The sequence below is a fragment of the Pseudorca crassidens genome, chromosome 1 (assembly GCF_039906515.1).
Source record: "Pseudorca crassidens isolate mPseCra1 chromosome 1, mPseCra1.hap1, whole genome shotgun sequence".
Lineage (NCBI taxonomy): Eukaryota > Metazoa > Chordata > Mammalia > Artiodactyla > Delphinidae > Pseudorca > Pseudorca crassidens.
The window spans coordinates 95,508,414-95,652,592 of NC_090296.1; positions in this window are offsets into that span (position 1 = coordinate 95,508,414).

Sequence of the window (144,179 nt, forward strand, 5' to 3'; positions counted from 1 at the left end):
GGTCCTATAGCTTAGGGAAATTAAAATCAAAAAGACACAGCCACCCCAAAGTTGGGGTCGGCTCTGTTTACAAGAACCTCGTTTATGGTACAAGTTCAATATCACAGAAAGCGAAAAATGGATAAAGAAGTTGTGGTACTTACGTACAATGCAATATCACTCAGCAATGAAATCTATGTCATCAGGCCAGTAGCAGCATAATGAGTGGATTCAGGTACGATGATTCTATGTGAAATAAGTCACACAGAAAAAGAAACATCATAAGGTATCACTAATACACGGAATGTAAACTTGGCTACACAGGAACTGAATTACAAAACAGAATAGGGTCTCAAATGTAGAAAACCAACTTATGCTTGCTTAAGGGGAAAGGTGAGTTGGGGTGCTGCATAAAACCAGAGATTGAAATTAGCACAGATACCTTTCCATAAGCCAAATATGTAATAGACAAGAGCTACTGCTTGCTCAACGAAGTGGACTCAACACCCCATATTAAACGCCTAAGAATATACCTGACTAGTAAGAATCTTAAAACCTATGGATTTATATGTCTCCGAAAGAGAATCCAGCGTGTGTACAGCGGCATAAACGCAGCAGTGATAGGATTGGTGAGGTTCGGTGAGCAAATGCAGACCCTTTGAAGTCATATTGCATGGTACCCATTCCATGGGTCTCAACTCTCCAGGATTAAGGGATTCTTCCTTCAGCTAAAACATGCATGTGGAACCCAGAGTATGATCCACCGTGTGATTGGGAAACGTGTTCAAATGTGTCTCAGTTTTCGTCCCCTGGTACTCGGATGCAACATTCCAGACGCTTTACTAACACTCTCCCCACTTGGAGAGTCAGTGCCTTTAACCTCCTATTTGGCCAAGTTTGCAATTTTTGTGGAAAATGAACAGGAATAGGGAGAACCAATGAGAGACTAGCTGGAGGTGTCTGGACGGGCAAATTTAACTCTCATTTCCCACCAGGAAGAGGAATTAACCAAAGGCTCAGCGAGCCATGCTGGAACCACACTAGGGCCTGAAGCAATCCTGCGGTGTTGTGGCCAGCTCACAAGAAAGCGAGTTGAAGAAAGGAGCTCAGGGGCACTGTAATTCACAAACCTTCAGAGTTATAAATGACAGCTATCGTCCAAAAATATATTGAAGTAAGGCTGCCAAGAGGACTTGAAAGCGGGGAAGAATTGCAGGAAACCGATTTCAGGAGGTAGACTGGAATTGCATGTAAAGCATAGGAAAAGAGGCAGAACGTCCACAATGATGCACTTGGCCAAAAAGGACGTATGCTTTTTTTCCTGAATATATTCAGGAAAAAACGCATATGCCCTTTTTGGCCAACAAGCAAGCTTGCAAAGGAAATCTGCACTACAATGAAGTCTCACTGTCCCCCGGTCAAAAGGGCCATCTGAAAAAAGTGTAAAATCCAGAAAGGCAGGACAGGCCATGGAGAACTGGGAGCCTAGTTAGACTGATGTGCGGGATGTAAATTTCCAACAGCCACTCTGGAGAAGTGTATGGTGTTTCCTGAAACATCTAAAAAACAAAGCAACAGAGCCTAGGGCACTTCCACTTATGGTCCTATAGCTTAGGGAAATTAAAATCAAAAAGACACAGCCACCCCAAAGTTTGGGACGGCTCTGTTTACAAGAACCTCATTTACGGTACAAGTTCAATATCGCAGAAAGCGAGAAATGGATAAAGAAGTTGTGGTACTTACGTACAATGCAATATCACTCAGCAATGAAATCTATGTCATCAGGCCAGTAGCAGCATAATGAGTGGATTCAGGTACGATGATTCTAAGTGAAATAAGTCACACATAAAAAGAAGCATCATAAGATATCACTAATACACGGAATGTAAACTTGGCTACACAGGAACTGAATTACAAAACAGAATAGGGTCTCAAATGTAGAAAACCAACTTATGCTTGCGTAAGGGGAAAGGTGAGTTGGGGTGCTGCATAAAACCAGAGATTGAAATTAGCACAGATACCTTTCCATAAGTCAAATATGTAATAGACAACAGCTACTGCTTCCTCAACGAAGTGGACTCAACACCCCATATTAAACGCCTAAGAATATACCTGACTAGTAAGAATCTTAAAACCTATGGATTTATATGTCTCTGAAAGAGAATCCAGCGTGTGTACAGCGGCATAAACGCAGCAGTGATAGGATTGGTGAGGTTCGGTGAGCAAATGCAGACCCTTTGAAGTCATATTGCATGGTACCCATTCCATGGTTCTCAACTCTCCAGGTTTAAGGGATTCTTCCTTCAGCTAAAACATGCATGTGGAACCCAGAGTATGATCCACCGTGTGATCGGGAAACGTGTTCAAATGTGTCTCAGTTTTCGTACCCAGGTACTCGGGTGCAACATTCCAGACGCTTTACTAACACTCTCCCCACTTGGAGAGTCAGTGCCTTTAACCTCCTGTTTGGCCCAGTTTGCAATTTCTGCGGAAAATGAACAGGAATAGGGAGAACCAATGAGAGACTAGCTGGAGGTGTCTGGACGGGCAAATTTAACTCTCATTTCCCACCAGGAAGAGGAATTAACCAAAGGCTCAGCGAGCCATGCCGGAACCACACTACGGCCTGAAGCAATCCTGCGGTGTTGCGGCCAGCTCACAAGAAAGCGAGTTGAAGAAAGGAGCTCAGGGGCACTGTCATTCACAAACCTGCAGAGTTATAAATGACAGCTATCATCCAAAAATATATTGAAGTAAGGCTGGCAAGAGGACCTGAAAGCAGGGCAGAATTGCAGGAAACCGATTTCAGGAGGTAGACTGGAATTGCATGTAAAGCATAGGAAAAGAGGCAGAACGTCCACAATGATGCACTTGGCCAAAAAGGGCGTATGCGTTTTTTCCCGAATATCAGGAAAAAACGCATACGCCCTTTTTGGCCAACCAAGCAAGCTTGCAAAGGAAATCTGCACTACAATGAAGTCTCACTGCCCCCCGGTCAAAAGGGCCATCTGAAAAAAGTGTAAAATCCAGAAAGGCAGGACAGGCCATGGAGAACTGGGAGCCTTCTTATGCTGATGGGCGGGATGTAAATTGCAAACAGCCACTCTGGAGAAGTGTATGGTGTTTCCTGAAACATCTAAAAAACAAAGCAACAGAGCCTAGGGCACTTCCACTTATGGTCCTATAGCTTAGGGAAATTAAAATCAAAAAGACACAGCCACCCCAAAGTTTGGGAAGGCTCTGTTTACAAGAACCTCGTTTACGGTACAAGTTCAATATCGCAGAAAGCGAAAAATGGATAAAGAAGTTGCGGTACTTACGTACAATGCAATATCACTCAGCAATGAAATCTATGTCATCAGGCCAGTAGCAGCATAATGAGTGGATTCAGGTACGATGATTCTAAGTGAAATAAGTCACACAGAAAAAGAAACATCATAAGGTATCACTAATACACGGAATGTAAACTTGGCTACACAGGAACTGAATTACAAAACAGAATAGGGTCTCAAATGTAGAAAACCAACTTATGCTTGCTTAAGGGGAAAGGTGAGTTGGGGTGCTGCATAAAACCAGAGATTGAAATTAGCACAGATACCTTTCCATAAGCCAAATATGTAATAGACAAGTGCTACTGCTTCCTCAACGAAGTAGACTCAACACCCCATATTAAACACCTAAGAATATACCTGACTAGTAAGAATCTTAAAACCTATGGATTTATATGTCTCCGAAAGAGAATCAAGCATGTGTACAGCGGCATAAACGCAGCAGTGATAGGATTGGTGAGGTTCGGTGAGCAAATGCAGACCCTTTGAAGTCATATTGCATGGTACCCATTCCATGGTTCTCAACTCTCCAGGTTTAAGGGATTCTTCCTTCAGCTAAAACATGCATGTGGAACCCAGAGTATGATCCACCGTGTGATCGGGAAACGTGTTCAAATGTGTCTCAGTTTTCGTCCCCTGGTACTCGGGTGCAACATTCCAGACGCTTTACTAAAACTCTCCCCACTTGGAGAGTCAGTGCCTTTAACCTCCTGTTTGGCCCAGTTTGCAATTTCTGTGGAAAATGAACAGGAATAGGGAGAACCAATGAGAGACTAGCTGGAGGTGTCTGGACGGGCAAATTTAACTCTCATTTCCCACCAGGAAGAGGAATTAACCAAAGGCTCAGCGTGCCATGCTGGAACCACACTAGGGCCTGAAGCAATCCTGCGCTGTTGCAGCCAGCTCACAAGAAAGCGAGTTGAAGAAAGGAGCTCAGGGGCTCTGTAATTCACAAACCTGCAGAGTTATAAATGACAGCTATCGTCCAAAAATATATTGAAGTAAGGCTGCCAAGAAGACTTGAAAGCAGGGCAGAATTGCAGGAAACCGATTTCAGGAGGTAGACTGGAATTGCATGTAAAGCATAGGAAAAGAGGCAGAACGTCCACAATGATGCACTTGGCCAAAAAGGGCGTATGCGTTTTTTCCTGAATATATTCCTGAATATATTCAGGAAAAAACGCATACGCCCTTTTTGGCCAACCAAGCAAGCTTGCAAAGGAAATCTGCACTACAATGAAGTCTCACTGCCCCCCGGTCAAAAGGGCCATCTGAAAAAAGTGTAAAATCCAGAAAGGCAGGACAGGCCATGGAGAACTGGGAGCCTTCTTATGCTGATGGGCGGGATGTAAATTGCCAACAGCCACTCTGGAGAAGTGTATGGTGTTTCCTGAAACATCTAAAAAACAAAGCAACAGAGACTAGGGCACTTCCACTTATGGTCCTATAGATTAGGGAAATTAAAATCAAAAAGACACAGCCACCCCAGAGTTTGGGATGGCTCTGTTTACAAGAACCTCATTTACGGTACAAGTTCAATATTGCAGAAAGCGAAAAATGGATAAAGAAGTTGTGGTACTTACGTACAATGCAATACCACTCAGCAATGAAATCTATGTCATCAGGCCAGTAGCAGCATAATGAGTGGATTCAGGTACGATGATTCTAAGTGAAATATGTCACACAGAAAAACAAACATCATAAGATATCACTAATACACGGAATGTAAACTTGGCTACACAGGAACTGAATTACAAAACAGAATAGGGTCTCAAATGTAGAAAACCAACTTATGCTTGCTTAAGGGGAAAGGTGAGTTGGGGTGCTGCATAAAACCAGAGATTGAAATTAGCACAGATACCTTTCCATAAGCCAAATATGTAATAGACAAGAGCTACTGCTTGCTCAACGAAGTGGACTCAACACCCCATATTAAACGCCTAAGAATATACCTGACTAGTAAGAATCTTAAAACCTATGGATTTATATGTCTCCGAAAGAGAATCCAGCGTGTGTACAGCGGCATAAACGCAGCAGTGATAGGATTGGTGAGGTTCGGTGAGCAAATGCAGACCCTTTGAAGTCATATTGCATGGTACCCATTCCATGGTTCTCAACTCTCCAGGTTTAAGGGATTCTTCCTTCAGCTAAAACATGCATGTGGAACCCAGAGTATGATCCACTGTGTGATCGGGAAACGTGTTCCAATGTGTCTCAGTTTTCGTCCCCTGGTACTCCGGTGCAACATTCCAGACGCTTTACTAACACTCTCCCCACTTGGAGAGTCAGTGCCTTTAACCTCCTGTTTGGCCCAGTTTGCAATTTCTGCGGAAAATGAACAGGAATAGGGAGAACCAATGAGAGACTAGCTGGAGGTGTCTGGACGGGCAAATTTAACTCTCATTTCCCACCAGGAAGAGGAATTAACCAAAGGCTCAGCGAGCCATGCCGGAACCACACTAGGGCTTGAAGCAATCCTGCGGTGTTGCGGCCAGCTCACAAGAAAGCGAGTTGAAGAAAGAAGCTCAGGGGCACTGTAATTCACAAACCTGCAGAGTTATAAATGACAGCTATCATCCAAAAATATATTGAAGTAAGGCTGCCAAGAGGACTTGAAAGCGGGGCAGAATTGCAGGAAACCGATTTGAGGAGGTAGACTGGAATTGCATGTAAAGCATAGGAAAAGAGGCAGAACGTCCACAATGATGCACTTGGCCAAAAAGGGCGTATGCGTTTTTTCCTGAATATATTCCTGAATATATTCAGGAAAAAACGCATACGCCCTTTTTGGCCAACCAAGCAAGCTTGCAAAGGAAATCTGCACTACAATGAAGTCTCACTGCCCCCCGGTCAAAAGGGCCATCTGAAAAAAGTGTAAAATCCAGAAAGGCAGGAAAGGCCATGGAGAACTGGGAGCCTTGTTATGCTGATGGGCGGGATGTAAATTGCCAACAGCCACTCTGGAGAAGTGTATGGTGTTTCCTGAAACATCTAAAAAACAAAGCAACAGAGCCTAGGGCACTTCCACTTATGGTCCTATAGATTAGGGAAATTAAAATCAAAAAGACACAGCCACCCCAAAGTTTGGGACGGCTCTGTTTACAAGAACCTCATTTACGGTACAAGTTCAATATCGCAGAAAGCGAAAAATGGATAAAGAAGTTGTGGTACTTACGTACAATGCAATATCACTCAGCAATGAAATCTATGTCATCAGGCCAGTAGCAGCATAATGAGTGGATTCAGGTACGATGATTCTAAGTGAAATAAGTCACACAGAAAAAGAAACATCATAAGGTATCACTAATACACGGAATGTAAACTTGGCTACACAGGAACTGAATTACAAAACAGAATAGGGTCTCAAATGTAGAAAACCAACTTATGCTTGCTTAAGGGGAAAGGTGAGTTGGGGTGCTGCATAAAACCAGAGATTGAAATTAACACAGATACCTTTCCATAAGCCAAATATGTAATAGACAAGAGCTACTGCTTGCTCAACGAAGTGGACTCAACACCCCATATTAAACGCCTAAGAATATACCTGACTAGTAAGAATCTTAAAACCTATGGATTTATATGTCTCCGAAAGAGAATCCAGCGTGTGTACAGCGGCATAAACGCAGCAGTGATAGGATTGGTGAGGTTCGGTGAGCAAATGCAGACCCTTTGAAGTCATATTGCATGGTACCCATTCCATGGGTCTCAACTCTCCAGGTTTAAGGGATTCTTCCTTCAGCTAAAACATGCATGTGGAACCCAGAGTATGATCCACCGTGTGATCGGGAAACGTGTTCAAATGTGTCTCAGTTTTCGTCCCCTGGTACTCGGGTGCAACATTCCAGACGCTTTACTAACACTCTCCCCACTTGGAGAGTCAGTGCCTTTAACCTCCTGTTTGGCCCAGTTTGCAATTTTTGTGGAAAATGAACAGGAATAGGGAGAACCAATGACAGACTAGCTGGAGGTGTCTGGACGGGCAAATTTAACTCTCATTTCCCACCAGGAAGAGGAATTAACCAAAGGCTCAGCGAGCCATGCCGGAACCACACTAGGGCCTGAAGCAACCCTGCGGTGTTGTGGCCAGCTCACAAGAAAGCGAGTTGAAGAAAGGAGATCAGGGGCACTGTAATTCACAAACCTGCAGAGTTATAAATGACAGCTATCGTCCAAAAATATATTGAAGTAAGGCTGCCAAGAGGACTTGAAAGCGGGTCAGAATTGCAGGAAACCGATTTCAGGAGGTAGACTGGAATTGCATGTAAAGCATAGGAAAAGAGGCAGAACGTCCACAATGATGCACTTGGCCAAAAAGGGCGTATGCATTTTTTCCTGAATATATTCAGGAAAAAACGCATACGCCCTTTTTGGCCAACCAAGCAAGCTTGCAAAGGAAATCTGCACTACAATGAAGTCTCACTGCCCCGCAGTCAAAAGGGCCATCTGAAAAAAGTGTAAAATCCAGAAAGGCAGGACAGGCCATGGAGAACTGGGATCCTTCTTATGCTGATGGGCGGGATGTAAATTGCCAACAGCCACTCTGGAGAAGTGTATGGTGTTTCCTGAAACATCTAAAAAACAAAGCAACAGAGCCTAGGGCACTTCCACTTATGGTCCTATAGCTTAGGGAAATTAAAATCAAAAAGACACAGCCACCCCAAAGTTCGGGACGGCTCTGTTTACAAGAACCTCGCTTACGGTACAAGTTCAATATCGCAGAAAGCGAAAAATGGATAAAGAAGTTGTGGTACTTACGTACAATGCAATATCACTCAGCAATGAAATCTATGTCATCAGGCCAGTAGCAGCATAATGAGTGGATTCAGGTATGATGATTCTAAGTGAAATAAATCACACAGAAAAAGAAACATCATAAGGTATCACTAATACACGGAATGTAAACATGGCTACACAGGAACTGAATTACAAAACAGAATAGGGTCTCAAATGAAGAAAACCAACTTACGCTTGCTTAAGAGGAAAGGTTAGTTGGGGTGCTGCATAAAACCAGAGATTGAAATTAACACAGATACCTTTCCATAAGCCAAATATGTAATAGACAAGAGCTACTGCTTGCTCAACGAAGTGGACTCAACACCCCATATTAAACGCCTAAGAATATACCTGACTAGTAAGAATCTTAAAACCTATGGATTGATATGTCTACGAAAGAGAATCAAGCGTGTGTACAGCGGCATAAACGCAGCAGTGATAGGATTGGTGAAGTTCGGTGAGCAAATGCAGACCCTTTGAAGTCATATTGCATGGTACCCATTCCATGGTTCTCAACTCTCCAGGTTTAAGGGATTCTTCCTTCAGCTAAAACATGCATGTGGAACCCAGAGTATGATCCACCGTGTGATCGGGAAACGTGTTCAAATGTGTCTCAGTTTTCGTCCCCTGGTACTCGGGTGCAACATTCCAGACGCTTTACTAACACTCTCCCCACTTGGAGAGTCAGTGCCTTTAACCTCCTGTTTGGCCCAGTTTGCAATTTCTGTGGAAAATTAACAGGAATAGGGAGAACCAATGAGAGACTAGCTGGAGGTGTCTGGACGGGCAAATTTAACTCTCATTTCCCACCAGGAAGAGGAATTAACCAAAGGCTCAGCGAGCCATGCCGAAACTACACTAGTGCTTGAAGCAATCCTGCGGTGTTGCGGCCAGCTCACAAGAAAGCGAGTTGAAGAAAGAAGCTCAGGGGCACTGTAATTCACAAACCTGCAGAGTTATAAATGACAGCTATCATCCAAAAATATATTGAAGTAAGGCTGCCAAGAGGACTTGAAAGCGGGGCAGAATTGCAGGAAACCGATTTCAGGAGGTAGACTGGAATTGCATGTAAAGCATAGGAAAAGAGGCAGAACGTCCACAATGATGCACTTGGCCAAAAAGGGCGTATGCGTTTTTTCCTGAATATATTCAGGAAAAAACGCATACCCCCTTTTTGGCCAACCAAGCAAGCTTGCAAAGGAAATCTGCACTACAATGAAGTCTCACTGCCCCCCGGTCAAAAGGGACATCTGAAAAAAGTGTAAAATCCAGAAAGGCAGGACAGGCCATGGAGAACTGGGAGCCTAGTTAGGCTGATGGGCGGGATGTAAATTGCCAACAGCCACTCTGCAGAAGTGTATGGTGTTTCCTGAAACATCTAAAAAACAAAGCAACAGAGCCTAGGGCACTTCCACTTATGGTCCTATAGATTAGGGAAATTAAAATCAAAAAGACACAGCCACCCCAAAGTTTGGGACGGCTCTGTTTACAAGAACCTCATTTACGGTACAAGTTCAATATTGCAGAAAGCGAAAAATGGATAAAGAAGTTGTGGTACTTACGTACAATGCAATACCACTCACCAATGAAATCTATGTCATCAGGCCAGTAGCAGCATAATGAGTGGTTTCAGGTACGATGATTCTAAGTGAAATAAGTCACACAGAAAAAGAAACATCATAAGGTATCACTAATACACGGAATGTAAACTTGGCTACACAGGAACTGAATTACAAAACAGAATAGGGTCTCAAATGTAGAAAACCAACTTATGCTTGCTTAAGGGGAAAGGTGAGTTGGGGTGCTGCATAAAACCAGAGATTGAAATTAACACAGATACCTTTCCATAAGCCAAATATGTAATAGACAAGAGCTACTGCTTGCTCAACGAAGTGGACTCAACACCCCATATTAAACGCCTAAGAATATACCTGACTAGTAAGAATCTTAAAACCTATGGATTTATATGTCTCCGAAAGAGAATCCAGCGTGTGTACAGCGGCATAAACGCAGCAGTGATAGGATTGGTGAGGTTCGGTGAGCAAATGCAGACCCTTTGAAGTCATATTGCATGGTACCCATTCCATGGGTCTCAACTCTCCAGATTTAAGGGATTCTTCCTTCAGCTAAAACATGCATGTGGAACCCAGAGTATGATCCACCGTGTGATCGGGAAACGTGTTCAAATGTGTCTCAGTTTTCGTCCCCTGGTACTCGGGTGCAACATTCCAGACGCTTTACTAACACTCTCCCCACTTGGAGAGTCAGTGCCTTTAACCTCCTGTTTGGCCCAGTTTGCAATTTTTGTGGAATATGTACAGGAATAGGGAGAACCAATGAGAGACTAGCTGGAGGTGTCTGGACGGGCAAATTTAACTCTCATTTCCCACCAGGAAGAGGAATTAACCAAAGGCTCAGCGAGCCATGCCGGAACCACACTAGGGCCTGAAGCAACCCTGCGGTGTTGTGGCCAGCTCACAAGAAAGCGAGTTGAAGAAAGGAGCTCAGGGGCACTGTAATTCACAAACCTGCAGAGTTATAAATGACAGCTATCGTCCAAAAATATATTGAAGTAAGGCTGCCAAGAGGACTTGAAAGCGGGGCAGAATTGCAAGAAACCGATTTCAGGAGGTAGACTGGAATTGCATGTAAAGCATAGGAAAAGAGGCAGAACGTCCACAATGATGCACTTGGCCAAAAAGGGCGTATGCGTTTTTTCCTGAATATATTCAGGAAAAAACGCATACGCCCTTTTTGGCCAACCAAGCAAGTTTGCAAAGGAAATCTGCACTACAATGAAGTCTCACTGCCCCCCGGTCAAAAGGGCCATCTGACAAAAGTGTAAAATCCAGAAAAGCAGGACAGGCCATGGAGAACTGGGAGCCTTGTTATGCTGATGGGCGGGATGTAAATTGCCAACAGCCACTCTGGAGAAGTGTATGGTGTTTCCTGAAACATCTGAAAAACAAAGCAACAGACCTTAGGGCACTTCCATTTTTGGTCCTATAGATTAGGGAAATTAAAATCAAAAAGACACAGCCACCCCAAAGTTTGGGACGGCTCTGTTTACAAGAACCTCATTTACGGTACAAGTTCAATATCGCAGAAAGCGAAAAATGGATAAAGAAGTTGTGGTACTTACGTACAATGCAATATCACTCAGCAATGAAATCTATGTCATCAGGCCAGTAGAAGCATAATGAGTGGATTCAGGTACGATGATTCTAAGTGAAATAAGTCACACAGAAAAAGAAACATCATAAGGTATCACTAATACACAGAATGTAAACTTGGCTACACAGGAACTGAATTACAAAACAGAATAGGGTCTCAAATGTAGAAAACCAACTTATGCTTGCTTAAGGGGAAAGGTGAGTTGGGGTGCTGCATAAAACCAGAGATATAAATTAGCATAGATACCTTTCCATAAGTCAAATATGTAATAGACAAGAGCTACTGCTTGCTCAACGAAGTGGACTCAACACCCCATATTAAACGCCTAAGAATATACCTGACTAGTAAGAATCTTAAAACCTATGGATTTATATGTCTCCGAAACAGAATCCAGCGTGTGTACAGCGGCATAAACGCAGCAGTGATAGGATTGGTGAGGTTCGGTGAGCAAATGAAGACCCTTTGAAGTCATATTGCATGGTACCCATTCCATGCATCTCAACTCTCCAGGTTTAAGGGATTCTTCCTTCAGCTAAAACATGCATGTGGAACCCAGAGTATGATCCACCGTGTGATCGGGAAATGTGTTCAAATGTGTCTCAGTTTTCGTCCCCTGGTACTCGGGTGCAACATTCCAGACGCTTTACTAACACTCTCCCCACTTGCAGAGTCAGCGCCTTTAACCTCCTGTTTGGCCCAGTGTGCAATTTCTGCGGAAAATGAACAGGAATAGGGAGAACCAATGACAGACTAGCTGGAGGTGTCTGGACGGGCAAATTTAACTCTCATTTCCCACCAGGAAGAGGAATTAACCAAAGGCTCAGCGAGCCATGCCGGAACCACACTAGGGCCTGAAGCAATCCTGCGGTGTTGTGGCCAGCTCACAAGAAATCGAGTTGAAGAAAGTAGCTCAGGGGCACTGTAATTCACAAACCTTCAGAGTTCTAAATGACAGCTATCGTCCAAAAATATATTGAAGTAAGGCTGCCAAGAGGACTTGAAAGCCGGGCAGAATTGCAGGAAACCGTTTTCAGGAGGTAGACTGGAATTGCATGTAAAGCATAGGAAAAGAGGCAGAACGTCCACAATGATGCACTTGGCCAAAAAGGGCGTATGCGTTTTTTCCTGAATATATTCAGGAAAAAACGCATACGCCCTTTTTGGCCAACCAAGCAAGCTTGCAAAGGAAATCTGCACTACAATGAAGTCTCACTGCCCCCCGGTCAAAAGGGCCATCTGGAAAAAGTGTAAAATCCAGAAAGGCAGGACAGACCATGGAGAACTGGGAGCCTACTTAGGCTGATGGGCGGGATGTAAATTGCCAACAGCCACTCTGGAGAAGTGTATGGTGTTTCCTGAAACATCTGAAAAACAAAGCAACAGAGCCTAGGGCACTTCCATTTTTGGTCCTATAGATTAGGGAAATTAAAATCAAAAAGACACAGCCACCCCAAAGTTTGGGACAGCTCTGTTTACAAGAACCTCATTTACGGTACAAGTTCAATATCGCAGAAAGCGAAAAATGGATAAAGAAGTTGTGGTACTTACGTACAATGCAATATCACTCAGCAATGAAATCTATGTCATCAGGCCAGTAGCAGCATAATGAGTGGATTCAGGTACGATGATTCTAAGTGAAATAAGTCACACAGAAAAAGAAACATCATAAGGTATCACTAATACACGGAATGTAAACTTGGCTACACAGGAACTGAATTACAAAACAGAATAGGGTCTCAAATGTAGAAAACCAACTTATGCTTGCTTAAGGGGAAAGGTGAGTTGGGGTGCTGCATAAAACCAGAGATTGAAATTAACACAGATACCTTTCCATAAGCCAAATATGTAATAGACAAGAGCTACTGCTTGCTCAACGAAGTGGACTCAACACCCCATATTAAACGCCTAAGAATATACCTGACTAGTAAGAATCTTAAAACCTATGGATTTATATGTCTCCGAAAGAGAATCCAGCGTGTGTACAGCGGCATAAACGCAGCAGTGATAGGATTGGTGAGGTTCGGTGAGCAAATGCAGACCCTTTGAAGTCATATTGCATGGTACCCATTCCATGGTTCTCAACTCTCCAGGTTTAAGGGATTCTTCCTTCAGCTAAAACATGCATGTGGAACCCAGAGTATGATCCACTGTGTGATCGGGAAACGTGTTCCAATGTGTCTCATTTTTCGTCCCCTGGTACTCCGGTGCAACATTCCAGACGCTTTACTAACACTCTCCCCACTTGGAGAGTCAGTGCCTTTAACCTCCTGTTTGGACCAGTTTGCAATTTCTGCGGAAAATGAACAGGAATAGGGAGAACCAATGAGAGACTAGCTGGAGGTGTCTGGACGGGCAAATTTAACTCTCATTTCCCACCAGGAAGAGGAATTAACCAAAGGCTCAGCGAGCCATGCCGGAACCACACTAGGGCTTGAAGCAATCCTGCGGTGTTGCGGCCAGCTCACAAGAAAGCGAGTTGAAGAAAGAAGCTCAGGGGCACTGTAATTCACAAACCTGCAGAGTTATAAATGACAGCTATCATCCAAAAATATATTGAAGTAAGGCTGCCAAGAGGACTTGAAAGCGGGGCAGAATTGCAGGAAACCGATTTGAGGAGGTAGACTGGAATTGCATGTAAAGCATAGGAAAAGAGGCAGAACGTCCACAATGATGCACTTGGCCAAAAAGGGCGTATGCGTTTTTTCCTGAATATATTCCTGAATATATTCAGGAAAAAACGCATACGCCCTTTTTGGCCAACCAAGCAAGCTTGCAAAGGAAATCTGCACTACAATGAAGTCTCACTGCCCCCCGGTCAAAACGGCCATCTGAAACACCTGTAAAATCCAGAAAGGCAGGACAGGCCATGGAGAACTGGGAGCCTTCTTATGCTGATGGGCGGGATGTAAATTGCCAACAGCCACTCTGGAGAAGTGTATGGTGTTTCCTGAAACATCTAAAAAACAAAGCAACAGAGCCTAGGGCACTTCCACTTATGGTCCTATAGATTAGGGAAATTAAAATCAAAAAGACACAGCCACCCCAAAGTTTGGGACGGCTCTGTTTACAAGAACCTCATTTACGGTACAAGTTCAATATCGCAGAAAGCGAAAAATGGATAAAGAAGTTGTGGTACTTACGTACAATGCAATATCACTCAGCAATGAAATCTATGTCATCAGGCCAGTAGAAGCATAATGAGTGGATTCAGGTACGATGATTCTAAGTGAAATAAGTCACACATAAAAAGAAGCATCATAAGATATCACTAATACACGGAATGTAAACTTGGCTACACAGGAACTGAATTACAAAACAGAATAGGGTCTCAAATGTAGAAAACCAACTTATGCTTGCGTAAGGGGAAAGGTGAGTTGGGGTGCTGCATAAAACCAGAGATTGAAATTAGCACAGATACCTTTCCATAAGTCAAATATGTAATAGACAACAGCTACTGCTTCCTCAACGAAGTGGACTCAACACCCCATATTAAACGCCTAAGAATATACCTGACTAGTAAGAATCTTAAAACCTATGGATTTATATGTCTCCGAAAGAGAATCAAGCATGTGTACAGCGGCATAAACGCAGCAGTGATAGGATTGGGGAGGTTCGGTGAGCAAATGCAGACCCTTTGAAGTCATATTGCATGGTACCCATTCCATGGTTCTCAACTCTCCAGGTTTAAGGGATTCTTCCTTCAGCTAAAACATGCATGTGGAACCCAGAGTATGATCCACTGTGTGATCGGGAAACGTGTTCCAATGTGTCTCAGTTTTCGTCCCCTGGTACTCCGGTGCAACATTCCAGACGCTTTACTAACACTCTCCCCACTTGGAGAGTCAGTGCCTTTAACCTCCTGTTTGGCCCAGTTTGCAATTTCTGCGGAAAATGAACAGGAATAGGGAGAACCAATGAGAGACTAGCTGGAGGTGTCTGGACGGGCAAATTTAACTCTCATTTCCCACCAGGAAGAGGAATTAACCAAAGGCTCAGCGAGCCATGCCGGAACCACACTAGGGCCTGAAGCAATCCTGCGGTGTTGTGGCCAGCTCACAAGAAAGCAAGTTGAAGAAAGGAGCTCAGGGGCACTGTCATTCACAAACCTGCAGACTTATAAATGACAGCTATCATCCAAAAATATATTGAAGTAAGGCTGGCAAGAGGACTTGAAAGCAGGGCAGAATTGCAGGAAACCGATTTCAGGAGGTAGACTGGAATTGCATGTAAAGCATAGGAAAAGAGGCAGAACGTCCACAATGATGCACTTGGCCAAAAAGGGCGTATGCGTTTTTTCTCGAATATCAGGAAAAAACGCATACGCCCTTTTTGGCCAACCAAGCAAGCTTGCAAAGGAAATCTGCACTACAATGAAGTCTCACTGCCCCCCGGTCAAAAGGGCCATCTGAAAAAAGTGTAAAATCCAGAAAGGCAGGACAGGCCATGGAGAACTGGGAGCCTACTTAGGCTGATGGGCGGGATGTAAATTGCAAACAGCCACTCTGGAGAAGTGTATGGTGTTTCCTGAAACATCTAAAAAACAAAGCAACAGAGCCTAGGGCACTTCCACTTATGGTCCTATAGATTAGGGAAATTAAAATCAAAAAGAAACAGCCACCCCAAAGTTTGGGACGGCTCTGTTTACAAGAACCTCATTTACGGTACAAGTTCAATATTGCAGAAAGCGAAAAATGGATAAAGAAGTTGTGGTACTTACGTACAATGCAATACCACTCAGCAATGAAATCTATGTCATCAGGCCAGTAGCAGCATAATGAGTGGATTCAGGTACGATGATTCTAAGTGAAATATGTCACACAGAAAAAGAAACATCATAAGATATCACTAATACACGGAATGTAAACTTGCCTACACAGGAACTGAATTACAAAACAGAATAGGGTCTCAAATATAGAAAAACAACTTATGCTTGCTTAAGGGGAAAGGTGAGTTGGGGTGCTGCATAAAACCAGAGATTGAAATTAGCACAGATACCTTTCCATAAGCCAAATATGTAATAGACAAGAGCTACTGCTTGCTCAACGAAGTGGACTCAACACCCCATATTAAACGCCTAAGAATATACCTGACTAGTAAGAATCTTAAAGCCTATGGATTTATATGTCTCCGAAAGAGAATCCAGCGTGTGTACAGCGGCATAAACGCAGCAGTGATAGGATTGGTGAGGTTCGGTGAGCAAATGCAGACCCTTTGAAGTCATATTGCATGGTACCCATTCCATGCGTCTCAACTCTCCAGGTAAGGGATTCTTCCTTCAGCTAAAACATGCATGTGGAACCCAGAGTATGATCCACCGTGTGATCGGGAAACGTGTTCATATGTGTCTCAGTTTTCGTCCCCTGGTACTCGGGTGCAACATTCCAGACGCTTTACTAACACTCTCCCCACTTGGAGAGTCAGTGCCTTTAACCTCCTGTTTGGCCCAGTTTGCAATTTCTGTGGAAAATTAACAGGAATAGGGAGAACCAATGACAGACTAGCTGGAGGTGTCTGGACTGGCAAATTTAACTCTCATTTCCCACCAGGAAGAGGAATTAACCAAAGGCTCAGCGAGCCATGCCGAAACTACACTAGGGCTTGAAGCAATCCTGCGGTGTTGCGGCCAGCTCACAAGAAAGCGAGTTGAAGAAAGAAGCTCAGGGGCACTGTAATTCACAAACCTGCAGAGTTATAAATGACAGCTATCATCCAAAAATATATTGAAGTAAGGCTGCCAAGAGGACTTGAAAGCGGGGCAGAATTGCAGGAAACCGATTTGAGGAGGTAGACTGGAATTGCATGTAAAGCATAGGAAAAGAGGCAGAACGTCCACAATGATGCACTTGGCCAAAAAGGGCGTATGCGTTTTTTCCTGAATATATTCCTGAATATATTCAGGAAAAAACGCATATGCCCTTTTTGGCCAACCAAGCAAGCTTGCAAAGGAAATCTGCACTACAATGAAGTCTCACTGCCCCCCGGTCAAAAGGGCCATCTGAAAAAAGTGTAAAATCCAGAAAGGCAGGAAAGGCCATGGAGAACTGGGAGCCTTGTTATGCTGATGGGCGGGATGTAAATTGCCAACAGCCACTCTGGAGAAGTGTATGGTGTTTCCTGAAACATCTAAAAAACAAAGCAACAGAGCCTAGGGCACTTCCACTTATGGTCCTATAGATTAGGGAAATTAAAATCAAAAAGACACAGCCACCCCAAAGTTTGGGACGGCTCTGTTTACAAGAACCTCATTTACGGTACAAGTTCAATATCGCAGAAAGCGAAAAATGGATAAAGAAGTTGTGGTACTTACGTACAATGCAATATCACTCAGCAGTGAAATCTATGTCATCAGGCCAGTAGCAGCATAATGAGTGGATTCAGGTACGATGATTCTAAGTGAAATAAGTCACACAGAAAAAGAAACATCATAAGGTATCACTAATACACGGAATGTAAACTTGGCTACACAGGAACTGAATTACAAAACAGAATAGGGTCTCAAATGTAGAAAACCAACTTATGCTTGCTTAAGGGGAAAGGTGAGTTGGGGTGCTGCATAAAACCAGAGATTGAAATTAACACAGATACCTTTCCATAAGCCAAATATGTAATAGACAAGAGCTACTGCTTGCTCAACGAAGTGGACTCAACACCCCATATTAAACGCCTAAGAATATACCTGACTAGTAAGAATCTTAAAACCTATGGATTTATATGTCTCCGAAAGAGAATCCAGCGTGTGTACAGCGGCATAAACGCAGCAGTGATAGGATTGGTGAGGTTCGGTGAGCAAATGCAGACCCTTTGAAGTCATATTGCATGGTACCCATTCCATGGGTCTCAACTCTCCAGGTTTAAGGGATTCTTCCTTCAGCTAAAACATGCATGTGGAACCCAGAGTATGATCCACCGTGTGATCGGGAAACGTGTTCAAATGTGTCTCAGTTTTCGTCCCCTGGTACTCGGGTGCAACATTCCAGACGCTTTACTAAAACTCTCCCCACTTGGAGAGTCAGTGCCTTTAACCTCCTGTTTGGCCCAGTTTGCAATTTTTGTGGAAAATGAACAGGAATAGGGAGAACCAATGACAGACTAGCTGGAGGTGTCTGGACGGGCAAATTTAACTCTCATTTCCCACCAGGAAGAGGAATTAACCAAAGGCTCAGCGAGCCATGCCGGAACCACACTAGGGCCTGAAGCAATCCTGCGGTGTTGTGGCCAGCTCACAAGAAAGCGAGTTGAAGAAAGGAGCTCAGGGGCACTGTAATTCACAAACCTGGAGAGTTATAAATGACAGCTATCGTCCAAAAATATATTGAAGTAAGGCTGCCAAGAGGACTTGAAAGCGGGGCAGAATTGCAGGAAACCGATTTCAGGAGGTAGACTGGAATTGCATGTAAAGCATAGGAAAAGAGGCAGAACGTCCACAATGATACACTTGGCCAAAAAGGGCGTATGCGTTTTTTCCTGAATATATTCAGGAAAAAACGCATACGCCCTTTTTAGCCAACCAAGCAAGCTTGCAAAGGAAATCTGCACTACAATGAAGTCTCACTGCCCCGCAGCCAAAAGGGTCATCTGAAAAAAGTGTAAAATCCAGAAAGGCAGGACAGTCCATGGAGAACTGGGAGCCTTCTTATGCTGATGGGCGGGATGTAAATTGCAAACAGCCACTCTGGAGAAGTGTATGGTGTTTCCTGAAACATCTAAAAAACAAAGCAACAGAGCCTAGGGCACTTCCACTTATGGTCCTATAGCTTAGGGAAATTAAAATCAAAAAGACACAGCCACCCCAAAGTTCGGGACGGCTCTGTTTACAAGAACCTCGCTTACGGTACAAGTTCAATATCGCAGAAAGCGAAAAATGGATATAGAAGTTGTGGTACTTACGTACAATGCAATATCACTCAGCAATGAAATCTATGTCATCAGGCCAGTAGCAGCATAATGAGTGGATTCAGGTACGATGATTCTAAGTGAAATAAATCACACAGAAAAAGAAACATCATAAGGTATCACTAATACACGGAATGTAAACATGGCTACACAGGAACTGAATTACAAAACAGAATAGGGTCTCAAATGAAGAAAACCAACTTACGCTTGCTTAAGAGGAAAGGTTAGTTGGGGTGCTGCATAAAACCAGAGATTGAAATTAACACAGATACCTTTCCATAAGCCAAATATGTAATAGACAAGAGCTACTGCTTGCTCAACGAAGTGGACTCAACACCCCATATTAAACGCCTAAGAATATACCTGACTAGTAAGAATCTTAAAACCTATGGATTGATATGTCTCCGAAAGAGAATCAAGCGTGTGTACAGCGGCATAAACGCAGCAGTGATAGGATTGGTGAAGTTCGGTGAGCAAATGCAGACCCTTTGAAGTCATATTGCATGGTACCCATTCCATGGTTCTCAACTCTCCAGGTTTAAGGGATTCTTCCTTCAGCTAAAACATGCATGTGGAACCCAGAGTATGATCCACCGTGTGATCGGGAAACGTGTTCAAATGTGTCTCAGTTTTCGTCCCCTGGTACTCGGGTGCAACATTCCAGATGCTTTACTAACACTCTCCCCACTTGGAGAGTCAGTACCTTTAACCTCCTGTTTGGCCCAGTTTGCAATTTCTGTGGAAAATTAACAGGAATAGGGAGAACCAATGACAGACTAGCTGGAGGTGTCTGGACGGGCAAATTTAACTCTCATTTCCCACCAGGAAGAGGAATTAACCAAAGGCTCAGCGAGCCATGCCGAAACTACACTAGTGCTTGAAGCAATCCTGCGGTGTTGCGGCCAGCTCACAAGAAAGCGAGTTGAAGAAAGAAGCTCAGGGGCACTGTAATTCACAAACCTGCAGAGTTATAAATGACAGCTATCATCCAAAAATATATTGAAGTAAGGCTGCCAAGAGGACTTGAAAGCGGGGCAGAATTGCAGGAAACCGATTTCAGGAGGTACACTGGAATTGCATGAAAAGCATAGGAAAAGAGGCAGAACGTCCACAATGATGCACTTGGCCAAAAAGGGCGTATGCGTTTTTTCCTGAATATATTCAGGAAAAAACGCATACGCCCTTTTTGGCCAACCAAGCAAGCTTGCAAAGGAAATCTGCACTACAATGAAGTCTCACTGCCCCCCGGTCAAAAGGGCCATCTGAAAAAAGTGTAAAATCCAGAAAGGCAGGACAGGCCATGGAGAACTGGGAGCCTACTTAGGCTGATGGGCAGGATGTAAATTGCAAACAGCCACTCTGGAGAAGTGTATGGTGTTTCCTGAAACATCTAAAAAACAAAGCAACAGAGCCTAGGGCACTTCCACTTATGGTCCTATAGATTAGGGAAATTAAAATCAAAAAGAAACAGCCACCCCAAAGTTTGGGACGGCTCTGTTTACAAGAACCTCATTTACGGTACAAGTTCAATATTGCAGAAAGCGAAAAATGGATAAAGAAGTTGTGGTACTTACGTACAATGCAATACCACTCAGCAATGAAATCTATGTCATCAGGCCAGTAGCAGCATAATGAGTGGATTCAGGTACGATGATTCTAAGTGAAATATGTCACACAGAAAAAGAAACATCATAAGATATCACTAATACACGGAATGTAAACTTGCCTACACAGGAACTGAATTACAAAACAGAATAGGGTCTCAAATATAGAAAAACAACTTATGCTTGCTTAAGGGGAAAGGTGAGTTGGGGTGCTGCATAAAACCAGAGATTGAAATTAGCACAGATACCTTTCCATAAGCCAAATATGTAATAGACAAGAGCTACTGCTTGCTCAACGAAGTGGACTCAACACCCCATATTAAACGCCTAAGAATATATCTGACTAGTAAGAATCTTAAAGCCTATGGATTTATATGTCTCCGAAAGAGAATCCAGCGTGTGTACAGCGGCATAAACGCAGCAGTGATAGGATTGGTGAGGTTCGGTGAGCAAATGCAGACCCTTTGAAGTCATATTGCATGGTACCCATTCCATGCGTCTCAACTCTCCAGGTAAGGGATTCTTCCTTCAGCTAAAACATGCATGTGGAACCCAGAGTATGATCCACCGTGTGATCGGGAAACGTGTTCATATGTGTCTCAGTTTTCGTCCCCTGGTACTCGGGTGCAACATTCCAGACGCTTTACTAACACTCTCCCCACTTGGAGAGTCAGTGCCTTTAACCTCCTGTTTGGCCCAGTTTGCAATTTCTGTGGAAAATTAACAGGAATAGGGAGAACCAATGACAGACTAGCTGGAGGTGTCTGGACTGGCAAATTTAACTCTCATTTCCCACCAGGAAGAGGAATTAACCAAAGGCTCAGCGAGCCATGCCGAAACTACACTAGGGCTTGAAGCAATCCTGCGGTGTTGCGGCCAGCTCACAAGAAAGCGAGTTGAAGAAAGAAGCTCAGGGGCACTGTAATTCACAAACCTGCAGAGTTATAAATGACAGCTATCATCCAAAAATATATTGAAGTAAGGCTGCCAAGAGGACTTGAAAGCGGGGCAGAATTGCAGGAAACCGATTTGAGGAGGTAGACTGGAATTGCATGTAAAGCATAGGAAAAGAGGCAGAACGTCCACAATGATGCACTTGGCCAAAAAGGGCGTATGCGTTTTTTCCTGAATATATTCCTGAATATATTCAGGAAAAAACGCATATGCCCTTTTTGGCCAACCAAGCAAGCTTGCAAAGGAAATCTGCACTACAATGAAGTCTCACTGCCCCCCGGTCAAAAGGGCCATCTGAAAAAAGTGTAAAATCCAGAAAGGCAGGAAAGGCCATGGAGAACTGGGAGCCTTGTTATGCTGATGGGCGGGATGTAAATTGCCAACAGCCACTCTGGAGAAGTGTATGGTGTTTCCTGAAACATCTAAAAAACAAAGCAACAGAGCCTAGGGCACTTCCACTTATGGTCCTATAGATTAGGGAAATTAAAATCAAAAAGACACAGCCACCCCAAAGTTTGGGACGGCTCTGTTTACAAGAACCTCATTTACGGTACAAGTTCAATATCGCAGAAAGCGAAAAATGGATAAAGAAGTTGTGGTACTTACGTACAATGCAATATCACTCAGCAGTGAAATCTATGTCATCAGGCCAGTAGCAGCATAATGAGTGGATTCAGGTACGATGATTCTAAGTGAAATAAGTCACACAGAAAAAGAAACATCATAAGGTATCACTAATACACGGAATGTAAACTTGGCTACACAGGAACTGAATTACAAAACAGAATAGGGTCTCAAATGTAGAAAACCAACTTATGCTTGCTTAAGGGGAAAGGTGAGTTGGGGTGCTGCATAAAACCAGAGATTGAAATTAACACAGATACCTTTCCATAAGCCAAATATGTAATAGACAAGAGCTACTGCTTGCTCAACGAAGTGGACTCAACACCCCATATTAAACGCCTAAGAATATACCTGACTAGTAAGAATCTTAAAACCTATGGATTTATATGTCTCCGAAAGAGAATCCAGCGTGTGTACAGCGGCATAAACGCAGCAGTGATAGGATTGGTGAGGTTCGGTGAGCAAATGCAGACCCTTTGAAGTCATATTGCATGGTACCCATTCCATGGGTCTCAACTCTCCAGGTTTAAGGGATTCTTCCTTCAGCTAAAACATGCATGTGGAACCCAGAGTATGATCCACCGTGTGATCGGGAAACGTGTTCAAATGTGTCTCAGTTTTCGTCCCCTGGTACTCGGGTGCAACATTCCAGACGCTTTACTAAAACTCTCCCCACTTGGAGAGTCAGTGCCTTTAACCTCCTGTTTGGCCCAGTTTGCAATTTTTGTGGAAAATGAACAGGAATAGGGAGAACCAATGACAGACTAGCTGGAGGTGTCTGGACGGGCAAATTTAACTCTCATTTCCCACCAGGAAGAGGAATTAACCAAAGGCTCAGCGAGCCATGCCGGAACCACACTAGGGCCTGAAGCAATCCTGCGGTGTTGTGGCCAGCTCACAAGAAAGCGAGTTGAAGAAAGGAGCTCAGGGGCACTGTAATTCACAAACCTGGAGAGTTATAAATGACAGCTATCGTCCAAAAATATATTGAAGTAAGGCTGCCAAGAGGACTTGAAAGCGGGGCAGAATTGCAGGAAACCGATTTCAGGAGGTAGACTGGAATTGCATGTAAAGCATAGGAAAAGAGGCAGAACGTCCACAATGATACACTTGGCCAAAAAGGGCGTATGCGTTTTTTCCTGAATATATTCAGGAAAAAACGCATACGCCCTTTTTAGCCAACCAAGCAAGCTTGCAAAGGAAATCTGCACTACAATGAAGTCTCACTGCCCCGCAGCCAAAAGGGTCATCTGAAAAAAGTGTAAAATCCAGAAAGGCAGGACAGTCCATGGAGAACTGGGAGCCTTCTTATGCTGATGGGCGGGATGTAAATTGCAAACAGCCACTCTGGAGAAGTGTATGGTGTTTCCTGAAACATCTAAAAAACAAAGCAACAGAGCCTAGGGCACTTCCACTTATGGTCCTATAGCTTAGGGAAATTAAAATCAAAAAGACACAGCCACCCCAAAGTTCGGGACGGCTCTGTTTACAAGAACCTCGCTTACGGTACAAGTTCAATATCGCAGAAAGCGAAAAATGGATATAGAAGTTGTGGTACTTACGTACAATGCAATATCACTCAGCAATGAAATCTATGTCATCAGGCCAGTAGCAGCATAATGAGTGGATTCAGGTACGATGATTCTAAGTGAAATAAATCACACAGAAAAAGAAACATCATAAGGTATCACTAATACACGGAATGTAAACATGGCTACACAGGAACTGAATTACAAAACAGAATAGGGTCTCAAATGAAGAAAACCAACTTACGCTTGCTTAAGAGGAAAGGTTAGTTGGGGTGCTGCATAAAACCAGAGATTGAAATTAACACAGATACCTTTCCATAAGCCAAATATGTAATAGACAAGAGCTACTGCTTGCTCAACGAAGTGGACTCAACACCCCATATTAAACGCCTAAGAATATACCTGACTAGTAAGAATCTTAAAACCTATGGATTGATATGTCTCCGAAAGAGAATCAAGCGTGTGTACAGCGGCATAAACGCAGCAGTGATAGGATTGGTGAAGTTCGGTGAGCAAATGCAGACCCTTTGAAGTCATATTGCATGGTACCCATTCCATGGTTCTCAACTCTCCAGGTTTAAGGGATTCTTCCTTCAGCTAAAACATGCATGTGGAACCCAGAGTATGATCCACCGTGTGATCGGGAAACGTGTTCAAATGTGTCTCAGTTTTCGTCCCCTGGTACTCGGGTGCAACATTCCAGATGCTTTACTAACACTCTCCCCACTTGGAGAGTCAGTACCTTTAACCTCCTGTTTGGCCCAGTTTGCAATTTCTGTGGAAAATTAACAGGAATAGGGAGAACCAATGACAGACTAGCTGGAGGTGTCTGGACGGGCAAATTTAACTCTCATTTCCCACCAGGAAGAGGAATTAACCAAAGGCTCAGCGAGCCATGCCGAAACTACACTAGTGCTTGAAGCAATCCTGCGGTGTTGCGGCCAGCTCACAAGAAAGCGAGTTGAAGAAAGAAGCTCAGGGGCACTGTAATTCACAAACCTGCAGAGTTATAAATGACAGCTATCATCCAAAAATATATTGAAGTAAGGCTGCCAAGAGGACTTGAAAGCGGGGCAGAATTGCAGGAAACCGATTTCAGGAGGTACACTGGAATTGCATGAAAAGCATAGGAAAAGAGGCAGAACGTCCACAATGATGCACTTGGCCAAAAAGGGCGTATGCGTTTTTTCCTGAATATATTCAGGAAAAAACGCATACGCCCTTTTTGGCCAACCAAGCAAGCTTGCAAAGGAAATCTGCACTACAATGAAGTCTCACTGCCCCCCGGTCAAAAGGGCCATCTGAAAAAAGTGTAAAATCCAGAAAGGCAGGACAGGCCATGGAGAACTGGGAGCCTACTTAGGCTGATGGGCAGGATGTAAATTGCAAACAGCCACTCTGGAGAAGTGTATGGTGTTTCCTGAAACATCTAAAAAACAAAGCAACAGAGCCTAGGGCACTTCCACTTATGGTCCTATAGATTAGGGAAATTAAAATCAAAAAGAAACAGCCACCCCAAAGTTTGGGACGGCTCTGTTTACAAGAACCTCATTTACGGTACAAGTTCAATATTGCAGAAAGCGAAAAATGGATAAAGAAGTTGTGGTACTTACGTACAATGCAATACCACTCAGCAATGAAATCTATGTCATCAGGCCAGTAGCAGCATAATGAGTGGATTCAGGTACGATGATTCTAAGTGAAATATGTCACACAGAAAAAGAAACATCATAAGATATCACTAATACACGGAATGTAAACTTGCCTACACAGGAACTGAATTACAAAACAGAATAGGGTCTCAAATATAGAAAAACAACTTATGCTTGCTTAAGGGGAAAGGTGAGTTGGGGTGCTGCATAAAACCAGAGATTGAAATTAGCACAGATACCTTTCCATAAGCCAAATATGTAATAGACAAGAGCTACTGCTTGCTCAACGAAGTGGACTCAACACCCCATATTAAACGCCTAAGAATATATCTGACTAGTAAGAATCTTAAAGCCTATGGATTTATATGTCTCCGAAAGAGAATCCAGCGTGTGTACAGCGGCATAAACGCAGCAGTGATAGGATTGGTGAGGTTCGGTGAGCAAATGCAGACCCTTTGAAGTCATATTGCATGGTACCCATTCCATGCGTCTCAACTCTCCAGGTAAGGGATTCTTCCTTCAGCTAAAACATGCATGTGGAACCCAGAGTATGATCCACCGTGTGATCGGGAAACGTGTTCATATGTGTCTCAGTTTTCGTCCCCTGGTACTCGGGTGCAACATTCCAGACGCTTTACTAACACTCTCCCCACTTGGAGAGTCAGTGCCTTTAACCTCCTGTTTGGCCCAGTTTGCAATTTCTGTGGAAAATTAACAGGAATAGGGAGAACCAATGACAGACTAGCTGGAGGTGTCTGGACTGGCAAATTTAACTCTCATTTCCCACCAGGAAGAGGAATTAACCAAAGGCTCAGCGAGCCATGCCGAAACTACACTAGGGCTTGAAGCAATCCTGCGGTGTTGCGGCCAGCTCACAAGAAAGCGAGTTGAAGAAAGAAGCTCAGGGGCACTGTAATTCACAAACCTGCAGAGTTATAAATGACAGCTATCATCCAAAAATATATTGAAGTAAGGCTGCCAAGAGGACTTGAAAGCGGGGCAGAATTGCAGGAAACCGATTTGAGGAGGTAGACTGGAATTGCATGTAAAGCATAGGAAAAGAGGCAGAACGTCCACAATGATGCACTTGGCCAAAAAGGGCGTATGCGTTTTTTCCTGAATATATTCCTGAATATATTCAGGAAAAAACGCATATGCCCTTTTTGGCCAACCAAGCAAGCTTGCAAAGGAAATCTGCACTACAATGAAGTCTCACTGCCCCCCGGTCAAAAGGGCCATCTGAAAAAAGTGTAAAATCCAGAAAGGCAGGAAAGGCCATGGAGAACTGGGAGCCTTGTTATGCTGATGGGCGGGATGTAAATTGCCAACAGCCACTCTGGAGAAGTGTATGGTGTTTCCTGAAACATCTAAAAAACAAAGCAACAGAGCCTAGGGCACTTCCACTTATGGTCCTATAGATTAGGGAAATTAAAATCAAAAAGACACAGCCACCCCAAAGTTTGGGACGGCTCTGTTTACAAGAACCTCATTTACGGTACAAGTTCAATATCGCAGAAAGCGAAAAATGGATAAAGAAGTTGTGGTACTTACGTACAATGCAATATCACTCAGCAGTGAAATCTATGTCATCAGGCCAGTAGCAGCATAATGAGTGGATTCAGGTACGATGATTCTAAGTGAAATAAGTCACACAGAAAAAGAAACATCATAAGGTATCACTAATACACGGAATGTAAACTTGGCTACACAGGAACTGAATTACAAAACAGAATAGGGTCTCAAATGTAGAAAACCAACTTATGCTTGCTTAAGGGGAAAGGTGAGTTGGGGTGCTGCATAAAACCAGAGATTGAAATTAACACAGATACCTTTCCATAAGCCAAATATGTAATAGACAAGAGCTACTGCTTGCTCAACGAAGTGGACTCAACACCCCATATTAAACGCCTAAGAATATACCTGACTAGTAAGAATCTTAAAACCTATGGATTTATATGTCTCCGAAAGAGAATCCAGCGTGTGTACAGCGGCATAAACGCAGCAGTGATAGGATTGGTGAGGTTCGGTGAGCAAATGCAGACCCTTTGAAGTCATATTGCATGGTACCCATTCCATGGGTCTCAACTCTCCAGGTTTAAGGGATTCTTCCTTCAGCTAAAACATGCATGTGGAACCCAGAGTATGATCCACCGTGTGATCGGGAAACGTGTTCAAATGTGTCTCAGTTTTCGTCCCCTGGTACTCGGGTGCAACATTCCAGACGCTTTACTAAAACTCTCCCCACTTGGAGAGTCAGTGCCTTTAACCTCCTGTTTGGCCCAGTTTGCAATTTCTGTGGAAAATTAACAGGAATAGGGAGAACCAATGACAGACTAGCTGGAGGTGTCTGGACGGGCAAATTTAACTCTCATTTCCCACCAGGAAGAGGAATTAACCAAAGGCTCAGCGAGCCATGCCGAAACTACACTAGTGCTTGAAGCAATCCTGCGGTGTTGCGGCCAGCTCACAAGAAAGCGAGTTGAAGAAAGAAGCTCAGGGGCACTGTAATTCACAAACCTGCAGAGTTATAAATGACAGCTATCATCCAAAAATATATTGAAGTAAGGCTGCCAAGAGGACTTGAAAGCGGGGCAGAATTGCAGGAAACCGATTTCAGGAGGTAGACTGGAATTGCATGAAAAGCATAGGAAAAGAGGCAGAACGTCCACAATGATGCACTTGGCCAAAAAGGGCGTATGCGTTTTTTCCTGAATATATTCAGGAAAAAACGCATACGCCCTTTTTGGCCAACCAAGCAAGCTTGCAAAGGAAATCTGCACTACAATGAAGTCTCACTGCCCCCCGGTCAAAAGGGACATCTGAAAAAAGTGTAAAATCCAGAAAGGCAGGACAGGCCATGGAGAACTGGGAGCCTAGTTAGGCTGATGGGCGGGATGTAAATTGCCAACAGCCACTCTGCAGAAGTGTATGGTGTTTCCTGAAACATCTAAAAAACAAAGCAACAGAGCCTAGGGCACTTCCACTTATGGTCCTATAGATTAGGGAAATTAAAATCCAAAAGACACAGCCACCCCAAAGTTTGGGACGGCTCTGTTTACAAGAACCTCATTTACGGTACAAGTTCAATATTGCAGAAAGCGAAAAATGGATAAAGAAGTTGTGGTACTTACGTACAATGCAATACCACTCACCAATGAAATCTATGTCATCAGGCCAGTAGCAGCATAATGAGTGGATTCAGGTACGATGATTCTAAGTGAAATAAGTCACACAGAATAAGAAACATCATAAGATATCACTAATACACGGAATGTAAACTTGCCTACACAGGAACTGAATTACAAAACAGAATAGGGTCTCAAATGTAGAAAACCAACTTATGCTTGCTTAAGGGGAAAGGTGAGTTGGGGTGCTGCATAAAACCAGAGATTGAAATTAACACAGATACCTTTCCATAAGCCAAATATGTAATAGACAAGAGCTACTGCTTGCTCAACGAAGTGGGCTCAACACCCCATATTAAACGCCTAAGAATATACCTGACTAGTAAGAATCTTAAAACCTATGGATTGATATGTCTACGAAAGAGAATCCAGCGTGTGTACAGCGGCATAAACGCAGCAGTGATAGGATTGGTGAGGTTCGGTGAGCAAATGCAGACCCTTGGAAGTCATATTGCATGGTACCCATTCCATGGTTCTCAACTCTCCAGGTTTAAGGGATTCTTCCTTCAGCTAAAACATGCATGTGGAACCCAGAGTATGATCCACCGTGTGATCGGGAAACTTGTTCAAATGTGTCTCAGTTTTCATCCCCTGGTACTCGGGTGCAACATTCCAGACGCTTTACTAACACTCTCCCCACTTGGAGAGTCAGGGCCTTTAACCTCCTGTTTGGCCCAGTTTGCAATTTCTGCGGAAAATGAACAGGAATAGGGAGAACCAATGAGAGACTAGCTGGAGGTGTCTGGACGGGCAAATTTAACTCTCATTTCCCACCAGGAAGAGGAATTAACCAAAGGCTCAGCGAGCCATGCCGGAACAACACTAGGGCCTGAAGCAATCCTGCGGTGTTGCGGCCAGCTCACAAAAAAGCCAGTTGAAAAAAGGAGCTCAGGGGCACTGTAATTCACAAAGATTCTGAGTTATAAATGACAGCTATCGTCCAGAAATATATTGAAGTAAGACTGCCAAGAGGACTTGAAAGCGGGGAAGAATTGCAGGAAACCGATTTCAGGAGGTAGACTGGAATTGCATGTAAAGCATAGGAAAAGAGGCAGAACGTCCACAATGATGCACTTGGCCAAAAAGGGCGTATGCGTTTTTTCCTGAATATATTCAGGAAAAAACGCATACGCCCTTTTTGGCCAACCAAGCAAGCTTGCAAAGGAAATCTGCACTACAATGAAGTCTCACTGCCCCCCGGTCAAAAGGGCCATCTGGAAAAAGTGTAAAATCCAGAAAGGCAGGACAGACCATGGAGAACTGGGAGCCTACTTATGCTGATGGGCGGGATGTAAATTGCCAACAGCCACTCTGGAGAAGTCTATGGTGTTTCCTGAAACATCTGAAAAACAAAGCAACAGAGCCTAGGGCACTTCCATTTTTGGTCCTATAGATTAGGGAAATTAAAATCAAAAAGACACAGCCACCCCAAAGTTTGGGACGGCTCTGTTTACAAGAACCTCGTTTACGGTACAAGTTCAATATCGCAGAAAGCGAAAAATGGATAAAGAAGTTGTGGTACTTACGTACAATGCAATATCACTCAGCAATGAAATCTATGTCATCAGGCCAGTCGCAGCATAATGAGTGGATTCAGGTACGATGATTCTAAGTGAAATAAGTCACACAGAAAAAGAAACATCATAAGGTATCACTAATACACGGAATGTAAACTTGGCTACACAGGAACTGAATTACAAAACAGAATAGGGTCTCAAATGTAGAAAACCAACTTATGCTTGCTTAAGGGGAAAGGTGAGTTGGGGTGCTGCATAAAACCAGAGATTGAAATTAACACAGATACCTTTCCATAAGCCAAATATGTAATAGACAAGAGCTACTGCTTGCTCAACGAAGTGGACTCAACACCCCATATTAAACGCCTAAGAATATACCTGACTAGTAAGAATCTTAAAACCTATGGATTTATATGTCTCCGAAAGAGAATCCAGCGTGTGTACAGCGGCATAAACGCAGCAGTGATAGGATTGGTGAGGTTCGGTGAGCAAATGCAGACCCTTTGAAGTCATATTGCATGGTACCCATTCCATGGGTCTCAACTCTCCAGATTTAAGGGATTCTTCCTTCAGCTAAAACATGCATGTGGAACCCAGAGTATGATCCACCGTGTGATCGGGAAACGTGTTCAAATGTGTCTCAGTTTTCGTCCCCTGGTACTCGGGTGCAACATTCCAGACGCTTTACTAACACTCTCCCCACTTGGAGAGTCAGTGCCTTTAACCTCCTGTTTGGCCCAGTTTGCAATTTTTGTGGAATATGAACAGGAATAGGGAGAACCAATGAGAGACTAGCTGGAGGTGTCTGGACGGGCAAATTTAACTCTCATTTCCCACCAGGAAGAGGAATTAACCAAAGGCTCAGCGAGCCATGCCGGAACCACACTAGGGCCTGAAGCAACCCTGCGGTGTTGTGGCCAGCTCACAAGAAAGCGAGTTGAAGAAAGGAGCTCAGGGGCACTGTAATTCACAAACCTGCAGAGTTACAAATGACAGCTATCGTCCAAAAATATATTGAAGTAAGGCTGCCAAGAGGACTTGAAAGCGGGGCAGAATTGCAAGAAACCGATTTCAGGAGGTAGACTGGAATTGCATGTAAAGCATAGGAAAAGAGGCAGAACGTCCACAATGATGCACTTGGCCAAAAAGGGCGTATGCGTTTTTTCCTGAATATATTCCTGAATATATTCAGGAAAAAACGCATACGCCCTTTTTGGCCAACCAAGCAAGTTTGCAAAGGAAATCTGCACTACAATGAAGTCTCACAGCCCCCCGGTCAAAAGGGCCATCTGAAAAAAGTGTAAAATCCAGAAAGGCAGGACAGGCCATGGAGAACTGGGAGCCTTGTTATGCTGATGGGCGGGATGTAAATTGCCAACAGCCACTCTGCAGAAGTGTATGGTGTTTCCTGAAACATCTAAAAAACAAAGCAACAGAGCCTAGGGCACTTCCACTTATGGTCCTATAGCTTAGGGAAATTAAAATCAAAAAGACACAGCCACCCCAAAATTTGGGTCGGCTCTGTTTACAAGAACCTCGTTTATGGTACAAGTTCAATATCGCAGAAAGCGAAAAATGGATAAAGAAGTTGTGGTACTTACGTACAATGCAATATCACTCAGCAATGAAATCTATGTCATCAGGACAGTAGCAGCATAATGAGTGAATTCAGGTACGATGATTCTAAGTAAAATAAGTCACACAGAAAAAGAAACATCATAAGGTATCACTAATACACGGAATGTAAACTTGGCTACACAGGAACTGAATTACAAAACAGAATAGGGTCTCAAATGTAGAAAACCAACTTATGCTTGCTTAAGGGGAAAGGTGAGTTGGGGTGCTGCATAAAACCAGAGATTGAAATTAGCACAGATACATTTCCATAAGTCAAATATGTAATAGACAAGAGCTACTGCTTGCTCAACGAAGTGGACTCAACACCACATATTAAACGCCTAAGAATATACCTGACTAGTAAGAATCTTAAAGCGTATGGATTTATATGTCTCCGAAAGAGAATCCCGCGTGTCTACAGCGGCATAAACGCAGCAGTGATAGGATTGGTGAGGTTCGGTGAGCAAATGCAGACCCTTTGAAGTCATATTGCATGGTACCCATTCCATGCGTCTCAACTCTCCAGGTAAGGGATTCTTCCTTCAGCTAAAACATGCATGTGGAACCCAGAGTATGATCCACCGTGTGATCGGGAAACGTGTTCATATGTGTCTCAGTTTTCGTCCCCTGGTACTCGGGTGCAACATTCCAGACGCTTTACTAACACTCTCCCCACTTGGAGAGTCAGTGTCTTTAACCTCCTGTTTGGCCCAGTTTGCAATTTCTGCGGAAAATGAACAGGAATAGGGAGAACCAATGAGAGACTAGCTGGAGGTGTCTGGACGGGCAAATTTAACTCTCATTTCCCACCAGGAAGAGGAATTAACCAAAGGCTCAGCGAGCCATGCCGGAACCACACTAGGGCCTGAAGCAATCGTGCGGTGTTGTGGCCAGCTCACAAGAAAGCGAGTTGAAGAAAGGAGCTCAGGGGCACTGTAATTCACAAACCTGCAGAGTTATAAATGACAGCTATCGTCCAAAAATATATTGAAGTAAGGCTGCCAAGAGGACTTGAAAGCGGGGCAGAATTGCAGGAAACCGATTTCAGGGGGTAGACTGGAATTGGATGTAAAGCATAGGAAAAGAGGCAGAACGTCCACAATGATGCACTTGGCCAAAAAGGGCGTATGCGTTTTTTCCTGAATATATTCCTGAATATATTCAGGAAAAAACGCATACACCTTTTTGGCCAACCAAGCAAGCTTGCAAAGGAAATCTTCACTACAATGAAGTCTCACTGCCCCCCGGTCAAAAGGGCCATCTGAAAAAAGTGTAAAATCCAGAAAGGCAGGACAGGCCATGGAGAACTGGGAGCCTTCTTATGCTGATGGGCGGGATGTAAATTGCCAACAGCCACTCTGGAGAAGTGTATGGTGTTTCCTGAAACATCTAAAAAACAAAGCAACAGAGCCTAGGGCACTTCCACTTATGGTCCTATAGATTAGGGAAATTAAAATCAAAAAGACACAGCCACCCCAAAGTTTGGGACGGCTCTGTTTACAAGAACCTCATTTACGGTACAAGTTCAATATCGCAGAAAGCGAAAAATGGATAAAGAAGTTGTGGTACTTACGTACAATGCAATATCACTCAGCAATGAAATCTATGTCATCAGGCCAGTAGCAGCATAATGAGTGGATTCAGGTACGATGATTCTAAGTGAAATAAGTCACACATAAAAAGAAGCATCATAAGATATCACTAATACACGGAATGTAAACTTGGCTACACAGGAACTGAATTACAAAACAGAATAGGGTCTCAAATGTAGAAAACCAACTTATGCTTGCTTAAGGGGAAAGGTGAGTTGGGGTGCTGCATAAAACCAGAGATTGAAATTAGCACAGATACCTTTCCATAAGTCAAATATGTAATAGATAAGAGCTACTGCTTCCTCAACGAAGTGGACTCAACACCCCATATTAAACGCCTAAGAATATACCTGACTAGTAAGAATCTTAAAACCTATGGATTTATATGTCTCTGAAAGAGAATCCAGCGTGTGTACAGCGGCATAAACGCAGCAGTGATAGGATTGGTGAGGTTCGGTGAGCAAATGCAGACCCTTTGAAGTCATATTGCATGGTACCCATTCCATGGTTCTCAACTCTCCAGGTTTAAGGGATTCTTCCTTCAGCTAAAACATGCATGTGGAACCCAGAGTATGATCCACCGTGTGATCGGGAAACGTGTTCAAATGTGTCTCAGTTTTCGTCCCCTGGTACTCGGGTGCAACATTCCAGACGCTTTACTAACACTCTCCCCACTTGGAGAGTCAGTGCCTTTAACCTCCTGTTTGGACCAGTTTGCAATTTCTGCGGAAAATGAACAGGAATAGGGAGAACCAATGAGAGACTAGCTGGAGGTGTCTGGACGGGCAAATTTAACTCTCATTTCCCACCAGGAAGAGGAATTAACCAAAGGCTCAGCGAGCCATGCCGGAACAACACTAGGGCCTGAAGCAATCCTGCGGTGTTGCGGCCAGCTCACAAAAAAGCCAGTTGAAAAAAGGAGCTCAGGGGCACTGTAATTCACAAAGCTTCAGAGTTATAAATGACAGCTATCGTCCAAAAATATATTGAAGTAAGGCTGCCAAGAGGACTTGAAAGCGGGGCAGAATTGCAGGAAACCGATTTCAGGAGGTAGACTGGAATTGCATGTAAAGCATAGGAAAAGAGGCAGAACGTCCACAATGATGCACTTGGCCAAAAAGGGCGTATGCGTTTTTTCCTGAATATATTCAGGAAAAAACGCATACGCCCTTTTTGGCCAACCAAGCAAGCTTGCAAAGGAAATCTGCACTACAATGAAGTCTCACTGCCCCCCGGTCAAAAGGGCCATCTGAAAAAACTGTAAAATCCAGAAAGGCAGGACAGGCCATGGAGAACTGGGAGCCTTGTCATGCTGATGGGCGGGATGTAAATTGCCAACAGCCACTCTGGAGAAGTGTATGGTGTTTCCTGAAACATCTAAAAAACCAAAGCAACAGAGCCTAGGGCACTTCCACTTATGGTCCTATAGATTAGGGAAATTAAAATCAAAAAGACACAGCCACCCCAAAGTTTGGGACGGCTATGTTTACAAGAACCTCGTTTACGGTACAAGTTCAATATCGCAGAAAGCGAAAAATGGATAAAGAAGTTGCGGTACTTACGTACAATGCAATATCACTCAGCAATGAAATCTATGTCATCAGGCCAGTAGCAGCATAATGAGTGGATTCAGGTACGATGATTCTAAGTGAAATAAGTCACACAGAAAAAGAAACATCATAAGATATCACTAATACACGGAATGTAAACTTGGCTACACAGGAACTGAATTACAAAACAGAATAGGGTCTCAAATGTAGAAAACCAACTTATGCTTGCTTAAGGGGAAAGGTGAGTTGGGGTGCTGCATAAAACCAGAGATTGAAATTAGCACAGATACCTTTCCATAAGCCAAATATGTAATAGACAAGAGCTACTGCTTGCTCAACGAAGTGGACTCAACACCCCATATTAAACGCCTAAGAATATACCTGACTAGTAAGAATCTTAAAACCTATGGATTTATATGTCTCCGAAAGAGAATCCAGCGTGTGTACAGCGGCATAAACGCAGCAGTGATAGGATTGGTGAGGTTCGGTGAGCACATGCAGACCCTTTGAAGTCATATTGCATGGTACCCATTCCATGGGTCTCAACTCTCCAGGTTTAAGGGATTCTTCCTTCAGCTAAAACATGCATGTGGAACCCAGAGTATGATCCACCGTGTGATCGGGAAACGTGTTCAAATGTGTCTCAGTTTTCGTCCCCTGGTACTCGGGTGCAACATTCCAGACGCTTTACTAAAACTCTCCCCACTTGGAGAGTCAGTGCCTTTAACCTCCTGTTTGGCCCAGTTTGCAATTTCTGCGGAAAATGAACAGGAATAGGGAGAACCAATGAGAGACTAGCTGGAGGTGTCTGGACGGGCAAATTTAACTCTCATTTCCCACCAGGAAGAGGAATTAACCAAAGGCTCAGCGTGCCATGCTGGAACCACACTAGGGCCTGAAGCAATCCTGCGCTGTTGTGGCCAGCTCACAAGAAAGCGAGTTGAAGAAAGGAGTTCAGGGGCTCTGTAATTCACAAACCTGCAGAGTTATAAGTGACAGCTATCGTCCAAAAATATATTGAAGTAAGGCTGCCAAGAGGACTTGAAAGCAGGGCAGAATTGCAGTAAACCGATTTCAGGAGGTAGACTGGAATTGCATGTAAAGCATAGGAAAAGAGGCAGAACGTCCACAATGATGCACTTGGCCAAAAAGGGCGTATGCGTTTTTTCCTGAATATATTCAGGAAAAAACGCATAAGCCCTTTTTGGCCAACCAAGCAAGCTTGCAAAGGAAATCTGCACTACAATGAAGTCTCACTGCCCCCCGGTCAAAACGGCCATCTGAAACACCTGTAAAATCCAGAAAGGAAGGACAGGCCATGGAGAACTGGGAGCCTTCTTATGCTGATGGGCGGGATGTAAATTGCCAACAGCCACTCTGGAGAAGTGTATGGTGTTTCCTTAAACATCTAAAAAACAAAGCAACAGAGCCTAGGGCACTTCCACTTATGGTCCTATAGCTTAGGGAAATTAAAATCAAAAAGACACAGCCACCCCAAAGTTTGCGTCGGCTCTGTTTACAAGAACCTCGTTTATGGTACAAGTTCAATATCGCAGAAAGCAAAAAATGGATAAAGAAGATGTGGTACTTACGTACAATGCAATATCACTCAGCAATGAAATCTATGTCATCAGGCCAGTAGCAGCATAATGAGTGGATTCAGGTACGATGATTCTAAGTGAAATAAGTCACACAGAAAAAGAAACATCATAAGGTATCACTAATACACGGAATGTAAACTTGGCTACACAGGAACTGAATTACAAAACAGAATAGGGTCTCAAATGTAGAAAACAAACTTATGCTTGCTTAAGGGGAAAGGTGAGTTGGGGTGCTGCATAAAACCAGAGATTGAAATTAGCACAGATACCTTTCCATAAGCCAAATATGTAATAGACAAGAGCTACTGCTTGCTCAACGAAGTGGACTCAACACCCCATATTAAACGCCTAAGAATATACCTGACTAGTAAGAATCTTAAAACCTATGGATTTATATGTCTCCGAAAGAGAATCCAGCGTGTGTACAGCGGTATAAACGCAGCAGTGATAGGATTGGTGAGGTTCGGTGAGCAAATGCAGACCCTTTGAAGTCATATTGCATGGTACCCATTCCATGGGTCTCAACTCTCCAGGTTTAAGGGATTCTTCCTTCAGCTAAAACATGCATGTGGAACCCAGAGTATGATCCACCGTGTGATCGGGAAACGTGTTCCAATGTGTCTCAGTTTTCGTCCCCTGGTACTCGGGTGCAACATTCCAGACGCTTTACTAACACTCTCCCCACTTGGAGAGTCAGTGCCTTTAACCTCCTGTTTGGCCCAGTTTGCAATTTCTGCGGAAAAAGAACAGGAATAGGGAGAACCAATGAGAGACTAGCTGGAGGTGTCTGGACGGGCAAATTTAACTCTCATTTCCCACCAGGAAGAGGAATTAACCAAAGGCTCAGCGAGCCATGCCGGAACCACACTAGGGCCTGAAGCAATCCTGCGGTGTTGCGGCCAGCTCACAAGAAAGCGAGTGGAAGAAAGGAGCTCAGGGGCACTGACATTCACAAACCTGCAGAGTTATAAATGACAGCTATCATCCAAAAATATATTGAAGTAAGGCTGGCAAGAGGACTTGAAAGCGGGGCAGAATTGCAGGAAACCGATTTCAGGAGGTAGACTGGAATTGCATGTAAAGCATAGGAAAAGAGGCAGAACGTCCACAATGATGCACTTGGCCAAAAAGTGTGTATGCGTTTTTTCCCGAATATCAGGAAAATCCGCATACGCCCTTTTTGGCCAACCAAGCAAGCTTGCAAAGGAAATCTGCACTACAATGAAGTCTCACTGCCCCCCGGTCAAAAGGGCCATCTGAAAAAAGTGTAAAATCCAGAAAGGCAGGACAGGCCATGTGAACTGGGAGCCTTCTTATGCTGATGGGCGGGATGTTAATTGCCAACAGCCACTCTGGAGAAGTGTATGGTGTTTCCAGAAACATCTAAAAAACAAAGCAACAGAGCCTAGGGCACTTCCACTTATGGTCCTATAGCTTAGGGAAATTAAAATCAAAAAGACACAGCCTCCCCAAAGTTTGGGAAGGCTCTGTTTACAAGAACCTCGTTTACGGTACAAGTTCAATATCGCAGAAAGCGAAAAATGGATAAAGAAGTTGCGGTACTTACGTACAATGCAATATCACTCAGCAATGAAATCTATGTCATCAGGCCAGTAGCAGCATAATGAGTGGATTCAGGTACGATGATTCTAAGTGAAATAAGTCACACAGAAAAAGAAACATCATAAGATATCACTAATACACGTAATGTAAACTTGGCTACACAGGAACTGAATTACAAAACAGAATAGGGTCTCAAATGTAGAAAACCAACTTATGCTTGCTTAAGGGGAAAGGTGAGTTGGGGTGCTGCGTAAAACCAGAGATTGAAATTAGCACAGATACCTTTCCATAAGCCAAATATGTAATAGACAAGTGCTACTGCTTCCTCAACGAAGTAGACTCAACACCCCATATTAAACGCCTAAGAATATACCTGACTAGTAAGAATCTTAAAACCTATGGATTTATATGTCTCCGAAAGAGAATCAAGCATGTGTACAGCGGCATAAACGCAGCAGTGATAGGATTGGTGAGGTTCGGTGAGCAAATGCAGACCCTTTGAAGTCATATTGCATGGTACCCATTCCATGGTTCTCAACTCTCCAGGTTTAAGGGATTCTTCCTTCAGCGAAAACATGCATGTGGAACCCAGAGTATGATCCACCATGTGATCGGGAAACGTGTTCAAATGTGTCTCAGTTTTCGTCCCCTGGTACTCGGGTGCAACATTCCAGACGCTTTACTAAAACTCTCCCCACTTGGAGAGTCAGTGCCTTTAACCTCCTGTTTGGCCCAGTTTGCAATTTTTGCGGAAAATGAACAGGAATAGGGAGAACCAATGAGAGACTAGCTGGAGGTGTCTGGACGGGCAAATTTAACTCTCATTTCCCACCAGGAAGAGGAATTAACCAAAGGCTCAGCGTGCCATGCTGGAACCACACTAGGGCCTGAAGCAATCCTGCGCTGTTGCGGCCAGCTCACAAGAAAGCGAGTTGAAGAAAGGAGCTCAGGGGCTCTGTAATTCACAGACCTGCAGAGTTATAAATGACAGCTATCGTCCAAAAATATATTGAAGTAAGGCTGCCAAGAGGACTTGAAAGCGGGGCAGAATTGCAGTAAACCGATTTCAGGAGGTAGACTGGAATTGCATGTAAAGCATAGGAAAAGAGGCAGAACGTCCACAATGATGCACTTGGCCAAAAAGGGCGTATGCGTTTTTTCCTGAATATATTCAGGAAAAAACGCATAAGCCCTTTTTGGCCAACCAAGCAAGCTTGCAAAGGAAATCTGCACTACAATGAAGTCTCACTGCCCCCTGGTCAAAACGGCCATCTGAAACACCTGTAAAATCCAGAAAGGAAGGACAGGCCATGGAGAACTGGGAGCCTTCTTATGCTGATGGGCGGGATGTAAATTGCCAACAGCCACTCTGGAGAAGTGTATGGTGTTTCCTTAAACATCTAAAAAACAAAGCAACAGAGCCTAGGGCACTTCCACTTATGGTCCTATAGCTTAGGGTAATTAAAATCAAAAAGACACAGCCACCCCAAAGTTTGGGTCGGCTCTGTTTACAAGAACCTCGTTTATGGTACAAGTTCAATATCGCAGAAAGCGAAAAATGGATAAAGAAGATGTGGTACTTACGTACAATGCAATATCACTCAGCAATGAAATCTATGTCATCAGGCCAGTAGCAGCATAATGAGTGGATTCAGGTACGATGATTCTAAGTGAAATAAGTCACACAGAAAAAGAAACATCATAAGGTATCACTAATACACGGAATGTAAACTTGGCTACACAGGAACTGAATTACAAAACAGAATAGGGTCTCAAATGTAGAAAACAAACTTATGCTTGCTTAAGGGGAAAGGTGAGTTGGGGTGCTGCATAAAACCAGAGATTGAAATTAGCACAGATACCTTTCCATAAGCCAAATATGTAATAGACAAGAGCTACTGCTTGCTCAATGAAGTGGACTCAACACCCCATATTAAACGCCTAAGAATATACCTGACTAGTAAGAATCTTAAAACCTATGGATTTATATGTCTCCGAAAGAGAATCCAGCGTGTGTACAGCGGTATAAACGCAGCAGTGATAGGATTGGTGAGGTTCGGTGAGCAAATGCAGACCCTTTGAAGTCATATTGCATGGTACCCATTCCATGGGTCTCAACTCTCCAGGTTTAAGGGATTCTTCCTTCAGCTAAAACATGCATGTGGAACCCAGAGTATGATCCACCGTGTGATCGGGAAACGTGTTCCAATGTGTCTCAGTTTTCGTCCCCTGGTACTCGGGTGCAACATTCCAGAGGCTTTACTAACACTCTCCCCACTTGGAGAGTCAGTGCCTTTAACCTCCTGTTTGGCCCAGTTTGCAATTTCTGCGGAAAAAGAACAGGAATAGGGAGAACCAATGAGAGACTAGCTGGAGGTGTCTGGACGGGCAAATTTAACTCTCATTTCCCACCAGGAAGAGGAATTAACCAAAGGCTCAGCGAGCCATGCCGGAACCACACTAGGGCCTGAAGCAATCCTGCGGTGTTGCGGCCAGCTCACAAGAAAGCGAGTTGAAGAAAGGAGCTCAGGGGCACTGACATTCACAAACCTGCAGAGTTATAAATGACAGCTATCATCCAAAAATATATTGAAGTAAGGCTGGCAAGAGGACTTGAAAGCGGGGCAGAATTGCAGGAAACCGATTTCAGGAGGTAGACTGGAATTGCATGTAAAGCATAGGAAAAGAGGCAGAACGTCCACAATGATGCACTTGGCCAAAAAGTGTGTATGCGTTTTTTCCTGAATATCAGGAAAAACCGCATACGCCCTTTTTGGCCAACCAAGCAAGCTTGCAAAGGAAATCTGCACTACAATGAAGTCTCACTGCCCCCCGGTCAAAAGGGCCATCTGAAAAAAGTGTAAAATCCAGAAAGGCAGGACAGGCCATGGAGAACTGGGAGCCTTCTTATGCTGATGGGCGGGATGTTAATTGCCAACAGCCACTCTGGAGAAGTGTATGGTGTTTCCAGAAACATCTAAAAAACAAAGCAACAGAGCCTAAGGCACTTCCACTTATGGTCCTATAGCTTAGGGAAATTAAAATCAAAAAGACACAGCCTCCCCAAAGTTTGGGAAGGCTCTGTTTACAAGAACCTCGTTTACGGTACAAGTTCAATATCGCAGAAAGCGAAAAATGGATAAAGAAGTTGCGGTACTTACGTACAATGCAATATCACTCAGCAATGAAATCTATGTCATCAGGCCAGTAGCAGCATAATGAGTGGATTCAGGTACGATGATTCTAAGTGAAATAAGTCACACAGAAAAAGAAACATCATAAGATATCACTAATACACGTAATGTAAACTTGGCTACACAGGAACTGAATTACAAAACAGAATAGGGTCTCAAATGTAGAAAACCAACTTATGCTTGCTTAAGGGGAAAGGTGAGTTGGGGTGCTGCATAAAACCAGAGATTGAAATTAGCACAGATACCTTTCCATAAGCCAAATATGTAATAGACAAGTGCTACTGCTTCCTCAACGAAGTAGACTCAACACCCCATATTAAACGCCTAAGAATATACCTGACTAGTAAGAATCTTAAAACCTATGGATTTATATGTCTCCGAAAGAGAATCAAGCATGTGTACAGCGGCATAAACGCAGCAGTGATAGGATTGGTGAGGTTCGGTGAGCAAATGCAGACCCTTTGAAGTCATATTGCATGGTACCCATTCCATGGTTCTCAACTCTCCAGGTTTAAGGGATTCTTCCTTCAGCGAAAACATGCATGTGGAACCCAGAGTATGATCCACCATGTGATCGGGAAACGTGTTCAAATGTGTCTCAGTTTTCGTCCCCTGGTACTCGGGTGCAACATTCCAGACGCTTTACTAAAACTCTCCCCACTTGGAGAGTCAGTGCCTTTAACCTCCTGTTTGGCCCAGTTTGCAATTTTTGCGGAAAATGAACAGGAATAGGGAGAACCAATGAGAGACTAGCTGGAGGTGTCTGGACGGGCAAATTTAACTCTCATTTCCCACCAGGAAGAGGAATTAACCAAAGGCTCAGCGTGCCATGCTGGAACCACACTAGGGCCTGAAGCAATCCTGCGCTGTTGCGGCCAGCTCACAAGAAAGCGAGTTGAAGAAAGGAGCTCAGGGGCTCTGTAATTCACAGACCTGCAGAGTTATAAATGACAGCTATCGTCCAAAAATATATTGAAGTAAGGCTGCCAAGAGGACTTGAAAGCGGGGCAGAATTGCAGTAAACCGATTTCAGGAGGTAGACTGGAATTGCATGTAAAGCATAGGAAAAGAGGCAGAACGTCCACAATGATGCACTTGGCCAAAAAGGGCGTATGCGTTTTTTCCTGAATATATTCAGGAAAAAACGCATACGCCCTTTTTGGCCAACCAAGCAAGCTTGCAAAGGAAATCTGCACTACAATGAAGTCTCACTGCCCCCCGGTCAAAAGGGCCATCTGAAAAACCTGTAAAATCCAGAAAGGCAGGACAGGCCATGGAGAACTGGGAGCCTTCTTATGCTGATGGGCGGGATGTAAATTGCCAACAGCCACTCTGGAGAAGTGTATGGTGTTTCCTTAAACATCTAAAAAACAAAGCAACAGAGCCTAGGGCACTTCCACTTATGGTCCTATAGATTAGGGAAATTAAAATCAAAAAGACACAGCCACCCCAAAGTTTGGGTCGGCTCTGTTTACAAGAACCTCGTTTATGGTACAAGTTCAATATCGCAGAAAGCGAAAAATGGATAAAGAAGTTGTGGTACTTACGTACAATGCAATATCACTCAGCAATGAAATCTATGTCATCAGGCCAGTAGCAGCATAATGAGTGGATTCAGGTAGGATGATTCTAAGTGAAATAAGTCACACAGAAAAAGAAACATCATAAGGTATCACTAATACACGGAATGTAAACTTGGCTACACAGGAACTGAATTACAAAACAGAATAGGGTCTCAAATGTAGAAAACCAACTTATGCTTGCTTAAGGGGAAAGGTGAGTTGGGGTGCTGCATAAAACCAGAGATTGAAATTAGCACAGATACCTTTCCATAAGCCAAATATGTAATAGACAAGACCTACTGCTTGCTCAACGAAGTGGACTCAACACCCCATATTAAACGCCTAAGAATATACCTGACTAGTAAGAATCTTAAAACCTATGGATTTATATGTCTCCGAAAGAGAATCCAGCGTGTGTACAGCGGCATAAACGCAGCAGTGATAGGATTGGTGAGGTTCGGTGAGCACATGCAGACCCTTTGAAGTCATATTGCATGGTACCCATTCCATGGGTCTCAACTCTCCAGGTTTAAGGGATTCTTCCTTCAGCTAAAACATGCATGTGGAACCCAGAGTATGATCCACCGTGTGATCGGGAAACGTGTTCAAATGTGTCTCAGTTTTCGTCCCCTGGTACTCGGATGCAACATTCCAGACGCTTTACTAACACTCTCCCCACTTGGAGAGTCAGTGCCTTTAACCTCCTGTTTGGCCCTGTTTGCAATTTTTGTGGAAAATGAACAGGAATAGGGAGAACCAATGAGAGACTAGCTGGAGGTGTCTGGACGGGAAATTTAACTCTCATTTCCCACCAGGAAGAGGAATTAACCAAAGGCTCAGCGAGCCATGCTGGAACCACACTAGGGCCTGAAGCAATCCTGCAGTGTTGTGGCCAGCTCACAAGAAAGCGAGTTGAAGAAAGGAGCTCAGGGGCACTGTAATTCACAAACCTGCAGAGTTATAAATGACAGCTATCGTCCAAAAATATATTGAAGTAAGGCTGCCAAGAGTACTTGAAAGCGGGGAAGAATTGCAGGAAACCGATTTCAGGAGGTAGACTGGAATTGCATGTAAAGCATAGGAAAAGAGGCAGAACGTCCACAATGATGCACTTGGCCTAAAAGGGCGTATGCGTTTTTTCCTGAATATATTCCTGAATATATTCAGGAAAAAACGCATACGCCCTTTTTGGCCAACCAAGCAAGCTTGCAAAGGAAATCTGCACTACAATGAAGTCTCACTGCCCCCCGGTCAAAAGGGCCATCTGAAAAAAGTGTAAAATCCAGAAAGGCAGGACAGGCCATGGAGAACTGGGAGCCTTGTTATGCTGATGGGCGTGATGTAAATTGCCAACAGCCACTCTGGAGAAGTGTATGGTGTTTCCTGAAACATCTAAAAAACAAAGCAACAGAGCCTAGGGCACTTACACTTATGGTCCTATAGATTAGGGAAATTAAAATAAAAAAGACACAGCCACCCCAAAGTTTGGGACGGCTCTGTTTACAAGAACCTCATTTACGGTACAAGTTCAATATCGCAGAAAGCGAAAAATGGATAAAGAAGTTGTGGTACTTACGTACAATGCAATATCACTCAGCAATGAAATCTATGTCATCAGGCCAGTAGCAGCATAATGAGTGAATTCAGGTACGATGATTCTAAGTAAAATAAGTCACACAGAAAAAGAAACATCATGAGGTATCACTAATACACGGAATGTAAACTTGGCTACACAGGAACTGAATTACAAAACAGAATAGGGTCTCAAATGTAGAAAACCAACTTATGCTTGCTTAAGGGGAAAGGTGAGTTGGGGTGCTGCATAAAACCAGATATTGAAATTAGCACAGATACATTTCCATAAGTCAAATATGTAATAGACAAGAGCTACTGCTTGCTCAACGAAGTGGACTCAACACCCCATATTAAACGCCTAAGAATATACCTGACTAGTAAGAATCTTAAAGCCTATGGATTTATATGTCTCTGAAAGAGAATCAAGCGTGTGTACAGCGGCATAAACGCAGCAGTGATAGGATTGGTGAGGTTCGGTGAGCAAATGCAGACCCTTTGAAGTCATATTGCATGGTACCCATTCCAAGCGTCTCAACTCTCCAGGTAAGGGATTCTTCCTTCAGCTAAAACATGCATGTGGAACCCAGAGTATGATCCACCGTGTGATCGGGAAACGTGTTCATATGTGTCTCAGTTTTCGTCCCCTGGTACTCGGGTGCAACATTCCAGACGCTTTACTAACACTCTCCCCACTTGGAGAGTCAGTGCCTTTAACCTCCTGTTTGGCCCAGTTTGCAATTTCTGTGGAAAATTAACAGGAATAGGGAGAACCAATGACAGACTAGCTGGAGGTGTCTGGACGGGCAAATTTAACTCTCATTTCCCACCAGGAAGAGGAATTAACCAAAGGTTCAGCGAGCCATGCCGAAACCACACTAGGGCCTGAAGCAATCCTGCGGTGTTGCGGCCAGCTCACAAGAAAGCAAGTTGAAGAAAGAAGCTCAGGGGCACTGTAATTCACAAACCTGCAGAGTTATAAATGACAGCTATCATCCAAAAATATATTGAAGTAAGGCTGCCAAGAGGACTTGAAAGCGGGGCAGAATTGCAGGAAACCGATTTCAGGAGGTAGACTGGAATTGCATGTAAAGCATAGGAAAAGAGGCAGACCGTCCACAATGATGCACTTGGCCAAAAAGGGCGTATGCGTTTTTTCCTGAATATATTCAGGAAAAAACGCATAAGCCCTTTTTGGCCAACCAAGCAAGCTTGCAAAGGAAATCTGCACTACAATGAAGTCTCACTGCCCCCCGGTCAAAACGGCCATCTGAAACACCTGTAAAATCCAGAAAGGAAGGACAGGCCATGGAGAAGTGGGAGCCTTCTTATGCTGATGGGCGGGATGTAAATTGCCAACAGCCGCTCTGGAGAAGTGTATGGTGTTTCCTTAAACATCTAAAAAACAAAGCAACAGAGCCTAGGGCACTTCCACTTATGGTCCTATAGCTTAGGGAAATTAAAATCAAAAAGACACAGCCACCCCAAAGTTTGGGTCGGCTCTGTTTACAAGAACCTCGTTTATGGTACAAGTTCAATATCGCAGAAAGCGAAAAATGGATAAAGAAGTTGTGGTACTTACGTACAATGCAATACCACTCAGCAATGAAATCTATGTCATCAGGCCAGTAGCAGCATAATGAGTGGATTCAGGTACGATGATTCTAAGTGAAATAAGTCACACAGAAAAAGAAACATCATAAGGTATCACTAATACACGGAATGTAAACTTGGCTACACAGGAACTGAATTACAAAACAGAATAGGGTCTCAAATGTAGAAAACCAACTTATGCTTGCTTAAGGGGAAAGGTGAGTTGGGGTGCTGCATAAAACCAGAGATTGAAATTAGCACAGATACCTTTCCATAAGCCAAATATGTAATAGACAAGAGCTACTGCTTGCTCAACGAAGTGGACTCAACACTCCATATTAAACGCGTAAGAATATACCTGACTAGTAAGAATCTTAAAACCTATGGATTTATATGTCTCCGAAAGAGAATCCAGCGTGTGTACAGCGGCATAAACGCAGCAGTGATAGGATTGGTGAGGTTCGGTGAGCAAATGCAGACCCTTTGAAGTCATATTGCATGGTACCCATTCCATGGTTCTCAACTCTCCAGGTGTAAGGGATTCTTCCTTCAGCTAAAACATGCATGTGGAACCCAGAGTATGATCCACCATGTGATCGGGAAACATGTTCAAATGTGTCTCAGTTTTCGTCCCCTGGTACTCGGGTGCAACATTCCAGACGCTTTACTAACACTCTCCCCACTTGGAGAGTCAGTGCCTTTAACCTCCTGTTTGGCCCAGTTTGCAATTTCTGCGGAAAATGAACAGGAATAGGGAGAACCAATGAGAGACTAGCTGGAGGAGTCTGGACGGGCAAATTTAACTCTCATTTCCCAACAGGAAGAGGAATTAACCAAAGGCTCAGCGAGCCATGCCGGAACCACACTAGGGCCTGAAGCAATCCTGCGGTGTTGCGGCCAGCTCACAAGAAAGCGAGTTGAAGAAAGGAGCTCAGGGTCCCTGTAATTCACACACCTGCAGAGTTCTAAATGACAGCTATCGTCCAAAAATATATTGAAGTAAGGCTGCCAAGAGGACTTGAAAGCGGGGCAGAATTGCAGGAAACCGATTTCAGGAGGTAGACTGGAATTGCATGTAAAGCATAGGAAAAGAGGCAGAACGTCCACAATGATGCACTTGGCCAAAAAGGGCGTATGCGTTTTTTCCTGAATATATTCAGGAAAAAACGCATACGCCCTTTTTGGCCAACCAAGCAAGCTTGCAAAGGAAATCTGCACTACAATGAAGTCTCACTGCCCCCCGGTCAAAAGGGACATCTGAAAAAAGAGTAAAATCCAGAAAGGCAGGACCGGCCATGGAGAACTGGGAGCCTTGTTATGCTGATGGGCGTGATGTAAATTGCCAACAGCCACTCTGGAGAAGTGTATGGTGTTTCCTGAAACATCTAAAAAACAAAGCAACAGAGCCTAGGGCACTTCCACTTATGGTCCTATAGCTTAGGGAAATTAAAATCAAAAAGACACAGCCACCCCAAAGTTTGGGACGGCTCTGTTTACAAGAACCTCGTTTCCGGTACAAGTTCAATATCGCAGAAAGCGAAAAATGGATAAAGAAGTTGTGGTACTAACGTACAATGCAATATCACTCAGCAATGAAATCTCTGTCATCAGGCCCATAGCAGCATAATGAGTGGATTCAGGTACGATGTTTCTAAGTGAAATAAGTCACACAGAAAAAGAAACATCATAAGATATCACTAATACACGGAATGTAAACTTGGCTACACAGGAACTGAATTACAAAACAGAATAGGGTCTCAAATGTAGAAAACAAACTTATGCTTGCTTAAGGGGAAAGGTGAGTTGGGGTGCTGCATAAAACCAGAGATTGAAATTAGCACAGATACCTTTCCATAAGCCAAATATGTAATAGCCAAGAGCTACTGCTTGCTCAACGAAGTGGACGCAACACCCCATATTAAACGCCTAAGAATATACTTGACTAGTAAGAATCTTAAAACCTATGGATTTATATGTCTCCGAAAGAGAATCAAGCATGTGTACAGCGGCATAAACGCAGCAGTGATAGGATTGGTGAGGTTCGGTGAGCAAATGCAGACCCTTTGAAGTCATATTGCATGGGACCCATTCCATGGGTCTCAACTCTCCACGTTTAAGGGATTCTTCCTTCAGCTAAAACATGCATGTGGAACCCAGAGGATAATCCACCGTGTGATCGGGAAACGTGTTCTAATGTGTCTCAGTTTTCGTCCCCTGGTACTCGGGTGCAACATTCCAGATGCTTTACTAACACTCTCCCCACTTGGAGAGTCAGTGCCTTTAACCTCCTGTTTGGCCCAGTTTGCAATTTCTGCGGAAAATGAACAGGAATAGGGAGAACCAATGAGAGACTAGCTGGAGGAGTCTGGACGGGCAAACTTAACTCTCATTTCCCACCAGGAAGAGGAATTAACCAAAGGCTCAGCGAGCCATGCCGGAACCACACTAGGGCCTGAAGCAATCCTGCGGTGTTGCGGCCAGCTCACAAGAAAGCGAGTTGAAGAAAGGAGCTCAGGGTCCCTGTAATTCACACACCTGCAGAGTTATAAATGACAGCTATCGTCCAAAAATATATTGAAGTAAGGCTGCCAAGAGGACTTGAAAGCAGGGCAGAATTGCAGGAAACCGATTTCAGGAGGTAGACTGGAATTGCATGTAAAGCATAGGAAAAGAGGCAGAACGTCCACAATGATGCACTTGGCCAAAAAGGGCGTATGCGTTTTTTCCTGAATATATTCAGGAAAAAACGCATACGCCCTTTTTGGCCAACCAAGCAAGCTTGCAAAGGAAATCTGCACTACAATGAAGTCTCACTGCCCCCCGGTCAAAAGGGACATCTGAAAAAAGTGTAAAATCCAGAAAGGCAGGACAGGCCATGGAGAACTGGGAGCCTTGTTATGCTGATGGGCATGATGTAAATTGCCAACAGCCACTCTGGAGAAGTGTATGGTGTTTCCTGAAACATCTAAAAACCAAAGCAACAGAGCCTAGGGCACTTCCACTTATGGTCCTATAGCTTAGGGAAATTAAAATCAAAAAGACACAGCCACCCCAAAGTTTGGGACGGCTCTGTTTACAAGGACCTCATTTCCGGTACAAGTTCAATATCGCAGAAAGCGAAAAATGGATAAAGAATTTGTGGTACTTACGTACAATGCAATATCACTCAGCAATGAAATCTATGTCATCAGGCCAGTAGCAGCATAATGAGTGGATTCAGGTACGATGATTCTAAGTGAAATAAGTCACACATAAAAAGAAGCATCATAAGATATCACTAATACACGGAATGTAAACTTGGCTACACAGGAACTGAATTACAAAACAGAATAGGGTCTCAAATGTAGAAAACCAACTTATGCTTGCTTAAGGGGAAAGGTGAGTTGGGGTGCTGCATAAAACCAGAGATTGAAATTAGCACAGATACCTTTCCATAAGTCAAATATGTAATAGATAAGAGCTACTGCTTCCTCAACGAAGTGGACTCAACACCCCATATTAAACGCCTAAGAATATACCTGACTAGTAAGAATCTTAAAACCTATGGATTTATATGTCTCTGAAAGAGAATCCAGCGTGTGTACAGCGGCATAAACGCAGCAGTGATAGGATTGGTGAGGTTCGGTGAGCAAATGCAGACCCTTTGAAGTCATATTGCATGGTACCCATTCCATGGTTCTCAACTCTCCAGGTTTAAGGGATTCTTCCTTCAGCTAAAACATGCATGTGGAACCCAGAGTATGATCCACCGTGTGATCGGGAAACGTGTTCAAATGTGTCTCAGTTTTTGTCCCCTGGTACTCGGGTGCAACATTCCAGACGCTTTACTAACACTCTCCCCACTTGGAGAGTCAGTGCCTTTAACCTCCTGTTTGGACCAGTTTGCAATTTCTGCGGAAAATGAACAGGAATAGGGAGAACCAATGAGAGACTAGCTGGAGGTGTCTGGACGGGCAAATTTAACTCTCATTTCCCACCAGGAAGAGGAATTAACCAAAGGCTCAGCGAGCCATGCCGGAACAACACTAGGGCCTGAAGCAATCCTGCGGTGTTGCGGCCAGCTCACAAAAAAGCCAGTTGAAAAAAGGAGCTCAGGGGCACTGTAATTCACAAAGCTTCAGAGTTATAAATGACAGCTATCGTCCAAAAATATATTGAAGTAAGGCTGCCAAGAGGACTTGAAAGCGGGGCAGAATTGCAGGAAACCGATTTCAGGAGGTAGACTGGAATTGCATGTAAAGCATAGGAAAAGAGGCAGAACGTCCACAATGATACACTTGGCCAAAAAGGGCGTATGCGTTTTTTCCTGAATATATTCAGGAAAAAACGCATACGCCCTTTTTGGCCAACCAAGCAAGCTTGCAAAGGAAATCTGCACTACAATGAAGTCTCACTGCCCCCCGGTCAAAAGGGCCATCTGAAAAAACTGTAAAATCCAGAAAGGCAGGACAGGCCATGGAGAACTGGGAGCCTTGTCATGCTGATGGGCGGGATGTAAATTGCCAACAGCCACTCTGGAGAAGTGTATGGTGTTTCCTGAAACATCTAAAAAACCAAAGCAACAGAGCCTAGGGCACTTCCACTTATGGTCCTATAGATTAGGGAAATTAAAATCAAAAAGACACAGCCACCCCAAAGTTTGGGACGGCTATGTTTACAAGAACCTCGTTTACGGTACAAGTTCAATATCGCAGAAAGCGAAAAATGGATAAAGAAGTTGCGGTACTTACGTACAATGCAATATCACTCAGCAATGAAATCTATGTCATCAGGCCAGTAGCAGCATAATGAGTGGATTCAGGTACGATGATTCTAAGTGAAATAAGTCACACAGAAAAAGAAACATCATAAGATATCACTAATACACGGAATGTAAACTTGGCTACACAGGAACTGAATTACAAAACAGAATAGGGTCTCAAATGTAGAAAACCAACTTATGCTTGCTTAAGGGGAAAGGTGAGTTGGGGTGCTGCATAAAACCAGAGATTGAAATTAGCACAGATACCTTTCCATAAGCCAAATATGTAATAGACAAGAGCTACTGCTTGCTCAACGAAGTGGACTCAACACCCCATATTAAACGCCTAAGAATATACCTGACTAGTAAGAATCTTAAAACCTATGGATTTATATGTCTCCGAAAGAGAATCCAGCGTGTGTACAGCGGCATAAACGCAGCAGTGATAGGATTGGTGAGGTTCGGTGAGCACATGCAGACCCTTTGAAGTCATATTGCATGGTACCCATTCCATGGGTCTCAACTCTCCAGGTTTAAGGGATTCTTCCTTCAGCTAAAACATGCATGTGGAACCCAGAGTATGATCCACCGTGTGATCGGGAAACGTGTTCAAATGTGTCTCAGTTTTCGTCCCCTGGTACTCGGGTGCAACATTCCAGACGCTTTACTAAAACTCTCCCCACTTGGAGAGTCAGTGCCTTTAACCTCCTGTTTGGCCCAGTTTGCAATTTCTGCGGAAAATGAACAGGAATAGGGAGAACCAATGAGAGACTAGCTGGAGGTGTCTGGACGGGCAAATTTAACTCTCATTTCCCACCAGGAAGAGGAATTAACCAAAGGCTCAGCGTGCCATGCTGGAACCACACTAGGGCCTGAAGCAATCCTGCGCTGTTGTGGCCAGCTCACAAGAAAGCGAGTTGAAGAAAGCAGCTCAGGGGCTCTGTAATTCACAAACCTGCAGAGTTATAAGTGACAGCTATCGTCCAAAAATATATTGAAGTAAGGCTGCCAAGAGGACTTGAAAGCAGGGCAGAATTGCAGTAAACCGATTTCAGGAGGTAGACTGGAATTGCATGTAAAGCATAGGAAAAGAGGCAGAACGTCCACAATGATGCACTTCGCCAAAAAGGGCGTATGCATTTTTTCCTGAATATATTCAGGAAAAAACGCATAAGCCCTTTTTGGCCAACCAAGCAAGCTTGCAAAGGAAATCTGCACTACAATGAAGTCTCACTGCCCCCCGGTCAAAACGGCCATCTGAAACACCTGTAAAATCCAGAAAGGAAGGACAGGCCATGGAGAACTGGGAGCCTTCTTATGCTGATGGGCGGGATGTAAATTGCCAACAGCCACTCTGGAGAAGTGTATGGTGTTTCCTTAAACATCTAAAAAACAAAGCAACAGAGCCTAGGGCACTTCCACTTATGGTCCTATAGCTTAGGGAAATTAAAATCAAAAAGACACAGCCACCCCAAAGTTTGGGTCGGCTCTGTTTACAAGAACCTCGTTTATGGTACAAGTTCAATATCGCAGAAAGCAAAAAATGGATAAAGAAGATGTGGTACTTACGTACAATGCAATATCACTCAGCAATGAAATCTATGTCATCAGGCCAGTAGCAGCATAATGAGTGGATTCAGGTACGATGATTCTAAGTGAAATAAGTCACACAGAAAAAGAAACATCATAAGGTATCACTAATACACGGAATGTAAACTTGGCTACACAGGAACTGAATTACAAAACAGAATAGGGTCTCAAATGTAGAAAACAAACTTATGCTTGCTTAAGGGGAAAGGTGAGTTGGGGTGCTGCATAAAACCAGAGATTGAAATTAGCACAGATACCTTTCCATAAGCCAAATATGTAATAGACAAGAGCTACTGCTTGCTCAACGAAGTGGACTCAACACCCCATATTAAACGCCTAAGAATATACCTGACTAGTAAGAATCTTAAAACCTATGGATTTATATGTCTCCGAAAGAGAATCCAGCGTGTGTACAGCGGTATAAACGCAGCAGTGATAGGATTGGTGAGGTTCGGTGAGCAAATGCAGACCCTTTGAAGTCATATTGCATGGTACCCATTCCATGGGTCTCAACTCTCCAGGTTTAAGGGATTCTTCCTTCAGCTAAAACATGCATGTGGAACCCAGAGTATGATCCACCGTGTGATCGGGAAACGTGTTCCAATGTGTCTCAGTTTTCGTCCCCTGGTACTCGGGTGCAACATTCCAGACGCTTTACTAACACTCTCCCCACTTGGAGAGTCAGTGCCTTTAACCTCCTGTTTGGCCCAGTTTGCAATTTCTGCGGAAAAAGAACAGGAATAGGGAGAACCAATGAGAGACTAGCTGGAGGTGTCTGGACGGGCAAATTTAACTCTCATTTCCCACCAGGAAGAGGAATTAACCAAAGGCTCAGCGAGCCATGCCGGAACCACACTAGGGCCTGAAGCAATCCTGCGGTGTTGCGGCCAGCTCACAAGAAAGCGAGTGGAAGAAAGGAGCTCAGGGGCACTGACATTCACAAACCTGCAGAGTTATAAATGACAGCTATCATCCAAAAATATATTGAAGTAAGGCTGCCAAGAGGACTTGAAAGCGGGGCAGAATTGCAGGAAACCGATTTCAGGAGGTAGACTGGAATTGCATGTAAAGCATAGGAAAAGAGGCAGAACGTCCACAATGATGCACTTGGCCAAAAAGTGTGTATGCGTTTTTTCCCGAATATCAGGAAAAACCGCATACGCCCTTTTTGGCCAACCAAGCAAGCTTGCAAAGGAAATCTGCACTACAATGAAGTCTCACTGCCCCCCGGTCAAAAGGGACATCTGAAAAAAGTGTAAAATCCAGAAAGGCAGGACAGGCCATGGAGAACTGGGAGCCTTGTTATGCTGATGGGCATGATGTAAATTGCCAACAGCCACTCTGGAGAAGTGTATGGTGTTTCCTGAAACATCTAAAAACCAAAGCAACAGAGCCTAGGGCACTTCCACTTATGGTCCTATAGCTTAGGGAAATTAAAATCAAAAAGACACAGCCACCCCAAAATTTGGGACGGCTCTGTTTACAAGGACCTCATTTCCGGTACAAGTTCAATATCGCAGAAAGCGAAAAATGGATAAAGAATTTGTGGTACTTACGTACAATGCAATATCACTCAGCAATGAAATCTATGTCATCAGGCCAGTAGCAGCATAATGAGTGGATTCAGGTACGATGATTCTAAGTGAAATAAGTCACACATAAAAAGAAGCATCATAAGATATCACTAATACACGGAATGTAAACTTGGCTACACAGGAACTGAATTACAAAACAGAATAGGGTCTCAAATGTAGAAAACCAACTTATGCTTGCTTAAGGGGAAAGGTGAGTTGGGGTGCTGCATAAAACCAGAGATTGAAATTAGCACAGATACCTTTCCATAAGTCAAATATGTAATAGATAAGAGCTACTGCTTCCTCAACGAAGTGGACTCAACACCCCATATTAAACGCCTAAGAATATACCTGACTAGTAAGAATCTTAAAACCTATGGATTTATATGTCTCTGAAAGAGAATCCAGCGTGTGTACAGCGGCATAAACGCAGCAGTGATAGGATTGGTGAGGTTCGGTGAGCAAATGCAGACCCTTTGAAGTCATATTGCATGGTACCCATTCCATGGTTCTCAACTCTCCAGGTTTAAGGGATTCTTCCTTCAGCTAAAACATGCATGTGGAACCCAGAGTATGATCCACCGTGTGATCGGGAAACGTGTTCAAATGTGTCTCAGTTTTTGTCCCCTGGTACTCGGGTGCAACATTCCAGACGCTTTACTAACACTCTCCCCACTTGGAGAGTCAGTGCCTTTAACCTCCTGTTTGGACCAGTTTGCAATTTCTGCGGAAAATGAACAGGAATAGGGAGAACCAATGAGAGACTAGCTGGAGGTGTCTGGACGGGCAAATTTAACTCTCATTTCCCACCAGGAAGAGGAATTAACCAAAGGCTCAGCGAGCCATGCCGGAACAACACTAGGGCCTGAAGCAATCCTGCGGTGTTGCGGCCAGCTCACAAAAAAGCCAGTTGAAAAAAGGAGCTCAGGGGCACTGTAATTCACAAAGCTTCAGAGTTATAAATGACAGCTATCGTCCAAAAATATATTGAAGTAAGGCTGCCAAGAGGACTTGAAAGCGGGGCAGAATTGCAGGAAACCGATTTCAGGAGGTAGACTGGAATTGCATGTAAAGCATAGGAAAAGAGGCAGAACGTCCACAATGATACACTTGGCCAAAAAGGGCGTATGCGTTTTTTCCTGAATATATTCAGGAAAAAACGCATACGCCCTTTTTGGCCAACCAAGCAAGCTTGCAAAGGAAATCTGCACTACAATGAAGTCTCACTGCCCCCCGGTCAAAAGGGCCATCTGAAAAAACTGTAAAATCCAGAAAGGCAGGACAGGCCATGGAGAACTGGGAGCCTTGTCATGCTGATGGGCGGGATGTAAATTGCCAACAGCCACTCTGGAGAAGTGTATGGTGTTTCCTGAAACATCTAAAAAACCAAAGCAACAGAGCCTAGGGCACTTCCACTTATGGTCCTATAGATTAGGGAAATTAAAATCAAAAAGACACAGCCACCCCAAAGTTTGGGACGGCTATGTTTACAAGAACCTCGTTTACGGTACAAGTTCAATATCGCAGAAAGCGAAAAATGGATAAAGAAGTTGCGGTACTTACGTACAATGCAATATCACTCAGCAATGAAATCTATGTCATCAGGCCAGTAGCAGCATAATGAGTGGATTCAGGTACGATGATTCTAAGTGAAATAAGTCACACAGAAAAAGAAACATCATAAGATATCACTAATACACGGAATGTAAACTTGGCTACACAGGAACTGAATTACAAAACAGAATAGGGTCTCAAATGTAGAAAACCAACTTATGCTTGCTTAAGGGGAAAGGTGAGTTGGGGTGCTGCATAAAACCAGAGATTGAAATTAGCACAGATACCTTTCCATAAGCCAAATATGTAATAGACAAGAGCTACTGCTTGCTCAACGAAGTGGACTCAACACCCCATATTAAACGCCTAAGAATATACCTGACTAGTAAGAATCTTAAAACCTATGGATTTATATGTCTCCGAAAGAGAATCCAGCGTGTGTACAGCGGCATAAACGCAGCAGTGATAGGATTGGTGAGGTTCGGTGAGCACATGCAGACCCTTTGAAGTCATATTGCATGGTACCCATTCCATGGGTCTCAACTCTCCAGGTTTAAGGGATTCTTCCTTCAGCTAAAACATGCATGTGGAACCCAGAGTATGATCCACCGTGTGATCGGGAAACGTGTTCAAATGTGTCTCAGTTTTCGTCCCCTGGTACTCGGGTGCAACATTCCAGACGCTTTACTAAAACTCTCCCCACTTGGAGAGTCAGTGCCTTTAACCTCCTGTTTGGCCCAGTTTGCAATTTCTGCGGAAAATGAACAGGAATAGGGAGAACCAATGAGAGACTAGCTGGAGGTGTCTGGACGGGCAAATTTAACTCTCATTTCCCACCAGGAAGAGGAATTAACCAAAGGCTCAGCGTGCCATGCTGGAACCACACTAGGGCCTGAAGCAATCCTGCGCTGTTGTGGCCAGCTCACAAGAAAGCGAGTTGAAGAAAGCAGCTCAGGGGCTCTGTAATTCACAAACCTGCAGAGTTATAAGTGACAGCTATCGTCCAAAAATATATTGAAGTAAGGCTGCCAAGAGGACTTGAAAGCAGGGCAGAATTGCAGTAAACCGATTTCAGGAGGTAGACTGGAATTGCATGTAAAGCATAGGAAAAGAGGCAGAACGTCCACAATGATGCACTTCGCCAAAAAGGGCGTATGCATTTTTTCCTGAATATATTCAGGAAAAAACGCATAAGCCCTTTTTGGCCAACCAAGCAAGCTTGCAAAGGAAATCTGCACTACAATGAAGTCTCACTGCCCCCCGGTCAAAACGGCCATCTGAAACACCTGTAAAATCCAGAAAGGAAGGACAGGCCATGGAGAACTGGGAGCCTTCTTATGCTGATGGGCGGGATGTAAATTGCCAACAGCCACTCTGGAGAAGTGTATGGTGTTTCCTTAAACATCTAAAAAACAAAGCAACAGAGCCTAGGGCACTTCCACTTATGGTCCTATAGCTTAGGGAAATTAAAATCAAAAAGACACAGCCACCCCAAAGTTTGGGTCGGCTCTGTTTACAAGAACCTCGTTTATGGTACAAGTTCAATATCGCAGAAAGCAAAAAATGGATAAAGAAGATGTGGTACTTACGTACAATGCAATATCACTCAGCAATGAAATCTATGTCATCAGGCCAGTAGCAGCATAATGAGTGGATTCAGGTACGATGATTCTAAGTGAAATAAGTCACACAGAAAAAGAAACATCATAAGGTATCACTAATACACGGAATGTAAACTTGGCTACACAGGAACTGAATTACAAAACAGAATAGGGTCTCAAATGTAGAAAACAAACTTATGCTTGCTTAAGGGGAAAGGTGAGTTGGGGTGCTGCATAAAACCAGAGATTGAAATTAGCACAGATACCTTTCCATAAGCCAAATATGTAATAGACAAGAGCTACTGCTTGCTCAACGAAGTGGACTCAACACCCCATATTAAACGCCTAAGAATATACCTGACTAGTAAGAATCTTAAAACCTATGGATTTATATGTCTCCGAAAGAGAATCCAGCGTGTGTACAGCGGTATAAACGCAGCAGTGATAGGATTGGTGAGGTTCGGTGAGCAAATGCAGACCCTTTGAAGTCATATTGCATGGTACCCATTCCATGGGTCTCAACTCTCCAGGTTTAAGGGATTCTTCCTTCAGCTAAAACATGCATGTGGAACCCAGAGTATGATCCACCGTGTGATCGGGAAACGTGTTCCAATGTGTCTCAGTTTTCGTCCCCTGGTACTCGGGTGCAACATTCCAGACGCTTTACTAACACTCTCCCCACTTGGAGAGTCAGTGCCTTTAACCTCCTGTTTGGCCCAGTTTGCAATTTCTGCGGAAAAAGAACAGGAATAGGGAGAACCAATGAGAGACTAGCTGGAGGTGTCTGGACGGGCAAATTTAACTCTCATTTCCCACCAGGAAGAGGAATTAACCAAAGGCTCAGCGAGCCATGCCGGAACCACACTAGGGCCTGAAGCAATCCTGCGGTGTTGCGGCCAGCTCACAAGAAAGCGAGTGGAAGAAAGGAGCTCAGGGGCACTGACATTCACAAACCTGCAGAGTTATAAATGACAGCTATCATCCAAAAATATATTGAAGTAAGGCTGGCAAGAGGACTTGAAAGCGGGGCAGAATTGCAGGAAACCGATTTCAGGAGGTAGACTGGAATTGCATGTAAAGCATAGGAAAAGAGGCAGAACGTCCACAATGATGCACTTGGCCAAAAAGTGTGTATGCGTTTTTTCCCGAATATCAGGAAAAACCGCATACGCCCTTTTTGGCCAACCAAGCAAGCTTGCAAAGGAAATCTGCACTACAATGAAGTCTCACTGCCCCCCGGTCAAAAGGGCCATCTGAAAAAAGTGTAAAATCCAGAAAGGCAGGACAGGCCATGGAGAACTGGGAGCCTTCTTATGCTGATGGGCGGGATGTTAATTGCCAACAGCCACTCTGGAGAAGTGTATGGTGTTTCCAGAAACATCTAAAAAACAAAGCAACAGAGCCTAGGGCACTTCCACTTATGGTCCTATAGCTTAGGGAAATTAAAATCAAAAAGACACAGCCTCCCCAAAGTTTGGGAAGGCTCTGTTTACAAGAACCTCGTTTACGGTACAAGTTCAATATCGCAGAAAGCGAAAAATGGATAAAGAAGTTGCGGTACTTACGTACAATGCAATATCACTCAGCAATGAAATCTATGTCATCAGGCCAGTAGCAGCATAATGAGTGGATTCAGGTACGATGATTCTAAGTGAAATAAGTCACACAGAAAAAGAAACATCATAAGATATCACTAATACACGTAATGTAAACTTGGCTACACAGGAACTGAATTACAAAACAGAATAGGGTCTCAAATGTAGAAAACCAACTTATGCTTGCTTAAGGGGAAAGGTGAGTTGGGGTGCTGCATAAAACCAGAGATTGAAATTAGCACAGATACCTTTCCATAAGCCAAATATGTAATAGACAAGTGCTACTGCTTCCTCAACGAAGAAGACTCAACACCCCATATTAAACGCCTAAGAATATACCTGACTAGTAAGAATCTTAAAACCTATGGATTTATATGTCTCCGAAAGAGAATCAAGCATGTGTACAGCGGCATAAACGCAGCAGTGATAGGATTGGTGAGGTTCGGTGAGCAAATGCAGACCCTTTGAAGTCATATTGCATGGTACCCATTCCATGGTTCTCAACTCTCCAGGTTTAAGGGATTCTTCCTTCAGCGAAAACATGCATGTGGAACCCAGAGTATGATCCACCATGTGATCGGGAAACGTGTTCAAATGTGTCTCAGTTTTCGTCCCCTGGTACTCGGGTGCAACATTCCAGACGCTTTACTAAAACTCTCCCCACTTGGAGAGTCAGTGCCTTTAACCTCCTGTTTGGCCCAGTTTGCAATTTTTGCGGAAAATGAACAGGAATAGGGAGAACCAATGAGAGACTAGCTGGAGGTGTCTGGACGGGCAAATTTAACTCTCATTTCCCACCAGGAAGAGGAATTAACCAAAGGCTCAGCGTGCCATGCTGGAACCACACTAGGGCCTGAAGCAATCCTGCGCTGTTGCGGCCAGCTCACAAGAAAGCGAGTTGAAGAAAGGAGCTCAGGGGCTCTGTAATTCACAGACCTGCAGAGTTATAAATGACAGCTATCGTCCAAAAATATATTGAAGTAAGGCTGCCAAGAGGACTTGAAAGCGGGGCAGAATTGCAGTAAACCGATTTCAGGAGGTAGACTGGAATTGCATGTAAAGCATAGGAAAAGAGGCAGAACGTCCACAATGATGCACTTGGCCAAAAAGGGCGTATGCGTTTTTTCCTGAATATATTCAGGAAAAAACGCATAAGCCCTTTTTGGCCAACCAAGCAAGCTTGCAAAGGAAATCTGCACTACAATGAAGTCTCACTGCCCCCCGGTCAAAACGGCCATCTGAAACACCTGTAAAATCCAGAAAGGAAGGACAGGCCATGGAGAACTGGGAGCCTTCTTATGCTGATGGGCGGGATGTAAATTGCCAACAGCCACTCTGGAGAAGTGTATGGTGTTTCCTTAAACATCTAAAAAACAAAGCAACAGAGCCTAGGGCACTTCCACTTATGGTCCTATAGCTTAGGGTAATTAAAATCAAAAAGACACAGCCACCCCAAAGTTTGGGTCGGCTCTGTTTACAAGAACCTCGTTTATGGTACAAGTTCAATATCGCAGAAAGCGAAAAATGGATAAAGAAGTTGTGGTACTTACGTACAATGCAATATCACTCAGCAATGAAATCTATGTCATCAGGCCAGTAGCAGCATAATGAGTGGATTCAGGTACGATGATTCTAAGTGAAATAAGTCACACAGAAAAAGAAACATCATAAGGTATCACTAATACACGGAATGTAAACTTGGCTACACAGGAACTGAATTACAAAACAGAATAGGGTCTCAAATGTAGAAAACCAACTTATGCTTGCTTAAGGGGAAAGGTGAGTTGGGGTGCTGCATAAAACCAGAGATTGAAATTAGCACAGATACCTTTCCATAAGCCAAATATGTAATAGACAAGTGCTACTGCTTCCTCAACGAAGTAGACTCAACACCCCATATTAAACGCCTAAGAATATACCTGACTAGTAAGAATCTTAAAACCTATGGATTTATATGTCTCCGAAAGAGAATCAAGCATGTGTACAGCGGCATAAACGCAGCAGTGATAGGATTGGTGAGGTTCGGTGAGCAAATGCAGACCCTTTGAAGTCATATTGCATGGTACCCATTCCATGGTTCTCAACTCTCCAGGTTTAAGGGATTCTTCCTTCAGCGAAAACATGCATGTGGAACCCAGAGTATGATCCACCATGTGATCGGGAAACGTGTTCAAATGTGTCTCAGTTTTCGTCCCCTGGTACTCGGGTGCAACATTCCAGACGCTTTACTAAAACTCTCCCCACTTGGAGAGTCAGTGCCTTTAACCTCCTGTTTGGCCCAGTTTGCAATTTTTGCGGAAAATGAACAGGAATAGGGAGAACCAATGAGAGACTAGCTGGAGGTGTCTGGACGGGCAAATTTAACTCTCATTTCCCACCAGGAAGAGGAATTAACCAAAGGCTCAGCGTGCCATGCTGGAACCACACTAGGGCCTGAAGCAATCCTGCGCTGTTGCGGCCAGCTCACAAGAAAGCGAGTTGAAGAAAGGAGCTCAGGGGCTCTGTAATTCACAGACCTGCAGAGTTATAAATGACAGCTATCGTCCAAAAATATATTGAAGTAAGGCTGCCAAGAGGACTTGAAAGCGGGGCAGAATTGCAGTAAACCGATTTCAGGAGGTAGACTGGAATTGCATGTAAAGCATAGGAAAAGAGGCAGAACGTCCACAATGATGCACTTGGCCAAAAAGGGCGTATGCGTTTTTTCCTGAATATATTCAGGAAAAAACGCATACGCCCTTTTTGGCCAACCAAGCAAGCTTGCAAAGGAAATCTGCACTACAATGAAGTCTCACTGCCCCCCGGTCAAAAGGGCCATCTGAAAAACCTGTAAAATCCAGAAAGGCAGGACAGGCCATGGAGAACTGGGAGCCTTCTTATGCTGATGGGCGGGATGTAAATTGCCAACAGCCACTCTGGAGAAGTGTATGGTGTTTCCTTAAACATCTAAAAAACAAAGCAACAGAGCCTAGGGCACTTCCACTTATGGTCCTATAGATTAGGGAAATTAAAATCAAAAAGACACAGCCACCCCAAAGTTTGGGTCGGCTCTGTTTACAAGAACCTCGTTTATGGTACAAGTTCAATATCGCAGAAAGCGAAAAATGGATAAAGAAGTTGTGGTACTTACGTACAATGCAATATCACTCAGCAATGAAATCTATGTCATCAGGCCAGTAGCAGCATAATGAGTGGATTCAGGTAGGATGATTCTAAGTGAAATAAGTCACACAGAAAAAGAAACATCATAAGGTATCACTAATACACGGAATGTAAACTTGGCTACACAGGAACTGAATTACAAAACAGAATAGGGTCTCAAATGTAGAAAACCAACTTATGCTTGCTTAAGGGGAAAGGTGAGTTGGGGTGCTGCATAAAACCAGAGATTGAAATTAGCACAGATACCTTTCCATAAGCCAAATATGTAATAGACAAGACCTACTGCTTGCTCAACGAAGTGGACTCAACACCCCATATTAAACGCCTAAGAATATACCTGACTAGTAAGAATCTTAAAACCTATGGATTTATATGTCTCCGAAAGAGAATCCAGCGTGTGTACAGCGGCATAAACGCAGCAGTGATAGGATTGGTGAGGTTCGGTGAGCACATGCAGACCCTTTGAAGTCATATTGCATGGTACCCATTCCATGGGTCTCAACTCTCCAGGTTTAAGGGATTCTTCCTTCAGCTAAAACATGCATGTGGAACCCAGAGTATGATCCACCGTGTGATCGGGAAACGTGTTCAAATGTGTCTCAGTTTTCGTCCCCTGGTACTCGGATGCAACATTCCAGACGCTTTACTAACACTCTCCCCACTTGGAGAGTCAGTGCCTTTAACCTCCTGTTTGGCCCTGTTTGCAATTTTTGTGGAAAATGAACAGGAATAGGGAGAACCAATGAGAGACTAGCTGGAGGTGTCTGGACGGGAAATTTAACTCTCATTTCCCACCAGGAAGAGGAATTAACCAAAGGCTCAGCGAGCCATGCTGGAACCACACTAGGGCCTGAAGCAATCCTGCAGTGTTGTGGCCAGCTCACAAGAAAGCGAGTTGAAGAAAGGAGCTCAGGGGCACTGTAATTCACAAACCTGCAGAGTTATAAATGACAGCTATCGTCCAAAAATATATTGAAGTAAGGCTGCCAAGAGTACTTGAAAGCGGGGAAGAATTGCAGGAAACCGATTTCAGGAGGTAGACTGGAATTGCATGTAAAGCATAGGAAAAGAGGCAGAACGTCCACAATGATGCACTTGGCCTAAAAGTGCGTATGCGTTTTTTCCTGAATATATTCCTGAATATATTCAGGAAAAAACGCATACGCCCTTTTTGGCCAACCAAGCAAGCTTGCAAAGGAAATCTGCACTACAATGAAGTCTCACTGCCCCCCGGTCAAAAGGGCCATCTGAAAAAAGTGTAAAATCCAGAAAGGCAGGACAGGCCATGGAGAACTGGGAGCCTTGTTATGCTGATGGGCGTGATGTAAATTGCCAACAGCCACTCTGGAGAAGTGTATGGTGTTTCCTGAAACATCTAAAAAACAAAGCAACAGAGCCTAGGGCACTTACACTTATGGTCCTATAGATTAGGGAAATTAAAATAAAAAAGACACAGCCACCCCAAAGTTTGGGACGGCTCTGTTTACAAGAACCTCATTTACGGTACAAGTTCAACATCGCAGAAAGCGAAAAATGGATAAAGAAGTTGTGGTACTTACGTACAATGCAATATCACTCAGCAATGAAATCTATGTCATCAGGCCAGTAGCAGCATAATGAGTGAATTCAGGTACGATGATTCTAAGTAAAATAAGTCACACAGAAAAAGAAACATCATGAGGTATCACTAATACACGGAATGTAAACTTGGCTACACAGGAACTGAATTACAAAACAGAATAGGGTCTCAAATGTAGAAAACCAACTTATGCTTGCTTAAGGGGAAAGGTGAGTTGGGGTGCTGCATAAAACCAGAGATTGAAATTAGCACAGATACATTTCCATAAGTCAAATATGTAATAGACAAGAGCTACTGCTTGCTCAACGAAGTGGACTCAACACCCCATATTAAACGCCTAAGAATATACCTGACTAGTAAGAATCTTAAAGCCTATGGATTTATATGTCTCTGAAAGAGAATCAAGCGTGTGTACAGCGGCATAAACACAGCAGTGATAGGATTGGTGAGGTTCGGTGAGCAAATGCAGACCCTTTGAAGTCATATTGCATGGTACCCATTCCAAGCGTCTCAACTCTCCAGGTAAGGGATTCTTCCTTCAGCTAAAACATGCATGTGGAACCCAGAGTATGATCCACCGTGTGATCGGGAAACGTGTTCATATGTGTCTCAGTTTTCGTCCCCTGGTACTCGGGTGCAACATTCCAGACGCTTTACTAACACTCTCCCCACTTGGAGAGTCAGTGCCTTTAACCTCCTGTTTGGCCCAGTTTGCAATTTCTGTGGAAAATTAACAGGAATAGGGAGAACCAATGACAGACTAGCTGGAGGTGTCTGGACGGGCAAATTTAACTCTCATTTCCCACCAGGAAGAGGAATTAACCAAAGGCTCAGCGAGCCATGCCGAAACCACACTAGGGCCTGAAGCAATCCTGCGGTGTTGCGGCCAGCTCACAAGAAAGCAAGTTGAAGAAAGAAGCTCAGGGGCACTGTAATTCACAAACCTGCAGAGTTATAAATGACAGCTATCATCCAAAAATATATTGAAGTAAGGCTGCCAAGAGGACTTGAAAGCGGGGCAGAATTGCAGGAAACCGATTTCAGGAGGTAGACTGGAATTGCATGTAAAGCATAGGAAAAGAGGCAGACCGTCCACAATGATGCACTTGGCCAAAAAGGGCTTATGCGTTTTTTCCTGAATATATTCAGGAAAAAACGCATAAGCCCTTTTTGGCCAACCAAGCAAGCTTGCAAAGGAAATCTGCACTACAATGAAGTCTCACTGCCCCCCGGTCAAAACGGCCATCTGAAACACCTGTAAAATCCAGAAAGGAAGGACAGGCCATGGAGAAGTGGGAGCCTTCTTATGCTGATGGGCGGGATGTAAATTGCCAACAGCCGCTCTGGAGAAGTGTATGGTGTTTCCTTAAACATCTAAAAAACAAAGCAACAGAGCCTAGGGCACTTCCACTTATGGTCCTATAGCTTAGGGAAATTAAAATCAAAAAGACACAGCCACCCCAAAGTTTGGGTCGGCTCTGTTTACAAGAACCTCGTTTATGGTACAAGTTCAATATCGCAGAAAGCGAAAAATGGATAAAGAAGTTGTGGTACTTACGTACAATGCAATACCACTCAGCAATGAAATCTATGTCATCAGGCCAGTAGCAGCATAATGAGTGGATTCAGGTACGATGATTCTAAGTGAAATAAGTCACACAGAAAAAGAAACATCATAAGGTATCACTAATACACGGAATGTAAACTTGGCTACACAGGAACTGAATTACAAAACAGAATAGGGTCTCAAATGTAGAAAACCAACTTATGCTTGCTTAAGGGGAAAGGTGAGTTGGGGTGCTGCATAAAACCAGAGATTGAAATTAGCACAGATACCTTTCCATAAGCCAAATATGTAATAGACAAGAGCTACTGCTTGCTCAACGAAGTGGACTCAACACTCCATATTAAACGCCTAAGAATATACCTGACTAGTAAGAATCTTAAAACCTATGGATTTATATGTCTCCGAAAGAGAATCCAGCGTGTGTACAGCGGCATAAACGCAGCAGTGATAGGATTGGTGAGGTTCGGTGAGCAAATGCAGACCCTTTGAAGTCATATTGCATGGTACCCATTCCATGGTTCTCAACTCTCCAGGTGTAAGGGATTCTTCCTTCAGCTAAAACATGCATGTGGAACCCAGAGTATGATCCACCATGTGATCGGGAAACATGTTCAAATGTGTCTCAGTTTTCGTCCCCTGGTACTCGGGTGCAACATTCCAGACGCTTTACTAACACTCTTCCCACTTGGAGAGTCAGTGCCTTTAACCTCCTGTTTGGCCCAGTTTGCAATTTCTGCGGAAAATGAACAGGAATAGGGAGAACCAATGAGAGACTAGCTGGAGGAGTCTGGACGGGCAAATTTAACTCTCATTTCCCAACAGGAAGAGGAATTAACCAAAGGCTCAGCGAGCCATGCCGGAACCACACTAGGGCCTGAAGCAATCCTGCGCTGTTGCGGCCAGCTCACAAGAAAGCGAGTTGAAGAAAGGAGCTCAGGGGCACTCTAATTCACAAACCTTCAGAGTTCTAAATGACAGCTATCGTCCAAAAATATATTGAAGTAAGGCTGCCAAGAGGACTTGAAAGCGGGGCAGAATTGCAGGAAACCGATTTCAGGAGGTAGACTGGAATTGCATGTAAAGCATAGGAAAAGAGGCAGAACGTCCACAATGATGCACTTGGCCAAAAAGGGCGTATGCGTTTTTTCCTGAATATATTCAGGAAAAAACGCATACGCCCTTTTTGGCCAACCAAGCAAGCTTGCAAAGGAAATCTGCACTACAATGAAGTCTCACTGCCCCCCGGTCAAAAGGGCCATCTGAAAAAAGTGTAAAATCCAGACAGGCAGGACAGGCCATGGAGAACTGGGAGCGTTGTTATGCTGATGGGTGGGATGTAAATTGCCAAAAGCCACTCTGGAGAAGTGTATGGTGTTTCCTGAAACATCTAAAAAACAAAGCAACAGAGCCTAGGGCACTTCCACTTATGGTCCTATAGCTTAGGGAAATTAAATTCAAAAAGACACAGCAACCCCAAAGTTTGGGATGGCTCTGTTTACAAGAACCTCATTTACGGTACAAGTTCAATATCGCAGAAAGCGAGAAATGGATAAAGAAGTTGAGGTACTTACGTACAATGCAATAACACTCAGCAATGAAATCTATGTCATCAGGCCCTTAGCAGCATAATGAGTGGATTCAGGTACGATAATTCTAAGTGAAATAAGTCACAGACAAAAAGAAACATCATAAGTTATCACTAATACATGGAATATAAACTTGGCTACACAGGAACTGAATTACAAAACAGAATAGGGTCTCAAATGTAGAAAACCAACTTATGCTTGCTTAAGGGGAAAGGTGAGTTGGGGTGCTGCATAAAACCAGAGATTGAAATTAGCAGAGATACCTTTCCATAAGCCAAATATGTAATAGACAAGAGCTACTGCTTGCTCAACGAAGTGGACTCAACACCCCATATTAAACGCCTAAGAATATACCTGACTAGTAAGAATCTTTAAACCTATGGATTTATATGTCTCCAAAAGAGAATCAAGCGTGTGTACAGCGGCATAAACGCAGCACTGATAGGATTGGTGAGGTTCGGTGAGCAAATGCAGACCCTTTGAAGTCATATTGCATGGTACCCATTCCATGGGTCTCAACTCTCCAGGTTTAAGGGATTCTTCCTTCAGCTAAAACATGCATGTGGAACCCAGAGTATGATCCACCGTGTGATCGGGAAACGTGTTCAAATGTGTCTCAGTTTTCGTCCCCTGGTACTCGGGTGCAACATTCCAGACGCTTTACTAACACTCTCCCCACTTGGAGAGTCAGTGCCTTTAACCTCCTGTTTGGCCCAGTTTGCAATTTCTGCGGAAAATGAACAGGAATAGGGAGAACCAATGAGAGACTAGCTGGAGGAGTCTGGACGGGCAAATTTAACTCTCATTTCCCAACAGGAAGAGGAATTAACCAAAGGCTCAGCGAGCCATGCCGGAACCACACTAGGGCCTGAAGCAATCCTGCGGTGTTGCGGCCAGCTCACAAGAAAGCGAGTTGAAGAAAGGAGCTCAGGGTCCCTGTAATTCACACACCTGCAGAGTTCTAAATGACAGCTATCGTCCAAAAATATATTGAAGTAAGGCTGCCAAGAGGACTTGAAAGCGGGGCAGAATTGCAGGAAACCGATTTCAGGAGGTAGACTGGAATTGCATGTAAAGCATAGGAAAAGAGGCAGAACGTCCACAATGATGCACTTGGCCAAAAAGGGCGTATGCGTTTTTTCCTGAATATATTCAGGAAAAAACGCATACGCCCTTTTTGGCCAACCAAGCAAGCTTGCAAAGGAAATCTGCACTACAATGAAGTCTCACTGCCCCCCGGTCAAAAGGGACATCTGAAAAAAGAGTAAAATCCAGAAAGGCAGGACCGGCCATGGAGAACTGGGAGCCTTGTTATGCTGATGGGCGTGATGTAAATTGCCAACAGCCACTCTGGAGAAGTGTATGGTGTTTCCTGAAACATCTAAAAAACAAAGCAACAGAGCCTAGGGCACTTCCACTTATGGTCCTATAGCTTAGGGAAATTAAAATCAAAAAGACACAGCCACCCCAAAGGTTGGGACGGCTCTGTTTACAAGAACCTCGTTTCCGGTACAAGTTCAATATCGCAGAAAGCGAAAAATAGATAAAGAAGTTGTGGTACTAACGTACAATGCAATATCACTCAGCAATGAAATCTCTGTCATCAGGCCCATAGCAGCATAATGAGTGGATTCAGGTACGATGTTTCTAAGTGAAATAAGTCACACAGAAAAAGAAACATCATAAGATATCACTAATACACGGAATGTAAACTTGGCTACACAGGAACTGAATTACAAAACAGAATAGGGTCTCAAATGTAGAAAACCAACTTATGCTTGCTTAAGGGGAAAGGTGAGTTGGGGTGCTGCATAAAACCAGAGATTGAAATTAGCACAGATACCTTTCCATAAGCCAAATATGTAATAGCCAAGAGCTACTGCTTGCTCAACGAAGTGGACGCAACACCCCATATTAAACGCCTAAGAATATACTTGACTAGTAAGAATCTTAAAACCTATGGATTTATATGTCTCCGAAAGAGAATCAAGCATGTGTACAGCGGCATAAACGCAGCAGTGATAGGATTGGTGAGGTTCGGTGAGCAAATGCAGACCCTTTGAAGTCATATTGCATGGGACCCATTCCATGGGTCTCAACTCTCCACGTTTAAGGGATTCTTCCTTCAGCTAAAACATGCATGTGGAACCCAGAGGATAATCCACCGTGTGATCGGGAAACGTGTTCTAATGTGTCTCAGTTTTCGTCCCCTGGTACTCGGGTGCAACATTCCAGATGCTTTACTAACACTCTCCCCACTTGGAGAGTCAGTGCCTTTAACCTCCTGTTTGGCCCAGTTTGCAATTTCTGCGGAAAATGAACAGGAATAGGGAGAACCAATGAGAGACTAGCTGGAGGAGTCTGGACGGGCAAATTTAACTCTCATTTCCCACCAGGAAGAGGAATTAACCAAAGGCTCAGCGAGCCATGCCGGAACCACACTAGGGCCTGAAGCAATCCTGCGGTGTTGCGGCCAGCTCACAAGAAAGCGACTTGAAGAAAGGAGCTCAGGGTCCCTGTAATTCACACACCTGCAGAGTTATAAATGACAGCTATCGTCCAAAAATATATTGAAGTAAGGCTGCCAAGAGGACTTGAAAGCGGGGCAGAATTGCAGGAAACCGATTTCAGGAGGTAGACTGGAATTGCATGTAAAGCATAGGAAAAGAGGCAGAACGTCCACAATGATGCACTTGGCCAAAAAGGGCGTATGCGTTTTTTCCTGAATATATTCAGGAAAAAACGCATACGCCCTTTTTGGCCAACCAAGCAAGCTTGCAAAGGAAATCTGCACTACAATGAAGTCTCACTGCCCCCCGGTCAAAAGGGACATCTGAAAAAAGTGTAAAATCCAGAAAGGCAGGACAGGCCATGGAGAACTGGGAGCCTTGTTATGCTGATGGGCATGATGTAAATTGCCAACAGCCACTCTGGAGAAGTGTATGGTGTTTCCTGAAACATCTAAAAACCAAAGCAACAGAGCCTAGGGCACTTCCACTTATGGTCCTATAGCTTAGGGAAATTAAAATCAAAAAGACACAGCCACCCCAAAGTTTGGGACGGCTCTGTTTACAAGGACCTCATTTCCGGTACAAGTTCAATATCGCAGAAAGCGAAAAATGGATAAAGAATTTGTGGTACTAACGTACAATGCAATATCACTCAGCAATGAAATCTCTGTCATCACGCCCATAGCAGCATAATGAGTGGATTCAGGTACGATGATTCTAAGTGAAATAAGTCACACAGAAAAAGAAACACCATAAGATATCACTAATACACGGAATGTAAACTTGGCTACACAAGAACTGAATTACAAAACAGAATAGGGTCTCAAATGTAGAAAACCAACTTATGCTTGCTTAAGGGGAAAGGTGAGTTGGGGTGCTGCATAAAACCAGAGATTGAAATTAGCACAGATACCTTTCCATAAGCCAAATATGTAATAGCCAAGAGCTACTGCTTGCTCAACGAAGTGGACTCAACACCCCATATTAAACGCATAAGAATATACTTGACTAGTAAGAAACTTAAAACCTATGGATTTATATGTCTCCGAAAGAGAATCAAGCATGTGTACAGCAGCATAAACGCAGCAGTGATAGGATTGGTGAGGTTCGGTGAGCAAATGCAGACCCTTTGAAGTCATATTGCATGGTACCCATTCCATGGGTCTCAACTCTCCACGTTTAAGGGATTCTTCCTTCAGCTAAAACATGCATGTGGAACCCAGAGGATGATCCACCGTGTGATCGGGAAACGTGTTCCAATGTGTCTCAGTTTTCGTCCCCTGGTACTCGGGTGCAACATTCCAGACGCTTTACTAACACTCTCCCCACTTGGAGAGTCAGTGCCTTTAACCTCCTGTTTGGCCCAGTTTGCAATTTCTGCGGAAAATGAACAGGAAGAGGGAGAACCAATGAGAGACTAGCTGGAGGAGTCTGGACGGGCAAATTTAACTCTCATTTCCCACCAGGAAGAGGAATTAACCAAAGTCTCAGCGAGCCATGCCGGAACCACTCTAGGGCCTGAAGCAATCCTGCGGTGTTGCGGCCAGCTCACAAGAAAGCGAGTTGAAGAAAGAAGCTCAGGGGCCCTGTAATTCACACACCTGCAGAGTTATAAATGACAGCTATCGTCCAAAAATATATTGAAGTAAGGCTGCCAAGAGGACTTGAAAGCAGGGCAGAATTGCAGGAAACCGATTTCAGGAGGTAGACTGGAATTGCATGTAAAGCATAGGAAAAGAGGCAGAACGTCCACAATGATGCACTTGGCCAAAAAGGGCGTATGCGTTTTTTCCTGAATATATTCAGGAAAAAACGCATACGCCCTTTTTGGCCAACCAAGCAAGCTTGCAAAGGAAATCTGCACTACAATGAAGTCTCACTGCCCCCCGGTCAAAAGGGACATCTGAAAAAAGTGTAAAATCCAGAAAGGCAGGAGAGGCCATGGAGAACTGGGAGCCTTGTTATGCTGATGGGCATGATGTAAATTGCCAACAGCCACTCTGGAGAAGTGTATGGTGTTTCCTGAAACATCTAAAAACCAAAGCAACAGAGCCTAGGGCACTTCCACTTATGGTCCTATAGCTTAGGGAAATTAAAATCAAAAAGACACAGCCACCCCAAAGTTTGGGACGGCTCTGTTTACAAGGACCTCATTTCCGGTACAAGTTCAATATCGCAGAAAGCGAAAAATGGATAAAGAAGTTTTGGTACTAACGTACAATGCAATATCACTCAGCAATGAAATCTCTGTCATCAGGCCCATAGCAGCATAATGAGTGGATTCAGGTACGATGATTCTAAGTGAAATAAGTCACACAGAAAAAGAAACACCATAAGATATCACTAATACACAGAATGTAAACTTGGCTACACAAGAACTGAATTACAAAACAGAATAGGGTCTCAAATGTAGAAAACCAACTTATGCTTGCTTAAGGGGAAAGGTGAGTTGGGGTGCTGCATAAAACCAGAGATTGAAATTAGCACAGATACCTTTCCATAAGCCAAATATGTAATAGCCAAGAGCTACTGCTTGCTCAACGAAGTGGACTCAACACCCCATATTAAACGCATAAGAATATACTTGACTAGTAAGAAACTTAAAACCTATGGATTTATATGTCTCCGAAAGAGAATCAAGCATGTGTACAGCAGCATAAACGCAGCAGTGATAGGATTGGTGAGGTTCGGTGAGCAAATGCAGACCCTTTGAAGTCATATTGCATGGTACCCATTCCATGGTTCTCAACTCTCCAGGTTTAAGGGATTCTTCCTTCAGCTAAAACATGCATGTGGAACCCAGAGTATGATCCACCGTGTGATCGGGAAAGGTGTTCAAATGTGTCTCAGTTTTCGTCCCCTGGTACTCGGGTGCAACATTCCAGACGCTTTACTAACACTCTCCCCACTTGGAGAGTCAGTGCCTTTAACCTCCTGTTTGGCCCAGTTTGCAATTTCTGCGGAAAATGAACAGGAATAGGGAGAACCAATGAGAGACTAGCTGGAGGAGTCTGGACGGGCAAATTTAACTCTCATTTCCCACCAGGAAGAGGAATTAACCAAAGGCTCAGCGAGCCATGCCGGAACCACACTAGGGCCTGAAGCAATCCTGCGGTGTTGCGGCCAGCTCACAAGAAAGCCAGTTGAAGAAAGGAGCTCAGGGTCCCTGTAATTCACACACCTGCAGAGTTATAAATGACAGCTATCATCCAAAAATATATTGAAGTAAGGTTGCCAAGAGGCCTTGAAAGCGGGGCAGAATTGCAGGAAACCGATTTCAGGAGGTAGACTGGAATTGGATGTAAAGCATTGGAAAAGAGGCAGAACGTCCACAATGATGCACTTGGCCAAAAAGGGCGTATGCGTTTTTTCCTGAATATATTCAGGAAAAAACGCATACGTCCTTTTTGGCCAACCAAGCAAGCTTGCAAAGGAAATCTGCACTACAATGAAGTCTCACTGCCCCCCGGTCAAAAGGGCCATCTGAAAAATGTGTAAAATCCAGAAAGGCAGGACAGGCCATGGAGAACTGGGAGCCTTGTTATGCTGATGGGCGTGATGTATATTGCCAACAGCCACTCTGGAGAAGTGTATGGTGTTTCCTGAAACATCTAAAAAACAAAGCAACAGAGCCTAGGGCACTTCCACTTATGGTCCTATAGCTTAGGGAAATTAAAATCAAAAAGACACAGCCACCCCAAAGTTTGGGACGGCTCTGTTTACAAGAACCTCGTTTACGGTACAAGTTCAATATCGCAGAAAGCGAAAAATGGATAAAGAAGTTGTGGTACTTACGTACAATGCAATATCACTCAGCAATGAAATCTATGTCATCAGGTCAGTAGCAGCATAATGAGTGGATTCAGGTACGATGATTCTAAGTGAAATAAGTCACACAGAAAAAGAAACATCATAAGATATCACTAATACACGGAATGTAAACTTGGCTACACAGGAACTGAATTACAAAACAGAATAGGGTCTCAAATGTAGAAAACCAACTTATGCTTGCTTAAGGGGAAAGGTGAGTTGGGGTGCTGCATAAAACCAGAGATTGAAATTAGCACAGATACCTTTCCATAAGCCAAATATGTAATAGACAAGAGCTACTGCTTCCTCAACGAAGTGGACTCAACACCCCATATTAACCGCCTAAAAATATACCTGACTAGTAAGAATCTTAAAGCCTATGGATTTATATGTCGACGAAAGAGAATCAAGCGTGTGTACAGCGGCATAAACGCAGCAGTGATAGGATTGGTGAGGTTCGGTGAGCAAATGCAGACCCTTTGAAGTCATATTGCATGGTACCCATTCCATGGTTCTCAACTCTCCAGGTTTAAGGGATTCTTCCTTCAGCTAAAACATGCATGTGGAACCCAGAGTATGATCCACCGTGTGATCGGGAAACGTGTTCAAATGTGTCTCAGTTTTTGTCCCCTGGTACTCGGGTGCAACATTCCAGACGCTTTACTAACACTCTCCCCACTTGAGAGTCAGTGCCTTTAACCTCCTGTTTGGCCCAGTTTGCAATTTCTGCGGAAAATGAACAGGAATAGTGAGAACCAATGAGAGACTAGCTGGAGGTGTCTGGACAGGTAAATTTAACTCTCATTTCCCACCAAGAAGAGGAATTAACCAAAGGCTCAGCGAGCCATGCCGGAACCACACTAGGGCCTGAAGCAATCCTGCGGTGTTGCGGCCAGCTCACAAGAAAGCGAGTTGAAGAAAGGAGCTCAGGGGCCCTGTAATTCACACACCTGCAGAGTTGTAAATGACAGCTATCGTCCAAAAATATATTGAAGTAAGGCTGCCAAGAGGACTTGAAAGCGGGGCAGAATTGCAGGAAACCGATTTCAGGAGGTAGACTGGAATTGCATGTAAAGCATAGGAAAAGAGGCAGAACGTCCACAATGATGCACTTGGCCAAAAAGGGCGTATGCGTTTTTTCCTGAATATATTCAGGAAAAAACGCATACGCCCTTTTTGGCCAACCAAGCAAGCTTGCAAAGGAAATCTGCACTACAATGAAGTCTCACTGCCCCCCGGTCAAAAGGGCCATCTGAAAAAAGTGTAAAATCCAGAAAGGCAGGACAGGCCATGGAGAACTGGGAGCCTTGTTATGCTGATGGGCGGGATGTAAATTGCCAACAGCCACCCTGGAGAAGTGTATGGTGTTTCCTGAAACATCTAAAAAACAAAGCAACAGAGCCTAGGGCACTTCCACTTATGGTCCTATATATTAGGGAAATTAAAATCAAAAAGACACAGCCACCAGTAAGTTTGGGACGGCTCTGTTTACAGGAACCTCGTTTCCGGAACAAGTTCAATATCGCAGAAAGCGAAAAATGGATAAAGAAGTTGTGGGACTTACGTACAATGCAATATCATTCAGCAATGAAATCTATGTCATCATGCCCGTAGCAGCATAATGAGTGGATTCAGGTACGATGATTCTAAGTGAAATAAGTCACACAGAAAAAGAAACATCATAAGATATCACTAATACACGGAATGTAAACTTGGCTACACAGGAACTGAATTACAAAACAGAATAGGGTCTCAAATGTAGAAAACCAACTTATGCTTGCTTAAGGGGAAAGGTGAGTTGGGGTGCTGCATAAAACCAGAGATTGAAATTAGCACACATACCTTTCCATAAGCCAAATATGTAATAGCCAAGAGCTACTGCTTGCTCAACGAAGTGGACTCAACACCCCATATTAACCGCCTAAAAATACACCTGACTAGTAAGAATCTTAAAACCTATGGATTTATATGTCTCCAAAAGAGAATCAAGCATGTTTACAGTGGCATAAACGCAGCAGTGATAGGATTGGTGAGGTTCGGTGAGCAAATGCAGACCCTTTGAAGTCATATTGCATGGTACCCATTCCATGGGTCTCAACTCTCCAGGTTTAAGGGATTCTTCCTTCAGCTAAAACATGCATGTGGAACCCAGAGTATGATCCTCCGTGTGATCGGGAAACGTGTTCAAATGTGTCTCAGTTTTCGTCCCCTGGTACTCGGGTGCAACATTCCAGACGCTTTACTAACACTCTCCCCACTTGGAGAGTCAGTGCCTTTAACCTCCTGTTTGGCCCAGTTTGCAAATTCTGCGGAAAATGAACAGGAATAGGGAGAACCAATGAGAGACTAGCTGGAGGAGTCTGGACGGGCAAATTTAACTCTCATTTCCCACCAGGAAGAGGAATTAACCAAAGGCTCAGCGAGCCATGCCGGAACCACACTAGGGCCTGAAGCAATCCTGCGGTGTTGCGGCCAGCTCACAAGAAAGCGAGTTGAAGAAAGGAGCTCAGGGGCCCTGTAATTCACACACCTGCAGAGTTCTAAATGACAGCTATCGTCCAAAAATATATTGAAGTAAGGCTGCCAAGAGGACTTGAAAGCGGGGCAGAATTGCAGGAAACCGATTTCAGGAGGTAGACTGGAATTGCATGTAAAGCATAGGAAAAGAGGCAGAACGTCCACAATGATGCACTTGGCCAAAAAGGGCGTATGCGTTTTTTCCTGAATATATTCAGGAAAAAACGCATACGCCCTTTTTGGCCAACCAAGCATGCTTGCAAAGGAAATCTGCACTACAATGAAGTCTCACTGCCCCCCAGTCAAAAGAGCCATCTGAAAAAAGTGTAAAATCCAGAAAGGCAAGACAGGCCATGGAGAACTGGGAGCCTTGTTATGCTGATGGGAGGGATGTAAATTGCCAACAGCCACTCTGGAGAAGTGTATGGTGTTTCCTGAAACATCTAAAAAACAAAGCAACAGAGCCTAGGGCACTTCCACTTATGGTCCTATAGCTTAGGGAAATTAAAATAAAGACACAGCCACCCCAAAGTTTGGGACAGCTCTGTTTACAAGAACCTCGTTTACGGTACAAGTTCAATATCGCAGAAAGCAAAAAATGGATAAAGAAGTTGTGGTACTTACGTACAATGCAATATCACTCAGCAATGAAATCTATGTCATCAGGCCATTAGCAGCATAATGAGTGGATTCAGGTACGATGATTCTAAGTGAAATAAGTCACACAGAAAAAGAAACATCATAAGATATCACTAATACACGGAATGTAAACTTGGCTACACAGGAACTGAATTACAAAACAGAATAGGGTCTCAAATGTAGAAAACCAACTTATGCTTGCTTAAGGGGAAAGGTGAGTTGGGGTGCTGCATAAAACCAGAGATTGAAATTAGCACAGATACCTTTCCATAAGCCAAATATGTAATAGACAAGAGCTACTGCTTGCTCAACGAAGTGGACTCAACACCCTATATTAAACGCCTAAGAATATACCTGACTAGTAAGAATCTTAAAACCTATGGATTTATATGTCTCCGAAAGAGAATCAAGCGTGTTTACACCGGCATAAACGCAGCAGTGATAGGATTGGTGAGGTTCGGTGAGCAAATGCAGACCCTTTGAAGTCGTATTGCATGGTACCCATTCCATGGGTCTCAACTCTCCAGGTTTAAGGGATTCTTCCTTCAGCTAAAACATGCATGTGGAACCCAGAGTATGATCCACCGTGTGATCGGGAAACGTGTTCAAATGTGTCTCAGTTTTCGTCCCCTGGTACTCGGGTGCAACATTCCAGACGCTTTACTAACACTCTCCCCACTTGGAGAGTCAGTGCCTTTAACCTCCTGTTTGGCCCAGTTGGCAATTTCTGCAGAAAATGAACAGGAATAGGGAGAACCAATGAGAGACTAGCTGGAGGTGTCTGGACGGGTAAATTTAACTCTCATTTCCCACCAAGAAGAGGAATTAACCAAAGGCTCAGCGAGCCATGCCGGAACCACACTAGGGCCTGAAGCAATCCTGCGGTGTTGCGGCCAGCTCACAAGAAAGCGAGTTGAAGAAAGGAGCTCAGGGGCCCTGTAATTCACACACCTGCAGAGTTGTAAATGACAGCTATCGTCCAAAAATATATTGAAGTAAGGCTGCCAAGAGGACTTGAAAGCGGGGCAGAATTGCAGGAAACCGATTTCAGGAGGTAGACTGGAATTGCATGTAAAGCATAGGAAAAGAGGCAGAACGTCCACAATGATGCACTTGGCCAAAAACGGCGTATGCGTTTTTTCCTGAATATATTCAGGAAAAAACGCATACGCCCTTTTTGGCCAACCAAGCAAGCTTGCAAAGGAAATCTGCACTACAATGAAGTCTCACTGCCCCCCGGTCAAAAGGGCCATCTGAAAAAAGTGTAAAATCCAGAAAGGCAGGACAGGCCATGGAGAACTGGGAGCCTTGTTATGCTGATGGGCGTGATGTAAATTGCCAACAGCCACTCTGGAGAAGTGTATGGTGTTTCCTGAAACATCTAAAAAACAAAGCAACAGAGCCTAGGGCACTTCCACTTATGGTCCTATAGATTAGGGAAATTAAAATAAAGACACAGCCACCCCAAAGTTTGGGACAGCTCTGTTTACAAGAACCTCGTTTACGGTACAAGTTCAATATCGCAGAAAGCAAAAAATGGATAAAGAAGTTGTGGTACTTACGTACAATGCAATATCACTCAGCAATGAAATCTATGTCATCAGGCCAGTAGCAGCATAATGAGTGGATTCAGGTACGATGATTCTAAGTGAAATAAGTCACACAGAAAAAGAAACATCATAAGATATCACTAATACACGGAATGTAAACTTGGCTACACAGGAACTGAATTACAAAACAGAATAGGGTCTCAAATGCAGAAAACCAACTTATGCTTGCTTAAGGGGAAAGGTGAGTTGTGGTGCTGCATAAAACCAGAGATTGAAATTAGCACAGATACCTTTCCATAAGCCAAATATGTAATAGACAAGAGCTACTGCTTGCTCAACGAAGTGGACTCAACACCCCATATTAAACGCCTAAGAATATACCTGACTAGTAAGAATCTTAAAACCTATGGATTTATACGTCTCCGAAAGAGAATCAAGCGTGTGTACAGCGGCATAAACGCAGCAGTGATAGGATTGGTGAGGTTCGGTGAGCAAATGCAGACCCTTTGAAGTCGTATTGCATGGTACCCATTCCATGGGTCTCAACTCTCCAGGTTTAAGGGATTCTTCCTTCAGCTAAAACATGCATGTGGAACCCAGAGGATGATCCACCGTGTGATCGGGAAACGTGTTCAAATGTGTCTCAGTTTTCGTCCCCTGGTACTCGGGTGCAACATTCCAGACGCTTTACTAACACTCTCCCCACTTGGAGAGTCAGTGCCTTTAACCTCCTGTTTGGCCCAGTTGGCAATTTCTGCGGAAAATGAACAGGAATAGGGAGAACCAATGAGAGACTAGCTGGAGGTGTCTGGACGGGTAAATTTAACTCTCATTTCCCACCAAGAAGAGGAATTAACCAAAGGCTCAGCGAGCCATGCCGGAACCACACTAGGGCCTGAAGCAATCCTGCAGTGTTGCGGCCAGCTCACAAGAAAGCGAGTTGAAGAAAGGAGCTCAGGGGCCCTGTAATTCACACACCTGCAGAGTTGTAAATGACAGCTATCGTCCAAAAATATATTGAAGTAAGGCTGCCAAGAGGACTTGAAAGCGGGGCAGAATTGCAGGAAACCGATTGCAGGAGGTAGACTGGAATTGCATGTAAAGCATAGGAAAAGAGGCAGAACGTCCACAATGATGCACTTGGCCAAAAACGGCGTATGCGTTTTTTCCTGAATATATTCAGGAAAAAACGCATACGCCCTTTTTGGCCAACCAAGCAAGCTTGCAAAGGAAATCTGCACTACAATGAAGTCTCACTGCCCCCCGGTCAAAAGGGCCATCTGAAAAAAGTGTAAAATCCAGAAAGGCAGGACAGGCCATGGAGAACTGGGAGCCTTGTTATGCTGATGGGCGTGATGTAAATTGCCAACAGCCACTCTGGAGAAGTGTATGGTGTTTCCTGAAACATCTAAAAAACAAAGCAACAGAGCCTAGGGCACTTCCACTTATGGTCCTATAGATTAGGGAAATTAAAATAAAGACACAGCCACCCCAAAGTTTGGGACAGCTCTGTTTACAAGAACCTCGTTTACGGTACAAGTTCAATATCGCAGAAAGCAAAAAATGGATAAAGAAGTTGTGGTACTTACGTACAATGCAATATCACTCAGCAATGAAATCTATGTCATCAGGCCAGTAGCAGCATAATGAGTGGATTCAGGTACGATGATTCTAAGTGAAATAAGTCACACAGAAAAAGAAACATCATAAGATATCACTAATACACGGAATGTAAACTTGGCTACACAGGAACTGAATTACAAAACAGAATAGGGTCTCAAATGCAGAAAACCAACTTATGCTTGCTTAAGGGGAAAGGTGAGTTGGGGTGCTGCATAAAACCAGAGATTGAAATTAGCACAGATACCTTTCCATAAGCCAAATATGTAATAGACAAGAGCTACTGCTTGCTCAACGAAGTGGACTCAACACCCCATATTAAACGCCTAAGAATATACCTGACTAGTAAGAATCTTAAAACCTATGGATTTATACGTCTCCGAAAGAGAATCAAGCGTGTGTACAGCGGCATAAACGCAGCAGTGATAGGATTGGTGAGGTTCGGTGAGCAAATGCAGACCCTTTGAAGTCGTATTGCATGGTACCCATTCCATGGGTCTCAACTCTCCAGGTTTAAGGGATTCTTCCTTCAGCTAAAACATGCATGTGGAACCCAGAGGATGATCCACCGTGTGATCGGGAAACGTGTTCAAATGTGTCTCAGTTTTCGTCCCCTGGTACTCGGGTGCAACATTCCAGACGCTTTACTAACACTCTCCCCACTTGGAGAGTCAGTGCCTTTAACCTCATGTTTGGCCCAGTTGGCAATTTCTGCGGAAAATGAACAGGAATAGGGAGAACCAATGAGAGACTAGCTGGAGGTGTCTGGACGGGTAAATTTAACTCTCATTTCCCACCAAGAAGAGGAATTAACCAAAGGCTCAGCGAGCCATGCCGGAACCACACTAGGGCCTGAAGCAATCCTGCGGTGTTGCGGCCAGCTCACAAGAAAGCCAGTTGAAAAAAGGAGCTCAGGGGCCCTGTAACTCACACACCTGCAGAGTTATAAATGACAGCTATAGTCCAAAAATATATTGAAGTAATGTTGCCAAGAGGACTTGAAAGCGGGGCAGAATTGCAGGAAACCGATTTCAGGAGGTAGACTGGAATTGCATGTAAAGCATAGGAAAAGAGGCAGAACGTCCACAATGATGCACCTGCCAAAAAGGGCGTATGCGTTTTTTCCTGAATATATTCAGGAAAAAACGCATACGCCCTTTTTGGCCAACCAAGCAAGCTTGCAAAGGAAATCTGCACTACAATGAAGTCTCACTGACCCCCGGTCAAAAGGGCCATCTGAAAAAAGTGTAAAATCCAGAAAGGCAGGACAGGCCATGGAGAACTGGGAGCCTTGTTATGCTGATGGGCGGGATGTAAATTGCCAACAGCCACTCTGGAGAAGTGTATGGTGTTTCCTGAAACATCTAAAAAACAAAGCAACAGAGCCTAGGGCACTTCCACTTATGGTCCTATAGCTTAGGGAAATGAAAATAAAGACACAGCCACCCCAAAGTTTGGGACAGCTCTGTTTACAAGAACCTCGTTTACGGTACAAGTTCAATATCGCAGAAAGCAAAAAATGGATAAAGAAGTTGTGGTACTTACGTACAATGCAATATCACTCAGCAATGAAATCTATGTCATCAGGCCAGTAGCAGCATAATGAGTGGATTCAGGTACGATGATTCTAAGTGAAATAAGTCACACAGAAAAAGAAACATCATAAGATATCACTAATACACGGAATGTAAACTTGGCTACACAGGAACTGAATTACAAAACAGAATAGGGTCTCAAATGTAGAAAACCAACTTATGCTTGCTTAAGGGGAAAGGTGAGTTGGGGTGCTGCATAAAACCAGAGATTGAAATTAGCACAGATACCTTTCCATAAGCCAAATATGTAATAGACAAGAGCTACTGCTTGCTCAACGAAGTGGACTCAACACCCCATATTAAACGCCTAAGAATATACCTGACTAGTAAGAATCTTAAAACCTATGGATTTATATGTCTCTGAAAGAGAATCAAGCGTGTGTACAGCGGCATAAACGCAGCAGTGATAGGATTGGTGAGGTTCGGTGAGCAAATGCAGACCCTTTGAAGTCGTATTGCATGGTACCCATTCCATGGGTCTCAACTCTCCAGGTTTAAGGGATTCTTCCTTCAGCTAAAACATGCATGTGGAACCCAGAGGATGATCCACCGTGTGATCGGGAAACGTGTTCAAATGTGTCTCAGTTTTCGTCCCCTGGTACTCGGGTGCAACATTCCAGACGCTTTACTAACACTCTCCCCACTTGGAGAGTCAGTGCCTTTAACCTCCTGTTTGGCCCAGTTGGCAATTTCTGCGGAAAATGAACAGGAATAGGGAGAACCAATGAGAGACTAGCTGGAGGTGTCTGGACGGGTAAATTTAACTCTCATTTCCCACCAAGAAGAGGAATTAACCAAAGGCTCAGCGAGCCATGCCGGAACCACACTAGGGCCTGAAGCAATCCTGCAGTGTTGCGGCCAGCTCACAAGAAAGCGAGTTGAAGAAAGGAGCTCAGGGGCCCTGTAATTCACACACCTGCAGAGTTGTAAATGACAGCTATCGTCCAAAAATATATTGAAGTAAGGCTGCCAAGAGGACTTGAAAGCGGGGCAGAATTGCAGGAAACCGATTTCAGGAGGTAGACTGGAATTGCATGTAAAGCATAGGAAAAGAGGCAGAACGTCCACAATGATGCACTTGGCCAAAAAGGGCGTATGCGTTTTTTCCTGAATATATTCAGGAAAAAACGCATACGCCCTTTTTGTCCAACCAAGCAAGCTTGCAAAGGAAATCTGCACTACAATGAAGTCTCACTGCCCCCCGGTCAAAAGGGCCATCAGAAAAAAGTGTAAAATCCAGAAAGGCAGGACAGGCCATGGAGAACTGGGAGCCTTGTTATGCTGATGGGCGTGATGTAAATTGCCAACAGCCACTCTGGAGAAGTGTATGGTGTTTCCTGAAACATCTAAAAAACAAAGCAACAGAGCCTAGGGCACTTCCACTTATGGTCCTATAGCTTAGGGAAATGAAAATAAAGACACAGCCACCCCAAAGTTTGGGACAGCTCTGTTTACAAGAACCTCGTTTACGGTACAAGTTCAATATCGCAGAAAGCAAAAAATGGATAAAGAAGTTGTGGTACTTACGTACAATGCAATATCACTCAGCAATGAAATCTATGTCATCAGGCCAGTAGCAGCATAATGAGTGGATTCAGGTACGATGATTCTAAGTGAAATAAGTCACACAGAAAAAGAAACATCATAAGATATCACTAATACACGGAATGTAAACTTGGCTACACAGGAACTGAATTACAAAACAGAATAGGGTCTCAAATGCAGAAAACCAACTTATGCTTGCTTAAGGGGAAAGGTGAGTTGTGGTGCTGCATAAAACCAGAGATTGAAATTAGCACAGATACCTTTCCATAAGCCAAATATGTAATAGACAAGAGCTACTGCTTGCTCAACGAAGTGGACTCAACACCCCATATTAAACACCTAAGAATATACCTGACTAGTAAGAATCTTAAAACCTATGGATTTATACGTCTCCGAAAGAGAATCAAGCGTGTGTACAGCGGCATAAACGCAGCAGTGATAGGATTGGTGAGGTTCGGTGAGCAAATGCAGACCCTTTGAAGTCGTATTGCATGGTACCCATTCCATGGGTCTCAACTCTCCAGGTTTAAGGGATTCTTCCTTCAGCTAAAACATGCATGTGGAACCCAGAGTATGATCCACCGTGTGATCGGGAAACGTGTTCAAATGTATCTCAGTTTTCGTCCCCTGGTACTCGGGTGCAACATTCCAGACGCTTTACTAACACTCTCCCCACTTGGAGAGTCAGTGCCTTTAAACTCCTGTTTGGCCCAGTTTGCAATTTCTGCGGAAAATGAACAGGAATAGGGAGAACCAATGAGAGACTAGCTGGAGGTGTCTGGACGGGTAAATTTAACTCTCATTTCCCACCAAGAAGAGGAATTAACCAAAGGCTCAGCGAGCCATGCCGGAACAACACTACGGCCTGAAGCAATCCTGCGGTGTTGCGGCCAGCTCACAAGAAAGCCAGTTGAAAAAAGGAGCTCAGGGGCCCTGTAACTCACACACCTGCAGAGTTATAAATGACAGCTATAGTCCAAAAATATATTGAAGTAATGTTGCCAAGAGGACTTGAAAGCGGGGCAGAATTGCAGGAAACCGATTTCAGGAGGTAGACTGGAATTGCATGTAAAGCATAGGAAAAGAGGCAGAACGTCCACAATGATGCACTTGGCCAAAAAGGGCGTATGCGTTTTTTCCTGAATATATTCAGGAAAAAACGCATACGCCCTTTTTGGCCAACCAAGCAAGCTTGCAAAGGAAATCTGCACTACAATGAAGTCTCACTGACCCCCGGTCAAAAGGGCCATCTGAAAAAAGTGTAAAATCCAGAAAGGCAGGACAGGCCATGGAGAACTGGGAGCCTTGTTATGCTGATGGGCGGGATGTAAATTGCCAACAGCCACTCTGGAGAAGTGTATGGTGTTTCCTGAAACATCTAAAAAACAAAGCAACAGAGCCTAGGGCACTTCCACTTATGGTCCTATAGCTTAGGGAAATGAAAATAAAGACACAGCCACCCCAAAGTTTGGGACAGCTCTGTTTACAAGAACCTCGTTTATGGTACAAGTTCAATATCGCAGAAAGCAAAAAATGGATAAAGAAGTTGTGGTACTTACGTAAAATGCAATATCACTCAGCAATGAAATCTATGTCATCAGGCCAGTAGCAGCATAATGAGTGGATTCAGGTACGATGATTCTAAGTGAAATAAGTCACACAGAAAAAGAAACATCATAAGATATCACTAATACACGGAATGTAAACTTGGCTACACAGGAACTGAATTACAAAACAGAATAGGGTCTCAAATGTAGAAAACAAACTTATGCTTGCTTAAGGGGAAAGGTGAGTTGGGGTGCTGCATAAAACCAGAGATTGAAATTAGCACAGATACCTTTCCATAAGCCAAATATGTAATAGACAAGAGCTACTGCTTGCTCAACGAAGTGGACTCAACACCCCATATTAAACGCCTAAGAATATACCTGACTAGTAAGAATCTTAAAACCTATGGATTTATATGTCTCTGAAAGAGAATCAAGCGTGTGTACAGCGGCATAAACGCAGCAGTGATAGGATTGGTGAGGTTCGGTGAGCAAATGCAGACCCTTTGAAGTCATATTGCATGGTACCCATTCCATGGGTCTCAACTCTCCAGGTTTAAGGGATTCTTCCTTCAGCTAAAACATGCATGTGGAACCCAGAGGATGATCCACCGTGTGATCGGGAAACGTGTTCAAATGTGTCTCAGTTTTCGTCCCCTGGTACTCGGGTGCAACATTCCAGACGCTTTACTAACACTCTCCCCACTTGAGAGTCAGTGCCTTTAACCTCCTGTTTGGCCCAGTTGGCAATTTCTGCGGAAAATGAACAGGAATAGGGAGAACCAATGAGAGACTAGCTGGAGGTGTCTGGACGGGTAAATTTAACTCTCATTTCCCACCAAGAAGAGGAATTAACCAAAGGCTCAGCGAGCCATGCCGGAACCACACTAGGGCCTGAAGCAATCCTGCAGTGTTGCGGCCAGCTCACAAGAAAGCGAGTTGAAGAAAGGAGCTCAGGGGCCCTGTAATTCACACACCTGCAGAGTTGTAAATGACAGCTATCGTCCAAAAATATATTGAAGTAAGGCTGCCAAGAGGACTTGAAAGCGGGGCAGAATTGCAGGAAACCGATTTCAGGAGGTAGACTGGAATTGCATGTAAAGCATAGGAAAAGAGGCAGAACGTCCACAATGATGCACTTGGCCAAAAAGGGCGTATGCGTTTTTTCCTGAATATATTCAGGAAAAAACGCATACGCCCTTTTTGTCCAACCAAGCAAGCTTGCAAAGGAAATCTGCACTACAATGAAGTCTCACTGCCCCCCGGTCAAAAGGGCCATCAGAAAAAAGTGTAAAATCCAGAAAGGCAGGACAGGCCATGGAGAACTGGGAGCCTTGTTATGCTGATGGGCGTGATGTAAATTGCCAACAGCCACTCTGGAGAAGTGTATGGTGTTTCCTGAAACATCTAAAAAACAAAGCAACAGAGCCTAGGGCACTTCCACTTATGGTCCTATAGCTTAGGGAAATTAAAATAAAGACACAGCCACCCCAAAGTTTGGGACAGCTCTGTTTACAAGAACCTCGTTTACGGTACAAGTTCAATATCGCAGAAAGCAAAAAATGGATAAAGAAGTTGTGGTACTTACGTACAATGCAATATCACTCAGCAATGAAATCTATGTCATCAGGCCAGTAGCAGCATAATGAGTGGATTCAGGTACGATGATTCTAAGTGAAATAAGTCACACAGAAAAAGAAACATCATAAGATATCACTAATACACGGAATGTAAACTTGGCTACACAGGAACTGAATTACAAAACAGAATAGGGTCTCAAATGCAGAAAACCAACTTATGCTTGCTTAAGGGGAAAGGTGAGTTGTGGTGCTGCATAAAACCAGAGATTGAAATTAGCACAGATACCTTTCCATAAGCCAAATATGTAATAGACAAGAGCTACTGCTTGCTCAACGAAGTGGACTCAACACCCCATATTAAACACCTAAGAATATACCTGACTAGTAAGAATCTTAAAACCTATGGATTTATACGTCTCCGAAAGAGAATCAAGCGTGTGTACAGCGGCATAAACGCAGCAGTGATAGGATTGGTGAGGTTCGGTGAGCAAATGCAGACCCTTTGAAGTCATATTGCATGGTACCCATTCCATGGGTCTCAACTCTCCAGGTTTAAGGGATTCTTCCTTCAGCTAAAACATGCATGTGGAACCCAGAGTATGATCCACCGTGTGATCGGGAAACGTGTTCAAATGTGTCTCAGTTTTCGTCCCCTGGTACTCGGGTGCAACATTCCAGACGCTTTACTAACACTCTCCCCACTTGGAGAGTCAGTGCCTTTAAACTCCTGTTTGGCCCAGTTTGCAATTTCTGCGGAAAATGAACAGGAATAGGGAGAACCAATGAGAGACTAGCTGGAGGTGTCTGGACGGGTAAATTTAACTCTCATTTCCCACCAAGAAGAGGAATTAACCAAAGGCTCAGCGAGCCATGCCGGAACAACACTACGGCCTGAAGAAATCCTGCGGTGTTGCGGCCAGCTCACAAGAAAGCCAGTTGAAAAAAGGAGCTCAGGGGCCCTGTAACTCACACACCTGCAGAGTTATAAATGACAGCTATAGTCCAAAAATATATTGAAGTAATGTTGCCAAGAGGACTTGAAAGCGGGGCAGAATTGCAGGAAACCGATTTCAGGAGGTAGACTGGAATTGCATGTAAAGCATAGGAAAAGAGGCAGAACGTCCACAATGATGCACTTGGCCAAAAAGGGCGTATGCGTTTTTTCCTAAATATATTCAGGAAAAAACGCATACGCCCTTTTTGGCCAACCAAGCAAGCTTGCAAAGGAAATCTGCACTACAATGAAGTCTCACTGCCCCCCGGTCAAAAGGGCCATCTGAAAAAAGTGTAAAATCCAGAAAGGCAGGACAGGCCATGGAGAACTGGGAGCCTTGTTATGCTGATGGGCGGGATGTAAATTGCCAACAGCCACTCTGGAGAAGTGTATGGTGTTTCCTGAAACATCTAAAAAACAAAGCAACAGAGCCTAGGGCACTTCCACTTATGGTCCTATAGCTTAGGGAAATGAAAATAAAGACACAGCCACCCCAAAGTTTGGGACAGCTCTGTTTACAAGAACCTCGTTTATGGTACAAGTTCAATATCGCAGAAAGCAAAAAATGGATAAAGAAGTTGTGGTACTTACGTAAAATGCAATATCACTCAGCAATGAAATCTATGTCATCAGGCCAGTAGCAGCATAATGAGTGGATTCAGGTACGATGATTCTAAGTGAAATAAGTCACACAGAAAAAGAAACATCATAAGATATCACTAATATACGGAATGTAAACTTGGCTACACAGGAACTGAATTACAAAACAGAATAGGGTCTCAAATGTAGAAAACCAACTTATGCTTGCTTAAGGGGAAAGGTGAGTTGGGGTGCTGCATAAAACCAGAGATTGAAATTAGCACAGATACCTTTCCATAAGCCAAATATGTAATAGACAAGAGCTACTGCTTGCTCAACGAAGTGGACTCAACACCCCATATTAAACGCCTAAGAATATACCTGACTAGTAAGAATCTTAAAACCTATGGATTTATATGTCTCTGAAAGAGAATCAAGCGTGTGTACAGCGGCATAAACACAGCAGTGATAGGATTGGTGAGGTTCGGTGAGCAAATGCAGACCCTTTGAAGTCGTATTGCATGGTACCCATTCCATGGGTGTCAACTCTCCAGGTTTAAGGGATTCTTCCTTCAGCTAAAACATGCATGTGGAACCCAGAGGATGATCCACCGTGTGATCGGGAAACGTGTTCAAATGTGTCTCAGTTTTCGTCCCCTGGTACTCGGGTGCAACATTCCAGACGCTTTACTAACACTCTCCCCACTTGGAGAGTCAGTGCCTTTAACCTCCTGTTTGGCCCAGTTGGCAATTTCTGCGGAAAATGAACAGGAATAGGGAGAACCAATGAGAGACTAGCTGGAGGTGTCTGGACGGGCAAATTTAACTCTCATTTCCCAACAGGAAGAGGAATTAACCAAAGGCTCAGCGAGCCATGCCGGAACCACACTAGGGCCTGAAGCAATCCTGCGGTGTTGCGGCCAGCTCACAAGAAAGCGAGTTGAAGAAAGGAGCTCAGGGGCCCTGTAATTCACACACCTGCAGAGTTATAAATGACAGCTATCGTCCAAAAATATATTGAAGTAAGGTTGCCAAGAGGACTTGAAAGCGGGGCACAATTGCAGGAAACCGATTTCAGGAGGTAGACTGGAATTGCATGTAAAGCATAGGAAAAGAGGCAGAACGTCCACAATGATGCACTTGGCCAAAAAGGGCGTATGCGTTTTTTCCTGAATATATTCAGGAAAAAGCGTATACGCCCTTTTTGGCCAACCAAGGAAGCTTGCAAAGGAAATCTGCACTACAATGAAGTCTCACTGCCCCCCGGTCAAAAGGGCCATCTGAAAAAAGTGTAAAATCCAGAAAGGCAGGACAGGCCATGGAGAACTGGGAGCCTTGTTATGCTGATGGGAGGGATGTAAATTGCCAACAGCCACTCTGGAGAAGTGTATGGTGTTTCCTGAAACATCTAAAAAACAAAGCAACAGAGCCTAGGGTACTTCCACTTATGGTCCTATAGCTTAGGGAAATTAAAATCAAAAAGACACAGCCACCCCAAAGTTTGGGACGGCTCTGTTTACAAGAACCTCGTTTACGGTACAAGTTCAATATCGCAGAAAGCGAAAAATGGATAAAGAAGTTGTGGTACTAACGTACAATGCAATATCACTCAGCAATGAAATCTCTTTCATAAGGCCCATAGCAGCATAATGAGTGGATTCAGGTACGATGATTCTAAGTGAAATATGTCACACAGAAAAAGAAACATCATAAGATATCACTAATACACGGAATGTAAACTTGGCTACACAGGAACTGAATTACAAAACAGAATAGGGTCTCAAATGTAGAAAACCAACTTATGCTTGCTTAAGGGGAAAGGTGAGTTGGGGTGCTGCATAAAACCAGAGATTGAAATTAGCACAGATACCTTTCCATAAGCCAAATATGTAATAGACAAGAGCTACTGCTTGCTCAACGAAGTGGACTCAACACCCCATATTAAACGCCTAAGAAAATACTTGACTAGTAAGAATCTTAAAACCTATAGATTTATATGTCTCCGAAAGAGAATCAAGCGTGTGTACAGCGGCATAAACGCAGCAGTGATACGATTGGTGAGGTTAGGTGAGCACATGCAGACCCTTTGAAGTCATATTGCATGGTACCCATTCCATGGGTCTCAACTCTCCAGGTTTAAGGGATTCTTCCTTCAGCTAAAACATGCATGTGGAACCCAGAGGATGATCCACCGTGTGATCGGGAAACGTGTTCAAATGTGTCTCAGTTTTCGTCCCCTGGTACTCGGGTGCAACATTCCAGACGCTTTACTAACACTCTCCCCACTTGGTGAGTCAGTGCCTTTAACCTCCTGTTTGGCCCAGTTTGCAATTTCTGCGGAAAATGAACAGGAATAGGGAGAACCAATGAGAGACTAGCTGGAGGTGTCTGGACAGGTAAATTTAACTCTCATTTCCCACCAAGAAGAGGAATTAACCAAAGGCTCAGCGAGCCATGCCGGAACCACCCTAGGGCCTGAAGCAATCCTGCGGTGTTGCGGCCAGCTCACAAGAAAGCGAGTGGAAGAAAGGAGCTCAGGGGCCCTGTAATTCACACACCTGCAGAGTTCTAAATGACAGCTATCGTCCAAAAATATATTGAAGTAAGGCTGCCAAGAGGACTTGAAAGCGGGGCAGAATTGCAGGAAACCGATTTCAGGAGGTAGACTGGAATTGCATGTAAAGCATAGGAAAAGAGGCAGAACGTCCACAATGATGCACTTGGCCAAAAAGTGCGTATGCGTTTTTTCCTGAATATATTCAGGAAAAAACGAATACGCCCTTTTTGGCCAACCAAGCAAGCTTGCAAAGGAAATCTGCACTACAATGAAGTCTCACTGCCCCCCGGTCAAAAGGGCCATCTGAAAAAAGTGTAAAATCCAGAAAGGCAGGACAGACCATTGAGACTGGGAGCCTTGTTATGCTGATGGGCGTGATGCAAATTGCCAACAGCCACTCTGGAGAAGTGTATGGTGTTTCCTGAAACATCTAAAAAACAAAGCAACAGAGCCTAGGGCACTTCCACTTATGGTCCTATAGCTTAGGGAAATTAAAATCAAAAAGACACATCAACCCAATGTTTGGGACGGCTCTGTTTACAAGAACATTGTTTACGGTACAAGTTCAATATCGCAGAAAGCGAAAAATGGATAAAGAAGTTGTGGTACTTACGTACAATGCAATATCACTCAGCAATGAAATCTATGTCATTAGGCTCATAGCAGAATAATGAGTGGATTTAGGTACGATGATTCTAAGTGAAATATGTCACACAGAAAAAGAAACATCATAAGATATCACTAATACACGGAATGTAAACTTGGCTACACAGGAACTGAATTACAAAACAGAATAGGGTCTCAAATGTAGAAAACCAACTTATGCTTGCTTAAGGGGAAAGGTGAGTTGGGGTGCTGCATAAAACCACAGATTGAAATTAGCACAGATACCTATCCATAAGCCAAATATGTAATAGACAAGAGCTACTGCTTGCTCAACGAAGTGGACTCAACACCCCATATTAAACGCCTAAGAATATACCTGACTAGTAAGAATCTTAAAACCTATGGATTTATATGTCTCCGAAAGAGAATCAAGCGTGTGTACAGCGGCATAAACGCAGCAGTGATAGGATTGGTGAGGTTCGGTGAGCAAATGCAGACCCTTTGAAGTCATATTGCATGGTACCCATTCCATGGTTCTCAACTCTCCAGGTTTAAGGGATTCTTCCTTCAGCTAAAACATGCATGTGGAACCCAGAGTATGATCCACCATGTGATCGGGAAACGTGTTCAAATATGTCTCAGTTTTTGTCCCCTGGTACTCGGGTGCAACATTCCAGACGCTTTACTAACACTCTCCCCACTTGGAGAGTCAGTGCCTTTAACCTCCTGTTTGGCCCAGTTTGCAATTTCTGTGGAAAATTAACAGGAATAGGGAGAACCAATGAGAGACTAGCTGGAGGTGTCTGCCCGGGTAAATTTAACTCTCATTTCCCACCAAGAAGAGGAATTAACCAAAGGCTCAGCGAGCCATGCCGGAACCACACTAGGGCCTGAAGCAATCCTGCGGTGTTGCGGCCAGCTCACAAGAAAGCGAGTTGAAGAAAGGAGCTTAGGGGCCCTGTAATTCACACACCTGCAGAGTTGTAAATGACAGCTATCGTCCACAAATATATTGAAGTAAGGCTGCCAAGAGGACTTGAAAGCGGGGCAGAATTGCAGGAAACCGATTTCAGGAGGTAGACTGGAATTGCATGTAAAGCATAGGAAAAGAGGCAGAACGTCCACAATGATGCACTTGGCCAAAAAGGGCGTATGCGTTTTTTCCTGAATATATTCAGGAAAAAACGCATACGCCCTTTTTGGCCAACCAAGCAAGCTTGCAAATGAAATCTGCACTACAATGAAGTCTCACTGCCCCCCGGTCAAAAGGGACATCTGAAAAAAGTGTAAAATCTAGAAAGGCAGGAGAGGCCATGGAGAACTGGGAGCCTTCTTATGCTGATGGGCGGGACGTAAATTGCCAACAGCCACTCTGGAGAAGTGTATGGTGTTTCCTGAAACATCTAAAAAACAAAGCAACACAGCCTAGGGCACTTGCACTTATGATCCTATAGCTTAGGGAAATTAAAATTAAAAAGACACAGCCACCCCAAAGTTTGGGACGGCTCTGTTTACAAGAACCTCGTTTCCGGTACAAGTACAATATCGCAAAAAGCGAAAAATGGATAAAGAAGTTGTGGTACTAACGTACAATGCAATATCACTCAGCAATGAAATCTCTTTCATCAGGCTCGTAGCAGCATAATGAGTGGATTCAGGTACGATGATTCTAAGTGAAATACGTCACACAGAAAAAGAAACATCATAAGATATCACTAATACACGGAATGTAAACTTGCCTACACAGGAACTGAATTACAAAACAGAATAGGGTCTCAAATGTAGAAAACCAACTTATGCTTGCTTAAGGGGAAAGGTGAGTTGGGGTGCTGCATAAAACCAGAGATTGAAATTAGCACAGATACCTTTCCATAAGCCAAATATGTAATAGACAAGAGCTACTGCTTGCTCAACGAAGTGGACTCAACACCCCATATTAAACGCCTAAGAATATACCTGACTAGTAAGAATCTTAAAACCTAAGTATTTATATGTCTCCGAAAGAGAATCAAGCATGTGTACAGCGGCATAAACGCAGCAGTGATAGGATTGGTGAGGTTCGGTGAGCAAATGCAGACCCTTTGAAGTCATATTGCATGGTACCCATTCCATGGTTCTCAACTCTCCAGGTTTAAGGGATTCTTCCTTCAGCTAAAACATGCATGTGGAACCCAGAGTATGATCCACCGTGTGATCAGGAAACGTGTTCAAATGTGTCTCAGTTTTCGTCCCCTGATACTCGGGTGCAACATTCCAGACGCTTTACTAACACTCTCCCCACTTGGAGAGTCAGTGCCTTTAACCTCCTGTTTGGTCCAGTTTGCAATTTCTGCGGAAAATGAACAGGAATAGGGAGAACCAATGAGAGACTAGCTGGAGGTGTCTGGACGGGTAAATTTAACTCTCATTTCCCACCAAGAAGAGGAATTAACCAAAGGCTCAGCGAGCCATGCCGGAACCACACTAGGGCCTGAAGAAATCCTGCGGTGTTGCGGCCAGCTCACAAGAAAGCGAGTTGAAGAAAGGAGCTCAGGGGCCCTGTAACTCACACACCTGCAGAGTTCTAAATGACAGCTATCGTCCAAAAATATATTGAAGTAAGGCTGCCAAGAGGACTTGAAAGCGGGGCAGAATTGCAGGAAACCGATTTCAGGAGGTAGACTGGAATTGCATGTAAAGCATAGGAAAAGAGGCAGAACGTCCACAATGATGCACTTGGCCAAAAAGGGCGTATGCGTTTTTTCCTGAATATATTCAGGTAAAAACGCATACGCACTTTTTGGCCAACCAAGCAAGCTTGCAAAGGAAATCTGCACTACAATGAAGTCTCACTGCCCCCCGGTCAAAAGGGCCATCTGAAAAAAGTGTAAAATCCAGAAAGGCAGGACAGGCCATGGAGAACTGGGAGCCTTCTTATGCTGATGGGCGGGATGTAAATTGCCAACAGCCACTCTGGAGAAGTGTATGGTGTTTCCTGAAACATCTAAAAAACAAAGCAACAGAGCCTAGTGCATTTCCACTTATGGTCCTATAGCTTAGGGAAATTAAAATCAAAAAGACACAGCCACCCCAAAGTTTGGGACGGCTCTGTTTACAAGAAGCTCGTTTATGGTACAAGTTCAATATCGCAGAAAGCGAAAAATGGATAAAGAAGTTGTGGTACTTTGGTACAATGCAATATCAGTCAACAATGAAATCTATGTCATCAGGCCAGTAGCAGCATAATGAGTGGATTCAGGTACGATGATTCTAAGTGAAATAAGTCACACAGAAAAAGAAACATCATAAGATATCACTAATACACGGAATGTAAACTTGGCTACACAGGAACTGAATTACAAAACAGAATAGGGTCTCAAATGTAGAAAACCAACTTATGCTTGCTTAAGGGGAAAGGTGAGTTGGGGTGCTGCATAAAACCAGAGATTGAAATTAGCACAGATACCTATCCATAAGCCAAATATGTAATAGACAAGAGCTACTGCTTGCTCAACGAAGTGGACTCAACACCCCATATTAAACGTCTAAGAATATACCTGACTAGTAAGAATCTTAAAACCTATGGATTTATATGTCTCCGAAAGAGAATCAAGCGTGTGTACAGCGGCATAAACGCAGCAGTGATAGGATTGGTGAGGTTCGGTGAGCAAATGCAGACCCTTTGAAGTCATATTGCATGGTACCCATTCCATGGTTCTCAACTCTCCAGGTTTAAGGGATTCTTCCTGCAGCTAAAACATGCATGTGGAACCCAGAGGATGATCCACCGTGTGATCGGGAAACGTGTTCAAATATGTCTCAGTTTTTGTCCCCTGGTACTCGGGTGCAACATTCCAGATGCTTTACTAACACTCTCCCCACTTGGAGAGTCAGTGCCTTTAACCTCCTGTTTGGCCCAGTTTGCAATTTCTGCGGAAAATGAACAGGAATAGGGAGAACCAATGAGAGACTAGCTGGAGGTGTCTGCCCGGGTAAATTTAACTCTCATTTCCCACCAAGAAGAGGAATTAACCAAAGGCTCAGCGAGCCATGCCAGAACCACACTAGGGCCTGAAGCAATCCTGCGGTGTTGCGACCAGCTCACAAAAAAGCGAGTTGAAGAAAGGAGCTTAGGGGCCCTGTAATTCACACACCTGCAGAGTTGTAAATGACAGCTATCGTCCAAAAATATATTGAAGTAAGGCTGCCAAGAGGACTTGAAAGCGGGGCAGAATTGCAGGAAACCGATTTCAGGAGGTAGACTGGAATTGCATGTAAAGCATAGGAAAAGAGGCAGAACGTCCACAATGATGCACTTGGCCAAAAAGGGCGTATGCGTTTTTTCCTGAATATATTCAGGAAAAAACGCATACGCCCTTTTTGGCCAACCAAGCAAGCTTGCAAAGGAAATCTGCACTACAATGAAGTCTCACTGCCCCCCGGTCAAAAGGGACATCTGAAAAAAGTGTAAAATCTAGAAAGGCAGGAGAGGCCATGGAGAACTGGGAGCCTTCTTATGCTGATGGGCGGGATGTAAATTGCCAACAGCCACTCTGGAGAAGTGTATGGTGTTTCCTGAAACATCTAAAAAACAAAGCAACACAGCCTAGGGCACTTGCACTTATGATCCTATAGCTTAGGGAAATTAAAATTAAAAAGACACAGCCACCTCAAAGTTTGGGACGGCTCTGTTTACAAGAACCTCGTTTACGGTACAAGTACAATATCGCAAAAAGCGAAAAATGGATAAAGAAGTTGTGGTACTAACGTACAATGCAATATCACTCAGCAATGAAATCTCTTTCATCAGGCTCATAGCAGCATAATGAGTGGATTCAGGTACGATGATTCTAAGTGAAATACGTCACACAGAAAAAGAAACATCATAAGATATCACTAATACATGGAATGTAAACTTGCCTACACAGGAACTGAATTACAAAACAGAATAGGGTCTCAAATGTAGAAAACCAACTTATGCTTGCTTAAGGGGAAAGGTGAGTTGGGGTGCTGCATAAAACCAGAGATTGAAATTAGCACAGATACCTTTCCATAAGCCAAATATGTAATAGACAAGAGCTACTGCTTGCTCAACGAAGTGGACTCAACACCCCATATTAAACGCCTAAGAATATACCTGAGTAGTAAGAATCTTAAAACCTATGGATTTATATGTCTCCGAAAGAGAATCAAGTGTGTGTACAGCGGCATAAACGCAGCAGTGATAGGATTGGTGAGGTTCGGTGAGCAAATGAAGACCCTTTGAAGTCATATTGCATGGTACCCATTCCATGGTTCTCAACTCTCCAGGTTTAAGGGATTCTTCCTTCAGCTAAAACATGCATGTGGAACCCAGAGTATGATCCACCGTGTGATCGGGAAACGTGTTCAAATGTGTCTCAGTTTTCGTCCCCTGGTACTCGGGTGCAACATTCCAGACGCTTTACTAACACTCTCCCCACTTGGAGAGTCAGTGCCTTTAACCTCCTGTTTGGCCCAGTTTGCAATTTCTGCGGAAAATGAACAGGAATACGGAGAACCAATGAGAGACTAACTGGAGGTGTCTGGACAGGTAAATTTAACTCTCATTTCCCACCAAGAAGAGGAATTAACCAAAGGCTCAGCGAGCCATGCCGGAACCACACTAGGGCCTGAAGCAATCCTGCGGTGTTGCGGCCAGCTCACAAGAATGCGAGTTGAAGAAAGGAGCTCAGGGGCCCTGTAATTCACAAACCTGCAGAGTTATACATGACAGCTATCGTCCAAAAATATATTGAAGTAAGGCTGCCAAGAGGACTTGAAAGCGGGGCAGAATTGCAGGAAACCGATTTCAGGAGGTAGACTGGAATTGCATGTAAAGCATAGGAAAAGAGGCAGAACGTCCACAATGATGCACTTGGCCAAAAAGGGCGTATGCGTTTTTTCCTGAATATATTCAGGAAAAAACGCATACGCCCTTTGTGGCCAACCAAGCAAGCTTGCAAAGGAAATCTGCACTACAATGAAGTCTCACTGCCCCCCGGTCAAAAGGGCCATCTGAAAAAAGTGTAAAATCCAGAAAGGCAGGACAGTCCATGGAGAACAGGGAGCCTTGTTATGCTGATGGGGGGGATGTAAATTGCCAACAGCCACTCTGCAGAAGTGTATGGTGTTTCCTGAAACATCTAAAAAACAAAGCAACAGAGCCTAGGGCACTTCCACTTATGGTCCTATAGCTTAGGGAAATTAAAATCAAAAAGACACACCCACCCCAAAGTTTGGGATGGCTCTGTTTACAAGAACCTCGTTTACGGTACAAGTTCAATATCGCAGAAAGCAAAAAATGGATAAAGAAGTTGTGGTACTTACGTACAATGCAATATCACTCAGCAATGAAATGTATGTCATCAGGCCAGTAGCAGCATAATGAGTGGATTCAGGTACGATGGTTCTAAGTGAAATAAGTCACACAGAAAAACAAACATCATAAGATATCACTAATACACGGAATGTAAACTTGGCTACACAGGAACTGAATTACAAAACAGAATAGGGTCTCAAATGTAGAAAACCAACTTATGCTTGCTTAAGGGGAAAGGTGAGTTGGGGTGCTGCATAAAACCAGAGATTGAAATTAACACAGATACCTTTCCATAAGCCAAATATGTAATAGACAAGAGCTACTGCTTGCTCAACGAAGTGGACTCAACACCCCATATTAAACGCCTAAGAATATACCTGACTAGTAAGAATCTTAAAACCTATGGATTTATATGTCTCCGAAAGAGAATCAAGCGTGTGTACAGCGGCATAAACGCAGCAGTGATAGGATTGGTGAGGTTCGGTGAGCAAATGCAGACCCTTTGAAGTCATATTGCATGGTACCCATTCCATGGTTCTCAACTCTCCAGGTTTAAGGGATTCTTCCTTCAGCTAAAACATGCATGTGGAACCCAGAGTATGATCCACCGTGTGATCGGGAAACGTGTTCAAATGTGTCTCAGTTTTCTACCCCTGGTACTCGGGTGCAACATGCCAGACGCTTTACTAACACTCTCCCCACTTGGAGAGTCAGTGCCTTTAACGTCCTGTTTGGCCCAGTTTGCAATTTCTGCGGAAAATGAACAGGAATACGGAGAACCAATGAGAGACTAGCTGGAGGTGTCTGGACGGGCAAAGTTAACTCTCATTTCCCACCAAGAAGAGGAATTACCAAAGGCTCAGCGAGCCATGCCGGAACCACACTAGGCCCAGAAGCAATCCTGCGGTGTTGCGGCCAGCTCACAAGAAAGCGAGTTGAAGAAAGGAGCTCAGGGGCCCTGAAATTCACAAACCTGCAGAGTTATACATGACAGCTATCGTCCAAAAATATATTGAAGTAAGGCTGCCAAGAGGACTTGAAAGCGGGGCAGAATTGCAGGAAACCGATTTCAGGAGGTAGACTGGAAATGCATGTAAAGCATAGGAAAAGAGGCAGAACGTCCACAATGATGCACTTGGCCAAAAAGGGCGTCTTCGTTTTTTCCTGAATATATTCAGGAAAAAATGCATACGCACTTTTTGGCCAACCAAGCAAGCTTGCAAAGGAAATCTGCACTACAATGAAGTCTCACTGCCCCCCGGTCAAAAGGGCCATCTGAAAAAAGTGTAAAATCCAGAAAGGCAGGACAGTCCATGGAGAACTGGGAGCCTTGTTATGCTGATGGGCGGGATGTAAATTGCCAACAGCCACTCTGGAGAAGTGTATGGTGTTTCCTGAAACATCTAAAAAACAAAGCATCAGAGCCTAGGGCACTTCCACTTATGGTCCTATAGCTTAGGGAAATTAAAATCAAAAAGACACAGCCACCCCAAAGTTTGGGACGGCTCTGTTTACAAGAACCTCGTTTACGGTACAAGTTCAATATCACAGAAAGCGAAAAATGGATAAAGAAGTTGTGGTACTAACGTACAATGCAATATCACTCAGCAATTAAATCTATGTCATCAGGCCAGTAGCAGCATAATGAGTGGATTCAGGTACGATGATTCTAAGTGAAATAAGTCACACAGAAAAAGAAACATCATAAGATATCACTAATACACGGAATGTAAGCTTGGCTACACAGGAACTGAATTACAAAACAGAACAGGGTCTCATACGTAGAAAACCAACTTATGCTTGCTTAAGGGGAAAGGTGAGTTGGGGTGCTGCATAAAACCAGAGATTGAAATTAGCACAGATACCTTTCCATAAGCCAAATATGTAATAGACAAGAGATACTGCTTGCTCAACGAAGTGGACTCAACACCCCATATTAAACGCCTAAGAATATACCTGACTAGTAAGAATCTTAAAACCTATGGATTTATATGTCTCCGAAAGAGAATCTAGCGTGTGTACAGCGGCATAAACGCAGCAGTGATAGGATTGGTGGTGTTCGGTGAGCAAATGCAGACCCTTTGAAGTCATATTGCATGGTACCCATTCCATGGTTCTCAACTCTCCAGGTTTAAGGGATTCTTCCTTCAGCTAAAACATGCATGTGGAACCCAGAGTATGATCCACCATGTGATCGGGAAACATGTTCAAATGTGTCTCAGTTTTCGTCCCCTGGTACTCGGGTGCAACATTCCAGACGCTTTACTAACACTCTCCCCACTTGGAGAGTCAGTGCCTTTAACCTCCTGTTTGGCCCAGTTTGCAATTTCTGCGGAAAATGACCAGGAATAGGGAGAACCAATGAGAGACTAGCTGGAGGTGTCTGGACGGGCAAATTTAACTCTCATTTCCCACCAGGAAGAGGAATTAAACAAAGGCTCAGCGAGCCATGCCGGAACCACACTAGGGCCTGAAGCAATCCTGCGGTGTTGCGGCCAGCTCACAAGAATGCGAGTTGAAGAAAGGAGCTCAGGGGCCCTGTAATTCACACACCTGCAGAGTTATACATGACAGCTATAGTCCAAAAATATATTGAAGTAAGGCTGCCAAGAGGACTTGAAAGCGGGGCAGAATTGCAGGAAACCGATTTCAGGAGGTAGACTGGAATTGCATGTAAAGCATAGGAAAAGAGGCAGAACGTCCACAATGATGCACTTGGCCAAAAAGGGCGTATGCGTTTTTTCCTGAATATATTCAGGAAAAAACGCATACGCCCTTTTTGGCCAACCAAGCAAGCTTGCAAAGGAAATCTGCACTACAATGACGTCTCAATGCCCCCCGGTCAGAAGGGCCATCTGAAAAAAGTGTAAAACCCAGAAAGGCAGGACAGTCCATGGAGAACTGGGAGCCTTGTTATGCTGATGGGCGGGATGTAAATTGCCAACAGCCACTCTGGAGAAGTGTATGGTGTTTCCTGAAACATCTAAAAAACAAAGCAACAGAGCCTAGGGCACTTCCACTTATGGTCCTATAGCTTAGGGAAATTAAAATCAAAAAGACACAGCCACCCCAAAGTCTGGGACGGCTCTGTTTACAAGAAGCTCTTTTACGGTACAAGTTCAATATCGCAGAAAGCGAAAAATGGATAAAGAAGTTGTGGTACTTACGTACAATGCAATATCACTCAGCAATGAAATGTATGTCATCAGGCCAGTAGCAGCATAATGAGTGGATTCAGGTACGATGATTCTAAGTGAAATAAGTCACACAGAAAAAGAAACATCATAAGATATCACTAATACACGGAATGTAAACTTGGCTACACAGGAACTGAATTACAAAACAGAATAGTGTCTCAAATGTAGAAAACCAACTTATGCTTGCTTAAGGGGAAAGGTGAGTTGGGGTGCTGCATAAAACCAGAGATTGAAATTAACACAGATACCTTTCCATAAGCCAAATATGTAATAGACAAGAGCTACTCCTTGCTCAACGAAGTGGACTCAACACCCCATATTAAACGCCTAAGAATATACCTGACTAGTAAGAATCTTAAAACCTATGGATTTATATGTCTCCGAAAGAGAATCAAGCGTGTGTACAGTAGCATAAACGTAGCAGTGAAAGGATTGGTGAGGTTCGGTGAGCAAATGCAGACCCTTTGAAGTCATATTGCATGGTACCCATTCCACGGTTCTCAACTCTCCAGGTTTAAGGGATTCTTCCTTCAGCTAAAACATGCATGTGGAACCCAGAGTATGATCCAACGTGTGATCGGGAAACGTGTTCAAATGTGTCTCAGTTTTCGTCCCCTGGTACTCGGGTGCAACATTCCAGACGCTTTACTAACACTCTCCCCACTTGGAGAGTCAGTGCCTTTAACCTCCTGTTTGGCCCAGTTTGCAATTTCTGCAGAAAATGAACAGGAATAGGGAGAACCAATGAGAGACTAGCTGGAGGTGTCTGGACGGGCAAATTTAACTCTCATTTCCCACCAGGAAGAGGAATTAACCAAAGGCTCAGTGTGCCATGCCACTACCACACTAGGGCCTGAAGCAATCCTGCGGTGTTGCGGCCAGCTCACAAGAATGCGAGTTGAAGAAAGGAGCTCAGGGGCACTGTAATTCACAAACCTGCAGAGTTATACATGACAGCTATCGTCCAAAAATATATTGAAGTAAGGCTGCCAAGAGGACTTGAAAGCGGGGCAGAATTGCAGGAAACCGATTTCAGGAGGTAGACTGGAATTGCATGTAAAGCATAGGAAAAGAGGCAGAACGTCCACAATGATGCACTTGGCCAAAAAGGGCGTATGCGTTTTTTCCTGAATATATTCAGGAAAAAACGCATACGCCCTTTTTGGCCAACCAAGCAAGCTTGCAAAGGAAATCTGCACTACAATGAAGTCTCACTGCCCCCCGGTTAAAAGGGCCATCTGAAAAAAGTGTAAAATCCAGAAAGGCAGGACAGTCCATGGAGAACTGGGAGCCTTGTTATGCTGATGGGCGGGATGTAAATTGTCAACAGCCACTCTGCAGAAGTGTATGGTGTTTCCTGAAACATCTAAAACACAAAGCAACAGAGCCTAGGGCACTTCCACTTATGGTCCTATAGATTAGGGAAATTAAAATCAAAAAGAAACAGCCACCCCAAAGTTTGGGACGGCTCTGTTTACAAGAAGCTCTTTTACGGTACACGTTCAATATCGCAGAAAGCGAAAAATGGATAAAGTAGTTGTGGTACTTACGTACAATGCAATATCACTCAGCAATGAAATGTATGTCATCAGGCCAGTAGCAGCATAATGAGTGGATTCAGGTACGATGATTCTAAGTGAAATAAGTCACACAGAAAAAGAAACATCATAAGATATCACTAATACACGGAATGTAAGCTTGGCTACACAGGAACTGAATTACAAAACAGAATAGGGTCTCAAATGTAGAAAACCAACTTATGCTTGCTTAAGGGGAAAGGTGAGTTGGGGTGCTGCATAAAACCAGAGATTGAAATTAGCACAGATACCTTTCCATAAGCCAAATATGTAATAGACAAGAGCTACTGCTTGCTCAACGAAGTGGACTCAACACCCCATATTAAACGCCTAAGGATATACCTGACTAGTAAGAATCTTAAAACCTATTGATTTATATGTCTCCGAAAGAGAATCAAGTGTGTGTACAGCGGCATAAACGCAGCAGTGATAGGATTGGTGAGGTTCGGTGAGCAAATGCAGACCCTTTGAAGTCATATTGCATGGTACCCATTCCATGGTTCTCAACTCTCCATGTTTAAGGGATTCTTCCTTCAGCTAAAACACGCATGTGGAACCAAGAGTATGATCCACCGTGTAATCGGGAAACGTGTTCAAATGTGTCTCAGTTTTCGTCCCATGGTACTCGGGTGTAACATTCCAGACGCTTTACTAACACTCTCCCCACTTGGAAAGTCAGTGCCTTTAACCTCCTGTTTGGCCCAGTTTGCAATTTCTGCGGAAAATGAACAGGAATAGGGAGAACCAATGAGAGACTAACTGGAGGTGTCTGGACGGGTAAATTTAACTCTCATTTCCCACCAAGAAGAGGAATTAACCAAAGGCTCGGCGAGCCATGCCGGAACCACACTAGGGCCTGAAGCAATCCTGCGGTGTTGCGGCCAGCTCACAAGAAATCGAGTTGAAGAAAGGAGCTCAGGGACCCTGTAATTCACAAACCTACAGAGTTATACATGACAGCTATCGTCCAAAAATATATTGAAGTAAGGCTGCCAAGAGGACTTGAAAGCGGGGCAGAATTGCAGGAAACCGATTTCAGGAGGTAGACTGGAATTGCATGTAAAGCATAGGAAAAGAGGCAGAACGTCCACAATGATGCACTTGGCCAAAAAGGGCGTAGCGTTTTTTCCTGAATATATTCAGGAAAAAACGCATACGCCCTTTTTGGCCAACCAAGCAAGCTTGCAAAGGAAATCTGCACTACAATGAAGTCTCACTGCCCCCCGGTCAGAAGGGCCATCTGAAAAAAGTGTAAAACCCAGAAAGGCAGGACAGGCCATGGAGAACTGGGAGCCTTGTTATGCTGATGGGCGGGATGTAAATTGCCAACAGCCACTCTGGAGAAGTGTATGGTGTTTCCTGAAACATCTAAAAAAGAAAGCAACAGAGCCTAGGGCACTTCCACTTATGGTCCTATAGCTTAGGGAAATTAAAATCAAAAAGACACACCCACCCCAAAGTTTGGGACGGCTCTGTTTACAAGAAGCTCTTTTACGGTACAAGTTCAATATCGCAGAAAGCGAAAAATGGATAAAGAAGTTGTGGTACTTACGTACAATGCAATATCACTCAGCAATGAAATGTATGTCATCAGGCCAGTAGCAGCATAATGAGTGGATTCAGGTACGATGATTCTAAGTGAAATAAGTCACACAGAAAAAGAAACATCATAAGATATCACTAATACATGGAATGTAAACTTGGCTACACAGGAACTGAATTACAAAACAGAATAGTGTCTCAAATGTAGAAAACCAACTTATGCTTGCTTAAGGGGAAAGGTGAGTTGGGGTGCTGCATAAAACCAGAGATTGAAATTAACACAGATACCTTTCCATAAGCCAAATATGTAATAGACAAGAGCTACTCCTTGCTCAACGAAGTGGACTCAACACCCCATATTAAACGCCTAAGAATATACCTGACTAGTAAGAATCTTAAAACCTATGGATTTATATGTCTCCGAAAGAGAATCAAGCGTGTGTACAGTGGCATAAACGTAGCAGTGAAAGGATTGGTGAGGTTCGGTGAGCAAATGAAGACCCTTTGAAGTCATATTGCATGGTACCCATTCCACGGTTCTCAACTCTCCAGGTTTAAGGGATTCTTCCTTCAGCTAAAACATGCATGTGGAACCCAGAGTATGATCCAACGTGTGATCGGGAAACGTGTTCAAATGTGTCTCAGTTTTCGTCCCCTGGTACTCGGGTGCAACATTCCAGACGCTTTACTAACACTCTCCCCACTTGGAGAGTCAGTGCCTTTAACCTCCTGTTTGGCCCAGTTTGCAATTTCTGCGGAAAATGAACAGGAATAGGGAGAACCAATGAGAGACTAGCTGGAGGTGTCTGGACGGGCAAATTTAACTCTCATTTCCCACCAGGAAGAGGAATTAACCAAAGGCTCAACGTGCCATGCCAGTACCACACTAGGGCCTGAAGCAATCCTGCAGTGTTGCGGCCAGCTCACAAGAAAACGAGTTGAAGAAAGGAGCTCAGGGGCACTGTAATTCACAAACCTGCAGAGTTATAAATGACAGCTATCGTCCAAAAATATATTGAAGTAAGGCTGCCAAGAGGACTTGAAAGCGGGGCAGAATTGCAGGAAACCGATTTCAGGAGGTAGACTGGAATTGCATGTAAAGCATAGGAAAAGAGGCAGAACGTCCACAATGATGCACTTGGCCAAAAAGTGCGTATGCGTTTTTTCCTGAATATATTCAGGAAAAAACGAATACGCCCTTTTTGACCAACCAAGCAAGCTTGCAAAGGAAATCTGCACTACAATGAAGTCTCACTGCCCCCCGGTCAAAAGGGCCATCTGAAAAAAGTGTAAAATCCAGAAAGGCAGGACAGACCATTGAGACTGGGAGCCTTGTTATGCTGATGGGCGTGATGCAAATTGCCAACAGCCACTCTGGAGAAGTGTATGGTGTTTCCTGAAACATCTAAAAAACAAAGCAACAGAGCCTAGGGCACTTCCACTTATGGTCCTATAGCTTAGGGAAATTAAAATCAAAAAGACACATCAACCCAATGTTTGGGACGGCTCTGTTTACAAGAACATTGTTTACGGTACAAGTTCAATATCGCAGAAAGCGAAAAATGGATAAAGAAGTTGTGGTACTTACGTACAATGCAATATCACTCAGCAATGAAATCTATGTCATTAGGCTCATAGCAGAATAATGAGTGGATTTAGGTACGATGATTCTAAGTGAAATATGTCACACAGAAAAAGAAACATCATAAGATATCACTAATACACGGAATGTAAACTTGGCTACACAGGAACTGAATTACAAAACAGAATAGGGTCTCAAATGTAGAAAACCAACTTATGCTTGCTTAAGGGGAAAGGTGAGTTGGGGTGCTGCATAAAACCACAGATTGAAATTAGCACAGATACCTATCCATAAGCCAAATATGTAATAGACAAGAGCTACTGCTTGCTCAACGAAGTGGACTCAACACCCCATATTAAACGCCTAAGAATATACCTGACTAGTAAGAATCTTAAAACCTATGGATTTATATGTCTCCGAAAGAGAATCAAGCGTGTGTACAGCGGCATAAACGCAGCAGTGATAGGATTGGTGAGGTTCGGTGAGCAAATGCAGACCCTTTGAAGTCATATTGCATGGTACCCATTCCATGGTTCTCAACTCTCCAGGTTTAAGGGATTCTTCCTTCAGCTAAAACATGCATGTGGAACCCAGAGTATGATCCACCATGTGATCGGGAAACGTGTTCAAATATGTCTCAGTTTTTGTCCCCTGGTACTCGGGTGCAACATTCCAGACGCTTTACTAACACTCTCCCCACTTGGAGAGTCAGTGCCTTTAACCTCCTGTTTGGCCCAGTTTGCAATTTCTGTGGAAAATTAACAGGAATAGGGAGAACCAATGAGAGACTAGCTGGAGGTGTCTGCCCGGGTAAATTTAACTCTCATTTCCCACCAAGAAGAGGAATTAACCAAAGGCTCAGCGAGCCATGCCGGAACCACACTAGGGCCTGAAGCAATCCTGCGGTGTTGCGGCCAGCTCACAAGAAAGCGAGTTGAAGAAAGGAGCTTAGGGGCCCTGTAATTCACACACCTGCAGAGTTGTAAATGACAGCTATCGTCCACAAATATATTGAAGTAAGGCTGCCAAGAGGACTTGAAAGCGGGGCAGAATTGCAGGAAACCGATTTCAGGAGGTAGACTGGAATTGCATGTAAAGCATAGGAAAAGAGGCAGAACGTCCACAATGATGCACTTGGCCAAAAAGGGCGTATGCGTTTTTTCCTGAATATATTCAGGAAAAAACGCATACGCCCTTTTTGGCCAACCAAGCAAGCTTGCAAATGAAATCTGCACTACAATGAAGTCTCACTGCCCCCCGGTCAAAAGGGACATCTGAAAAAAGTGTAAAATCTAGAAAGGCAGGAGAGGCCATGGAGAACTGGGAGCCTTCTTATGCTGATGGGCGGGATGTAAATTGCCAACAGCCACTCTGGAGAAGTGTATGGTGTTTCCTGAAACATCTAAAAAACAAAGCAACACAGCCTAGGGCACTTGCACTTATGATCCTATAGCTTAGGGAAATTAAAATTAAAAAGACACAGCCACCCCAAAGTTTGGGACGGCTCTGTTTACAAGAACCTCGTTTCCGGTACAAGTACAATATCGCAAAAAGCGAAAAATGGATAAAGAAGTTGTGGTACTAACGTACAATGCAATATCACTCAGCAATGAAATCTCTTTCATCAGGCTCGTAGCAGCATAATGAGTGGATTCAGGTACGATGATTCTAAGTGAAATACGTCACACAGAAAAAGAAACATCATAAGATATCACTAATACACGGAATGTAAACTTGCCTACACAGGAACTGAATTACAAAACAGAATAGGGTCTCAAATGTAGAAAACCAACTTATGCTTGCTTAAGGGGAAAGGTGAGTTGGGGTGCTGCATAAAACCAGAGATTGAAATTAGCACAGATACCTTTCCATAAGCCAAATATGTAATAGACAAGAGCTACTGCTTGCTCAACGAAGTGGACTCAACACCCCATATTAAACGCCTAAGAATATACCTGACTAGTAAGAATCTTAAAACCTAAGTATTTATATGTCTCCGAAAGAGAATCAAGCATGTGTACAGCGGCATAAACGCAGCAGTGATAGGATTGGTGAGGTTCGGTGAGCAAATGCAGACCCTTTGAAGTCATATTGCATGGTACCCATTCCATGGTTCTCAACTCTCCAGGTTTAAGGGATTCTTCCTTCAGCTAAAACATGCATGTGGAACCCAGAGTATGATCCACCGTGTGATCAGGAAACGTGTTCAAATGTGTCTCAGTTTTCGTCCCCTGGTACTCGGGTGCAACATTCCAGACGCTTTACTAACACTCTCCCCACTTGGAGAGTCAGTGCCTTTAACCTCCTGTTTGGTCCAGTTTGCAATTTCTGCGGAAAATGAACAGGAATAGGGAGAACCAATGAGAGACTAGCTGGAGGTGTCTGGACGGGTAAATTTAACTCTCATTTCCCACCAAGAAGAGGAATTAACCAAAGGCTCAGCGAGCCATGCCGGAACCACACTAGGGCCTGAAGAAATCCTGCGGTGTTGCGGCCAGCTCACAAGAAAGCGAGTTGAAGAAAGGAGCTCAGGGGCCCTGTAACTCACACACCTGCAGAGTTCTAAATGACAGCTATCGTCCAAAAATATATTGAAGTAAGGCTGCCAAGAGGACTTGAAAGCGGGGCAGAATTGCAGGAAACCGATTTCAGGAGGTAGACTGGAATTGCATGTAAAGCATAGGAAAAGAGGCAGAACGTCCACAATGATGCACTTGGCCAAAAAGGGAGTATGCGTTTTTTCCTGAATATATTCAGGTAAAAACGCATACGCACTTTTTGGCCAACCAAGCAAGCTTGCAAAGGAAATCTGCACTACAATGAAGTCTCACTGCCCCCCGGTCAAAAGGGCCATCTGAAAAAAGTGTAAAATCCAGAAAGGCAGGACAGGCCATGGAGAACTGGGAGCCTTCTTATGCTGATGGGCGGGATGTAAATTGCCAACAGCCACTCTGGAGAAGTGTATGGTGTTTCCTGAAACATCTAAAAAACAAAGCAACAGAGCCTAGGGCATTTCCACTTATGGTCCTATAGCTTAGGGAAATTAAAATCAAAAAGACACAGCCACCCCAAAGTTTGGGACGGCTCTGTTTACAAGAAGCTCGTTTATGGTACAAGTTCAATATCGCAGAAAGCGAAAAATGGATAAAGAAGTTGTGGTACTTTGGTACAATGCAATATCAGTCAACAATGAAATCTATGTCATCAGGCCAGTAGCAGCATAATGAGTGGATTCAGGTACGATGATTCTAAGTGAAATAAGTCACACAGAAAAAGAAACATCATAAGATATCACTAATACACGGAATGTAAACTTGGCTACACAGGAACTGAATTACAAAACAGAATAGGGTCTCAAATGTAGAAAACCAACTTATGCTTGCTTAAGGGGAAAGGTGAGTTGGGGTGCTGCATAAAACCAGAGATTGAAATTAGCACAGATACCTATCCATAAGCCAAATATGTAATAGACAAGAGCTACTGCTTGCTCAACGAAGTGGACTCAACACCCCATATTAAACGTCTAAGAATATACCTGACTAGTAAGAATCTTAAAACCTATGGATTTATATGTCTCCAAAAGAGAATCAAGCGTGTGTACAGCGGCATAAACGCAGCAGTGATAGGATTGGTGAGGTTCGGTGAGCAAATGCAGACCCTTTTAAGTCATATTGCATGGTACCCATTCCATGGTTCTCAACTCTCCAGGTTTAAGGGATTCTTCCTGCAGCTAAAACATGCATGTGGAACCCAGAGGATGATCCACCGTGTGATCGGGAAACGTGTTCAAATATGTCTCAGTTTTTGTCCCCTGGTACTCGGGTGCAACATTCCAGATGCTTTACTAACACTCTCCCCACTTGGAGAGTCAGTGCCTTTAACCTCCTGTTTGGCCCAGTTTGCAATTTCTGCGGAAAATGAACAGGAATAGGGAGAACCAATGAGAGACTAGCTGGAGGTGTCTGCCCGGGTAAATTTAACTCTCATTTCCCACCAAGAAGAGGAATTAACCAAAGGCTCAGCGAGCCATGCCAGAACCACACTAGGGCCTGAAGCAATCCTGCGGTGTTGCGACCAGCTCACAAGAAAGCGAGTTGAAGAAAGGAGCTTAGGGGCCCTGTAATTCACACACCTGCAGAGTTGTAAATGACAGCTATCGTCCAAAAATATATTGAAGTAAGGCTGCCAAGAGGACTTGAAAGCGGGGCAGAATTGCAGGAAACCGATTTCAGGAGGTAGACTGGAATTGCATGTAAAGCATAGGAAAAGAGGCAGAACGTCCACAATGATGCACTTGGCCAAAAAGGGCGTATGCGTTTTTTCCTGAATATATTCAGGAAAAAACGCATACGCCCTTTTTGGCCAACCAAGCAAGCTTGCAAAGGAAATCTGCACTACAATGAAGTCTCACTGCCCCCCGGTCAAAAGGGACATCTGAAAAAAGTGTAAAATCTAGAAAGGCAGGAGAGGCCATGGAGAACTGGGAGCCTTCTTATGCTGATGGGCGGGATGTAAATTGCCAACAGCCACTCTGGAGAAGTGTATGGTGTTTCCTGAAACATCTAAAAAACAAAGCAACACAGCCTAGGGCACTTGCACTTATGATCCTATAGCTTAGGGAAATTAAAATTAAAAAGACACAGCCACCTCAAAGTTTGGGACGGCTCTGTTTACAAGAACCTCGTTTACGGTACAAGTACAATATCGCAAAAAGCGAAAAATGGATAAAGAAGTTGTGGTACTAACGTACAATGCAATATCACTCAGCAATGAAATCTCTTTCATCAGGCTCATAGCAGCATAATGAGTGGATTCAGGTACGATGATTCTAAGTGAAATACGTCACACAGAAAAAGAAACATCATAAGATATCACTAATACACGGAATGTAAACTTGCCTACACAGGAACTGAATTACAAAACAGAATAGGGTCTCAAATGTAGAAAACCAACTTATGCTTGCTTAAGGGGAAAGGTGAGTTGGGGTGCTGCATAAAACCAGAGATTGAAATTAGCACAGATACCTTTCCATAAGCCAAATATGTAATAGACAAGAGCTACTGCTTGCTCAACGAAGTGGACTCAACACCCCATATTAAACGCCTAAGAATATACCTGACTAGTAAGAATCTTAAAACCTATGGATTTATATGTCTCCGAAAGAGAATCAAGTGTGTGTACAGCGGCATAAACGCAGCAGTGATAGGATTGGTGAGGTTCGGTGAGCAAATGAAGACCCTTTGAAGTCATATTGCATGGTACCCATTCCATGGTTCTCAACTCTCCAGGTTTAAGGGATTCTTCCTTCAGCTAAAACATGCATGTGGAACCCAGAGTATGATCCACCGTGTGATCGGGAAACGTGTTCAAATGTGTCTCAGTTTTCGTCCCCTGGTACTCGGGTGCAACATTCCAGACGCTTTACTAACACTCTCCCCACTTGGAGAGTCAGTGCCTTTAACGTCCTGTTTGGCCCAGTTTGCAATTTCTGCGGAAAATGAACAGGAATACGGAGAACCAATGAGAGACTAGCTGGAGGTGTCTGGACGGGCAAAGTTAACTCTCATTTCCCACCAAGAAGAGGAATTAACCAAAGGCTCAGCGAGCCATGCCGGAACCACACTAGGCCCAGAAGCAATCCTGCGGTGTTGCGGCCAGCTCACAAGAAAGCGAGTTGAAGAAAGGAGCTCAGGGGCCCTGAAATTCACAAACCTGCAGAGTTCTAAATGACAGCTATCGTCCAAAAATATATTGAAGTAAGGCTGCCAAGAGGACTTGAAAGCGGGGCAGAATTGCAGGAAACCGATTTCAGGAGGTAGACTGGAATTGCATGTAAAGCATAGGAAAAGAGGCAGAACGTCCACAATGATGCACTTGGCCAAAAAGGGCGTATGCGTTTTTTCCTGAATATATTCAGGAAAAAACGCATACGCCCTTTTTGGCCAACCAAGCAAGCTTGCAAAGGAAATCTGCACTACAATGACGTCTCACTGCCCCCCGGTCAGAAGGGCCATCTGAAAAAAGTGTAAAATCCAGAAAGGCAGGACAGTCCATGGAGAACTGGGAGCCTTGTTATGCTGATGGGCGGGATGTAAATTGCCAACAGCCACTCTGGAGAAGTGTATGGTGTTTCCTGAAACATCTAAAAAACAAAGCAACAGAGCCTAGGGCACTTCCACTTATGGTCCTATAGCTTAGGGAAATTAAAATCAAAAAGACACAGCCACCCCAAAGTCTGGGACGGCTCTGTTTACAAGAAGCTCTTTTACGGTACAAGTTCAATATCGCAGAAAGCGAAAAATGGATAAAGAAGTTGTGGTACTTACGTACAATGCAATATCACTCAGCAATGAAATGTATGTCATCAGGCCAGTAGCAGCATAATGAGTGGATTCAGGTACGATGATTCTAAGTGAAATAAGTCACACAGAAAAAGAAACATCATAAGATATCACTAATACACGGAATGTAAACTTGGCTACACAGGAACTGAATTACAAAACAGAATAGTGTCTCAAATGTAGAAAACCAACTTATGCTTGCTTAAGGGGAAAGGTGAGTTGGGGTGCTGCATAAAACCAGAGATTGAAATTAACACAGATACCTTTCCATAAGCCAAATATGTAATAGACAAGAGCTACTCCTTGCTCAACGAAGTGGACTCAACACCCCATATTAAACGCCTAAGAATATACCTGACTAGTAAGAATCTTAAAACCTATGGATTTATATGTCTCCGAAAGAGAATCAAGCGTGTGTACAGTAGCATAAACGTAGCAGTGAAAGGATTGGTGAGGTTCGGTGAGCAAATGCAGACCCTTTGAAGTCATATTGCATGGTACCCATTCCACGGTTCTCAACTCTCCAGGTTTAAGGGATTCTTCCTTCAGCTAAAACATGCATGTGGAACCCAGAGTATGATCCAACGTGTGATCGGGAAACGTGTTCAAATGTGTCTCAGTTTTCGTCCCCTGGTACTCGGGTGCAACATTCCAGACGCTTTACTAACACTCTCCCCACTTGGAGAGTCAGTGCCTTTAACCTCCTGTTTGGCCCAGTTTGCAATTTCTGCAGAAAATGAACAGGAATAGGGAGAACCAATGAGAGACTAGCTGGAGGTGTCTGGACGGGCAAATTTAACTCTCATTTCCCACCAGGAAGAGGAATTAACCAAAGGCTCAGTGTGCCATGCCACTACCACACTAGGGCCTGAAGCAATCCTGCGGTGTTGCGGCCAGCTCACAAGAATGCGAGTTGAAGAAAGGAGCTCAGGGGCACTGTAATTCACAAACCTGCAGAGTTATACATGACAGCTATCGTCCAAAAATATATTGAAGTAAGGCTGCCAAGAGGACTTGAAAGCGGGGCAGAATTGCAGGAAACCGATTTCAGGAGGTAGACTGGAATTGCATGTAAAGCATAGGAAAAGAGGCAGAACGTCCACAATGATGCACTTGGCCAAAAAGGGCGTATGCGTTTTTTCCTGAATATATTCAGGAAAAAACGCATACGCCCTTTTTGGCCAACCAAGCAAGCTTGCAAAGGAAATCTGCACTACAATGAAGTCTCACTGCCCCCCGGTTAAAAGGGCCATCTGAAAAAAGTGTAAAATCCAGAAAGGCAGGACAGTCCATGGAGAACTGGGAGCCTTGTTATGCTGATGGGCGGGATGTAAATTGTCAACAGCCACTCTGCAGAAGTGTATGGTGTTTCCTGAAACATCTAAAACACAAAGCAACAGAGCCTAGGGCACTTCCACTTATGGTCCTATAGATTAGGGAAATTAAAATCAAAAAGAAACAGCCACCCCAAAGTTTGGGACGGCTCTGTTTACAAGAAGCTCTTTTACGGTACACGTTCAATATCGCAGAAAGCGAAAAATGGATAAAGTAGTTGTGGTACTTACGTACAATGCAATATCACTCAGCAATGAAATGTATGTCATCAGGCCAGTAGCAGCATAATGAGTGGATTCAGGTACGATGATTCTAAGTGAAATAAGTCACACAGAAAAAGAAACATCATAAGATATCACTAATACACGGAATGTAAGCTTGGCTACACAGGAACTGAATTACAAAACAGAATAGGGTCTCAAATGTAGAAAACCAACTTATGCTTGCTTAAGGGGAAAGGTGAGTTGGGGTGCTGCATAAAACCAGAGATTGAAATTAGCACAGATACCTTTCCATAAGCCAAATATGTAATAGACAAGAGCTACTGCTTGCTCAACGAAGTGGACTCAACACCCCATATTAAACGCCTAAGGATATACCTGACTAGTAAGAATCTTAAAACCTATTGATTTATATGTCTCCGAAAGAGAATCAAGTGTGTGTACAGCGGCATAAACGCAGCAGTGATAGGATTGGTGAGGTTCGGTGAGCAAATGCAGACCCTTTGAAGTCATATTGCATGGTACCCATTCCATGGTTCTCAACTCTCCATGTTTAAGGGATTCTTCCTTCAGCTAAAACACGCATGTGGAACCAAGAGTATGATCCACCGTGTAATCGGGAAACGTGTTCAAATGTGTCTCAGTTTTCGTCCCATGGTACTCGGGTGTAACATTCCAGACGCTTTACTAACACTCTCCCCACTTGGAAAGTCAGTGCCTTTAACCTCCTGTTTGGCCCAGTTTGCAATTTCTGCGGAAAATGAACAGGAATAGGGAGAACCAATGAGAGACTAACTGGAGGTGTCTGGACGGGTAAATTTAACTCTCATTTCCCACCAAGAAGAGGAATTAACCAAAGGCTCGGCGAGCCATGCCGGAACCACACTAGGGCCTGAAGCAATCCTGCGGTGTTGCGGCCAGCTCACAAGAAATCGAGTTGAAGAAAGGAGCTCAGGGACCCTGTAATTCACAAACCTACAGAGTTATACATGACAGCTATCGTCCAAAAATATATTGAAGTAAGGCTGCCAAGAGGACTTGAAAGCGGGGCAGAATTGCAGGAAACCGATTTCAGGAGGTAGACTGGAATTGCATGTAAAGCATAGGAAAAGAGGCAGAACGTCCACAATGATGCACTTGGCCAAAAAGGGCGTAGCGTTTTTTCCTGAATATATTCAGGAAAAAACGCATACGCCCTTTTTGGCCAACCAAGCAAGCTTGCAAAGGAAATCTGCACTACAATGAAGTCTCACTGCCCCCCGGTCAGAAGGGCCATCTGAAAAAAGTGTAAAACCCAGAAAGGCAGGACAGGCCATGGAGAACTGGGAGCCTTGTTATGCTGATGGGCGGGATGTAAATTGCCAACAGCCACTCTGGAGAAGTGTATGGTGTTTCCTGAAACATCTAAAAAAGAAAGCAACAGAGCCTAGGGCACTTCCACTTATGGTCCTATAGCTTAGGGAAATTAAAATCAAAAAGACACACCCACCCCAAAGTTTGGGACGGCTCTGTTTACAAGAAGCTCTTTTACGGTACAAGTTCAATATCGCAGAAAGCGAAAAATGGATAAAGAAGTTGTGGTACTTACGTACAATGCAATATCACTCAGCAATGAAATGTATGTCATCAGGCCAGTAGCAGCATAATGAGTGGATTCAGGTACGATGATTCTAAGTGAAATAAGTCACACAGAAAAAGAAACATCATAAGATATCACTAATACATGGAATGTAAACTTGGCTACACAGGAACTGAATTACAAAACAGAATAGTGTCTCAAATGTAGAAAACCAACTTATGCTTGCTTAAGGGGAAAGGTGAGTTGGGGTGCTGCATAAAACCAGAGATTGAAATTAACACAGATACCTTTCCATAAGCCAAATATGTAATAGACAAGAGCTACTCCTTGCTCAACGAAGTGGACTCAACACCCCATATTAAACGCCTAAGAATATACCTGACTAGTAAGAATCTTAAAACCTATGGATTTATATGTCTCCGAAAGAGAATCAAGCGTGTGTACAGTGGCATAAACGTAGCAGTGAAAGGATTGGTGAGGTTCGGTGAGCAAATGAAGACCCTTTGAATTCATATTGCATGGTACCCATTCCACGGTTCTCAACTCTCCAGGTTTAAGGGATTCTTCCTTCAGCTAAAACATGCATGTGGAACCCAGAGTATGATCCAACGTGTGATCGGGAAACGTGTTCAAATGTGTCTCAGTTTTCGTCCCCTGGTACTCGGGTGCAACATTCCAGACGCTTTACTAACACTCTCCCCACTTGGAGAGTCAGTGCCTTTAACCTCCTGTTTGGCCCAGTTTGCAATTTCTGCGGAAAATGAACAGGAATAGGGAGAACCAATGAGAGACTAGCTGGAGGTGTCTGGACGGGCAAATTTAACTCTCATTTCCCACCAGGAAGAGGAATTAACCAAAGGCTCAACGTGCCATGCCAGTACCACACTAGGGCCTGAAGCAATCCTGCAGTGTTGCGGCCAGCTCACAAGAAAACGAGTTGAAGAAAGGAGCTCAGGGGCACTGTAATTCACAAACCTGCAGAGTTATAAATGACAGCTATCGTCCAAAAATATATTGAAGTAAGGCTGCCAAGAGGACTTGAAAGCGGGGCAGAATTGCAGGAAACCGATTTCAGGAGGTAGACTGGAATTGCATGTAAAGCATAGGATAAGAGGCAGAACGTCCACAATGATGCACTTGGCCAAAAAGCGCGTATGCGTTTTTTCCTGAATATATTCAGGAAAAAACGCATACGCCCTTTTTGGCCAACCAAGCAAGCTTGCAAAGGAAATCTGCACTACAATGAACTCTCACTGCCCCCCGGTCAGAAGGGCCATCTGAAAAAAGTGTAAAACCCAGAAAGGCAGGACAGGCCATGGAGAACTGGGAGCCTAGTTAGGCTGATGGGCGGGATGTAAATTGCCAGCAGCCACTCTGGAGAAGTGTATGGTGTTTCCTGAAACATCTAAAAAACAAAGCAACAGAGCCTAGAGCACTTCCACTTATGGTCCTATAGCTTAGGGAAATTAAAATCAAAAAGACACAGCCACCCCAAAATTTGGGACGGCTCTGTTTACACGAACCTCATTTACGGTACAAGTTCAATATCACAGAAAGCGAAAAATGGATAAAGAAGTTGTGGTACTAAGGTACAATGCAATATCACTCAGCAATTAAATCTATGTCATCAGGCCCATAGCAGCATAATGAGTGGATTCAGGTACGATGATTCTAAGTGAAATATGTCACACAGAAAAAGAAACATCATAAGATATCACTAATACACGGAATGTAAACTTGGCTACACAGGAACTGAATTACAAAACAGAATAGGGTCTCAAATGTAGAAAACCAACTTATGCTTGCTTAAGGGGAAAGGTGAGTTGGGGTGCTGCATAAAACCAGAGATTGAAATTAGCACAGATACCTTTCCATAAGCCAAATATGTAATAGACAAGAGCTACTGCTTGCTCAACGAAGTGGACTCAACACCCCATATTAAACGCCTAAGGATATACCTGACTAGTAAGAATCTTAAAACCTATTGATTTATATGTCTCCGAAAGAGAATCAAGTGTGTGTACAGTGGCATAAACGCAGCAGTGATAGGATTGGTGAGGTTCGGTGAGCAAATGCAGACCCTTTGAAGTCATATTGCATGGTACCCATTCTATGGTTCTCAACTCTCCATGTTTAAGGGATTCTTCCTTCAGCTAAAACATGCATGTGGAACCCAGAGTATGATCCACCGTGTGATCGGGAAACGTGTTCAAATGTGTCTCAGTTTTCGTCCCATGGTACTCGGGTGTAACATTCCAGACGCTTTACTAACACTCTCCCCACTTGGAAAGTCAGTGCCTTTAACCTCCTGTTTGGCCCAGTTTGCAATTTCTGCGGAAAATGAACAGGAATAGGGAGAACCAATGAGAGACTAACTGGAGGTGTCTGGACGGGTAAATTTAACTCTCATTTCCCACCAAGAAGAGGAATTAACCAAAGGCTCGGCGAGCCATGCCGGAACCACACTAGGGCCTGAAGCAATCCTGCGGTGTTGCGGCCAGCTCACAAGAAATCGAGTTGAAGAAAGGAGCTCAGGGACCCTGTAATTCACAAACCTACAGAGTTATACATGACAGCTATCGTCCAAAAATATATTGAAGTAAGGCTGCCAAGAGGACTTGAAAGCGGGGCAGAATTGCAGGAAACCGATTTCAGGAGGTAGACTGGAATTGCATGTAAAGCATAGGAAAAGAGGCAGAACGTCCACAATGATGCACTTGGCCAAAAAGGGCATAGCGTTTTTTCCTGAATATATTCAGGAAAAAACGCATACGCCCTTTTTGGCCAACCAAGCAAGCTTGCAAAGGAAATCTGCACTACAATGAAGTCTCACTGCCCCCCGGTCAGAAGGGCCATCTGAAAAAAGTGTAAAACCCAGAAAGGCAGGACAGGCCATGGAGAACTGGGAGCCTTGTTATGCTGATGGGCGGGATGTAAATTGCCAACAGCCACTCTGGAGAAGTGTATGGTGTTTCCTGAAACATCTAAAAAACAAAGCAACAGAGCCTAGGGCACTTCCACTTATGGTCCTATAGCTTAGGGAAATTAAAATCAAAAAGACACAGCCACCCCAAAGTTTGGGACGGCTCTGTTTACAAGAAGCTCTTTTACGGTACAAGTTCAATATCGCAGAAAGCGAAAAATGGATAAAGAAGTTGTGGTACTTACGTACAATGCAATATCACTCAGCAATGAAATGTATGTCATCAGGCCAGTAGCAGCATAATGAGTGGATTCAGGTACGATGATTCTAAGTGAAATAAGTCACACAGAAAAAGAAACATCATAAGATATCACTAATACATGGAATGTAAACTTGGCTACACAGGAACTGAATTACAAAACAGAATAGTGTCTCAAATGTAGAAAACCAACTTATGCTTGCTTAAGGGGAAAGGTGAGTTGGGGTGCTGCATAAAACCAGAGATTGAAATTAACACAGATACCTTTCCATAAGCCAAATATGTAATAGACAAGAGCTACTCCTTGCTCAACGAAGTGGACTCAACACCCCATATTAAACACCTACGAATATACCTGACTAGTAAGAATCTTAAAACCTATGGTTTCATATGTCTCCGAAAGAGAATCAAGCGTGTGTACAGCGGCATAAACGCAGCAGTGAAAGGATTGGTGAGGTTCGGTGAGCAAATGAAGACCCTTTGAAGTCATATTGCATGGTACCCATTCCACGGTTCTCAACTCTCCAGGTTTAAGGGATTCTTCCTTCAGCTAAAACATGCATGTGGAACCCAGAGTATGATCCAACGTGTGATCGGGAAACGTCTTCAAATGTGTCTCAGTTTTCGTCCCCTGGTACTCGGGTGCAACATTCCAGACGCTTTACTAACACTCTCCCCACTTGGAGAGTCAGTGCCTTTAACCTCCTGTTTGGCCCAGTTTGCAATTTCTGCAGAAAATGAACAGGAATAGGGAGAACCAATGAGAGACTAGCTGGAGGTGTCTGGACGGGCAAATTTAACTCTCATTTCCCACCAGGAAGAGGAATTAACCAAAGGCTCAGCGTGCCATGCCAGTACCACACTAGGGCCTGAAGCAATCCTGCAGTGTTGCGGCCAGCTCACAAGAAAGCGAGTTGAAGAAAGGAGCTCAGGGGCACTGTAATTCACAAACCTGCAGAGTTATAAATGACAGCTATCGTCCAAAAATATATTGAAGTAAGGCTGCCAAGAGGACTTGAAAGCGGGGCAGAATTGCAGGAAACCGATTTCAGGAGGTAGACTGGAATTGCATGTAAAGCATAGGAAAAGAGGCAGAACGTCCACAATGATGCACTTGGCCAAAAAGGGCGTATGCGTTTTTTCCTGAATATATTCAGGAAAAAACGCATACGCCCTTTTTGGCCAACCAAGCAAGCTTGCAAAGGAAATCTGCACTACAATGAACTCTCACTGCCCCCCGGTCAGAAGGGCCATCTGAAAAAAGTGTAAAACCCAGAAAGGCAGGACAGGCCATGGAGAACTGGGAGCCTAGTTAGGCTGATGGGCGGGATGTAAATTGCCAACAGCCACTCTGGAGAAGTGTATGGTGTTTCCTGAAACACCTAAAAAACAAAGCAACAGAGCCTAGAGCACTTCCACTTATGGTCCTATAGCTTAGGGAAATTAAAATCAAAAAGACACAGCCACCCCAAAATTTGGGACGGCTCTGTTTACAGGAACCTCATTTACGGTACAAGTTCAATATCACAGAAAGCGAAAAATGGATAAAGAAGTTGTGGTACTAACGTACAATGCAATATCACTCAGCAATTAAATCTATGTCATCAGGCCCATAGCAGCATAATGAGTGGATTCAGGTACGATGATTCTAAGTGAAATATGTCACACAGAAAAAGAAACATCATAAGATATCACTAATACACGGAATGTAAACTTGGCTACACAGGAACTGAATTACAAAACAGAATAGGGTCTCAAATGTAGAAAACCAACTTATGCTTGCTTAAGGGGAAAGGTGAGTTGGGGTGCTTCATAAAACCAGAGATTGAAATTAGCACTGATACCTTTCCATAAGCCAAATATGTAATAGACAAGAGCTACTGCTTGCTCAACGAAGTGGACTCAACACCCCATATTAAACGCCTAAGGATATACCTGACTAGTAAGAATCTTAAAACCTATTGATTTATATGTCTCCGAAAGAGAATCAAGTGTGTGTACAGCGGCATAAACGCAGCAGTGATAGGATTGGTGAGGTTCGGTGAGCAAATGCAGACCCTTTGAAGTCATATTGCATGGTACCCATTCCATGGTTCTCAACTCTCCATGTTTAAGGGATTCTTCCTTCAGCTAAAACACGCATCTGGAACCCAGAGTATGATCCACCGTGTGATCGGGAAACGTGTTCAAATGTGTCTCAGTTTTCGTCCCATGGTACTCAGGTGTAACATTCCAGACGCTTTACTAACACTCTCCCCACTTGGAAAGTCAGTGCCTTTAACCTCCTGTTTGGCCCAGTTTGCAATTTCTGCGGAAAATGAACAGGAATAGGGAGAACCAATGAGAGACTAACTGGAGGTGTCTGGACGGGTAAATTTAACTCTCATTTCCCACCAAGAAGAGTAATTAACCAAAGGCTCGGCGAGCCATGCCGGAACCACACTAGGGCCTGAAGCAATCCTGCGGTGTTGCGGCCAGCTCACAAGAAATCGAGTTGAAGAAAGGAGCTCAGGGACCCTGTAATTCACAAACCTACAGAGTTATACATGACAGCTATCGTCCAAAAATATATTGAAGTAAGGCTGCCAAGAGGACTTGAAAGCGGGGCAGAATTGCAGGAAACCGATTTCAGGAGGTAGACTGGAATTGCATGTAAAGCATAGGAAAAGAGGCAGAACGTCCACAATGATGCACTTGGCCAAAAAGGGCGTAGCGTTTTTTCCTGAATATATTCAGGAAAAAACGCATACGCCTTTTTTGGCCAACCAAGCAAGCTTGCAAAGGAAATCTGCACTACAATGAAGTCTCACTGCCCCCCGGTCAGAAGGGCCATCTGAAAAAAGTGTAAAACCCAGAAAGGCAGGACAGGCCATGGAGAACTGGGAGCCTTGTTATGCTGATGGGCGGGATGTAAATTGCCAACAGCCACTCTGGAGAAGTGTATGGTGTTTCCTGAAACATCTAAAAAAGAAAGCAACAGAGCCTAGGGCACTTCCACTTATGGTCCTATAGCTTAGGGAAATTAAAATCAAAAAGACACACCCACCCCAAAGTTTGGGACGGCTCTGTTTACAAGAAGCTCTTTTACGGTACAAGTTCAATATCGCAGAAAGCGAAAAATGGATAAAGAAGTTGTGGTACTTACGTACAATGCAATATCACTCAGCAATGAAATGTATGTCATCAGGCCAGTAGCAGCATAATGAGTGGATTCAGGTACGATGATTCTAAGTGAAATAAGTCACACAGAAAAAGAAACATCATAAGATATCACTAATACATGGAATGTAAACTTGGCTACACAGGAACTGAATTACAAAACAGAATAGTGTCTCAAATGTAGAAAACCAACTTATGCTTGCTTAAGGGGAAAGGTGAGTTGGGGTGCTGCATAAAACCAGAGATTGAAATTAACACAGATACCTTTCCATAAGCCAAATATGTAATAGACAAGAGCTACTCCTTGCTCAACGAAGTGGACTCAACACCCCATATTAAACGCCTACGAATATACCTGACTAGTAAGAATCTTAAAACCTATGGATTTATATGTCTCCGAAAGAGAATCAAGCGTGTGTACAGTGGCATAAACGTAGCAGTGAAAGGATTGGTGAGGTTCGGTGAGCAAATGAAGACCCTTTGAAGTCATATTGCATGGTACCCATTCCACGGTTCTCAACTCTCCAGGTTTAAGGGATTCTTCCTTCAGCTAAAACATGCATGTGGAACCCAGAGTATGATCCAACGTGTGATCGGGAAACGTGTTCAAATGTGTCTCAGTTTTCGTCCCCTGGTACTCGGGTGCAACATTCCAGACGCTTTACTAACACTCTCCCCACTTGGAGAGTCAGTGCCTTTAACCTCCTGTTTGGCCCAGTTTGCAATTTCTGCAGAAAATGAACAGGAATAGGGAGAACCAATGAGAGACTAGCTGGAGGTGTCTGGACGGGCAAATTTAACTCTCATTTCCCACCAGGAAGAGGAATTAACCAAAGGCTAAGTGTGCCATGCCAGTACCACACTAGGGCCTGAAGCAATCCTGCAGTGTTGCGGCCAGCTCACAAGAAAGCGAGTTGAAGAAAGGAGCTCAGGGGCACTGTAATTCACAAACCTGCAGAGTTATAAATGACAGCTATCATCCAAAAATATATTGAAGTAAGGCTGCCAAGAGGACTTGAAAGCGGGGCAGAATTGCAGGAAACCGATTTCAGGAGGTAGACTGGAATTGCATGTAAAGCATAGGAAAAGAGGCAGAACGTCCACAATGATGCACTTGGCCAAAAAGGGCGTATGCGTTTTTTCCTGAATATATTCAGGAAAAAACGCATACGCCCTTTTTGGCCAACGAAGCAAGCTTGCAAATGAAATCTGCACTACAATGAAGTCTCACTGCCCCCCGGTCAGAAGGGCCATCTGAAAAAAGTGTAAAGCCCAGAAAGGCAGGACAGGCCATGGAGAACTGGGAGCCTAGTTAGGCTGATGGGCGGGATGTAAATTGCCAACAGCCACTCTGCAGAAGTGTATGGTGTTTCCTGAAACATCTAAAAAACAAAGCAACAGAGCCTAGGGCACTTCCACTTATGGTCCTATAGCTTAGGGAAATTAAAATCAAAAAGACACAGCCACCCCAAAATTTGGGACGGCTCTGTTTACAGGAACCTCATTTACGGTACAAGTTCAATATCACAGAAAGCGAAAAATGGATAAAGAAGTTGTGGTACTAACGTACAATGCAATATCACTCAGCAATTAAATCTATGTCATCAGGCCCATAGCAGCATAATGAGTGGATTCAGGTACGATGATTCTAAGTGAAATATGTCACACAGAAAAAGAAACATCATAAGATATCACTAATACACGGAATGTAAACTTGGCTACACAGGAACTGAATTACAAAACAGAATAGGGTCTCAAATGTAGAAAACCAACTTATGCTTGCTTAAGGGGAAAGGTGAGTTGGGGTGCTGCATAAAACCAGAGATTGAAATTAGCACAGATACATTTCCATAATACAAATATGTAATAGACAAGAGCTACTGCTTGCTCAACGAAGTGGACTCAACACCCCATATTAAACGCCTAAGAATATACCTGATTAGTAAGAATCTTAAAACCTATGGATTCATATGTCTCCGAAAGAGAATCAAGTGTGTGTACAGCGGCATAAACGCAGCAGTGATAGGATTGGTGAGGTTCGGTGAGCAAATGCAGACCTTTTGAAGTCATATTGCATGGTACCCATTCCATGGTTCTCAACTCTCCAGGTTTAAGGGATTCTTCCTTCAGCTAAAACATGCATGTGGAACCCAGAGTATGATCCACCGTGTGATCGGGAAACATGTTCAAATGTGTCTCAGTTTTCGTCCCCTGGTACTGGGGTGCAACATTCCAGAAGCTTTACTAACACTCTCCCTACTTGGAGAGTCAGTGCCTTTAACGTCCTGTTTGGCCCAGTTTGCAATTTCTGCGGAAAATGAACAGGAATAGGGAGAACCAATGAGAGACTAGCTGGAGGTGTCTGGACGGGCAAATTTAACTCTCATTTCCCACCAGGAAGAGGAATTAACCAAAGGCTCAGCGAGCCATGCCGGAACCACACTAGGGCCTGAAGCAATCCTGCGGTGTTGCGGCCAGCTCACAAGAAAGCGAGTTGAAGAAAGGAGCTCAGGGGCCCTGTAATTCACAAACCTGCAGAGTTATACATGACAGCTATCATCCAAAAATATATTGAAGTAAGGCTGCCAAGAGGACTTGAAAGCGGGGCAGAATTGCAGGAAACCGATTTCAGGAGGTAGACTGGAATTGCATGTAAAGCATAGGAAAAGAGGCAGAACGTCCACAATGATGCACTTGGCCAGAAAGCGCGTATGCGTTTTTTCCTGAATATATTCAGGAAAAAACGCATATGCCCTTTTTGGCCACCCAAGCAAGCTTGCAAAGGAAATCTGCACTACAATGAAGTCTCACTGCCCCCCGGTCAAAAGGGCCATCTGAAAAAAGTGTAAAATCCAGAAAGGCAAGACAGGCCATGGAGAACTGGGAGCCTTCTTATGCTGATGGGCGGGATGTAAATTGCCAACAGCCACTCTGGAGAAGTGTATGGTGTTTCCTGAAACATCTAAAAAAGAAAGCAACAGAGCCTAGGGCACTTCCACTTATGGTCCTATAGATTAGGGAAATTAAAATCAAAAAGACACAGCCACCCCAAACTTTGGGACAGCTCGGTTTATAAGAACCTCGTTTACGGTACAAGTTCAATATCGCAGAAAGCGAAAAATGGATAAAGAAGTTGTGGTACTTACGTACAATGCAATATCACTCAGCAATGAAATCTATGTCATCAGGCCAGTAGCAGCATAATGAGTGGATTCAGGTATGATGATTCTAAGTGAAATAAGTCACACAGAAAAACAAATATCATAAGATATCACTAATACACGGAATGTAAACTTGGCTACACAGGAACTGAATTACAAAACAGAATAAGGTCTCAAATGTAGAAAACCAACTTATGCTTGCTTAAGGGGAAAGGTGAGTTGGGGTGCTGCATAAAACCAGAGATTGAAACTAGCACAGATACCTTTCCATAAGCCAAATATGTAATAGACAAGAGCTACTGCTTGCTCAACGAAGTGGACTCAACACCCCATATTAAACGCCTAAGAATATACCTGACTAGTAAGAATCTTAAAACCTATGGATTTATATGTCTCCGAAGGAGAATCAAGCGTGTGTACAGCGGCATAAACGCAGCAGTGATAAGATTGGTGAGGTTCGGTGAGCAAATGCAGACCCTTTGAAGTCATATTGCATGGTACCCATTCCATGGTTCTCAACTCTCCAGGTTTAAGGGATTCTTCCTTCAGCTAAAACATGCATGTGGAACCCAGAGTATGATCCACCGAGTGATCGGGAAACGTGTTCAAATGTTTCTCAGGTTTCTTCCCCTTGTACTCGGGTGCAACATTCCAGACGCTTTACTAACACTCTCCCCACTTGGAGAGTCAGTGCCTTTAACCTCCTGTTTGGCCCCGTTTGCAATTTCTGTGGAAAATGAACAGGAATAGGGAGAACCAATGAGAGACTAGCTGGAGGTGTCTGGACGGGCAAATTTAACTCTCATTTCCCACCAGGAAGAGGAATTAACCAAAGGCTGAGCGTGCCATGCCGGTACCACACTAGGGCCTGAAGCAATCCTGCAGTGTTGCGGCCAGCTCACAAGAAAGCGAGTTGAAGAAAGGAGCTCAGGGGCCCTGTAATTCACAAACCTGCAGAGTTATAAATGAAAGCTATCATCCAAAAATATATTGAAGTAAGGCTGCCAAGAGGACTTGAAAGTGGGGCAGAATTGCAGGAAACCGATTTCAGGAGGTAGACTGGAATTGCATGTAAAGCATAGGAAAAGAGGCAGAACGTCCACAATGATGCACTTGGCCAAAAAGTGCGTATGCGTTTTTTCCTGAATATATTCAGGAAAAAACGCATACGCCCTTTTAGGCCAACCAAGCAAGCTTGCAAAGGAAATCTGCACTACAATGAAGTCTCACTGCCCCCCGGTCAAAAGGGCCATCTGAAAAAAGTGTAAAATCCAGAAAGGCAGGACAGGCCATGGAGAACTGGGAGTTTTGTTATGCCAATGGGCGTGATGTAAATTGCCAACAGCCACTCTGGAGAAGTGTATGGTGTTTCCTGAAACATCTAAAAAACAAAGCAACGGAGCCTAGGGCACTTCCACTTATGGTCCTATAGCTTAGGGAAATTAAAATCAAAAAGACACAGCCACCCCAAAGTTTGGGATGGCTCTGTTTACAAAAACCTCATTTACGGTACAAGTTCAATATCGCAGAAAGCGAAAAATGGATAAAGAAGTTGTGGTACTTACGTACAATGCAATATCACTCAGCAATGAAATCTATGTCATCAGGCCAGTAGCAGCATAATGAGTGGATTCAGGTACGATGATTCTAAGTGAAATAAGTCACACAGAAAAAGAAACATCATAAGATATCACTAATACACAGAATGTAAACTTGTCTACATAGGAACTGAATTACAAAACAGAATAGGGTCTCAAATGTAGAAAACAAACTTATGCTTGCTTAAGGGGAAAGGTGAGTTGGGGTGCTGCATAAAACCAGAGATTGAAATTAACAAAGATACCTTTCCATAAGACAAATATGTAAAAGACAAGAGCTACTGCTTGCTCAACGAAGTGGACTCAACACACCATATTAAACGCCTAAGAATATACCTGACTAGTAAGAATCTTAAAACCTATGGATATATATGTCTCCAAAAGAGAATCAAGCGTGTGTACAGCAGCATAAACGCATCAGTGATAGGATTGCTGAGGTTCGGTGAGCAAATGAAGACCCTTTGAAGTCATATTGCATGGTACCCATTCCATGTTTCTCAACTCTCCAGGTTTAAGGGATTCTTCCTTCAGGTAAAACATGCATGAGGAACCCAGAGTATGATCCAACGTGTGATCAGGAAACGTGTTCAAATGTGTCTCAGTTTTCATCCCCTGGTACTCGGGTGCAACATTCCAGACGCTTTACTAACACTCTCCCTACTTGGAGAGTCAGTGCCTTTAAACTCCTGTTTGGCCCAGTTTGCAATTTCTGCGGAAAATGAACAGGAATAGGGAGAACCAATGAGAGACTAGCTGGAGGTGTCTGGACGGGCAAATTTAACTCTCATTTCCCACCAGGAAGAGGAATTAACCAAAGGCTCAGCGAGCCATGCCGGAACCACACTAGGGCCTGAAGCAATCCTGCGGTGTTGCGGCCAGCTCACAAGAAAGCGAGTTGAAGAAAGGAGCTCAGGGGCCCTGTAATTCACAAACCTGCAGAGTTATACATGACAGCTATCGTCCAAAAATATATTGAAGTAAGGCTGCCAAGAGGACTTGAAAGCGGGTCAGAATTGCAGGAAACCGATTTCAGGAGGTAGACTGGAATTGCATGTAAAGCATAGGAAAAGAGGCAGAACGTCCACAATGATGCACTTGGCCAAAAAGGGCGTAGCGTTTTTTCCTGAATATATTCAGGAAAAAACGCATACGCCCTTTTTGGCGAACCAAGCAAGCTTGCAAAGGAAATCTGCACTACAATGAAGTCTCACTGCCCCCCGGTCAGAAGGGCCATCTGAAAAAAGTGTAAAACCCAGAAAGGCAGGACAGGCCATGGAGAACTGGGAGCCTTGTTATGCTGATGGGCGGGATGTAAATTGCCAACAGCCACTCTGGAGAAGTGTATGGTGTTTCCTGAAACATCTAAAAAAGAAAGCAACAGAGCCTAGGGCACTTCCACTTATGGTCCTATAGCTTAGGGAAATTAAAATCAAAAAGACACACCCACCCCAAAGTTTGGGACGGCTCTGTTTACAAGAAGCTCTTTTACGGTACAAGTTCAATATCGCAGAAAGCGAAAAATGGATAAAGAAGTTGTGGTACTTACGTACAATGCAATATCACTCAGCAATGAAATGTATGTCATCAGGCCAGTAGCAGCATAATGAGTGGATTCAGGTACGATGATTCTAAGTGAAATAAGTCACACAGAAAAAGAAACATCATAAGATATCACTAATACATGGAATGTAAACTTGGCTACACAGGAACTGAATTACAAAACAGAATAGTGTCTCAAATGTAGAAAACCAACTTATGCTTGCTTAAGGGGAAAGGTGAGTTGGGGTGCTGCATAAAACCAGAGATTGAAATTAACACAGATACCTTTCCATAAGCCAAATATGTAATAGACAAGAGCTACTCCTTGCTCAACGAAGTGGACTCAACACCCCATATTAAACGCCTACGAATATACCTGACTAGTAAGAATCTTAAAACCTATGGATTTATATGTCTCCGAAAGAGAATCAAGCGTGTGTACAGTGGCATAAACGTAGCAGTGAAAGGATTGGTGAGGTTCGGTGAGCAAATGAAGACCCTTTGAAGTCATATTGCATGGTACCCATTCCACGGTTCTCAACTCTCCAGGTTTAAGGGATTCTTCCTTCAGCTAAAACATGCATGTGGAACCCAGAGTATGATCCAACGTGTGATCGGGAAACGTGTTCAAATGTGTCTCAGTTTTCGTCCCCTGGTACTCGGGTGCAACATTCCAGACGCTTTACTAACACTCTCCCCACTTGGAGAGTCAGTGCCTTTAACCTCCTGTTTGGCCCAGTTTGCAATTTCTGCAGAAAATGAACAGGAATAGGGAGAACCAATGAGAGACTAGCTGGAGGTGTCTGGACGGGCAAATTTAACTCTCATTTCCCACCAGGAAGAGGAATTAACCAAAGGCTAAGTGTGCCATGCCACTACCACACTAGGGCCTGAAGCAATCCTGCAGTGTTGCGGCCAGCTCACAAGAAAGCGAGTTGAAGAAAGGAGCTCAGGGGCCCTGTAATTCACAAACCTGCAGAGTTATACATGACAGCTATCGTCCAAAAATATATTGAAGTAAGGCTGCCAAGAGGACTTGAAAGCGGGGCAGAATTGCAGGAAACCGATTTCAGGAGGTAGACTGGAATTGCATGTAAAGCATAGGAAAAGAGGCAGAACGTCCACAATGATGCACTTGGCCAAAAAGGGCGTATGCGTTTTTTCCTGAATATATTCAGGAAAAAACGCATACGAACTTTTTGGCCAACCAAGCAAGCTTGCAAAGGAAATCTGCACTACAATGAAGTCTCACTGCCCCCCGGTCAAAAGGGCCATCTGAAAAAAGTGTAAAATCCAGAAAGGCAGGACAGTCCATGGAGAACTTGGAGCCTTGTTATGCTGATGGGCGGGATGTAAATTGCCAACAGCCACTCTGCAGAAGTGTATGGTGTTTCCTGAAACATCTAAAAAACAAAGCAACAGAGCCTAGGGCACTTCCACTTATGGTCCTATAGCTTAGGGAAATTAAAATAAAAAAGACACAGCCACCCCAAAGTTTGGGACAGCTCTGTTTACAAGAACCTCGTTTACGGTACAAGTTCAATATCACAGAAAGCGAAAAATGGATAAAGAAGTTGTGGTACTTTGGTACAATGCAATATCACTCAGCAATGAAATCTATGTCATCAGGCCCATAGCAGCATAATGAGTGGATTCAGGTACGACGATTCTAAGTGAAATATGTCACACAGAAAATGAAACATCATAAGATATCACTAATACATGGAATGTAAACTTGGCTACACAGGAACTGAATTACAAAACAGAATAGGGTCTCAAATGTAGAAAACCAACTTATGCTTGCTTAAGGGGTAAGGTGAGTTGGGGTGCTGCATAAAACCAGAGATTGAAATTAGCACAGATACCTTTCCATAAGACAAATATGTAATAGACAAGAGCTCCTGCTTGCTCAACGAAGTGGACTCAACACCCCATATTAAACGCCTAAGAATATACCTGATTAGTAAGAATCTTAAAACCTATGGATTTATATGTCTCCGAAAGAGAATCAAGCGTGTGTACAGCGGCATAAACGCAGCAGTGAAAGGATTGGTGAGGTTCGGTGAGCAAATGAAGACCCTTTGAAGTCATATTGCATGGTACCCATTCCACGGTTCTCAACTCTCCAGGTTTAAGGGATTCTTCCTTCAGCTAAAACATGCATGTGGAACCCAGAGTATGATCCAACGTGTGATCGGGAAACGTGTTCAAATGTGTCTCAGTTTTCGTCCCCTGGTACTCGGGTGCAACATTCCAGACGCTTTACTAACACTCTCCCCACTTGGAGAGTCAGTGCCTTTAACCTCCTGTTTGGCCCAGTTTGCAATTTCTGCAGAAAATGAACAGCAATAGGGAGAACCAATGAGAGACTAGCTGGAGGTGTCTGGACGGGCAAATTTAACTCTCATTTCCCACCAGGAAGAGGAATTAACCAAAGGCTCAGCGTGCCATGCCAGTACCACACTAGGACCTGAAGCAATCCTGCAGTGTTGCGGCCAGCTCACAAGAAAACGAGTTGAAGAAAGGAGCTCAGGGGCACTGTAATTCACAAACCTGCAGAGTTATAAATGACAGCTATCGTCCAAAAATATATTGAAGTAAGGCTGCCAAGAGGACTTGAAAGCGGGGCAGAATTGCAGGAAACCGATTTCAGGAGGTAGACTGGAATTGCATGTAAAGCATAGGATAAGAGGCAGAAGGTCCACAATGATGCACTTGGCCAAAAAGCGCGTATGTGTTTTTTCCTGAATATATTCAGGAAAAAACGCATACGCCCTTTTTGGCCAACCAAGCAAGCTTGCAAAGGAAATCTGCACTACAATGAACTCTCACTGCCCCCCGGTCAGAAGGGCCATCTGAAAAAAGTGTAAAACCCAGAAAGGCAGGACAGGCCATGGAGAACTGGGAGCCTAGTTAGGCTGATGGGCGGGATGTAAATTGCCAACAGCCACTCTGGAGAAGTGTATGGTGTTTCCTGAAACATCTAAAAAACAAAGCAACAGAGCCTAGAGCACTTCCACTTATGGTCCTATAGCTTAGGGAAATTAAAATCAAAAAGACACAGCCACCCCAAAATTTGGGACGGCTCTGTTTACAGGAACCTCATTTACGGTACAAGTTCAATATCACAGAAAGCGAAAAATGGATAAAGAAGTTGTGGTACTAACGTACAATGCAATATCACTCAGCAATTAAATCTATGTCATCAGGCCCATAGCAGCATAATGAGTGGATTCAGGTACGATGATTCTAAGTGAAATATGTCACACAGAAAAAGAAACATCATAAGATATCACTAATACACGGAATGTAAACTTGGCTACACAGGAACTGAATTACAAAACAGAATAGGGTCTCAAATGTAGAAAACCAACTTATGCTTGCTTAAGGGGAAAGGTGAGTTGGGGTGCTGCATAAAACCAGAGATTGAAATTAGCACAGATACCTTTCCATAAGCCAAATATGTAATAGACAAGAGCTACTGCTTGCTCAACGAAGTGGACTCAACACCCCATATTAAACGCCTAAGGATATACCTGACTAGTAAGAATCTTAAAACCTATTGATTTATATGTCTCCGAAAGAGAATCAAGTGTGTGTACAGCGGCATAAACGCAGCAGTGATAGGATTGGTGAGGTTCGGTGAGCAAATGCAGACCCTTTGAAGTCATATTGCATGGTACCCATTCCATGGTTCTCAACTCTCCATGTTTAAGGGATTCTTCCTTCAGCTAAAACATGCATGTGGAACCCAGAGTATGATCCACCGTGTGATCGGGAAATGTGTTCAAATGTGTCTCAGTTTTCGTCCCATGGTACTCGGGTGTAACATTCCAGACGCTTTACTAACACTCTCCCCACTTGGAAAGTCAGTGCCTTTAACCTCCTGTTTGGCCCAGTTTGCAATTTCTGCGGAAAATGAACAGGAATAGGGAGAACCAATGAGAGACTAACTGGAGGTGTCTGGACGGGTAAATTTAACTCTCATTTCCCACCAAGAAGAGGAATTAACCAAAGGCTCAGCGAGCCATGCCGGAACCACACTAGGGCCTGAAGCAATCCTGCGGTGTTGCGGCCAGCTCACAAGAAATCGAGTTGAAGAAAGGAGCTCAGGGACCCTGTAATTCACAAACCTACAGAGTTATACATGACAGCTATCGTCCAAAAATATATTGAAGTAAGGCTGCCAAGAGGACTTGAAAGCGGGGCAGAATTGCAGGAAACCGATTTCAGGAGGTAGACTGGAATTGTATGTAAAGCATAGGAAAAGAGGCAGAACGTCCACAATGATGCACTTGGCCAAAAAGGGCGTATGCGTTTTTTCCTGAATATATTCAGGAAAAAACGCATACGAACTTTTTGGCCAACCAAGCAAGCTTGCAAAGGAAATCTGCACTACAATGAAGTCTCACTGCCCCCCGGTCAAAAGGGCCATCTGAAAAAAGTGTAAAATCCAGAAAGGCAGGACAGTCCATGGAGAACTGGGAGCCTTCTTATGCTGATGGGCGGGATGTAAATTGCCAACAGCCACTCTGCAGAAGTGTATGGTGTTTCCTGAAACATCTAAAAAAGAAAGCAACAGAGCCTAGGGCACTTCCACTTATGGTCCTATAGCTTAGGGAAATTAAAATCAAAAAGACACAGACACCCCAAAGTTTGGGACGGCTCTGTTTACAAGAAGCTCTTTTACGGTACAAGTTCAATATCGCAGAAAGCGAAAAATGGATAAAGAAGTTGTGGTACTTACGTACAATGCAATATCACTCAGCAATGAAATGTATGTCATCAGGCCAGTAGCAGCATAATGAGTGGATTCAGGTACGATGATTCTAAGTGAAATAAGTCACACAGAAAAAGAAACATCATAAGATATCACTAATACATGGAATGTAAACTTGGCTACACAGGAACTGAATTACAAAACAGAATAGTGTCTCAAATGTAGAAAACCAACTTATGCTTGCTTAAGGGGAAAGGTGAGTTGGGGTGCTGCATAAAACCAGAGATTGAAATTAACACAGATACCTTTCCATAAGCCAAATATGTAATAGACAAGAGCTACTCCTTGCTCAACGAAGTGGACTCAACACCCCATATTAAACGCCTACGAATATACCTGACTAGTAAGAATCTTAAAACCTATGGATTTATATGTCTCCGAAAGAGAATCAAGCGTGTGTACAGTGGCATAAACGTAGCAGTGAAAGGATTGGTGAGGTTCGGTGAGCAAATGAAGACCCTTTGAAGTCATATTGCATGGTACCCATTCCACGGTTCTCAACTCTCCAGGTTTAAGGGATTCTTCCTTCAGCTAAAACATGCATGTGGAACCCAGAGTATGATCCAACGTGTGATCGGGAAACGTGTTCAAATGTGTCTCAGTTTTCGTCCCCTGGTACTCGGGTGCAACATTCCAGACGCTTTACTAACACTCTCCCCACTTGGAGAGTCAGTGCCTTTAACCTCCTGTTTGGCCCAGTTTGCAATTTCTGCAGAAAATGAACAGGAATAGGGAGAACCAATGAGAGACTAGCTGGAGGTGTCTGGACGGGCAAATTTAACTCTCATTTCCCACCAGGAAGAGGAATTAACCAAAGGCTCAGTGTGCCATGCCACTACCACACTAGGGCCTGAAGCAATCCTGCAGTGTTGCGGCCAGCTCACAAGAAAGCGAGTTGAAGAAAGGAGCTCAGGGGCACTGTAATTCACAAACCTGCAGAGTTATAAATGACAGCTATCATCCAAAAATATATTGAAGTAAGGCTGCCAAGAGGACTTGAATGCGGGGCAGAATTGCAGGAAACCGATTTCAGGAGGTAGACTGGAATTGCATGTAAAGCATAGGAAAAGAGGCAGAACGTCCACAATGATGCACTTGGACAAAAAGGGCGTATGCGTTTTTTCCTGAATATATTCAGGAAAAAACGCATACGCCCTTTTTGGCCAACGAAGCAAGCTTGCAAATGAAATCTGCACTACAATGAAGTCTCACTGCCCCCCGGTCAGAAGGGCCATCTGAAAAAAGTGTAAAACCCAGAAAGGCAGGACAGGCCATGGAGAACTGGGAGCCTAGTTAGGCTGATGGGCGGGATGAAAATTGCCAACAGCCACTCTGCAGAAGTGTATGGTGTTTCCTGAAACATCTAAAAAACAAAGCAACAGAGCCTAGGGCACTTCCATTTTTGGAACTATAGATTAGGGAAATTAAAATCAAAAAGACACAGCCACCCCAAAGTTTGGGACGGCTCTGTTTACAGGAACCTCATTTACGGTACAAGTTCAATATCACAGAGAGCGAAAAATGGATAAAGAAGTTGTGGTACTAACGTACAATGCAATATCACTCAGCAATTAAATCTATGTCATCAGGCCCATAGCAGCATAATGAGTGGATTCAGGTACGATGATTGTAAGTGAAATATGTCACACAGAAAAAGAAACATCATAAGATATCACTAATACACGGAATGTAAACTTGGCTACACAGGAACTGAATTACAAAACAAAATAGGGTCTCAAATGTAGAAAACCAACTTATGCTTGCTTAAGGGGAAAGGTGAGTTGGGGTGCTGCATAAAACCAGAGATTGAAATTAGCACAGATACATTTCCATAATACAAATATGTAATAGACAAGAGCTACTGCTTGCTCAACGAAGTGGACTCAACACCCCATATTAAACGCCTAAGAATATACCTGATTAGTAAGAATCTTAAAACCTATGGATTCATATGTCTCCGAAAGAGAATCAAGTGTGTGTACAGCGGCATAAACGCAGCAGTGATAGGATTGGTGAGGTTCGGTGAGCAAATGCAGACCCTTTGAAGTCATATTGCATGGTACCCATTCCATGGTTCTCAACTCTCCAGGTTTAAGGGATTCTTCCTTCAGCTAAAACATGCATGTGGAACCCAGAGTATGATCCACCGTGTGATCGGGAAACATGTTCAAATGTGTCTCAGTTTTCGTCCCCTGGTACTGGGGTGCAACATTCCAGAAGCTTTACTAACACTCTCCCCACTTGGAGAGTCAGTGCCTTTAACCTCCTGTTTGGCCCAGTTTGCAATTTCAGCGGAAAATGAACAGGAATAGGGAGAACCAATGAGAGACTAGCTGGAGGTGTCTGGACGGGCAAATTTAACTCTCATTTCCCACCAGGAAGAGGAATTAACCAAAGGCTCAGCGAGCCATGCCGGAACCACACTAGGGCCTGAAGCAATCCTGCGGTGTTGCGGCCAGCTCACAAGAAAACGAGTTGAAGAAAGGAGCTCAGGGGCCCTGTAATCCACAAACCTGCAGAGTTATACATGACAGCTATCATCCAAAAATATATTGAAGTAAGGCTGCCAAGAGGACTTGAAAGCGGGGCAGAATTGCAGGAAACCGATTTCAGGAGGTAGACTGGAATTGCATGTAAAGCATAGGAAAAGAGGCAGAACGTCCACAATGATGCACTTGGCCAGAAAGCGCGTATGCGTTTTTTCCTGAATATATTCAGGAAAAAACGCATATGCCCTTTTTGGCCACCCAAGCAAGCTTGCAAAGGAAATCTGCACTACAATGAAGTCTCACTTCCCCCCGGTCAAAAGGGCCATCTGAAAAAAGTGTAAAATCCAGAAAGGCAAGACAGGCCATGGAGAACTGGGAGCCTTCTTATGCTGATGGGCGGGATGTAAATTGCCAACAGCCACTCTGGAGAAGTGTATGGTGTTTCCTGAAACATCTAAAAAACAAAGCAACAGAGCCTAGGGCACTTCCACTTATGGTCCTATAGATTAGGGAAATTAAAATCAAAAAGACACAGCCACCCCAAACTTTGGGACAGCTCGGTTTACAACAACCTCGTTTACGGTACAAGTTCAATATCGCAGAAAGCGAAAAATGGATAAAGAAGTTGTGGTACTTACGTACAATGCAATATCACTCAGCAATGAAATCTATGTCATCAGGCCAGTAGCAGCATAATGAGTGGATTCAGGTATGATGATTCTAAGTGAAATAAGTCACACAGAAAAACAAATATCATAAGATATCACTAATACACGGAATGTAAACTTGGCTACACAGGAACTGAATTACAAAACAGAATAAGGTCTCAAATGTAGAAAACCAACTTATGCTTGCTTAAGGGGAAAGGTGAGTTGGGGTGCTGCATAAAACCAGAGATTGAAATTAGCACAGATACCTTTCCATAAGCCAAATATGTAATAGACAAGAGCTACTGCTTGCTCAACGAAGTGGACTCAACACCCCATATTAAACGCCTAAGAATATACCTGACTAGTAAGAATCTTAAAACCTATGGATTTATATGTCTCCGAAAGAGAATCAAGCGTGTGTACAGCGGCATAAATGCAGCAGTGATAAGATTGGTGAGGTTCGGTGAGCAAATGCAGACCCTTTGAAGTCATATTGCATGGTACCCATTCCATGGTTCTCAACTCTCCAGGTTTAAGGGATTCTTCCTTCAGCTAAAACATGCATGTGGAACCCAGAGTATGATCCACCGAGTGATCGGGAAACGTGTTCAAATGTTTCTCAGGTTTCTTCCCCTTGTACTCGGGTGCAACATTCCAGACGCTTTACTAACACTCTCCCCACTTGGAGAGTCAGTGCCTTTAACCTCCTGTTTGGCCCCGTTTGCAATTTCTGTGGAAAATGAACAGGAATAGGGATAACCAATGAGAGACTAGCTGGAGGTGTCTGGACGGGCAAATTTAACTCTCATTTCCCACCAGGAAGAGGAATTAACCAAAGGCTGAGCGTGCCATGCCGGTACCACACTAGGGCCTGAAGCAATCCTGCAGTGTTGCGGCCAGCTCACAAGAAAGCGAGTTGAAGAAAGGAGCTCAGGGGCCCTGTAATTCACAAACCTGCAGAGTTATAAATGAAAGCTATCATCCAAAAATATATTGCAGTAAGGCTGCCAAGAGGACTTGAAAGTGGGGCAGAATTGCAGGAAACCGATTTCAGGAGGTAGACTGGAATTGCATGTAAAGCATAGGAAAAGAGGCAGAACGTCCACAATGATGCACTTGGCCAAAAAGGGCGTATGCGTTTTTTCCTGAATATATTCAGGAAAAAACGCATATGCACTTTTTGGCCAACCAAGCAAGCTTGCAAAGGAAATCTGCACTACAATGAAGTCTCACTGCCCCCCGGTCAAAAGGGCCATCTGAAAAAAGTGTAAAATCCAGAAAAGCAGGACAGGCCATGGAGAACTGGGAGCCTAGTTAGGCTGATGGGCGGGATGTAAATTGCCAACAGCCACTCTGGAGAAGTGTATGGTGTTTCCTGAAACATCTAAAAAACAAAGCAACAGAGCCTAGGGCACTTCCACTTATGGTCCTATAGCTTAGGGAAATTAAAATCAAAAAGACACAGCCACCCCAAAGTTTGGGACAGCTCGGTTTACAAGAACCTCGTTTACGGTACAAGTTCAATATCGCAGAAAGCGAAAAATGGATAAAGAAGTTGTGGTACTTACGTACAATGCAATATCACTCAGCAATGAAATCTATGTCATCAGGCCAGTAGCAGCATAATGAGTGGATTCAGGTACGATGATTCTAAGTGAAATAAGTCACACAGAAAAAGAAACATCATAAGATATCACTAATACACGGAATGTAAACTTGGCTACACAGGAACTGAATTACAAAACAGAATAGGGTCTCAAATGTAGAAAACCAACTTATGCTTGCTTAAGGGGAAAGGTGAGTTGGGGTGCTGCATAAAACCAGAGATTGAAATTAGCACAGATACCTTTCCATAAGCCAAATATGTAATAGACAAGAGCTACTGCTTGCTCAACGAAGTGGACTCAACACCCCATATTAAACGCCTAAGAATATACCTGACTAGTAAGAATCTTAAAACCTATGGATTTATATGTCTCCGAAAGAGAATCAAGTGTGTGTACAGCGGCATAAACGCAGCAGTGATAAGATTGGTGAGGTTCGGTGAGCAAATGCAGACCCTTTGAAGTCATATTGCATGGTACCCATTCCATGGTTCTCAACTCTCCAGGTTTAAGGGATTCTTCCTTCAGCTAAAACATGCATGTGGAACCCAGACTATGATCCACCGAGTGATCGGGAAACGTGTTCAAATGTGTCTCAGGTTTCTTCCCCTTGTACTCGGGTGCAACATTCCAGACGCTTTACTAACACTCTCCCCACTTGGAGAGTCAGTGCCTTTAACCTCCTGTTTGGCCCAGTTTGCAATTTCTGCGGAAAATGAACAGGAATAGGGAGAACCAATGAGAGACTAGCTGGAGGTGTCTGGACGGGCAAATTTAACTCTCATTTCCCACCAGGAAGAGGAATTAACCAAAGGCTCAGCGTGCCATGCCGGTACCACACTAGGGCCTGAAGCAATCCTGCAGTGTTGCGGCCAGCTCACAAGAAAGCGAGTTGAAGAAAGGAGCTCAGGGACCCTGTAATTCACAAACCTGCAGAGTTATAAATGAAAGCTATCGTCCTAAAATATATTGAAGTAAGGCTGCCAAGAGGACTTGAAAGTGGGGCAGAATTGCAGGAAACCGATTTCAGGAGGTAGACTGGAATTGCATGTAAAGCATAGGAAAAGAGGCAGAACGTCCACAATGATGCACTTGGCCAAAAAGGGCGTATGCGTTTTTTCCTGAATATATTCAGGAAAAAACGCATACGCCCTTTTTGGCCAACCAAGCAAGCTTGCAAAGGAAATCTGCACTACAATGAAGTCTCACAGCTCCCCGGTCAAAAGGGCCATCTGAAAAAAGTGTAAAATCCAGAAAGGCAGGACAGGCCATGGAGAACTGGGAGTTTTGTTATGCCAATGGGCGTGATGTAAATTGCCAACAGCCACTCTGGAGAAGTGTATGGTGTTTCCTGAAACATCTAAAAAACAAAGCAACAGAGCCTAGGGCACTTCCACTTATGGTCCTATAGCTTAGGGAAATTAAAATCAAAAAGACACAGCCACCCCAAAGTTTGGGACGGCTCTGTTTACAAAAACCTCATTTACGGTACAAGTTCAATATCGCAGAAAGCGAAAAATGGATAAAGAAGTTTTGGTACTTACGTACAATGCAATATCACTCAGCAATGAAATGTATGTCATCAGGCCAGTACAGCATAATGAGTGGATTCAGGTACGATGATTCTAAGTGAAATAAGTCACACAGAAAAAGAAACATCATAAGATATCACTAATACACGGAATGTAATCTTGGCTACACAGGAACTGAATTACAAAACAGAACAGGGTCTCAAATGTAGAAAACCAACTTATGCTTGCTTAAGGGGAAAGGTGAGTTGGGGTGCTGCATAAAACCAGAGATTGAAATTAGCACAGATACCTTTCCATAAGCCAAATATGTAATAGACAAGAGCTACTGCTTGCTCAACGAAGTGGACTCAACACCCCATATTAAACGCCTAAGAATATACCTGACTAGTAAGAATCTTAAAACCTATGGATTTATATGTCTCCGAAAGAGAATCTAGCGTGTGTACAGCGGCATAAACGCAGCAGTGATAGGATTGGTGATGTTCGGTGAGCAAATGCAGACCCTTTGAAGTCATATTGCATGGTACCCATTCCATGGTTCTCAACTCTCCAGGTTTAAGGGATTCTTCCTTCAGCTAAAACATGCATGTGGAACCCAGAGTATGATCCACCATGTGATCGGGAAACATGTTCAAATGTGTCTCAGTTTTCGTCCCCTGGTACTCGGGTGCAACATTCCAGACGCTTTACTAACACTCTCCTCACTTGGAGAGTCAGTGCCTTTAACCTCCTGTTTGGCCCAGTTTGCAATTTCTGCGGAAAATGAACAGGAATAGGGAGAACCAATGAGAGACTAGCTGGAGGTGTCTGGACGGGCAAATTTAACTCTCATTTCCCACCAGGAAGAGGAATTAACCAAAGGCTCAGCGAGCCATGCCGGAACCACACTAGGGCCTGAAGCAATCCTACGGTGTTGCGGCCAGCTCACAAGAAAGCGAGTTGAAGAAAGGAGCTCAGGGGCCCTGTAATTCACAAACCTGCAGAGTTATACATGACAGCTATCGTCCAAAAATATATTGAAGTAAGGCTGCCAAGAGGACTTGAAAGCGGGGCAGAATTGCAGGAAACCGATTTCAGGAGGTAGACTGGAATTGCATGTAAAGCATAGGAAAAGAGGCAGAACGTCCACAATGATGCACTTGGCCAAAAAGGGCGTATGCGTTTTTTCCTGAATATATTCAGGAAAAAACGCATACGAACTTTTTGGCCAACCAAGCAAGCTTGCAAAGGAAATCTGCACTACAATGAAGTCTCACTGCCCCCCGGTCAAAAGGGCCATCTGAAAAAAGTGTAAAATCCAGAAAGGCAGGACAGTCCATGGAGAACAGGGAGCCTTGTTATGCTGATGGGGGGGATGTAAATTGCCAACAGCCACTCTGCAGAAGTGTATGGTGTTTCCTGAAACATCTAAAAAACAAAGCAACAGAGCCTAGGGCACTTCCACTTATGGTCCTATAGCTTAGGGAAATTAAAATCAAAAAGACACACCCACCCCAAAGTTTGGGACAGCTCTGTTTACAAGAACCTCGTTTACGGTACAAGTTCAATATCACAGAAAGCGAAAAATGGATAAAGAAGTTGTGGTACTTACGTACAATGCAATATCACTCAGCAATGAAATCTATGTCATCAGGCCCATAGCAGCATAATGAGTGGATTCAGGTACGACGATTCTAAGTGAAATATGTCACACAGAAAATGAAACATCATAAGATATCACTAATACATGGAATGTAAACTTGGCTACACAGGAACTGAATTACAAAACAGAATAGGGTCTCAAATGTAGAAAACCAACTTATGCTTGCTTAAGGGGAAAGGTGAGTTGGGGTGCTGCATAAAACCAGAGATTGAAATTAGCACAGATACCTTTCCATAAGCCAAATATGTAATAGACAAGAGCTACTCCTTGCTCAACGAAGTGGACTCAACACCCCATATTTAACGCCTAAGAATATACCTGATTAGTAAGAATCTTAAAACCTATGGATTTATATGTCTCCGAAAGAGAATCAAGCGTGTGTACAGCGGCATAAACGCAGCAGTGAAAGGATTGGTGAGGTTCGGTGAGCAAATGAAGACCCTTTGAAGTCATATTGCATGGTACCCATTCCACGGTTCTCAACTCTCCAGGTTTAAGGTATTCTTCCTTCAGCTAAAACATGCATGTGGAACCCAGAGTATGATCCAACGTGTGATCGGGAAACGTGTTCAAATGTGTCTCAGTTTTCGTCCCCTGGTACTCGGGTGCCACATTCCAGACGCTTTACTAACACTCTCCCCACTTGGAGAGTCAGTGCCTTTAACCTCCTGTTTGGCCCAGTTTGCAATTTCTGCAGAAAATGAACAGGAATAGGGAGAACCAATGAGAGACTAGCTGGAGGTGTCTGGACGGGCAAATTTAACTCTCAGTTCCCACCAGGAAGAGGAATTCACCAAAGGCTCAGCGTGCCATGCCAGTACCACACTAGGGCCTGAAGCAATCCTGCAGTGTTGCGGCCAGCTCACAAGAAAACGAGTTGAAGAAAGGAGCTCAGGGGCACTGTAATTCACAAACCTGCAGAGTTATAAATGACAGCTATCGTCCAAAAATATATTGAAGTAAGGCTGCCAAGAGGACTTGAAAGTGGGGCAGAATTGCAGGAAACCGATTTCAGGAGGTAGACTGGAATTGCATGTAAAGCATAGGAAAAGAGGCAGAACGTCCACAATGATGCACTTGGCCGAAAAGCGCGTATGCCTTTTTTCCTGAATATATTCAGGAAAAAACGCATATGCCCTTTTTGGCCACCCAAGCAAGCTTGCAAAGGAAATCTGCACTACAATGAAGTCTCACTGCCCCCCGGTCAAAAGGGCCATCTGAAAAAAGTGTAAAATCCAGAAAGGCAAGACAGGCCATGGAGAACTGAGAGCCTTCTTATGCTGATGGGCGGGATGTAAATTGCCAACAGCCACTCTGGAGAAGTGTATGGTGTTTCCTGAAACATCTAAAAAACAAAGCAACAGAGCCTAGGGCACTTCCACTTATGGTCCTATAGCTTAGGGAAATTAAAATCAAAAAGACACAGCCACCCCAAAGTTTGGGACAGCTCGGTTTACAAGAACCTCGTTTACGGTACAAGTTCAATATCGCAGAAAGCGAAAAATGGATAAAGAAGTTGTGGTACTTACGTACAATGCAATATCACTCAGCAATGAAATCTATGTCATCAGGCCAGTAGCAGCATAATGAGTGGATTCAGGTACGATGATTCTAAGTGAAATAAGTCACACAGAAAAAGAAACATCATAAGATATCACTAATACACGGAATGTAAACTTGGCTACACAGGAACTGAATTACAAAACAGAATAGGGTCTCAAATGTAGAAAACCAACTTATGCTTGCTTAAGGGGAAAGGTGAGTTGGGGTGCTGCATAAAACCAGAGATTGAAATTAGCACAGATACCTTTCCATAAGCCAAATATGTAATAGACAAGAGCTACTGCTTGCTCAACGAAGTGGACTCAACACCCCATATTAAACGCCTAAGAATATACCTGACTAGTAAGAATCTTAAAACCTATGGATTTATATGTCTCCGAAAGAGAATCAAGTGTGTGTACAGCGGCATAAACGCAGCAGTGATAAGATTGGTGAGGTTCGGTGAGCAAATGCAGACCCTTTGAAGTCATATTGCATGGTACCCATTCCATGGTTCTCAACTCTCCAGGTTTAAGGGATTCTTCCTTCAGCTAAAACATGCATGTGGAACCCAGACTATGATCCACCGAGTGATCGGGAAACGTGTTCAAATGTGTCTCAGGTTTCTTCCCCTTGTACTCGGGTGCAACATTCCAGACGCTTTACTAACACTCTGCCCACTTGGAGAGTCAGTGCCTTTAACCTCCTGTTTGGCCCAGTTTGCAATTTCTGCGGAAAATGAACAGGAATAGGGAGAACCAATGACAGACTAGCTGGAGGTGTCTGGACGGGCAAATTTAACTCTCATTTCCCACCAGGAAGAGGAATTAACCAAAGGCTCAGCGTGCCATGCCGGTACCACACTAGGGCCTGAAGCAATCCTGCAGTGTTGCGGCCAGCTCACAAGAAAGCGAGTTGAAGAAAGGAGCTCAGGGACCCTGTAATTCACAAACCTGCAGAGTTATAAATGAAAGCTATCGTCCTAAAATATATTGAAGTAAGGCTGCCAAGAGGACTTGAAAGTGGGGCAGAATTGCAGGAAACCGATTTCAGGAGGTAGACTGGAATTGCATGTAAAGCATAGGAAAAGAGGCAGAACGTCCACAATGATGCACTTGGCCAAAAAGGGCGTATGCGTTTTTTCCTGAATATATTCAGGAAAAAACGCATATGCACTTTTTGGCCAACCAAGCAAGCTTGCAAAGGAAATCTGCACTACAGTGAAGTCTCACAGCTCCCCGGTCAAAAGGGCCATCTGAAAAAAGTGTAAAATCCAGAAAGGCAGGACAGGCCATGGAGAACTGGGAGTTTTGTTATGCCAATGGGAGTGATGTAAATTGCCAACAGCCACTCTGGAGAAGTGTATGGTGTTTCCTGAAACATCTAAAAAACAAAGCAACAGAGCCTAGGGCACTTCCACTTATGGTCCTATAGCTTAGGGAAATTAACATCAAAAAGACACAGCCACCCCAAAGTTTGGGACGGCTCTGTTTACAAAAACCTCATTTACGGTACAAGTTCAATATCACAGAAAGCGAAAAATGGATAAAGAAGTTGTGGTACTTACGTACAATGCAATATCACTCAGCAATGAAATGTATGTCATCAGGCCAGTACAGCATAATGAGTGGATTCAGGTACGATGATTCTAAGTGAAATAAGTCACACAGAAAAAGAAACATCATAAGATATCCCTAATACACGGAATGTAAGCTTGGCTACACAGGAACTGAATTACAAAACAGAACAGGGTCTCAAATGTAGAAAACCAACTTATGCTTGCTTAAGGGGAAAGGTGAGTTGGGGTGCTGCATAAAACCAGAGATTGAAATTAGCACAGATACCTTTCCATAAGCCAAATATGTAATAGACAAGAGCTACTGCTTGCTCAACGAAGTGGACTCAACACCCCATATTAAACGCCTAAGAATATACCTGACTAGTAAGAATCTTAAAACCTATGGATTTATATGTCTCCGAAAGAGAATCTAGCGTGTGTACAGCGGCATAAACGCAGCAGTGATAGGATTGGTGATGTTCGGTGAGCAAATGCAGACCCTTTGAAGTCATATTGCATGGTACCCATTCCATGGTTCTCAACTCTCCAGGTTTAAGGGATTCTTCCTTCAGCTAAAACATGCATGTGGAACCCAGAGTATGATCCACCGTGTGATCGGGAAACGTGTTCAAATGTGTCTCAGTTTTCGTCCCATGGTACTCGGGTGTAACATTCCAGACGCTTTACTAACACTCTCCCCACTTGGAGAGTCAGTGCCTTTAACCTCCTGTTTGGCCCAGTTTGCAATTTCTGCGGAAAATGAACAGGAATAGGGAGAACCAATGAGAGACTAGCTGGAGGTGTCTGGACGGGCAAATTTAACTCTCATTTCCCACCAGGAAGAGGAATTAACCAAAGGCTCAGCGAGCCATGCCGGAACCACACTAGGGCCTGAAGCAATCCTACGGTGTTGCGGCCAGCTCACAAGAAAGCGAGTTGAAGAAAGGAGCTCAGGGACCCTGTAATTCACAAACCTGCAGAGTTATAAATGAAAGCTATCGTCCAAAAATATATTGAAGTAAGGCTGCCAAGAGGACTTGAAAGTGGGGCAGAATTGCAGGAAACCGATTTCAGGAGGTAGACTGGAATTGCATGTAAAGCATAGGAAAAGAGGCAGAACGTCCACAATGATGCACTTGGCCAAAAAGGGCATATGCGTTTTTTCCTGAATATATTCAGGAAAAAACGCATATGCACTTTTTGGCCAACCAAGCAAGCTTGCAAAGGAAATCTGCACTACAATGAAGTCTCACAGCTCCCCGGTCAAAAGGGCCATCTGAAAAAAGTGTAAAATCCAGAAAGGCAGGACAGGCCATGGAGAACTGGGAGTTTTGTTATGCCGATGGGCGTGATGTAAATTGCCAACAGCCACTCTGGAGAAGTGTATGGTGTTTCCTGAAACATCTAAAAAACAAAGCAACAGAGCCTAGGGCACTTCCACTTATGGTCCTATAGCTTAGGGAAATTAAAATCAAAAAGACACAGCCACCCCAAAGTTTGGGACGGCTCTGTTTACAAGAAGCTCTTTTACGGTACAAGTTCAATATCGCAGAAAGCGAAAAATGGATAAAGAAGTTGTGGTACTTACGTACAATGCAATATCACTCAGCAATGAAATGTATGTCATCAGGCCAGTAGCAGCATAATGAGTGGATTCAGGTACGATGATTCTAAGTGAAATAAGGCACACAGAAAAAGAAACATCATAAGATATCACTAATACATGGAATGTAAACTTGGCTACACAGGAACTGAATTACAAAACAGAATAGTGTCTCAAATGTAGAAAACCAAC